General features: G+C 41.1%; 1 protein-coding gene across 3 annotated transcripts; it reads right to left on the minus strand.

The window, feature by feature from the left end:
• Positions 1-10159: 10159 nt before the first annotated feature.
• On the minus strand, positions 10160-80477 carry ARHGAP12 (Rho GTPase activating protein 12; the record flags this gene model as incomplete). Of its 3 annotated transcripts, none has more annotated exons than XM_082015231.1 (17): positions 10160-10334; positions 10759-10861; positions 11145-11279; positions 12116-12193; positions 14568-14666; positions 17593-17709; positions 18732-18834; positions 21402-21500; positions 21847-21948; positions 29533-29614; positions 31233-31294; positions 34071-34145; positions 37623-37748; positions 44413-44493; positions 46100-46240; positions 51356-51619; positions 79809-80477. In XM_082015231.1, 17 exons carry the CDS (start codon positions 80475-80477, stop codon positions 10160-10162), a joined length of 2511 nt encoding a protein of 836 aa, XP_081871357.1. The 3 variants fall into 3 exon arrangements, with proteins under 3 accessions (XP_081871357.1, XP_081871356.1, XP_081871358.1); XM_082015230.1 differs by having other exon boundaries at positions 34056-34145; XM_082015232.1 differs by lacking the exon at positions 34071-34145.
• Between the last annotated feature and the right edge of the window lie 44846 nt (positions 80478-125323).

Genomic DNA, 125323 nt, shown 5'->3' on the forward strand with positions numbered 1-125323 from the left:
GATAAAAATAAACTGCAGGCTGCAGCTCGGTGTAGCTGGATGCTCCATTACTGTTGCGAATTGCAGGAGTCCTCAGGAAAGCAATGAAAAATCATCCCTCTCCGGGCAATGAAAAATGTCAGGAGCCTCGCGGTCTCTGAGGCCTTAACGGAGAATAATTATGCTGTGAGCAGATTGCTGCGTGGCGGAGATCTCGCAGCACTCTCAAAGGGGAGGCTACGAGACCCTTTTAAAAGGGAGATCAGAGCCCTCGCATGGCATTTTTGGGGAGAAAGCAGATGAAAATAAAAAGACCATATGCCCAGACCGGCTGGCTTCACTGAGGTGAGTGGTCCTGTTGCTTCCAGGACTACTTGCAGCCAGGAAAATACGGGATAAACATGGCCCAACTGATAATTGGATGGGTATTTTTAACAGATCGAGCTGTGATCTTAATTTTGCTGGTAGCCGAGCCCTGCAAGACAGTCAAACAAACAGAAAAGGAGCGTGAGGCCTCAGGCCTTGAGGGAAAGGACTTGGCCAAAATTCCCCTGGAAAACCCGCCTGTCCCTGGACTGGTGAGCATCGCCTGTCTTCTCCAAGGCAATCTTCAGCCACAGAGGATCCAGCCCAGCCCTGGCAGGGGCCACGCTGGGCTGAGCCGCGGCCGCCCCGGCAGCCTGGGCGCAGGTTGGGGTGTGGGATGGCTGGCTCAGCGAGGGGCTGGGGCCCTCCTGCCCACGCGGAGCTGCGCCCGGTGTACAGCTCAAGGAGCAGGAAAAGAAGGGGGGATTTCTGCAGCCTGGTAGCGTTTGTGAGCGTGCTCTGCAGAGGAGAGGTAGTGAGGACAATGACCAGCGCCAAGCATGACCGATGAGATCAGGTCAAGGCAACTCTGAAGCGATTTTTCCTTAATGGGTAACAGGGGCCAGGATTTTTTAGATATTTCACCTTGCTAGGAAAGAGTCTGACAGACCCCAGTTACTTGTCCCAGGGGAAGGTGACGGTGCTGTTCCATCAGGTTGAACAGCAGCAGGTTGAGGTTGCAAAAAGAGGTCTAGAGTCCTCCTAAGTATGTCTTCCCTCTCTTTTCAGCGCTTTAACTGCAAAAAGAGACTCTGTGCAGTAGTGTGAGATGCCGTTGGCCAGCTTGGCGGGGAATAGGGCTTCGGCGGAGAGCAAAACTTTGCCAGGGTTTGTTTGCAGGGCAGGTGGGAGGGGGCACAGATGGTGGTATCAAAGGAGCAGTAACTCAATCACTGTGACTCCGCCATCTGCTCTGCCCTGGCTTACAATTTCCAGCTCTTCCAACTTCACTCAGAGTTTCGTGGCTTCCACGGGGAACACTTCGTGTGAATAAAAAGGGAATCGGAGGCTCTGCTTTGCAAACTTGAGCTACCTGTCAGGAAGGGGACTCAGGTACATCCTCCACACAGCAATGCACTGGGGGGAAATCATTACTCGTCCCCAAACTACCACTGCATGGCTTTACAATAGTTTCTTTTCAGGGTTTCAGCTGCAGCTTTTCAGCAGTGTTCAGCCTTTTCATGGGTGCCTGGAACCGATAGGAAATGCAGGCTTTGCCATGTTCTCCCCGGTGATGCAGGTGTAGTGCTGATCACCAGCTCAGGTGAAATAGTAATACAGAGGTACGTACTTTTAATTTGTCAGATAAATTTGCTGGAGTAGGCCAAATTTGCTAGTACCTCATTTTTTCTTTAATCTTGGTCCTGAATGTTCAGAGCCTTGATTTTTTGTACGTAATTATAAGATGCTGAGAACCTCTCCAAGTTACGTAATTCCTTGTCACAACAAGATTTGTCTTGAAAATGATAATCAAGCTAAATGGGTTTTGTGTTTCTGCCTCCAAAAACCTCTTCCAGCTGCCACAACGTAGCTAAGAGCACTGGCCTTCAAGTGTTGGCTTTCATGCCGTGAATAGAAATGTAATTCCAGCTTTTCCTCATCTCCCCGGTGCGCAGCTGGCGAGGCAGCTCTCGCCCAGACGACCTGGCTCACAGAAACTGCAGGTTAGGGCAGGACAACGCGGCAGCTGCCACGGAGCCGCGGCGGGAGCCCCGGGGGTGCGGTACCGGCTGCAAGCCGGGGAAGGGAACCCCAGGGTCTGCCCCGATTTGTGGCACCGGCCCCGCCCGGGACGTTTGCGAGGTTTTGCCGCGCGCTCTAGGGAGACAGCAGCAGGTTGTGCTGGGGCTGCTGCTTTTGGTGACAGGCTCTGAAGGCGATCCTTCCAAAGTCTGTGCGTCGGGGGTCGGCGCGGTGCCGTCGCTGTGCCCTGCTGACAGCCGGGCAGGCAGCGGGCTAGTGCTGCTTCAGGCTTCCTCGCCCGCAGCCCGGCCCTTGGAGCAGCGCTTCCTGCCAGTGCCCCGGGGCGTCAGCAGAGCTTTTGTTCGCAGGGACAGCAAGGGTTGCAGTTACCTGGGTGTTGATATCGCCCAAACCTGTCGCTCTGGAAAGCGAACACCTCCACTGCACGGTCCTAGCGCAGCTGCCCTTGATGGCTTTCACTTTCCTCCCTGTTACTTACTCAATGCCAGTTTTCCTCGCCAACACTTCTCAGTAGATGTGTAAATTTTGGAGCACTTTCATACGTCAGCTCCTAACGTGAGCTTTTGCTCCTTCCAAGGACGTGTGCCTACGGATGTCAAGCAGACTGATTTGCACACCTTTCTCCCTCCAAACCCTGCCAGGGCAGGCACGGACCTCCAGCCTGCGGCAAGTGCTCGGGCATGGTAGCCACAGCACTTGGCCTTAAGCTACTCTGCTATATCTAAAACAGGGCATAGGTGCCCAATGCTGGCTAATTGCTCCAAGAAGCAAAACATGCCTTGATTGCTGCATAGCTCCAGGAATTGTAAGGTCTCTAGTCCCAGAAGTGGCTGGAAATCAGGGATTCAGGGATGGATTCAGGGACGCCCAGACCAGAGCTTCTGTGTCAGCTGACAGTGGGATTTTCCAGGACACACCAGTGGGCTTGGACAATGCCATAAAGCAGAGGCTGGGCATGGCCTGGAGGGTGGGTATCAAAGGGTGAAGAGGAAATGAAGAATATTCTGCAAATTATTTTTATTTAATAGGTGAGTGCTGAAGGCATCTCCTTGAGGGGAATGAGAACTCACACTTCCTGCCGCATGCTCGAGCCAGCCGGCTGCATGACATCCAGGGAAAGATTAAGAGGATTGAGTTTGCTTAGTCTAGAGGAGGCAGAAGTGAGATGCAGCAACCTTTTGTAGTTTCATGGACTGCTATTTTGTGCGTAGAGACGCAGGGAAAAATAGCTCGCCGAATACATTGCAGAATGGGATAAAAGCAACAGATAAGGACAGAGCAAGGAAAAAGATGAAAGTAAACAGCAGCAAGGGCTACTTAGATGTGCAAAAAGAAAAACTTTCTGAGTGGGATGAGAATTGTGTGCTAGATAAGACTGTCTGGGAAGATGCTACCCTCCCCATCAGTGGAGGTCTTTCTTTAAGAGCAGCCCAAGCTGCTGGTAGGCCTGGGAGAAACACAGCTCTGTGTCTGAAGCTGCCTTCGGTGCTCCTGCCTACGGCCGGGGAGTGCTGCCTGCTGGCTGTGGCCAGGCAGGGATGGGCAGGAGTGCCTGCTAGCTCGTTTTGCCTGGTTTTTACCAGAGAGGTTTCCTTTGCTGGGCTGGGGGAGAGGCGGCGGTGCTGGGTGCCACGTCTCATGGCAGGACCGCACCGGTGGGGGCTGCTGGGGCCACTCGTGCCTGGCTCTGCTGCACAGTGGCAGAGCAGCAGTAACAGAGCATCTACACCATGGCAGCAGCTCACGGCTTTGAGGATTTCTTTGGATCATCTGGTGCAAAGCACTTTAAAGAGGGAAGCCTTTGTAGCTGCAAGAACCCAACTCTTGTATTTCAGGCTGCAGTAAAGAAAGGGTAACTTTGATAGGACTTTATTGAACTCGTGGTCACTACTGGGGACAGTGGCAGTAGCTGGTACCACCATGGCCACCCCAGTCCCAGGGATGCTCCAGCACAGCAGAGCTGCGGGTGCTGCCGTGGGTGATGAGATGGGTTTGCTCAATTGAGCAGCATTACTTTAGGAGAGGAATGGGAACGAAGCTTTGGCCAGGAGAAGCACTTTCATTTGATGTAGGGCATGAATGACCAAGTAGGAAAAAGGAAGCCAGTGGTGAAATGGAAGGCTAGATGCCAACTTCATTCATAGATTCTTTAAAACCAGGGAGGACCATTATGATTGTGCTGTCTGGCTTGCAACATGCCACAAGCCTTAGCTCATGACCTAGCAAATTATAAAGGCAGCAGGAAGGAAGGAAGGAAAGGCGCTAGTCCCCACCTCTGGCTCGTACAGCATGGGCATGGCTTCTGCCGTCCGAGACCGATGCTGGCAAAATGGAGTTTGCCTTGCCAGTAACAGCGGCGCTCAGCGTTTCGTTGCACTGCACCCTGCCCTCACGTGCTCAGGCTTTCTTTTTATCTCAGGGATGCAAAGAAAGCCCAGAACACATTAGGACAACCACCTGGGGAGTTAGTTATGATTTTTAAGAGCTAATGATGCCGCCCACTGTTCAATGTTTATAATAAACTTGCTTCTCTCCCTCTTAACTAAATTGTGTATATACAGGGGAAGAAGCTGTACCCATGGACAGCCTGAGCACTTGTCTTGCTGCACAGAGCTGCTGTACTCCATGAATCAGAAAGGTGGACAGACAGTTATTTATTTTCACGCATTTAAATGGGGCAGGCAGGGAAGCTCAGGCAAAAGAAGGACACAAGTATGATCCTGGCCTAAAGCCGCAGTGTTTTAATGCAAACCTGAAGATTGTGCAGTCCTCGTGATGGCTGGCTCATAGCTCAGCCTCCACAAGCGATACGGGTGGTGATTCAATGGTTGCATGGAATTACATTGCCTTCCCTCAGTCTCGTGCCAAATGTAATACCTAATTGCTTAGCTTATGTACTTTTCTGCAATACAGGAGAGAACATGTACGCTGGGAAACGGGGGAGCAGCATGCAGCCTGCTTTAGCTATTACCTGGGAAGGGCCATTTTTTTAAATTCTTCTAGTCTGTGCCTTTTTTTTTTTTCATTTATGTTACCATTTAGCATTAACGCTGATGACTGCTTTCTAATGAAGTGTCTATGGCTGAGTGGCCCGTGCCTCAGCCTCCGCCGGCGCAGCACGCTCGGGGCAGAGCAGAGCACATTCCAGCCCCCCGGCTCCATCCAGGCTCTTGTACAAATAAGGAAGCAAACGGTCCAAGTCGGATTGACTTCCAGTGCAGCAGCAAAAGCAGGTGGGCAGATACAGGAGAAAGTGAGATTAATAGGAAAAGAAGTCTTATCTTTAAAAGTTCAAAGAGAAACTTAGAGCAGGACTAGTGTATGGGCGAGAACAGCGCTTCAGCCATGAAACAGCTATTTCATAGTGGGAAACGTGGTGGCATCCTTCGTCATGCATCACGCTTTTGAGGGACTGCCAGAGGAGAGGCTCTACCGCTTGCAGAACCACGTCTCCATTTTTCTTTGCAGAAGCAAGCTGTGAAGTTGAGGGGGTCACGCGTGTGTGCTGGCAGGGGCCTTGCCAACGCCAGCACCCACAGAAGGCGCGCTCGCTCGGTCCCGGGGGAGCGCACCCCGCAGCAGGCAGGCGAGCTTGGTGGCAGCACTGCGCAGCAGAAGTGCCTGCAGACGAAGCGCTGCCCAGCCCAGGCTGATGGGAAAGTTTTTCTTAGAAAAGGGTGGTTTTCAGTTCTGTTTCTAGGTTCGGTACCTCCTTTTACTGGAACAAGTAGCTAGGCAGGACACTCACATGCAAGGCACCACTAGCTCAGCATCACCCTCTCGGGACAGGAAAGGCGGCGAGCGCTGGCACATTGGTGGCTGGGCAATTGTAAGATTGTGCGATGGTAAGAGGCAGGGCTCCTGTGCTCGTCAGGGTCTGGTGCCACAAGGTTCCCATCTCAGATGGGGCACTCAGTGCCACCAGAATAATGCTGCCGAACTGAGAAGTAGTTTATTTTTGCATCGCACAGATGCTCGTTGTGCATTCACTGTTACATTGAAGGAACATAGTTCTTGACTCCCGTTGGCACTCGGGTGTTTGTGTCAAGTGAACCTGGACACAAGCTCATCACTGAGGGGCTGACACATAGAAGCCGTGCCTGAAAAGTCCAGAGAAAGGTGGGCACGGCCATTTTGCAACGTCACTGGAACTCCACCTGTTTACAGCGCAACTTACCCTTACAAAACATAGCCAGGCCTTCATCTGTATTGTATGAAGTGGAAAAAGAAAAAAAAAAAAACCCAACCAAAAAAACTCTCCACAGTCTTGGCAGCATGGCTTTCTCCCAGGTCTCTGGCCTGGATTCCTGCAGATTTTCTAAGTGACCACTTCTTTGCTATCATCTTGCTTGTCCGTCACACCTGCTTTTGTCTGGTTGCCGTCAGTGTTTTGCATTTACTTATTCCAACACTAAGGATCTGCTCTCCCCTTCCCAAGCCAACTGCATTTTGGTGCAATAAGCTGCAAGATGAGATACTATGAGAAATAAACCTGACGCTGTCCCTGCTCGTTCCACTTCGCAGTTCTGAGTTTGCTGAATGCAACACAGATTTCTTCTTTTGAAAGAAAGTAGTAGCCAAGTACCTTAACAAACTCAAATGCATTTGGGGAAGTTGTAGGAAACTCTAATATTAGAGCTGCCATCTAATTCTCAAGGTAATAAAAAGAACCAAGAGGCCAAGTTGCCTCTGAATGTCTTTCATGTTGGTTTGTTACACAGTGTGATCTTGTTTTACGAGTGCTTTGTTTACAAGAATGCTACGGGCAGGGGGAAAAAAAAAAGTTCATTTAAGTCCCACCATCACATAGGGCTACTTTTGTAAAGGTCTGATCCAGTCCTACCAGCTGCTTGCCCACAGAACTTTGCAATTGTGGAGGCTAATTAAGATTCCTTGGGGGAGCTCTCCTCTCCCCCGCGGTGGCAGGCGGCCTCATTAGACATGCTGTCCCCCCACTCCGCCCAGCAGAATGCCCCACTGTGCTTGGTTTACCTTATGGCATATGAATTAACCAATTGATTCTGAAAATATCATTACTTTAGGGCTAAAGAAAGCTGCTCCCTTTAAGGGGATGAAGTCAGGGCTCCACAGAGGAATAAAGTGACACTGTATTACCTACAAACTCCCTCCTTTCTCACGCCGCGAGTCGAGGGTTCACTTGCCAGGATACAATGGGGTCAGTACAAAGGGAATTTATCGTGGCTTTCTGCGAAGACAGGGAGGAAAGCCTGGGCAGTAAGCATGACCCATCCACTTGCACACAGGAAGCTTTTTTAAAATCTGAGTTGCATGTAATAAAATTAGTTTACATGAAATGACGGTCGACTTCTCTCTCCAGCTTTAAAGCGAAGGAACCTGTAACTGGTATGGATCAAGGACATCTGAGAATTGTTTGGTACTAAGGCTGTGTAGCTGAACCACAGAGCTGAACACAGCTCTAGTGCTGAAACAAAATTTCAACTGGCACCCATACACTATACCGGACCTTTGGTATGTTTGCGTGGCTGCTGCTTGTGCAAAAATCTGTTTTTGATTTTTTAAGAGAAAGCTAACTGCAGGAACAAGACAAGGTACTTCAAGTGGTGAAGAAACCTGATGTGCTGACACACAGAGTTTGAAGCTGGTGACGACAAGCATACCGTCAGCTCAGACAGCCTCCCCTGCCTGAATGTTTTAAGTGTTTAGCTACACTTCTTTCAATTAAAAAGAATACTCTCCCCTCCCCAAACTAAAAGTGAGAACATCAAAACATATGACAACTTCACTGCATAAAATCAAACCATACCATATATTGTAATAACAAAATGCTTTATTTGGGGGGAATACAAGGAAAAGTGTGACATCCTCATTATCAAATTGTTTAAAAAGGCATTCTTTCTTTGAAAAACCTAACACTCATACAGAAAAGGTGACCTGCAATAAGCCCATTCCCATAGCAGTGGGTATCCTTTTTTATTTTACAGCTGAAGTTGGGATTTGAATAATCTACAGCAACAAATTTCAATTTCCTTGGTATTTTCTAGTAGCTTGGGGCACACGTGTCGCTCGGCACAGCTCCGGTTTGCCGGCCTACCAGGAGGCTGACAACACAATGCCGAGATGGAGCTATCGCAATTCTCACCCAGGTCGCTTTGCAACAAACCACAAGACTTCACCATTACCACAAGAAGACGGTGAGAAAGCCACAAGGTAACTCACTCTCTCTTTTTATCTCCAAAGACTTCTCATGCAAGTCCTATGCTCATGAAATTCTCATACCATTCATCTGATTACACCTCCATGCTTCACCACACATCCCCTTTCCTGTAAGCCAGAACTGTGTTGTGAAAGGCATACAGCAGATGGAAGGCAAAATACAATTATTTCCCCAATGTATCTGCTTTCTGGACAGTAGGTTCCAAGTAAGTTGGGCTATGTTTTAAAAAAACGCAAATTTATATCCGTAAGTTACTTCTGCCCTCTCTGAACCTTATGTTAGAATTTAAGTTGTTAAAGAAAGGGACTGGGAAGTTCCTAAAACTGTCAGGTTATAAAGTAAGCATTCATCTTTTAATCCAGCATGACAGCTCGTTGCCACAAGTAGTAGCCATGCCAAGCGGTAAGATACATTGGCCTCATTGTTTAAAGGGGGTTCACGTTGTCTGAAGTGGGAATGGCAAACTCTAAAAGAACTAACGGTTTTCTTTATTCATGTTAGACATAACAAATATGTCAGATACAGCAGTTAGTCTAGAAAAATACATTTAAAAAAATCTTCAGCAGACCATGCTCCCTGTAACAAAATCTTTCAAAACCAATTTTACAAATTATTCTACATTAATGTAAAAAGAAAAATCTTAAATTTAGTATCATGGATTCTGTCAAACATCTATCTATCAAAACATGAGTTTCACTATTTGTAGATGTTAGAATTCATAATACATTTTTCTAATGTATCCTGTACATATTAAATAACCTAAAAGGCTCCTCTTGTAGTGCATTAACAATTTAGCAAGCACACTCAGTATTTCTCCAGTACCATTTGCATTACAGTTATTTGCCAGCAAATGTAATTAACATCTAAAAGTGCACACAGTTAGGTCCCCGCTCCCTCCCCGTAACCTGTTTCCCTGCTGAAACCCAGACATCCACTGGAAACATTATGCTACTGTAGCTAATCTACCCATGATTAGAAATGTGTGACTAAAGTGTTCTTGAACTATACAGGAACTGAATTATATACAAGAATCAAAAGGACAGCCTGTATTTACATCAAGAAACTTCCACTACCACAGCATTATACCAAGAACTCAATACAGTGTTACAGTTGGTATTTACTTAGGATTTTAGCTTTAAATCGGTATAACACAAAACTTAGCTCAGGAAATACCCTGAAAAAATGAACATGTTTATTAAATATGACTTCTATTATGCCACAAGACAAATATCCGTTGCTGGATATTCTTACAAGTTCAGTGTTTGAAATAGTGTGCTGTTCTGTAAAGCAACTAAGAAGTTCCAGAAAGGTTGCTGGGGAAAAAAAAGGAAAGAAATAATAGGGGGGGGGGGGGGGGGGGAGGACAGCAGATACCTAAGTGAGGAATTATATTTGAGTAACTAAACCAAACTGTTAGCACAAGTTTAAGACAGTCACTGCATGCAGAAACCCCTTGGAAAAGCATCACACAGATCTGAATAGGTTGTAATACACAACTTCAAGATGTAACTTCACTGAATTTTTCCATACTAGTTGGTAGGACTTTTCCCTATCAAGTGGAAGAATTGTAAGATTAAATTCCAGATTATCCAGTTTGAGATTAATAGCTTTACTCTCCAAGAAATCCAGTGTATGAACCTATATTACATTTTTCCAATGCTACTTTAAAAAAAGAAAACTATGAACTTTTCAATTCACTTTTTACATTGAACTTTTCAAAGAAATCCAAAGTGTTGTCTTTAACGCGCATTACAGTGGTCAAACATTTCTCCTGTTTCTCCCCGCCCCAAAAGTGCAAAAAACAAGTTGCTGCTTGGTCCACAAACATAATACACCATGTACAGTGAGAGATTTTCCTTCTGATGGAATACTGCCGCCAACCCGTCACCTCCAGTTTCTACTCCAAGAAAAATGTCAGCGTCCAAAGATGGAATTCAATTCCAGTAGAATTAATTCTACAATCTGATTCTGGTATACTGTGTGGACTGCTATGTTACCAGTCTCTTTCTCTGGTTTTAATAAGGTTGGACCAAAAACTATTGCTACACTTTGATAGGTCATTCGGTTCTTTTCTCCATTTTCTACAACTCTGAAAGAGGAAAAAAAAAATACATAGAAAGAGGCTTATCAGTGTTAGAGTAGTAGGATGACAGGAAAAAGACACAGTCCAAAGCAAATGACTATTCACAGTATTTATTTATCGAGTAGTCTTGTTATTAGGACATGCAGCTGCTGTGATTTCCCTCTCTATGGAAAAGTTTTGTTGTGAAATGCTATTCCTGATCCTCTCACAATCCCTCGAACATAAGGACTTGGCAGTAAACATCACAACTATGACAGATACTGGCTAAAGTCTGTTTGGTGCTCTGCAAGCTTATGTAAATACAGACTGATATATTGTTTTCATCAAGTCCCATATAGGCAAGCAAAACGCAGCAGGAACAGTCACCTAGGACTTGGATTATTTAGCTTTAAAGGAAGATGAGCAATACAAAGCCTTTCCTGCTACTTACCTCTTCAGGTGCCTGAAGAGTACCTGCATAGTGTCCTGATTTGGTTTTGGCAACTGTTTGATTAAATCTTTAACAGCATGGACACGCTGCCTTGGTTCTTGTTCTGCAAAAGGATGAGGTGTAGAAACAAAAATTCAGTATTTTTGTTTAAAACTTCAGCATATAATTTAACAGTCCGGGAATAAAAGCGGACTCTTTGCAGGGCTGATAGGAGATAAAGCACTGCCACCTCCCGGCCCGGCCCTGCATTACCGACAGGCGATTTTGGGTAAGCCTTACGGACGTTCATCTCCAAAACACTCTTTTTGCTGTGCAAAATAATTAAATGAATTGCACATATTGAGCAGAACGTATACAAAAAGCACACGCATGTTTTCCAGACTTACTAATTGCATTGACAAAGTCATTGAAGTGATTATAAGTGAACAGCGGCTCTGGCAATTCTCTGAAGAACATCTTTAGAGCTCCTGTGATGACATGTATATCTTCCCATTTACTGTCATTCAAGTCTAGTTTCTCATCTGAGAGAGAAAAATTAATAATTAATGTTCATAATTTAACTACAGAAGCTGCTTTTTTTTTTTTTTTTTTTTTTTAAATAAACTTAACTACTCCTCTGTACTACTGCTTTTAAAGCAGTGAAGACTCTTACTCCGCTTCAGGCCATTCTCTGCTGGGACACAGAGCTGCAGCAGTGTAAAAGGGGATACAAAAACGCAACCACTACAGACAGAGACAGCCGAACTCTGCCTTCTGCACTACATGCAGCTCCCCTACACCATGGGCATTTTCCAGAGGGGAATAGGAGCTGCTGACATAACACAAAATTTACTGTTAGGCCCTGTCAATCAGGAAATGAGAGGTCAGAGTATAGATGGGCTACTGTCCTCTTCCTAGCTGCAAGCTGCCTATTGAACCCCACTGAACAAAACACTAAGATACAGCCACATGAAAGGGTTTTATACACAGGGTATGGCAAAGAGAAACTAAGCACCCCCATACTAAAAGGCAATAGCAAGTCACACTAAAAAGCATTAACTTACAATTCTAATGCTAATGGAAGCTTAATATGCCTATTGCTTTTCCGTAAGGTATGAATTTATTTTGTTTGAAACAATTCTCCCCCCTCAAATTCTATTACCACCTTTCTTTAGAATTATGTTCTAGCAATGCCTCTATGCTCCACATAAGACCAAACCTCTGGGAAGCGAGGTTTTTCAAATTATGTATATTACACGCTAAATGCTGCAATTTTGAATTTTACTTTGGAGATGACAATCATTTTTTTCCTGAGCTTTCTACAAATTTTCACAATCTGAAAATATACGTAATTGTAATACAGTTGAAGGAAGCTTACCATGATTGACTGCAAATCTTAGCTTCTGTATCACTGCAAGATTGCCACTAACTCGGTATAAGCCATCAACATCTAATCCTAAAACAAAGGGATAAATCCATTTTAATACCTTAAACATGTATGAATTCTGCAATCATTAGGCTGCTTCTTCATAGGTCAACTCAGCAAAATTAAAAAAAAAAAAAAACAAGAAATCCACCTTGTAATACAGAACACTTGGTTCAACAAAAAAACCAACCAAAGAAGTTAACAATAGGACAAGGGGTAATGGTTTTAAACTAAAAGAGGGCAGATTTCGACTAGATATAAGGAAGAAATTTTTGACAGTGAGGGTGGTGAAACCCTGGCACAGGTTGCCCAGAGAGGTGGGAGATGCCCCACCCCTGGAAACATTGCAGGTCAGGTTGGACGGGGCTCTGAGCACCCTGCTTCTAGTTGAAGATGTCCCTGCTCGTTGTGGGGGGAAGGTGTGGACTAGAAGTCCATTCCAACCCAAAGATTCTATGATCCTATCTTTCTTCATGGGCAGGGCACATCAGAGGAGGTTTAGTTTGCTGACACACGTTTGGTAGTATCAAGCTCAAAGTAATCCCTAAAACTTTCTACACAGTAGATCAGCAGTAATGAGGCAACAGCTCCCAAGTTTCCTCAATGAGACTAGGTGCCTCATTTAAGATGCTCTTGGTGGGTGGCGAGGGAGTGTATGGGAGTCCAACATGCAAGAGGCAAGTGTTTTTGTGGATGTTCAATTTTTTAATGTATGGTTAAGAAAAATCAAATCAAGTCATGCATAGAGAGCATCTCAAAGTTGTCAAGTGACCAGGTTCGCATGGAGAAGGAATGATGTGCATGCACACTCATCACTACCCGACAGCCTACAAAACTGAAATGGGTAGCCCTTGCCTTTACAGTATTGCACACTCAACCAGAAAAGAAGAAAACTGTGTCTCTGTGGTTGCTACTGCAGTTATTCAGAAGTGATTAGGAAGTAAAGAATTTAAATGAAATGCCACTTGAATGCAGCATGTGAGTCAGTGCCACAGAGAGTGAGTGTTGCCAGAATACCTGGAGTCCCTGTAGCTCCTCAAGGAGTTGTCTGATGCAACACAGCACAGTTACCATCTGACATATCCCTTTTCCCCATAATCCACTAGTCATTCCTTTACAGAAAGAACTGATTTGAAGTGTATTGGCAGGAGGAAGAAGAGTTGGAGAAGCGGGGAGAAAAAGCTGTTCATTTCTGTCAGCTTCCCCTCAGGTATTTAAAAAAGGAAAACTTCACCACTATCTTCACTGCAGTCCTGTCTTTAAAATAAAACAAAACAAACAAAAAAAAACAACAAAGCAAAATAACCCCTTTCTCACAAACTGCAGATCACAAATGGAATAAAGCCTGCTGTTACAAGCAAGGTGGCAGTTTGTCTAACTGGAGTTAAGGCAATGGAAGCAGTTGTTTTTCCCCTCCCAGGCCGTAAGATAGCAGCATTGAGAAAGGACTAGAGGCTGCAACAAAGTCCTAAATGAAGTTCCCATGGAAGATGCCTTAAAATTCACATGTAGTATTCCCCTGTAACACTTACCCTGATTCTCAAGAGAACATTCTCAGATTAACAGACCGGTATATATTTGAATAATGATTATGGAGAATCCATAAGCCACTCTCTCAGTCACCTTTCCAAGAGACAGGGCAATGACAACAGCACGAAACAAGCAAGAAAACCAGCACAGACTACAGCCAAGTCAGGAGTCACAACTAACGTATTTTCAACAAAAATGTGAAGATGTCCTTTACATCAGACAACCCAGAATGTCACATGTAGCTTTCAAACATACAATTTTCTCAGTTATTAGGAGACACTTATTTTCAATGAAAGCAAACAAAAATTCTCAGGGTCCACATATTGACCCAATCTCCAGAACTGCATAAAACTTTACATAGCAATCGGTGTAACTAGCTGCAGGGCACCAAACTGACAGACTTGTCTTCTGGCAGTCAGAGCATATACAGAGCAGGAACACAGCCCAAAAGTTTGTTTGAAGGAAGTTTTAATATAAATGATTTTGTTAGCATGCTTAAACCTTCCAAAAATGAACAGCTACATTTCAACAGTCTCTCTCTCTCTCTTTTCATCTGAAGAAAATGTTGCTGGGCTGAGCTCTTCTATCACTTGTAATCCCTCTTTCCTTAGAGCCTTGCTGCCAGAAGGCTGTCCTGCCTTCTCTTCAACTTGAAAGATACTGAAGCAGATCAATTTCTCAGATATAAGATTTCCTCCCCTCTCCCTGTTTTGGATCCCACCTCACATCCCCACTCTTGAAAACTCATTGCTATCTACCGATACAGGATTCGGATATTTTTCCCCAAAGAAATCTGCAGTATTTTAGGGATTAAAACATTTAAAATTAGCGTCGTGAGCAAGAGAGATTTGGAAACAAAAAATTTTCACCATACCATGTTCCTCAACATGCTCAATGCACAGCTTCACGAACTTTGGCACCGTACTGTTTTCTCTTTGACACAAGCTGGTGAGATTGGAACCAAACACTTGATCTGGAACCAAGTAAAGAGACTGATTTACAGTGGAACAGGACTCAAGTGACAGAACTAGTTCAGGTTAAAACAAACCTCCACAAAGGGCAAAGACTACTGGATACAATTGTCGCAGTATTAGTGTGAAAATAAGAAAGTTTTGAAAAGAGCTCTCAGCAGCTCCCAGTAAGAAAAAGCTCCCAGTAAGAAGAGTGTAAGCAGTTACCCAAACGTTAGTTTCTGAGTAAGGAACTTTCGCTACTGAAATTATTTTAATCCATCAGGAGATACCTGTAACAGTCATATAGTCATTACTGTAATGAGAAATTTAATGGATTCAAACATCCTGTTACACTCCATTCCTTTTCTGTGTTCAAAATACATCTACTGTAATCTTTGTAAAAATCTGAACAGAGATAATAAATTTTAGTTCAAGTGAAAGCTTTTGGCATTGCTTGGGGAAAACCCCTGTGAAATTTCATCTTTCATTGCACCTACTATTTAACCCAGCAATATGTATTAATTTAATGTAAAGTCTTTAACTTTTAACATTTTAAAGTTCTGACAGATTTGTAAATGACCAACCTTTAGATCACAGAGCTCTGAATGGATGCAAGTATGACTATGCATAAGGAACCTGGCTGCAAGGTTGGGATCTCAATACAGATATTTATGGGCAAAGGTTATTTTGGGTTTTTGTTTTCAAAACTACACAATCCAGGGGAATTGTTTTCTATCATAAACCAGAGCAAAAATAAAAATCAGCTTGGGCAGAGAAGAGATTCTTCTAATGTCTTAGCGTATTTCAGCAACATGTTAAGTCCTCTTGTTCAGGTTATGTTATCATCAAAAATCTCTCTCAGACCCAGTTCTATAGTTTCCATCAAAGATACCCAAATTATAGATGGCCTCCCCTGTTCAGACGCATGAGATTGAAATAGGGTCTTGAGATAGAGAGGCAAAACTCACACCCTTAAAGGAAAGGAATTTTGTGGTGTTGATTGTTGGGGGTTTTTTTAATCTGTTAAATAAGGTACATAGGTAGCCATCTTTGCACTACCTAGTAGATCTTACTTCAGAGCTTAGGCAAGAGAGGAACCGTTCTTGCATTTGCATCACACAAAGCCCATTTTTCATGTTTAGTAATTTAAGCAGATTCATTAACACCCACTTGCATCTGAATACTGCTTTGGGAAATCCAAACATCACACCAAACCGATTATACAGTATGAAAACTGGCATATAATGGTATCATTAGCTATATGCATACAAGGCCAGTGCCCCCGAACACCTCAGTCCTGCTGCTGCTACTCACACAGCCAGCTGTATAAGCAGAGTCAGTAGCAAGGGACTGAAAAAGCCCACGCAGTAGGAAGCCAGGCTAGCATGCAGCTGTAGCAGGTAAAGCAATGCAGATTAGGTAGCACAAGAAAATACTAGCACGTAACAAACTGATTTGCTACAATTGTCTCTGACTTCAGTAATTTCCACGATACAGGAATCACATTTTTTCCTCTCATCTTAGTAACTTCTGTAATTTTTTTTTTTTCCATGTAACAAAACTTTAGCACAGGTACTTCTCTGCTTAGTACATGCTGTTTGAACTGGGTTTTTTCCTAGAACTTTTCATTATTTTTCCTGCTCATACTGCATTTGCCAAGTTTTCTGTTTACTAAGCTTGTTCTGTAGCAGCCACAAAAGTACACTGGGCTTTTAAATAAAGACTTTTGTATTTTTCATTCATACAGAAAAATTAAAACTGTGCAGCACAGATCCAACTTTTAAACTTTACAGCAAGCTTTTAAATAAAACCAAACTCTCCATTCCTTAATGTCTTTATTAAAAATCCATTCATAAGCACACATGAGTACAAATTAAACCTGGCTTAGCGTTCACTGTTGCTAATGTCAGAAGTTACGTCACTGAGCCATGACATGAATACTAAGCTGTAAAGCAGGGGAAAACGTCAAATTCTGGGAATAATGCCTCCTTATTCCAAACAAAAAAGTCATCATTTACAGTTAAATTATATTTGCAAATACACAGATATATCAAACGCCACATGCAACAGAAGCACACCTGTTAAAGTATGTAGTTAGGCAAATCACAGTAGGATTTGGTCTGATATTTGCCTACCCATATGCTATTTTGACCCTAGTAGAGCACCATCTACAAGTCCTGCTAAAGCATACAAATAAATAAATAAATGAAGTTTCACAGTGAGTACCAAGTCAATAATTTACATAAACACATTAACTTAAACCTGTGCAAATACCATTCTCTCAAAGTTTCTACAAGCGTGACAAGTGGAAATCAATTCTTTCATAAGTTTGATTCCAGGATATCTGTAAAACTCATTGTTTGTGCAACAATTAGAGAATGTATACATTCAAAAAAGGTTAGGGAAAAAAATGTTTAAGTTAAGATTCCTTTAGTCTTGTCCTGGTTTGCCTAAATACTCCATTTCTCACGAGACGACACATGATTGTCTGGTTCCACTCAGACTAAAACACACTTGCGAAACAGATGAGCACATGCATTCGGCTTTGTACCCAAAGGACTTCTCCTTCCCTTGCATGCACCAACGATTATCAGCTATCTGAAGTTGCGGCTATCTGAAGTTTCCAGCTCAAAACAGCAGACCAAGTGGACTCTCTAGCTGAGAAGCACTTCAAGCCCAAACAGACTTTTCGGCCCTCAATTTTCACTGCAGTTTTGCCAGTAATGAGCTGAAGGAGAGGACATCCTCTGTGAAGTTTAGTGGCTAACAGCAGTGCTCAAAAGAATGACAATCAATCACCAGTTCCACTATACATCCAAGACTTTTGTTAAGCCAGCTATATACACGTGTTTTACTCTTAAACTAGACCATTTTAACTCCATTTTACACATGAACTACTAAATTCAGCTTTTCAAATTATTTCCTTTGTTAAAAAGGTTCATTTACCCTTAATGTAGCCTTTTTCACGGACAGCTTGTAATGTAGGGCGCCGTGTAAGAAACTTCTTGAGTTTTGTTTTGGTCTTTTTCTGATCTGTAGAATCTATATTGCTAGGTGCTTTCACTGCTGTAAAGAGAAATGCATTTAGTGTGAATATCCACAGAACCAATAGTACATTTATCTGCCAAGGAACTAAGACCAAAACAAAAAAAAAAATTTAAAGCGCAAAAACATATTAAAAAAAATTTCAAATTTGCATTGCATCCAAATTTTTTCCCTTAACTTTTTGGAACTCCTTGTAAATAGCATGCGTTTTTCAAACCACTCAAGAGACAACCCTGTCACAAAAAAAAAAACTTGTAAACCCAAGTTTGCCTATGAAACTAACTAAACAGGAGTTTATGTATGTAATTGATGTAGAATTTTAAAAATATAGCTATGTTTCAAAGCTGGTCCTGCTTTTGATCAATTTAGCTAATGTAAAAGAAATACTTTCTTGGAAATTACATATAAGGCCTGGAAGTAAAAGACAGAAAACAGTCTGCCTGATTAATGTATTTCTGTGCATAGGAAGAAATTTCTGTGGCTAGTAGCTCTAAAATTCTGAAGGTGTAATTAAAAACGTTTAGTTTCTCTAAATGAGCCAATATAACCTCATTAGAAACTTAGCGAAACTGCAGTTTAAGTTAATAGTGCAAATATTTACAGATGCTGTACCACAGACAAAAACCAAGTAAAACAATTCTAATCAGTTTTGAACGTGTAAAAGGACAAAAGGATCCTTATACAAAACCATTTATAGAAGTCAGAGAAAAAAAGTCTAATTACTTCTGTACATTTGACAATATGTTGAAAATAATCCATTTCACTACTGCCTATTTTCTCATGTTTTTCATGTGTCATACAGAAGGAGCTAAAGACATTTGGTGCCTCCCCCCCGCCTCTTCTCTTCTTAAGTAAGAAAACTTACTAACTGGCACCAGGATGTAGAATGAACTATATCAAAGCCTGTTTCCAAAATTGAGTAGTTTAATTTTTAACCATCCTTTTGAATTCTTCTCTACTTACAAATAGTGCTGAAGATGCACCAAAAAAACCAAAACTTGGCATTGCTAAACTCAATTAATGGAAAGTTTTCAACTCACAACGAAGTTTCTTAGAGTCTTTATTCTCTTTCTCTTTGTCTTGTTTTTCCACCCCAGGGGAATCTGGTACATCATCGTCTAATGCTTCATCAGACTCTACCACCTATCAGATTTAAGAAGATACAGTGGTCAGGTTACCAACAGAATATAGAATATAGAATATAGCCTTAACACACACATTTCCTGTAGACAGTTCTACAATATACTTTTTTTTCCCCCTATAATGATATTCAGTTGGTTCTTTCCTGAACTAGAGATGCTAAAAACATGCTCAGAGATAATACAATTCTCACTGGCAGAGTGAGTAACTTTGAGAAACACTATTTGATCATAAGGCCCAGTAAAGAAAGTTTTGCTGGACACTGGCAAAGTACAACCAGCCTTTCATGATAAAACTTCATTACATCAACCAACAGACAATGTTTTTTTCAAATCCAGTAGACAAACATCAGCTATTTCATTTACATGGCCTGCTACAGAAGCACCTGATTAGCAGGCTCTACACTTCTAGAGCATTTACCCTATTTCTGATTTCTGTAATTAGAATTTTCTGTGACAGGAAATAGAACTGCCAGTTGGAAAATTTCACCACTGTCAAAACATACACTGAATTCATTCTGAGAAAGTAAATACACCAGGGCCTAAAATCCTTAGCCTGTGTTATTGCTCTCACAGCATATTCTCATTAAACAGAGTCAAGAGAAAATGTAGATCATGTAGTGCGGAGGCAAATACCAGAGTCCGTGACACTGCCCACCTGCAGCCTCATACCTATGTTGAGGTACCTCATACCATGCATGACTTCAGACATTTCAGTAAATGGAAAAGAAATTTTCTCTGCTCTCAGTGCAACATACTCCCTTCCAAAACTGTGTGTTTCTTACTTCACTTCTACTAAAGTGAACTTGACTTCTATGCAGTTACAAAAATCTGACAGTACATTGTCTTTTGTTACAAGGAAGGACATTTTTCAATTCAGGCAAGGTTGTGTACTCCAGAGGGCTGAATGAGCGGAAGCATTATTTCGTTGACTAAGCTGCTCTTTAACTTGAAGGGCTAACATTAGCTTTAAACAACCCTCATTCCTTGTTGCTTTTCAAAAGCTTTGGATAGGCTTTTTACATATCAAAGATCAATATACTCAACCACCTGATTAATGTCCCCACTAAGGGTCCCTCTGTCACTGAGACCATTTGGACGGTGCTCTCTTCAAGAGACCTCAAAAGATTTTTAGGACTGTTAAATTTAAAACACGTGAATTGCTTTGAGAAAATCACCTAGGATCTAGTTTGTATTGTGGAACAAGTCTAATAACTTGGAAATTTCTGTATGTAAAAAAAGAGCAGCCACATCCTTTGCAGATAGCTAATCCTCTTGTACAGCATATTGCCACAACAGCAGCCTAAAGGAGCAAAGAGGCCAGAATCTAAGCTGTACCTTCTTTTGAGGAAGATGTCATCACACTAGAACCACCCATAGCTGTCCTGGTAAAGACTCATAGGTAAAAAACTTTACCATAAAGTTCTCAAAATTAGAAGTTTGCTTCAGATCTGATGGATTTTTGTAGACAAAGTTTCAGTGCTGCACATGATCAGGTAGTGTAACATCGTACATTTTGAACTTTTCCCTTGTAATCTTCGGTCTCTTGGCTACCAGCAGTAATACATCACCATTTGCTCCAGAGTGGTGATAAACGCTCCCTATTCCACCACTCACTTCCTCAACCTAGCACGTAATACCTCGCTCTCATCTCAGCTGTATCTCAGCCTTTCCATTTTTGTTTATAGTTAAGTGGGGAAGAAGTGGCCTCAGTTGCGTTACACGGGGCAGACAGAAGAAGGGTATTGCTGAGTGACTGCCTTGCCTGGTTAAGGGTCATGACATTTTCATACCAGGAGAGAGTAGAAGATTAGGAGCCTACGCCATAAGCACTCAAAAGGAAACTAAATCATTCATATTAGCCTGCTGTGTTTGTGTGGAAAACACTACCAGAGCTAAGAGAAATTAAGGCCACTAACCGACACCTAAAGCAACATAAATGCAGCTTATGTGCTGCAGCCAGGACTGTAACTATAAAACTATACTCATGAAGTCAACTTCATATGAGAGGAATATTTTATCCAAGATCTCTGAATTCAAAGCTGGTAAATCTTGTTTGGCAGTATCAAGAGCAAATGCCTGATCATTTTTCTGTTGATTAAATAGTTGGCATTACGTTGCCTGACAAGAAGAGATAAAACAGCATTTTGACGGGACTTTTAATTTGCACTTTAGTGCAGCCTTATTAAGTAAACAGCAGTATCAAATGATGATTAATGTATGTCATGAAGCACTCCTGTGGCCGCCCTCCCCCCTTTCCTGCCTCTCTATCAGAACCTTTCAGGTCACTGAGACAAAGCACGTATTTGGTCACAGAAGGAAGCTCATTTGTGAGCTGGAGGTCAGCCCACATCTCCTGGTTCTTAATTCAGTAGACCATCGTTCATCCTTGGCCACTATTAATTATATTTCACTTGTCACCAGCAGGAACTGCCATAGCCTCAAACTCCTGCCCACACTCAAGAAAATTAGAAAATGAAGATGTACTTGAAGCACTAGGAGTCATTACATCAATTATTTTACTAAATAACATTACCTTGAAAATAGAGCCTTCACGATTCAAACACATACCTGATTGTTGATGGTATAGTTAAGAACTTTATACCATTCATTAATAAAGCTGTCATTATCAGATTGAATTAAAAGCTCAGTTCCTTGGCGGGTTTTTAGCTTTAAAGAAATAAAAAGATATATCATCAGAATTGATAAACACACTTGAATTCAAAAGTAAAATTTCCTAAATCAAATTAAACTTCCCCCTGGCATAAATTTTAGACAATATATAGCCACTCAAGAACACTTACCAGTGAAAACAGTAAGAGACTGCTTAGAATTTAAAAGCATATCCCAGACATATTAAAAATGGACATTTCTTGCAGGTACTAAGATACATCTACATTTGAGCAGAAAGAAATGTAGAAAACTCAATTAAAGTTTCTGAATTTCAGTTTAAAGAAAATTTCTTAAGTCATGAATTAAAGCACATATAATTCTGCGTTTGAGTAAAATAATTCACCTCAATAACATTCTTTTTGCTGGATTTGTCCTTTGAGGCCCAGTCAATCAATGCCCCTTTGAGATCCACTGTGAACTCTGGCTTAGACTGATTGCCACCAAACTTCTGGAAAAAAAGGAACAATGATGACAAACTTAAAAACAAAGAAACTGCTAACAGGTACACAGTCTTGCAATCATTTAAATATAGCATACATTGCTTATAGTCTATACAATTTAACCCAAATACAGTATTTTGCCACAAATCAACAAGGCATGATACCAGGAAAACAAAGGCCACACACAAAACACCCTTTAAGCATGCCTATTAAAAGCTGCTCAGCTTAAAGCCCTTAAAATTCCTTAACTTTAAATGCCAACCAGATTCCAGCAGAGCTTTTTTCCTATCACAAATGGTACAACTCCATAACAGCATTTGATTGTAGTTCAATTTTAGTCAAGATAGTCCCAAGCTTCAAACAAAACTGGCCAACAAGTAGCTAAACAAAAAAAAAATCCATTCTGTCAAGTAATCAATGGTTGTATATGAAACCAAAAATCAAACCAGAAATAATAGCTTTGCTAAACAGGAATCACATCCCTCCTGCACTGAAAGAGCACTTTTGGTTTTTACATTTTCTTAGTTAGATATATTTTGTGTATGTATGTATGTGCATATTTCCAACAATGCTTTTCACGTTATTTTGTATTTTTCTGTAGTGCTTCTATTGCAATCCCAGAGCATATCCTAGCAAGTAAGTAGAACTCAATTTCACTGTGTAGCTACTAAACGAACAGCAAATACCTGAAGTGATAAAAAAAAGCATTTAACCTACAAGTAACCCTTCAAACAGTTTGGAGGAAAACCTCAGGGAACTATTTTTACCTACTACTTTTACATTTACACTAGGTATCAGAATTTTTTAAAATAAAGTACTTTTACTAGGGTTTCAACCTACACCACATGGTTTCCTTGAGGAATGATATTTCAAAGCTAATTCAGTGACCCATACAAACAAAAATCTCTAGTTTTAAGTAAAATACGGAAAACCTGTAACAGGGAAAGCTGCAAGTCACCTCACTGTAGCACAGAAATTTAATGTTGTAGTTCTAGTGGAGGCTTCTAGCATTTCATCCACCAGAAAGGTTTTTCTTTTTCTTTAAAAAGTCTTTGATGTACACATGCTGTTTGTGTGACAGCTCTGGGGGACATAAGCCCCAGGACAAGCTTCTTGCTGAGAACATGAGCTTCCAGCCTGTAGAAGAACAGCCATATCCAAGGGGAGAAAAAACAGTTCAGAAAACAGAATTAATCTGCTGCTTCTGATTAAATTCCCAGCATGGATGTTAATTAATGCTAATTGTGTTTTAGAAAGGCTGTTTACCACTGGAAAATCTCCCCACTTTGAGTCCTAAAGGCAATTAAGGGCTGAATGGAAAGTAGAATCTTAACTTCTTTATTTTACCCATGAAATATCAGAATAGGGGAATATTTCTAGTATACCCCAATGCTAACTAGCACTTTGGGGGTGGGGGGTGGGGGAGAAACAACCACCAAACTTCTGCTTCCTAACTTAATTCTCAGATACCTCATCCAAGAACATTTCTTATTAATTATAGCAGAGCTTTTCAGAGAGGCCCAGCTCAGCAGCGGAGTCCACAGGAACAACCTCTGGGCCATTATGGCTCTTGCAGTTGTGGGCAGCTATGCAGCAGCTGCCCGTTTACAAGAGGTTCACGTAACTGCTTCACGTGGACCGAAGTGCCCCAGCCACACACCTCCTGACAACCTAGAACAGTCCTGCTGCATGTTGGAGGATGGGGGGGATCAATTTATAGAGTTTGGCACCGGAGAGAGCAGGAGATGACTGCCAAAGTCCTCTGCAGGATCAGAGAGGATTCATTAAAAGCGCTGCCCAGATGATGCTGAGAAGCACAGGAGCTGACCTGCTACAGGTGAAGTCAAAAAACAACAAAAAAATGCAGCCGCGACTGCTGTTTTGACCAAAAGGAAAGCCCTCCAATCCATCAGCTTGCTGAAACCCACCTTTGCATTCTACCCATCTTTTTGGCCTGACTCCCTTCAGCATTTCAGAGAAGCACAGAACCAACCAAAAACTAGAAGCTAAATTTCTCGGGGGGGGAGGAAGAAGTCTTCCCCACTCCTTCACACAAGCAGCACCCAAACCGCTGTACGAGATGCAAGACTGCGGAAACCCATGCAAATAATCCAGCCTCTCTGCAAAGGTCCTCTGACATACAAACGTATTACAAACTCATCACAAAATTAACTTCTTTGTTCAAGCAAATTCTAAGTTTAGCCTTCAGTCTCTCCTATGAGCTTTCTTGTCAAGGTTCCTTTCTGCTCCTGGGCGTAAGAAAATAAGATGCCAGCAGACATTTCCCTCCTTGCTCCTGGAAGCTTTCAAATCCTGCACAGGGCTGCTCGGATGCTCTGCATGCAAAGGTTAGCTGAAGGCAACCAAACCGTACAGAAAACAAGTAGGCTTTGCTGGGAGCAGCAAAAAGGAAACCTTTCCCTTTAGCACCTGCTGCCACCTAGACACAAAGCCCGCTGCCCCAGACCACGCCGCCGACTCAGCGCTAGTCGGGATAAACTCGGTTCTTACTGAGCAGACACCTTCCTCTTACTGGATCTCGCTTTTGAGCTCTCTGGGAAGTTTAGAAAGGACAGCTGTGTGAGAGAGAGAGGGAGAGGTCTATACATGGTGCTGCCAGCTGTCCTAGATATGAAGCTGTCCCAGAGTCACGTCTGACAGCTTTTTCTAGGGAAAAAAAAAGCATACTCATGGGATGTGCCTATGCTACTTATATGGCAGAGAAAACGTCTACTTTTTGGAGAAGAACAGGCGGGGTTTTTTGCCTTAAACATAGTGGATGCTGTGTAGCTTAAGGATTGCCTTGAAGATGTGTGCTGACATGAATAAACAGAAGGCTTTTTCGATCTTTTCAGGAGTTTTCTCCAAGTCCTGGAAGCCTCCACAGGACAAGCCATGCAATCTGTATTGTGATATATTCCAACATTCTTTGGAAATAGAACTGGATGTTATTAATGGGAAGACTTTGGATGTACAGATGACACCTGTCATTCTCGTAATTCTGTTTCTGATTAAAGCTGGGTAGAACATTTTAATTCCAACTCATCCTCACCCACTGCAGAAATAGAGCTGAGGAGACAGATGCTCCTTTGTCATTGGTAAGGGAGCTTCAGAACTTACAGCTTTAACAAAAAAAGAAAAATATAAAGATATTCTTTATTGTCATAGCAAAGTGATGGAAGTTTTTTGAAACCAGACTCTGATAGGAGTATTTGCATTCCAAATAGTTTTCATGATAAACACCTGAGCTCCTGTATAATCAGGTGTGCAACACTGATGAACTGTAGTAATGTACATATAACATCCTTGGCTATAAACACAGTGGTGTAACACAGTAAACAGGATTTTGCCCAGATGAACCTTGAGAAGCATTTATTTCCTTGATGTTTGAGAAGTTTACCCCGCTTTTGGTTAACCACCACTGTACTTGACACTGAGGACACACACCTATTACAGAAGGTTGTCAGATTAATCCTTCTAAGCAGTTACCATTTGCTGTGTTTTATGAAGCCCCATCACTAAAATTTGGCAATAGCTATTTACAACTCATTCACACCAAAAGTTGAGACACCTTCTTTCAGCAGCTGAAAAATTAAATTTCTGTGAAAAGACATATTAAAAAAATGCACAGATGTCCTTATAGAAAGTAGCATTTTAAAGGATACCAAACTGTGTACAAATTATCTGTTCCAGGCTTCCACATACATAGCAATGAATTTGACAGACAAAGAAAAGGCAGTTGAATCGTTTTTAGCACAAGGTTAATTGAATAAGCCTACAGTTACTCGTCCCTACAGTGAAAAAGATAAAAAAAGTAAGGTATGAGTCATCAAAATGGTCATTCTAGAAGTCTCAGGAATCTTAACTAAACCCAAAACATATAGCTTGCTCTCCACTCTTCCACTCTTGAGAGAATATAAGCCAATATATCAAAATAATTTTAAACATCAACAATTAAAAATTCTCAAGAAGTCAAATTATTGAAACATTGATTTTTATGTCTTCAGCATATGATTTTTCCCCATGAAAGCTTTAGTTTGATTCTGATAAGTGCTGAGAAAGTGATATTAAAAACCAATTATACAACCAGTCAAGCTTGTTTGTTTCTTCTAACACTAGTATCATTATCTACATTCCTCCTCATCCACCTTAAGCAACAAGCTACCATATTAGCTACCAACATTTTATCAGTTTCTGATAAGCAGCACTTCTATGCTTGGCATCTACACTTCAAAACACGACTAACTACAGATGGTTAAATTATGTATAGAGAGTCCTAAAAATTTACATCAGCTTTCTATATGTGGCATGTAGCCAGAACATCCCTGAGTTCTTTTCCTCTCAGCTTTTTATGCATAACATTTAGGTTTTGGGATATTCCAATTATCACTAGAATTGACCAACATGTACATCATTGTATCAAAGGCATCACACGCACCTTACAAACATCCTAAATTAGTTGGGTTAGAAAGAATTAGACATAAAAATATATGTTAAAAAAACTGACCATATCATGCTGTTTATTAGTCAGGATACTAGCAGTTCAAATAGTAGGCAAATTTGGGATTATAATTCTGGCACTGATGAACCAGATACTCTTTCTGCTTTGTTCCATTAGAACAATTACAGGGTTATTGCAATACATTTGTGTTAATTTGCACCTTGGGTCACTTTCGGAAAACAGCAAACAGGATACACAAGGTGTTATACGAAGTGACAGAACTTAAACCTTGGAAAAATTCAACTTTACTTTCAAGATTAGTGGCAAATAGCCTTACAGTGACAAGAGGCATGCAACAAGAACACATACAGTGATAGCTGAAACTTGGTCAGAGTTTACATAGGTGACAGCAGGTCGACGGCTGAGAGCATTTTTCCAAGAAGAAAGCAGCGAGAGCAAGAGCTCAGGAATTGAGCCCCCTTGGCAAAATGACTTGATGAAAAAAAAGGAAGAAAAGTGATGAAGTCACAAAACAATGCACACACAGAAAAAAAGATATGGTTATATCAATCACTAGATGAATGCTAAACAAATATTCTCATAAGATGAAGAAATGTAATTCTTATATGTCAAACTCTTCGACTTGACTTCACGTTATCAAAAAACTGATACAGATAAAAGTTTGAGAGGTGAGGTGGAATTTTTAACACCCAAAAAAAAAACTTCCTATACTGAGGGCAAAAAGAGCATGTGCTGAATATTTAATTACATTTTTACAAAGCCAGCTGTGAGTATGCAAGTGTAGAAAGCCCTTGAAAGACATTCTCCTTTAGTATTTCCAGCTTCACTTTATTCTGTTCATACTGTTGATAATTATTTTGCTGACCCTACTCTAATACTTGACAGTACACATACCTGACAGTCTCACACAGAAATATTGTGACTATGATACTTTTGCTCCACTTAAATTATCAAAAGAATTTATGCCTTCCCCCCCGCCCCCCCCCCCGTCCACCACCACCAAATGACTATTTGGAAGGTGTAACACAACTTATATCCCTAAGTAAGGATATCAGTATATAAGTATCAGATATAAGTAAGGATATCAGATATAAGTAAGGATATCAGATATAAGTAAGGATATCAGACATAAGTAAGTATCCCTAAGCCATACACAGAGTTGCATGACTATCTTTTATGGATAATTCATTTGGGCACGTATTCATACATAACAGTATCATACATTCATAAACAGTATCTTAGTTTAGCACTGTGTGTTTTAGTACTATCAACATATAGTTAAAATAATGTTTTTTTAATCTACAGCTACATTTGGATTAAGAGTATTAGTAGCTGTAATTGAGTTTTTGGAACTTGATTAGTTACTCAGGCAAAATGTTTTACTTTCCAAACATGCATATTTATACCTATAAAATTAAGGTACTTTTTGGATCCTTAGCTATAAAAGTAAGTTGCAAAAGTTATCAGTTTGCATCATTAATGTTATTGTGCTGCAAAAATAATAGTATTCTTTGTGCACTGAGACTAAACATCAAAGCTCACCTCAGAACAGCTAGGGATTTTCCATTTTATGAAATAGGGTGATGAAATTGAACTTGACTAAACAATACACAATGACTGAAGGGCATGAAGGAAGGTAAGGGAATGAGTTTTTAAACCTTCCAGATCCCAATACTTCCTGTTTCAAAGCTCACCTTTTAAAGTTCTTCAGTGTTTCTTCAACATACTTTGTTATAAAAGTTGTATTAAAAAAAATGCACAGGTTCTGTTCATTTTCTTACTGGCAATATTTTTCTCACCAATGAATAATGGTAATTATATCTACCTAGGGTCACAAAGTTTACAGGTGGGAAAGTCAGTAACTTTCAGATATATACATGTTTCCATTTCTTTTTCTGTGCTTTTTCTCTGATGCACATCATGTTCCCTTCCCCTCCCCGCATACAGTGTGAACAGACCTCCTTATGTCACCAAGTCCACTTCCTAGCAGACAGCGTAGTTTACCTTATATCATGCCTTTAATCATTATTCTTTTTCATTCCCTTCTCTCTTCCTTCTGCTTGAGCATCTTGCCCAGTTTGACTCTTTCCATTCCCTTCTACCCCCAATGTTGTTATTTATGCATCCTCACCCATTTTTTCCAACCAGTCCTTCTACAGCAACAGAAGGGCCAACAAAAAAAAAAAAAATGTTTACAGCTCTGAAATGAACTCAATGCTTTAGGAAAGAATTGTCAATACCTAATGACAGTGCAGCAGGAGAAAGTGTGCCAAGTAGAAAGATAAGCAAAGCACTGCAAGATAGCAAGTATCTGTAAAATGCAATTTTGCTGGAATTCATATAATACACTGGAATAGCAAATATTGAATCTGACCTCTAGTTATTGCAGGAGATCCACACAGTTTAATGACAGACCTCCAAAGGTAGGTAAGCCATAGATGAAGAACCATTTCTATACCTATTAATGTAGGAATGCAGCTGGATAAATATAGCCAATTTAATTATAGTGCTGTTACACTAGAGATGATCTAAAAATTGAATAATCATAATCTTCAGTGTGATATTTCTCTTTAGGTCTTCATCAGACATCAAAATAGACACAAATACTTGTCATGCACTATGTAGATATAAAATGAAATATGAAATCCAGCAAGGCAAATAAATAATAAGGCAACAATACTACATTATTCAAATAGTCCAATGCAACACGAAAAGTGTCAGACTATTGTCTTTATTACATGTATCACATTCAAAATTACCTGGAGTTCAGGAAAAAATATGCAAGAAACAAACAAACTGTTTAGACAAACACATCAGTAAGGAACACAAAAATATCTGGCCTGGAGCAAAAACTTCAAGCTTATGGAGCACCTGAATACCTCTTTCTCAGTTTCTTACTTATCAAATATAAAAATGTTTCTGAAATATAAGAAAGTACAACTGGTTTTCTTCCTACATACAACATAATTGCTACATTAAACTACCTTCCTGCTAACTTACACATACTTATTTTTTTTAAATTATGCATGCATATCGGTGTTTAAGCCCTACAAATAAGAAGGTTTTAATTTATTGTGCTTTATGTGATTAACACTTAAATGAGTGTGGGGGTTGTTCCTGAGCTTACCCAGCCAGTTCCACTTCCTTGGGTTTTAGTGAACAGCAGTGATGAACCTTGTAACACTGCCCATGATGACATCCAACTCTTTCTGTAAATATTGGTAAACAAACATAAGATAAATTGAGTTTGAAAGTAGATATTTAAACTGTCAACCATTGTTGCCCAGCTGACCTGCATGTTAATATACTTAACCATATATACGGTCATTAATGCCATCAGTAAGCCTTAATTACTATCATATTTGTAGAAGGGAACATATGCTAACAGTCCCAGCCTGACCATCAAAGTCTAAATCAAACATAGCTAATTAGTAGTGGAAGCTGTTCACCAGGAGAACCACCATACAATTATAATTTCAAAGGGGCTAATCTGGAGTACTCAGCCTACTATGTACTTTATGCCAAAGTACTGCATAATTCTGAAATTGATTGATCACATCTAACTGGGATGCCAGTGTACGATGTTTATGTAATAAGCTCATTTACACTGGCAATAAAACATTTGCTACACATCTAAAAAATGCAGAAAAAGAACAAATGAGTTGTGCCAGCTGTCTATTTGCTTTTGTGCCCAAGTACTTGTCCTCCTGAGGTTAAAAAAATAAAAGTCTTGACAAGCCCTGACAATCTATTCCCATTGCCCAGACATAAATTATTATTCAACAGCTCTCAAAGTGACAGGGTGGCCACGTTGTATCTTTCTGTACAGCAGCCCAGTAATCCAGATCAATGATTCCAACAGATGCAACATAAATGCTGAGAGTATACTGTACCAGTAGCAGCTTACGGGAACCGCTGTCCACCCTTTTCTACCAAGCTCTTAGGAGCAGCTCTAAGGAACCAAACTGGGGGTCAGATGTGCTGCCCAGCTGCACTGGACTAGGCAAGGGTGGCTCTGGAGTATCAACTGTGTGCTGACTATTTAATCCTCAAGGAAAAGCATGCTTCACGTATCAGAAGTCTGGGAAACACTGAACTAAATGTAACACACTATTAGACCTAAAAAATTACATTTTAAAAAGTAAAAAGTAAACCTACATTAAATACTGCATAAGTGTGGCACATCCTCATTTAACACTGACTCTTTGCAAAACACCAGAAATGTAAGTTAGGCAGTATTACTCGATTATAATTTGTGTTTCATAATGTAAATGCCTGCCTGCGAGGCAGAGAAAGGAAGTTAGAAATGAGGTCGTTCATCACCTACAGGGAGACCGACACTGGGTGATACATTCCGCTTCACACGCTTCCCAAGCGGACTGAAGGAAGAATTAGGAAGCACATGACATGTACACTCCTTGGAAATTAAAGGAGATGAAGTATGAAAGCCCCTCTTACACCAATTCTATCCAAGGAACAAGACAGGCTATAATCTATACAGATTTTCCTTTAAATGTATAAATGAATCCCATTTAAAAAAACTGTCTCTCATCATTACACCTTCATGAAATCTTGCCCTGTGTGGAGCCCTGGCAGACATGAGCCTCTGGCTCTCTGAAGTCCATTATCTTTAGCTCACAGAGAAACACATACTTTGGGATAAAAAAATGCCTTGTCCTAAAGGAAAATCTGTAAGGCAAATCCAGACAAAAAGTAAGAAATTGCAAATTTCTGTCCTAATGTAAGTCTATGCATGCTGTCCTAATGTAAGTCAGATACTTCAGATAAAACCTGATGCACATGTACTTCTAAAAGTCCAAGACTTACCGAACTTTCTTCCCATTTTCTGTAATTTTTGTCACATTCAATAACCCATACTTCTCTTGACCCTGTAAGATAGAGTAAGACATAAAAAATATAAGAGAAAATCTACTTCTATTGCCATCATGGCACTGAGTTCAATCCACCAAATAATCAATTTCTGGCAATGAGCCATCTTTGCCCATGTTATAACTTCAAGAAACTGTCATAAGTATATTTAAATATGCAGAGATCAGTCAAAAATCAAAATTCCTCTGGGAAAGTACTCACTACCATTCAGAGGGTAAAAAGCTTTTCTTCAAGGCCTACGTTCTTTGGACAAGCCAAACTAAATCATTTGTGGTACTAGACAGTGGAAATATTAAACGTAAACTTGTAATTATTTCTGTAGTAGCACATTTGTGTTTGTGTCCTTTACTTAAAAAGGAGATGGCTGACAAACGAAGAGCCTAAATTCTCTGACAAAATTCTTCAAATTTAGTTTAACATAATCACATTATTTTAAATAAAACATGGTTGAAATGCAAAAAAATATTAACATATTAATTTCAAAAATAGAAACATTTCTTTGATGTCCTACTTCTCCCCATCCCCAAGCAAAACATTAGAATTTTAAACTACTTAGTTATTTCTTACTGATGAAAATCATTTATATTGGTATGCTTCTGTACAAATTTGGAGATCAGTCAGTGAATGGTCGAAAAAGAACACTGCTGAACAAGAAAGGTATTTACAACCTTCAAATATTTGGGGTGAGTATTTCTAGTTTCTATGCAAAAATAATAAAATATAAAGGGATGTCAGAAAAAATATTCTAGAATAAAAAGGAAAACCATCGATTTATACCATTTGTGACTCTCAAGATGAGGTAATAAATTCTATCATTTTCTCCTATCACCTCAGCCTTGTCCTACCAGTGAATGGTGCTAAAGGAATGTTAAATTATTTTTTTAATCAATTCCTTTTCAGTAACAGCTTGTAACAGTTCCTAATTTAAGAACTAAGCTATTAGTTGAAACAATCAACTAGGGAAAGGCGCCAAACCAGTTTTATCATAACAAAAATAGAAGATACATTCTCTGCAGCATTCCCCTCTAAATCTCAAACTTAAGCGGACCATAACTGCAGAATACAACATTGAAGAAAAATTTTTTTGCTGGAACACTGTGACAACACTCTTACCAAAGACAGTGATCTGTTTTTCACAAACCTTAAAAATTTTACCTACATGTGTCAAGCACAGCACATAAAACAGAAAAAAGACATGCTTTCAAGGATAACAGTGTTTAGCTGGTGGTTCAGATGTTATTTCAGTCCAATGGTAACTGCTACTCTTAGTCAATCTAACATCTCCATTGGGCTGGAACGCTTTCCCAAGCCAGCAATATACACATTATTTTCCAAAACCAGTATTTTCAATAGAAGATATGAATCACTTCTCTCCCCCACCCCCACAAAAATAGCCTATTCTTTAGATTACTTTATTTATGATCCATGCAGAACACCACTAACAGTCCTATGCATTGCACCCTTCTAACAAACCTATGGCTTCAGTAAGTGGAACTGCCTGTCACCATCTTCCACAGTGACTGAGCAACCCATGCCCACTTGTTTGAAAAAAATTATGGTTAATTAAAAAGTTACTCATGGTGGAATTGGTGGGAATGTTCCAAAGAATAATTATTCAGAAAAAGTCTCATAATGCCCTACTTAGTAGCAACACTAGGGGGTACTAATGGGAAAATTACTGTAATAGGGAAAAGGAAGTGGAAAGGAAGTTATGGATCAAAATAAATAAAAATTCACCAGCTAGCTTTGTAATATTTAAATCGCAGGGGGCAGCTGAAGAAAATACAGATTTTTTTTTTTTTTCTGTTATCTAAAGTAGCAGCAAGGTCTTCTACAAAATACAATTTTAATAATTCAAGGTCAGCGCCACATTTAAAGAAATTAGAATACATGCAGCAATAATTGCTTGTATGTAAAGCTCTCAACTATGCTTGCTTAATAAACAATGTTTGTTTTATTGTAGAAAACTCTTCGAAGGGTTGTAAGAATGGATTAGCATGAATAAACCAGGAAACTATTCCTCCGCGTGCAGAGTAAGAATGAAACAGAAGTTATGCCTTTAATGCCCTGAGCTACCTACTAAGGGGCTGCTAAAACTGATCAAGGCACATATTTCAATGCTATTGTAGTACAGTTCCAAAATTAAAAAAAAACAACAAACCTTCATTTTTCAAATTATTTCCCACTGTTTAAAAAGCAATGATCACATTGAAAATATAAACTGAAGAAAAAAATCTGTCAAACATTCATAATAAGTTTAACAAGCTTAAGTTTTCCTCCCAGTACTTATTCTACTAAATCAGAAAGACATAGTTTATTTATGCCTCTATGTCCTCTATGTCTTTTCAAGGAGACTGAAACACAAGTGAAAAATAAAAGATAACGAATAATACAAACTATGACTGACTACTGACAGTGAGAGATTCTGAGGAGAGTGGGAGTTTGTTTCTGCTTTTACCTTCCAAGTTGCTAGGTGAGAAGATGTGACTGTTGGAGGAAGTAAACAGAGTTCTACATAATTTGACATAACTTTATTCCACAGTGAATTTTTAACTTAATCTCCTATCACCACGCTGTATTTAAACCAAAAGACATTTACATTTTTTCTGAAAGCACAGTTGGATGCAATGCATTCCTTTTAAAATGTAAAGTCTTCAAATAGTTTTATCCCATTATTTTTCTCAATAACAAGCAAGCTTACCCTCAATTCTCTAATCATGAATAGCCCAGTTTCTACAACATCTACTTATCTATTTAAACACTTTGCATACTGACTGTGGCTTGATGCTTTGGTGAAGAAGGAGAAGACTCATTTTCAGGTAAACTGGCCTTAGAAGCAGTTGATGATTCCTATAAAATTCAAACAGGCAACGTAAGTTATTATCTTCCTTAAAATTCTTTTTTTTTTTAACCCTAAAGACACTTTCTCTCCATTTATGCACACTCACACGTTACAAAAAAAAGCACTTTTTAAAGCATTCATTATATTCTCGGATAGTTACACTATAAACCTGCTTACTAAACAGAGTTCTTACAAAACTTACAGACAACATTCAAACTGGGTTAATTAGCACACATCCATTTGAAAAAATACTCATACATATTGTATCAGCTTAAAGCAAAGCTTTCAACCTTATTAAGGGGCAGACTTTTTATATGACATTGCTATCAAATTATGAAGCGCATTTATAATACTAACTTATTACAGGGCATCACGTAATAAATACAAATATTTTAAAGAACAGATTATATCTGTGTGGTTAGTAAATATAAGGTTAGTATAATAAATTGTTATACATGTAGAAAAGTGTATACCAGCTCTATGCATTTTTGTGAGTCATGATCATTAATTTCCTCATAATGAAACACTGAAAATTTTCTAGATTCAGGTGTTTGTTTCCAACTAGATGTTGACTATGGATCAAAAGAAGAAAGTACTAAATTTCTGAGCACTAGAAAAATTGCCCATCTGGAACAAAAAAGGCATGTGCATTTCATCTGAAGTAATGATTCCTTTGCACAAATACACGACTCGAAAATCTGGTAAAGAATTTCAAAGAGAAGAAAAACATTACTTGTTCTCTGCTACTGTTAACACATTTCTCCCCCCTCCCTCTTTTTAATTCCCTTGGCAGCTCTCACAAATTCAGTTTGCTTTTCCAGCATTACATTAAAAAAAAAAAATAATGTTCAAATTAAGGAAATCAACGTTGTCCCTCCCAGGAAGGTATTTTTTTCCTCTGCTTACCAATCTTTATAGCTGCTGGCTATATACAGATATGTGCCACAGCCAATAAACAGTTAACAAGTACATTTGGTATCATCAAATTCTCATTACCCATGGCAACCCATACCTTCACTCTGACACATTTCAAACACTCTTTTGAGTGGCCTACTTTCACAGAATTGAGTTGTGTTGTTTTTCCAGTAAAAGCAAATAAGGAAAATAAGAAGAAAACCACTTCTCTAGGCGACAGCTAAAAAGCTAACTTGGGGTTGATGTGCTGATCCAGCTAGATATCAGTTGTTTTTTCTATTTCATTCTGAATTTGAGGTAGCTTTCATGCACTAAGCAGCTCTGGAACAAGAAATCTAGTATTGGTGGTCATGAACTAATCACTTTTTACACACTAATTTAAAGCAGTATATATATATCCATGTGCCCTGTCAGTGGTAATAAAATGAGTGCATCAATGAACTACAAAATCTGTCTTTCCACAAAACACTAGTTTATTACTCCACTACACATTTTTAATTTTCTCAGAGCATTAACATTGTGCTTTATATGAACTATAGTCTCCTCAACATAAACGAATGCATGCTGCCTGTGTGTTTTGAAGCTGTTAAAAGAACTTTAAGTTACTTAGACTTTACAAATGTGGCTTACATATACAGTTTCTTTTGGCTATTACACCAGACATATGTACACTTGCATGTTTGCTTCACTAGGTCTTGGTATTTGAACACTGCGTCTTGAAGAAACGTAAACAGCTCCCCTTATTCAATGTTTTACAAGAGCTTCTTCATTCAGTGCAGCACTACATAAAGGTCATTCCAAAACAGAAGTAAATCTTATGCCAAAAAATAAAAAGCTAAATCTTCCTTCAAAAGTGAGACCAAAAACTTTAAGCTATCTCCAACAGAACCGTTCATACCTATGAAGCTTTGATTTACCAAAATCAAAGAATTTTCACCAAAAAAAAAAAATCACTAGACTCCATGTAGTCTGCCTCTCACGCAGTGCCACACCACACGCAGTGCAGAAGGATGTGTACAGAGGAGTTGGGAGGGGAAAGGAGCAGCAGACGGACCTCGGAATCGCTCGAGCTAAACTAAGGCGTACAGGTGCAAAGTCTGCAGCCAAGCACGGTCCACTGCATCCTCAGCACCATGTACAATATATTCTGAACTGACAGCTCAAAAGCTTAAGATCAAATCCAATAAATCCTATTCCGAGGAACTAAGTCAACTCATGACAACCCACTCTCCTATACTCCATTTTAACACGGAAAGCCATTAAAATGTACCGGAAACAACAGGTCAAGCAAGTAACATTCTGGGCAGCAGATCCATTTTCATTACAACTACTGTGTTTTGTCTGTTTAAGTTTGTCTGACCTCTGCGATTACACAGGCCCACTTACAGGCTTTTCTCCATACTCCCAACTCTACATTAATTTAATTTTTCCCCCTATCTTTAGTAAAAGGGAGCTCAGAATGCCGTTTCCTGGTATCACATTCTGAGTAATCTGTGCTAAGATTTCAGTGTCACAAAGCCTTTCAGTTCCCATGAATCTTGGGATGGACTGCTGCGAAGTTACAGATACCAGCAAGTCACCGCTCTGCGGAACAACACCCGTTTCAGTTCCTCCCCACTCAGCTCACACCAACTCTCCTCACCCATGGGCAGAATGTCCCAGCACAAGCAGAAATGGCTGGGACAAAAACCAAGCCAAAGAGAGACAGGCAGAAGGAGAGCAAAGGAGAAGCTCTGCCTCCTCGTTGGCCTAAACAGCATCTGTTACTGTATAGCCCAAAACAGACTATCACGAACATGCCCTAAGAACAGGCAGAAATCAGCTTTTATTGTTACAGACCTGCAGCTCTTTTCAGGCTAAACTCCCAACTCAACCCTGGAGAGGATCAAAGCCAAGCGTTTCAGCACTTTCAGTACTCTCCTCTGTCCTCCAGCAACAATATTACAACCCTGCTGTAACCACACACAACTTTTCCTCTTTACTTTAGATATTACAGTGGAACAGCCATTAAAGGGAAAAAAACGCTATATAATACTACTACTTCTATCTTTAAAGCATTACTTCTGTCATTAAAGGATAATTTTTACTTCAGCAAGTGCAATTTTTATTTCAATTCTATGAACATTTCAATTATTCATCTGCAGTCTTTCAAGTGTATTCCTACTTGGTGTTTCCTACAATTAAAATATTCAGGCATGAAGTATTACTATACCTTACATGAGAACCTCACCCACATCTGCAATTCTTGAATTCAAACCCTAATTACACTCCATAGCCTAAAACGAATTGGGAGATTCCCAGTTATAAGTAAAATGGCTGTACATGCCAAACCCTGAACTAACATTAGTTAAAATACTTAAAGAACAAGAAAAGAAGCTACTACTCACAAAGTAACAGTAAGAAAGTTATCAAACATTGCCCTGGGTTTCACTGAATGTTATACACAATGATACAACAGAAATAAGAAAAATGAGATTTCAGAAATTCATGCATACTCTTTTCTGTTAGATTCAATACTTCACGCATCCGAAACAGCTGGTATTCCAGCATGCTGTTTAACTTGCTCCTACCTTATCGTTGGTGTCCAACACAATTGTGCTGTGCCTCCATTTTGTTAAAACTATTGGTTCTTGTATCCTCCTGTCCAGACTCCTACTCTTTATTATATCTCTCTGCTGCTGTGGTGAAGCGTTATACTAAAGAAGAGAAAAATCAAACTATAAGTAGAATCTTAATTCATGCAAACAAGAGCTAGACATACCATTCACACATCTTAACAGTGCAAACTTTCAGATTCTTGATGTCACCCAAAGGTGTGAAAATAGCCTTGGTTTTATTTTGCATTTAGTCTTCAGAACTGCCCTTTCTGCTGTAGTCCTCTCTGAGGCAGTAACTAAGACTGGTCTGTCAGGACAATGCTTTGCCTTGGCAAATAGATGTTTGATTTCTGGTGCAATAGATTACTGCTGGTTTTGCAACCAACCAGAAATATTGAGAAGGCATTAGAATAAATACAAGATTTAAACATTTACTTTTCATATTGCACTGACAGTACTATACCACCTGTCCAGCTCTTGTGTAAGAAAAGGAAAACCCTGTTATCCTGCACTAAGGCATTTAGATTGAGAGTTATGATTGCTTGGATACAATTCTCTTTGACCCAAAGGTTTGGGATGCCTAGGAGAGGAGACATGGGAGCGAGGACTTGCTTTTTCAGAATAAACACATCAAATTACTTATAAAAGGATTTGCTGGTGTGGAATGTACATAAGCATGCAAAATAAATATTTAGCACAGAATAATTTTAAGACTCAGCAGAGATGTAATAGCCAAGGAGAGAATGGATTTATCATAGCACAGGTTTTCAAATAACTGAAGAGCATCCAAAGACGCACAGGCTGAAAAAATGTGAAGGCCATGAGAAGGACCCAGCATTTAATTAGATCTCGGCATTGCAGCATACTCATTAGTAGCATTACCATTTTAAATCATCACCAACACTGAGGTAGCATTATAAAGAATTATTAAAATGTTTCAAACCAAGTTTAATACTGAAAATACAAACAAGACAAGACAACAGCAATGTATGTTGGGGTTTTTCTGAAAATCATTTAAAAAAAAAAAAATCGTTCTTCCTATTCAGCATCAGAAACCTAAAATCTGCACATAGAAAGAAACATAAGGCAGCATATGCATAGTCAAGGACTAGAATCCACTGGGTAAGAAACAACAAAGGAAAGTGCCCTTTTTAAGAAGGCTAAAGCAACAGTTTTTGCAAGCACACTGAATTCTGCAGTTTTGCTACCAATTCCTACTATAAGCTCGGAGCCTCACGTCTTCGAAGACAGACTAACCTATACCTACACATACCAACAAAGCATGGCAAGGTTTAACCTAAATAACAAAATGCTAAATTTAAGCTAAATTGCACAATGCAGCTACATTTATTGCCCAAATAAATAATCAGCATTATTACTACCATGGCAGGCACCATGTTTGTGTTAGCTTTGTATTTTACTGTGAATAGAGTTCCTGCTCCAGTAAGTCAATAGATGCTTAAAAGGTAAATGATAACTTCAGTGTTCCATTAAATTATTTCAATATGCAAAACAGTAGTAAATACTCCCAAATAAATGGATCTTGCAGTACCGAGAACAGAATTTGGTCATTCATACACTGACAGAAATTAATTGGTTGCCCCTGTAGAGTTTCACTTCTGAGATTACACTGACTGTGCATTGGGTTCAGCATCTTTATACTCACATGACAATTGCTTCCTTAGAATGGTGAGGTTTAAGCAACTCTCAGTTTGTTCTCTTGTTAAATCAAAGCTGAACCATCATTCATGGTGCAAGGAATCTAATACCAGCTTACTTTCTTGTTACGGGAGTATCCACTCAGCAGATGGTCCTACAAGTCAACCTATGTCAGCCAGCTAAGCAACATGCAGCAACATCGCCTGTATTACAACTAAAATCTAAACAATTTTCAGTGAAACTATGTCTAAATTGCAGAAGGTTGCCACAAACAGTGTTCCTTGCAGCAGTTCTAAAGCATTTAAGTGAGCAATTCAAATATATTTCTTGCTATGAAACTGAATAATTTATTTCAGAAATAGATACACACTTTAGTGACAGTGGTGAATATTATTTAGGGAAATCCTCCATGCACTTTCAAATAACTGAAAAAATTTAAGTTTAAACAGCCAAAGCCTTATTTTAAAGCAATTTTCCTTGAATTTAAATCTATATTAAGAGCTGGGATATAGGCACAAGCCTAATTACAGGTGATCTATATTTAAAAGGTGCCTTTGATACCATAACAAGCCACCAGGAGTCAACTTAGCTAACAGACAACCCCATCTTGAAGGAGAAGGGGCCTGCAAAATAATACAAAATTCTATTTTTACAAAACATTTAACAAGAAAGCAACACAACAGTATGTGGAGCTCATTAACAAAGCACTACTAACAACTCAGAACACGGAGCCATGTATCTTAGCAGTTTAAATAATTTGCATTGGTGATACAAACAGTGTTAGTAAACTAACAAGTCCTTAAAGGGAATGTTTGACATTTTTGCCCCATTTTCTCACAATAGAAGTGTCAAGTAAACATTTTTTGCTCAAGCATGGGGGGGCGGGGCAGTGTTCATTTTATTAATTACAAATAGTAGAACACACTACTAAGAGAAAAAAAAAAGACAAAGCTTGTGTATTTCTGGGCTCAAGACAAGCCCCTACTTTTAAAATAAACGGATTGATCTGTGATGCCCAAAAGGCAGTCACAGTGAGATACAGATGCCGTTTCAGCCTCCACATTGTGCAACTGAAATAGCCATCCTCTAGTTTGGGTACAGTCCACTGGCTAGACAGAAGCCGCCAGAGCTTTTAATGACTCCATCAGATGCCTACACCCCTGCTACTCTTCGGTCTGCTCCATCAGCACCACCTCCCCACAGCCCTCCTAGTTCAAAAAGCCTTGCAGAACAGTTTCAGGTCAGACCTGCAGAGCTGTCATCTCTCCTACAGGTATTTGCAATGGTATTTCCCACTGTTTATCAGCAACGATAAGCAACTAGGTTGGGCTCCCCTTTCCCTCACGCAAAATCGTACTTTTACGTAACTCTAAGCAGGCTTTCTATGCCTAAACTTTGGTGTAATCTTGAAGACAGAGATCAGGCAAGAGCCATACAGCCCAATAAAACCAACCCATTCCAGACTACACACTGCCTGGTAGGACTATCTCTGCAACAGCATGCACCTTAACATTGCACCCAAAGGAGATGCTATTGTTTTCTTAATTCTAAGGTTTTTGACAGTTTAGCATAGAACTCCAAATGTACACACTACTTGCTCCTTGAAAATCCTCCACAAACTTAAACTTGTCCCATTACGTCACCTGTTTGCTCCCCACTTCATTGGGAGCATCTCCTATCAGGAAGGGAGGACATGAGCAGGTTGTTCATACTCTGCATGCACCAAATAACATAGACCTTGTTATAACACCTCTTGGCGTAGGGTAAGGACACCAGTGGTGTAAATTTAGGTCACACGGGGTTATTTTCATTGCTGAATTTGCTCAGTGCCTTTACCAGCTACTTAAAAGCTTCCTTTGCCTTGGTATAAAATTTCTAACCCTCTCAACCGGCCAAGTGATTTCTATTTAATTTTAACCTGATACACAGCATGGCTCAAGGCTCTGTCCTAGCCTAATTGTGACTGAAATAAATATAACACCCCTGAGTTATTTGTAGCAGTTGTCCCCATTCTTATGGAGATGACACAGATCTGTCAGCTTTAAGAAACAGAAAAAAGATTCTTCTTCATTCGCGATAACATCCTCAGTGAGATGAAAGGAACGGGGTGGGTGAAGGGGGAAAAGAGTGAAAAACTAGGTAAAAACCAGAAGTTAAATACTTTATTTTACCTTCCAGTAGACAGAGATTAAAACAACAGCACTTAAAAATATTCTGAAATCCTAATACATTCATATACTCTACCATATTATTCACAGCTGTTCCAATAGACTGTCTAAAATCAAAGATTAAAAAAAAATAGAATTAATGTTGCCTCAAAACAAAACCACTCTCTAGTGCTACTGCTGCCATTGGCTTTGAATAAATTTTTTGGTGATTGACTTAAAACCTGTTACAGGTCTTGTTAATTGGCAAAAACAACAACTGAATGCAGCAGAATGCATAGCAGAAAACACAAAGTCTTTTACAAGATGTAGTACAAATTACGGTTGAAGAGTATTATCCATTTTAAAGAATAATTCAGTATGTTCCTGTTCCACTGCAAAAAGCTGGGTCACACTCATCATGAGCCTTAATACACTTTTCAGCAGTTGTCAAAGCTACTCTAAGACATCATTTTTAGCCAGAGGCATTCAGCTATTCCTAGATGTTATTTAAATATACATGACTGGAGGACTTTCTGTAAGACTGTCTGAAGTAATTTGTTTTGTGACTGCCCCCCCCAACATATACCCTCACAATTCTTAACACACATACAAGAATATTGGAAGTGTTATTCCTGACCATGTTCACATTTACAGTTAATGCTGTAACAGTGAAGATTTTTTATGTTATAGTATTAGCTCAGCTAATGTGCTATTTCCAGAAATCTCCAGACAATTTTTAGTTCCACTGAAGTCTAGATTATTAAGAACCATCTAATAAAAGGATTCTCTTCTTTTTATGGTTTAACAGCATTACATGACCATGCTATTCCATCACTTTATTTCACAACAAATTTTGGAAGGCAGTATTTGAACTAAATACACTGGAAAAAAACTGACCAAGGGTAGGGGTTTTTCCCTAGTAACTTAATTTTCATTTAAGCAAGAGTTACAATACTGAAGTCCTTCTAGAGTCTTCTCTCACCACTCATGAGAATTTTCAATATATTTTTCTTCAGAGCAGTTCCACAGTCTATGTTGTCCTTCCAATTCATTTGTTCATAAGCACTTTTGGAAGCAGCTCCGGTAAAATTTGAGAGACTAATCTTCAATCATGCTTCAATTACTCACAAGCGTAACATCTCTGCTGTATGTTCTTCAGATATATAGTTACATAAACTAGCTAAATCTTTTTGCTGAAATATTTAATCTATTCCACAGATTTAAAGTTAAAAGCTAAGGATTTCTGAAAATTGGATGGTGAATCCAAGAATCAATTGCTCATTTCCTTCTGTTAACCTTATATTTGCTGCCACCAAAGATGTACTAGTTTCAAGAAGGAATTAAAGAGTACATTCTTCCCAAATGGCTCATGAAAAATAATTTTCAAGGAAAATCTGTAGAGCAATGTGATGACTTTCATATAAACAAGACCTAAAGCATATCAGATCACAAATGCCGAAACAGAGGCTATATTTCATTCTGTAGGTGGCTATTGATACAATGGAGCTCAGAAGCTTGTTTAGAACCACTAGAGTATCGCCCACTAGCACATAAATACCAGACCCCATCCCTTTATGCTAATATGTCTCAAGTAATAGTTATGGATTATCTTTGTGATTTACTGTAGTCGGATTAAAGCCCACTTAATTTGCTATTTAGTTCAAACCCAAACCCAACCCACTTTAGTGGAAAGCAACTTCTTCACAGTCAAAACGTTCTGCATTACAGAAGTCACAGAATGAAGTAACCAAGATGTTATTCCCCAAAATTAACTTCAATTATACACACTGAACTAAAAATTGCTTTTGGTAAAACCTGTTCTAGCAAATTTTCAGACTTCTAATTAATCTAATAGCTAACCAATACCTAGTAGCTTTTAAAACCAATAGTTACAGATTACATTGCTCGGTTTATGTATGTTACAAAATTTAAGTTATCTAACACATCAAACCAACACTGGAGAATTCACAAAGCTAACTCAACTCTTCAGAGACTCATATACAAATTCCTTTACTGATGTAACAATACAGTCTAGTATTCATAAATTCCAATGTAAATATTTTCTCACAAATATTATGAAAGCACTATCTACTAAGGTTGCTCCTTTCTAAGTGAAAGTGACTTAGGATGCCAATTTTTGGACTGATGAAATAATAATTGAGGAACATGCTCTCTCATATACTTATGCACACAATTCTGTGTGAAACTTTTTTTTTTTATAGTCACCTTACCCTGTAGATTGAACAAACATCCTAATAGCAGGAAAGATGTATACAATTACATCATTACAAGAAATTTCCTATAGTTTTTCAGAGTGAAAAGGAGAATTAAATAGCATTAGGTACATTTTCAGACCACCAAGTGTCCCTAGCTCTGCCACTTTCCTACCAATTCCTGTTTGCATTACAAAATTAATAAATACCAGAACACACTTCTGGTGAAACTGCGTCATCCTCAAAGATACCCCAAAATTGCTGAAACTTCAGTTTTTCAGCATCTGTCTGTATAAGAAAGGTGTTGAAAAACACCTAAATCACCAAATTTAGAAATTCATGACAGAAAAAAGAATGCATTTTGGAGGGCACTAAAAATAGAGTACAGTTAGTTTCTCAGGAATATTTTGTAGTTAAAAAAAAAAAAGTATTTTTTCCTATAGAGGTTTTTTTAATCACAGCAGAAATCAGGTATTATTCTGCAGCTTTGCACGAAAAGCTCAGTTCAGCAAAGATACAAGATCTTCTTTGACATCTGAGTAGTTACATACATCCATTTTTCATGTCCTTGAGTATTCCCCCCCGACCCCCCAGTCAGAAATTCCACAAAAATGCAAGAAATAACCAAATGCAATATACAAGTCCTCTTGTTGTGAATAACTCCAACTAAAGGCTCCACAGAACATTTATTGAAGAGGAGGGGAAAGCCCCAAGCTGTCAAAGTTTCCTTTTTATGTCACTCACCTTCGGTAACTCCCATTCTGATCGGGAACCATCAGCACTGTAGTAGTATGGTCTACCTTGTTCATCTGCGTGTTTTATCCACTGTAGAAAGAAATGTGATGATAGGAAATGTAATCAGAGTGACAGTCATAACATAGTAAATCTCTGATACTTGGGATTTAAAGTTAATTTTTAATAAAGTGCCATCCACTGCAGGCGTGTCTAGTGTACAACCTCCATTAACTAACCAAGGGAAATTAGCAATGAGAACACAGTTTTCAGCTTCCTGAATTGGGTTCACCAATATTTTCTCCTTCTGTAACTCCTCAGAAAATAGTCCTGCAATATCACATAAGAGATTGTGATAAACAGATATTTTTGAAAATAGCATATCTCACTCTCATCAACATTATGGTGTCAGTTTAAGGTGGCACAATCTTTGTATCAGATCTGTGTAAGGGTTTTATACATAAAATTACAGAATTACAGGAAGGTCAACCAGCAACTGCTGATAATTTAAGAGATAATTGCACTTGTTGAACAACTCAATTTTTAAAACATCAACAGGAACAAGATGCAGTTCCTAAATAAATCATGATGAAGAAGATAATATAATTTTTGTAAACCTCTATAAACAACTCCCTAAATCGAAGAGGTAAAACTATGACAACTGTGACGAGTTATGCAGGAAGGAAAGAATTGTAATGAGAAGTCTTCAAGAAGATCGCACAGAAACACTCACAACAAGACTCCTGGGTCAAGTGGGTTTCACAAGGTTGCCTTCCAATAAACTGTTTGTGATGGGAAACACTGTTCTCCATCAATCCCCGAGCAGTTTTAAAAAAAAGACTTGCATATTTGCCAAAACATAGGTATGCATTCTACAGATGTTTAGCAGAAATAGATTAAGCAGGATAAAACTCCATAAACGTATTTAAAAACTTCTTTCAAAAAGAGCTTGCATACATCAACAGGAGAAGAGGTGGTGCTGTAATATGGTAAACAAACTACTGTTTCAATGAACACTTTTTGAAGTTTAAAAAAACCCAAACAAACAAAATCCAACTTTACTGAACAATTAGAATAATGGACTGCTTTACAAATATAAACAAATATTGCCATTTAACCTACATGGGAGAAATTTTTATTATGTGCCCAGAATCACAGTAATTTGTCCGTAGCAATTAGATTAAAATTAGAATAGAACATAAATCTGCTGATACAGCTGTAGTTTAATTAAGAAGTTTGTCTACATTTGAAAGCAGTAGTGAAAATCTCTAGTAAAATAAAGGATGAAACTGATAAAGCAGCGCTATTTTCAGTTTGAAACCATCCTAACTGGAAGGCCTATGTAGACAAGAACAGCTCCTAAAAGAGAGTAAGAAAAACATTATCTTGGTATGAAGTTCATTCCTGAAGTGTAACCAAGAGGATGTTGGGGAGGGCAGGAATTAAAAAAATTATATGGGATATGTTCATTTAATATAATCTGATACCCAACTGGAAATAAGAAAACTTTTTGTGAATAATAAAGAACATACATAGGCAAAAAGAAGTCAGTTCAGTTGCTCAAGTTTCATGCATATTTAAAAAACAAAAGGAGATACTGCTAAGTAAATGCTTTTCACTTGTAGAAAAGAAATCTGCATTTCTAACAGTGAATTAGTGGAAAAAGATTTAGAATGTGATGAGAAGAAGGAAAAAGTACCTTTTCATTAGTATAGTCATTGGTATATAAGGTTTGACCATGTTCATCCAACTCTTCTGACCAACCCTTTGGAGGAGAACCATACTGACTATCTGACTGGCTGTAACAAGAACTGTGGTCGTTTTCTTCTGATGAAAGATGCTACAAGTAGTCAGAAACATACAAAGCAGTTTTGAGAATGAAAGTGCTTTGAAATCTGAAAGATCAAAGATTATTTGACTGGAAAGAGAATAGTAATAAATTCAGGGAGTTCACATTTTTATATCTTACATCAGAGAATAAGAGATGCATTTTTACAGTACAGAAATATTTGATAATTGCTAGGCAATTTAAAATACTTTCAGAACAACTGGTTTGTATTGATACAATTTTTTTTTAAATTCTACTATACCAGATTTCAGCTACTCAATTTAAATTCTGATTTTTTTGCCGATCTAAATTTTATTTCCACAAATTTACATTACTGAATTAAGAGAGTTAGCTTTAGTAATCTGCATCACCCCAAAAAACTTGGGAGACCTGCTACATTGGTTTTGTGGCAACATCCCAGCTTTCATACCTAATTCCCTTTCCTCCCTTCCCAAATAGTATCTGGGAACACAATAATCATTAAGGACAACTCAAAACTCCAGTTGTGCCTTTATTAGGTCCCAGCACTTTACTTGTGCAACACATCCTAAAATATTAGGAATTATCACTCCCTTCCAACTCTGATGCATGTGACAATGAGCAATACAAAAGCAAGGCTTTCTACCAGGCACAGCTAGCTGAGGTGTAAGATCATTTTCTGAAGGTAGAAGTGAATTACAATGTAAAGAACAAGTTTGACATGTAAAGTAGAAAAAAAGATCTTGCACACACACATCAAACAACTTCTGTTCCCTCATACACCTTGTTCATCTCCTCGCTACTGTATTGTAGTTATTATTCAAAGCATCCATTTTGTGTATCAAAAAAAAAAATCTCCCTGTATTCATCTCCCACATCAATATCTCTGAGCCAGTCTCCTGAGGAATTTGGTGCAAATTTCTTTTCACACTATCTTGGATCCTCAGCTAGTAGGAGGCGTAATACTTAAGAGGGCAGACATCCTGCTATTCAGAAATTATGACAGTTAAATACTGACTAATGTTCAATAACACAAGTACAAAGATTTTGAGGAAAACTATAAAGCAGGAGAAAGGCAGAATTTCAATTTTAAACTAGAAAAAACCCTCTCCTGAAAAGTTTAAACCTTACCAAAAAAAATCCAGGTACCAGAATCTCACCAGTTTTTAAGTTAGTGTTTTCAGAGACTGTGTTTAGTGACATTTCCAAATGACTATTATATAGGTTTTTGGTGTTTCCTTTCTAAGTACCTTAACACTTGGGTGACAAAAACTCCCTACGCTGACACGAGCCGGCTTACCAAGCACAGCAAAACCCATGGGAAATTTTCGGGTCATTAATAAAGTAACATGAAAAAATGTAAGTGTCCTCTGCAGCCTACAGAATGCAAGTATGTAAACTATGGATTAAACAATGCCACCTCTCTTGCACATGGGGTAACATGAAATTCTGAAGTGCCAATTTCTAACCACTGCCGGGAGTAGAAGTCTTCAGTCCCATTTTTACACTTGAAGAATTAAGACTGAGGAATTGAAGAGTGTGCTATTAGCCCCATTTGAACTACTGTTTTATACGATAAATACATGTACACAGTATAGCTAAGTTTACATTATGTTTCAATGGTTAAATTTCAAGTGTATTGTCATAAGTTCAATCAAAGTAGTAGGCTTTGGGCATTTTTTTATTTTAACTATTAACAGGAATTATGATCTGTTTTGAATTGTGTTTGCCTCTTCCAAGCAACTCCCGCTACTGAGGGAGGAAGCACTGTACATGCATAAAACTAAGCAGAAGACTTAAAAATTAGAATTCTCCTAGAAAAACCACTGTTGTTCAGTAAGAATGACTGTTAATGTGTCTATCTGTAAGGCACCCATATAATCATAGTCTTGATGCTTCAAGGCTTAACTAATCTTGCGTACCATACAATGTACCATACTTTCCCAGAGGCCCTGTCAATAGGACTTCACTGCTTTCCCCCCACCCCATCCAAATAACTGCCCATAACCTACAACTGTTTTCTTTGTAGCATATCTGTTACCTACTCCTTTGACAAATTAGCTAAAAATTTGCCCCTTAATTAACCAACAAAATTCCTAATCAAAGTTCTATTTAAAGCTATTTCATGTTCTAATATATTACACATATATTAGAATATATGATCATTCACAGTTCTCATTTTTATGTCACCTTGCCATTTTGCTACCTAATACAATACAAGCCCCTGAAGACAAATCAGTAGAGATACAACTAGCATTTAACCTTCCTGCATATGCTCTTTTATTACTAAATCTGAAGGGAACGAGCATAACTCAGACTACTGTGTAAAAGTCAACTTCATTATAATAAATTAAATCTGTTTTTACTAATTATTAAGACATATTTACTCAAAGTCTTCATAATCACACAAAATTTGGAATGTCCAATATTTTACTGCAGCTTAGGCTTGGATCTCAACCTTTACTCTAAGTATTTTGGTTTACTCAGAGGTCATAAATGAAAGGTGAACATGAACAGTGAAGCGTGAAGTCAACTTCTACATGCAGAACAGAAAGAAAGGTGAGGGGAAAGTAGCTTCAAAAATAAACACATGACTGCTGGAAAGTGGATTGACTTGACCTTGCAACATGTATCTCCCTAGACTCAAACTTCGACAACCCAGTCAGAAAGGACACAAATTACTTAAGGAACTTGCGCTACTGGAAATATAAACTTGTGTCTAGTAAAAAATGAAGCAAAACATGCATCATCCATTGGTCTTACAAAGACTGAAAACTTGATAGATATAACTGTCCGAAGGACAGTCTGTGATACCTCGAGGATCACAAATAAACAGAAATGAGCTAAATTAACTAAGGGCAATTTTTTTTTTTTTTTTTTTTTTCAATCGAGCCTTCTGAACATGCAACCACATGCTGAAGTCATGGTACAGAGGTATGAGTAAGAGTCGGAGGGATCACTTGCAGATTGGGAGGTAGAAAGAATTACTGGAAGTCCTTCAACGAAAACAAGGAAGAACGACGACAACAGAAAATCAGTTACACTTACTACAAGGAGAGTTACTATTCAAAAAAGGAATCACCTTACCCAGACTAAAAACAGAGTCCTATCCAGCAAAAGGACAGCCAGTGAGAAATTAATAGCCCATTGTCAGACATACCAAAGTGACAGCCACAAACATTTTGCCAGTTTACCTATTTGCTGTCACTAGCCTGTGGCAAGAAAACTTGGTTGTTTAAATGCTTGCAGATGCCACAGCTGCTATGAAGGCCATTGCCAAAAGCAATGAAAGGGTCCCTTTTTCCTTTCTCTCCTGTTTCTGGTACTAATGTCCCAGAGGTAGACTTCTATGACAGGGCTTCCAGCAATCTAAAGTATTTGATCAGTCCACAATTAAATTTTAAAACCAAACAACGTAATAGCTCAGGAGGAAAACCACCTAAACTATACATATTTGAAAAAGATATATATAAGTGAAATACGTGGAAGATCTCTCGATAAATGTTTGCTTTTTCTTTCAGTCAGGAAACTGATTAACCTAAGTACTGTTGGAACATAAGAGCACTATTTGAAGCATATTTAAACAGTAATATCCATCTCCCAACTATTCTTTTGCTTTATCTGAATCATCGCCGTTCAGATAAACACACACCACTGGCTGGATCTCCCTAGAAACTGGCTGCACAGAATATATCTGCACCTCAAATATTATCCCAAACCATCTTTTATCATAAATAATTTCATGGTAAGCTTCAACTCTCTTGAGCAAGACCTGCAGCAAAGCTTTGCTAAAAGGTTTTGCAAAAGCAAAAGGTTTGCATTATGAAAAAAATACATTGATATATCTACAGAATATGTTTATAGGCTGAATATAATCTAGCCAAAAGTTCCTACAGCCAACTGTCAAAAGCTGGGGTGGATTTCCTCCCCGCATCAGCATTTGCTACCCTTGGACCTAGACACTTGGCTAGGCAGAGCTTTTAGCACAGCAATTTTAACGTTCACATCTTGAGATCTCTCGAATATCATTCACAGAATGAAGAAAAGGATTTTCTCAAGGTTAACACACTTCGATAACAAAACATTGCTCCTTTAAATGCCCTTTCTCCTAGTTTGTTCTACAGCTATCCAAGGCTCCACAGAGAAATCACTGACAAGTATATAAATTCAAATCTCCTAAGCAAACTGTTAAATAAAATGCTGCAACAAGTTATCCAGATAAACTTGTTTTTTATATTCACCATGATTATTTTGCCTGTAAGAATCCGTGGATTAAATAAAATACGAGTGCAAACAGTCACAAATGTCCCTTTTTAAAAAAATAACATTTTAAAGCATCATAAGATATAAAGAGTTATTAATAGTATGTATAAATCTAAGTACGTAAATAAAAATCCATATATTTTAATTTGATAGAAGCTTCAATTATGTCAGCATTTTTTATGTGAGTGGAAGGTGCTGTAGAACTCCATTAAGTCTGGTTTTGACTCCAGAACTCTGGAGTTCTCTACATCCATCTTAATCTCTAGATCCACTTTAATTCCTCTCTACAAAAATATTTTCCTCTATAAGACATCTCATATTTGAATTTACTACCACAGCATTAACCAAGCAGTAGCAAACATCTGTATATCCCCTGCCTTTGTTTTACTGGGTATTTAACTGATGTTGCTAAAAATAAGTAATTCCCCTCGCCTTTTTCAGCACATCCCCATATGTCCTGCTTCTAGAGGCACCGTCTTTGGGTTCTTTAACCTCCTTCTCCCTCAAAAATGTGCCAAATACACTGAGAAAGAGAACGCAGCCATGTCAGAGAAGTTATGATGGTCGTCGTCTTCTAACATCGTTTATAGTCCTATTAATTTCAAAATAACTTAGTTTTCCTTCACAGGAAAATTTGCAATACCTGCTGAGGGACTGTAAGGCATTTTTACAACTCGTTACTCTTATACACAGGTCATGTACACATTCTTGTGCACAAAAGCGACTGAAGAGCTAAATTGTTTACTACTTCGTACAAGACACATGACCAAAAAGACAAATGAAGACACTCCTTGACACCTCAGAACTCGGCAATACCAAATTCCATAGTAAAACAACATTCATATGCATTACAATCTCATTGCTTGTGAGCTCAGAAGGAACTACCTCATGATCTGCATGGCTCTGGGAATCCCCTTTATTAATGCTTGCATCTCGGGCCCACCGCGGAGGTTTCCAGGTTCGTTCCTGTGATCCTCTGTTGTAGTAATAACAGCGTCCTGTCGTATCTTTATGGGTTTCCCATTCCCCATTTATTTGGACTGGAGCACTCGTAGGTAGTGGTGGAAGTGCAGATTGAGATATTTTCAGTTCTTGTAAATTAGCATAAACTGGTGAATCAGGCCTCCCTTGGCTTGGTGGAGTAGTTGGCTATTGAGAGAAGAAATGTATTGTTAAAGAGCAAACGAATTTTAGAATGCTCCCTTACAAATCAGAATATATTACAGCAGTAAAAAGAAACCAACAAACTCCCTTTTTTTGTTGTTGTTAAGTATAAAGGCACAAAGGACAGCCACAAGATGCTGGGGCATGAAAACATTAGATTGTTAACTATACGGTAAATATCACAAGCTATATTTATTCAATACTGAAACAATTTCTCCAGATGACAGCTGACAATTATGTCTTACAGCGGATTTGAAATGCACTGGAATCATCATCAAAATTATATGCTTGCCTTGTTGAAAAACTTCAGCTTTACAGTTCAGGTATTGCTCAGGAACTGTATGTAATGCGATCTTGTTCAAGACAAAACACAGTATTTCCGAGGTGGCACTTGTTAGGCAAAGATGGTTCCCCAACCTTTCCCCCTTGCTGCTAATACAGATGATGGTGAATGTAAAGCAGCAGTTCTCTCAGCAAGATCTAAACAGACAGTTCAGCTGGAAAGACAAGCACAATGTTGTGACTAAGAAACTCTGGAAAACACCTGGATGGTTTACCTGTATGCCTTTCCAAACATATGCTTATTCAAAAATATTTTAGGCAATATCATTGAGTGTTCTGATTACCACTCCCTATCCAGAAATTAACTGGATATTCTTATCCACCTAATTTTATTCATACACATGCACACAAGTAGAACAACAAATATCTACAAGAAAATAGAACACTAGTGACAATTTCTCATTAATAAATAATTTGCTAATATGAAGGCCAGCAGAAAGGATGGTTAAAAGTCCATGGCACTCACTGAAATGACAAGCACTTTCAAACAAGCCACTGAAGTGTTTAGGGGAGAAATATGCTTTCAGATGTTCACTTTTTAAAGTATAGTACAAGTATATAAAGCACACCACACAGGAATATAAGAGCATGTGTTTCCACAAGAGTTGTGATTGTGAAAACAGCTTGTTATTAAACCAAATTTTAGGGCACATTATTTAGGCACGCTAAAGGAAGGAACAACATAATAAGGGAACCACCCCTTCCCCCTGCTTGGTTTTAATTCAGAGGCTTTGCTGGAGGCAAGGCCTTGTGCCTCTTGTTGCATCCCTCACAGGAAAAAACAACATAACTGCATTACATAAAAGATCTTTTACAATGTACTTTTAATCATAAAAATCATAAGCTGCTAATCTAGGCCACATCTAATCATAAATTATCAGGGTTTGCTCAGGCAAGACAGTCTATCGTACCACACTATCAGATATAAACTGCACCGTAGCTAGAACCAAATACGGGCAATATCCACAACCAAAAGGGGAAACAGCTAGAGAGGAACTTAATGAGACTAAAGCAGGCTCGGACTTGTTTTGCGCGCCTTTAAAAGAGAAAACATAGCTTACTAGCTATTGCAAGTACAGTATGTTTAAGGCAAACCACAAGCAGGGGGAAAAAAAAAAAAATAGCACTGACAAAATCAGAGCGCCAAAACCAATTAGTATCCTCCTGTAACAAATTCAAAGGGAAAAAAGTCTGTTACAAACTTGATGAACAGTGACAGACTATTTTTCTACTATCCAAGTCTTCCCCCACTTTTTTGGGGGGTAGAACGGCTGCCGTTGGTAGAGTCGCTCTTGAGAGCGCTAGCAGCGTGAAGGACACTGCTGCGAACGAAGCATCACCCCGCTGTCTTCAGGGACGAACCTCGCCTCGCCGGGGCGCTGGGAGAGCAAACCTTGATCAACGCCCAGGTGCTGCCCAAAGCCCCCTCCGAGGCCGCCTCATTCAAGAGCGCGGTTTCTGCATTCGTTTCCCAACCAGCCTGCAGGGCTGCATTGCCCACATCAACCATCCTGCCACCGAACCACCGGCCTTGTCGTTCGTGCACCCGCACCGGGGAACGCGTAAACCTTCCGGTTCTTCCTCTATTTCAAGGAAGTGGCAAAAGCGGCACCACCAAGCGCCCTGGCTGCCGTGGCGGCAGGCCGGTGGCTTGCGCAACGCTCGCATCCTCCTAAAACTGCTCTTCTACACAAGAAAGTATGGCTTTGCTGCCTGGCCTGCATTTGCCAGCTGCTTTTTTGTTAATTTAATCAAGACAATGAAGTGCCATTTTTAAAAGAACAGTTCTGTGTATGAATAAAAGCATTTTCCAGCTAGAAAGCCTATGACACAGTATGCTTGATACAGGTTTTACAACATTTTCTCAAGCAACACAGAACATTGCTCAGAGGTTTCGCACTGAGGCTTTCAAAGGCCCCAATATTATAACCAGCACAACTCTAAACGAGACTGCAGGACACGGATGTGCTAAGCCAACACTGGAAGCTCATGGCCAACGTACTGCCACATAACTCAGGCAGCATACCAGGTAAGTTTAAAACAGTAATACAATATGAAAGCGTAATGAGGCGTTTTCTTCTGAATGCTCAGTACTTCCAAACGCAAAATACCAATTTCTGGTTTTCAAGGGGAAGCCAGAACTTTTGTCCTGAACAAACAAGACAGCTAACTGACCTGCCAACCAAGCCTCCAGCTACTTTCATTCCCTGTTGCTCCGACTTCTGAAAAAAATTTTTTTTTTTCCAGGGAGAATTACAGGTGCCTTTCAAAAGTCTTGCAAGTTATTACTTTCAGCAAAGTATAAAAAAAAAATGCAAAGCTATCAATCTAACTACAACACACAGCTTTGCTCATAAGTATGTCTTTGAGGGATACAATTTTCTTATCAGGAACCATTTTAAATAACCACGTAGCACACAATAATACTTCCTCATACCTCAAGCCACGCAACAAGGTATGTTGTATCTGCAGCAATGCTCAGTTCAACAGCACCCAACCTCATCAAGGCAAATTGTGTAAAGAATTTCTCAGTTATTGATGAGAAGAGCAGCTTTTAGAAAGCTCAGAATTTCCTGAAATTAACTTCAGTCTACTTTCTACATCAGTGTTGGCAGGACAGTCAATCCTCTCCTCCCCCCCGCCCAAACTTGGGAAGGAGAGTCCTGCAGAGGCAGATCGCACTAGGTGTCCCTGTAGAGCTCCCAGGCCCTGCACCACCTTGCACTTTCATTTCAGATGACTGTTTTGAGTTCAAGCCTCTGTTCTGCAAAATCCTTTAATAGTTTCAAGCCAAAACCCGCATTAATTTATCGATATTCCTTTCATTTACCAAACCCATTACTCACTACCAATGTATAAAACCAAATAGATAAAGCATTACCTAGGTCAAAATAGTTTCTGGCCACTTCCATGGCTGTTTTCCCCAAACCAGGCATACACTGTTAACTTCAACATAGGCTAAACACTGTACAGCTCTGTATGTACATGAAGACTCAGCTAGAACTTCACTCCTTGAGCTTCATTTTTTGCATTAATGAGCTCTGAATGCTTATAAATGTGGAATTAGATCTACCGAGACTCCTTGTCTTTTCACTATCAGAATTACAAGAACACGTCCTTCAACATGCCCACGCACGCACACACAAAATGCCTTATATTCAAAAACATTTCAACATTCATTTGCTGCTTGATATGGATTTCCATCTTTTTCATGTTGCTTTCTTCTACTAAGAACAGTGAAGGAGTCTTGCTACAAAAATTATAAAAATTAGAAAGCAGGAACACTTCTGTGATGCTACAACTTGAATTAAAATTGTACAGCCCATTAAGCACTACAACTTTATGAATATAAGGACCTCTCCTTGAGCTCGGTAATGCTCTGTATTTTAATACTTCAAAAATCTGCCACAATTAAGTTCAGTCTCCCAGAAATGTCTGCGAGCAGTAAAACCTTGCAAATTGGTAAGGAAGAGAGTTTCACGCAGGCAGGACAAAGTTTCCAGGATCAACACAAAACATTCTTCAAATACGGACTGTACACACAGGTTTTTTCAGAACATAGTTTTTATACTGACACAGTAGGGAGCTGGTACGTGCCTTTAAATAAAACCACCTGTTAATCATTCATGAATGAACAGTTAACACTTTCAACAAAGGCCACAGATACACTATCAGGCCTCTGAACACTTAACTCTGTGCAATGAGAAGCAAACTTACTATACTTCACAAGGTACTTTTCATTACCAAAATGCGTATCAGCTTCTCGGAGGACACCTTAAATTTTAATGTTATCTTACACAAATGGCCTTTTTCAGATGGCAATATTTGTTCAAGCTTTTTTTTTTTTTTTGAAAGTTTGCTTTAATTTTGAAAAAAGGTTCAGTGCACTCGAACAGGGTAAGACTGCAGTTCTGGGCGAAACAAGGACTACAGATCTCTTCCCTATCCACCACCTAAAAATGCTTTTGGTTTATTTTCATGCAATGTGAACATACTGCATTGAAGATGACAGCAATTAAAAAGACAGAAAACAAAGTTTCCTTGAAAGTGGCAATTACCTTTTTCTTTTTACAGCACTCAAATCCAAGACAAAAACTTCTAGAACATAACAACTGATTAAAGAACGACTGCAAATGCTAGCCTGCTAAACATGACCTACCACATGTGATTCTCCCTCCTTTACAAATAAATTGCTTTAGTTGTCGTGCCCGTTTGCAGCTTTTCTTACTGTTATGAACTTGAAATTAACAGCTTCCTTTTCAGTAGCAACATTCAGATGGCCAAAACTAGCTGCTAAAAAGGAGGAAAAAAAAAGGGGGGGGGGGGGAAGCAGCAAGTCTCATTTTAATACTCTTTATGAGGTTACAAGCAACAGATAGTCCATACTCATGTGAAATAACAGCATTACACTGAAGGAGGACGAGGGAACACCGGCTCTTTGCAGCAGCAAGCCAAAGAAAGGAGAACAGGCACATCCCACAGCATCCCAAGACAGGGAACGAAGCATCCCAGTTCCCTGAACAACCGAGCTTCTTGCCAAGGAATTGCCACTGTCCTTTTAGGAAGGCCTGGGATTTCAATACCAGCTTTATTCAACAGGAATAATATAAAAGAAATCTCAAAAACTCTACAGTTTCATTCTTACAAAGTGACAGCTTCAACTGGAATAATTAGCTCATCTCCTCCTTCCTCTCTCTGCTCTTGGCTTATGTTTTTCAAACATGTTCTGGACCCTACTTTCTAACACATTCAGGCACATTTAAAATTTACTGTTAATGCTCAAAAATCCACAATAAAGATTGTTCAGCAAGTCCACTACTACCTCAGAGGTGAAGACAGCAAACTATTTAACAAGCCAAATTGAAATGGGAACCCAAAAATTTTTTTATGCATTAACCTTCTCTGACCTTAACTGGATAATTCACTCTAAGTCTAAGGAGCATATAAAAAGATGAATGTAAATATTATAAGCCTGTTAGTAGTTGACTATAAGTTTCGGACAACCTATAATAGTCCAAATGTTATTTAACTGCATTGAAGTTCTCATGTTCAGTTGATTTGCCATTAGAAAGTGATAAGAAAAAATAAATTACATTGCAAAGCATTGCAGAATTAAAATTATCCTGTACAAATCATTCAAATATATTTGCCCAGTAAAGGCCATTCAACAGCTAAATGTTTAAAATGTCCAATTTAAAAATTAGGCAGATACTCTCAAGGAAGTTTTGTTGTTTTTTTTTTTTTTTAACATGGCTAGCCAATAGTTTTTGATCAGATTGAAAACAGTAAAATTAAGCATCTGATTTACTTTTGCTAGTTCTATCTATTGGTCAATTTTGCATTTTACTTACACTGAATTACAGGCTGAGCTATTACTTTCTTCTATTTCTGGAGACATTTACATACAATTCATTTTAATATAAATACTTCTATTAATATGTTGTTTCATGAAGCTAGATTATGAAACAAAGAGTCTTAGTACGTAGGACACAGTGTTCTGCCAGAATACGCTTGTGTTATTTGAGCCATTTAAGTTCCCTTCTGCTTTAGCTCTCCCATAACATTCAAAAGAAGTTCCCCAAAATATAAATCTTTATCTGGAGGTATTGCAATGACTTATCAATTAAAGAAAAATAAAACCTAGACGTGTAGCAAAAAGCCTCTAAAACAAAATACATTCCCATTTCTCAGTAACGCAAAATAAGTGACTTAAATCATATTCATACTCATTAAGACAATGATTCATTAAATTGTACTGCAAAAATCCTGCAGCACAGAAAGCCAAGAGGTGGCTGCTTCTGACACATCCACAAGCACTTACGAACGGAAAAGGAAAGCGGCCGCAGCAGCAGGGCTCTCTGGAACACCGTGGCCCACTCCAGAGGCGAGCGGCTGGTGGTGTCTCCGAGTACCAGAGACAACACTCCCAGATCATCCCTCATAAGCGACCGATCAAAGGAAACTGAAGGAAAACTTTTTTTTCCCCCCCTATACACTCTATAGATTTCGCATTCACATTTCTACAGAGCTTATAACCATCTCAGTGAGCAAAACTACTACATATAACTTAGGAAGTTTATCGCAATAAACAAAAATATATAATTGATCGAAGGATTGCAACTGTGACGTCAAATATTTTAAAAAACTGAAATAAGATCTTACAATGACATGCTTTGTAAAACATGCACAAAGATGACAGTGTTTACCATACTTGTACTTCACCACTTGCACAATCTAGCTTCTCCCTTCCATAAAAAAGCTTTTGTCCAAGGATATAGACAAAGCTGTTTTTCCTATAGCAGGAAATCTAAATACCATACGAAACACTGCTTCATACATGCTTACACAAAAAGCTTATCCCAATTAGGAAGGAGTGGACAAATTTATCATGTTGAAAAGTCAGCCTTCAGTCTTTTTTTTTTTTTTTACTGTCCACTTTACCATATAAAACACTATTAATTTCAACACACATAATCTAACCTATTATATCTGTAATGTATTTCAGATATTTCAGAAATCATGAACAACCCAGACATGCCATGCAGCAGTAGACTTACACGTGTATTTTTCCTCCCACTTTCATGAAAGTGCTATCAAGTTGGTTCTGTAGTAAGGATGTTTCAACAATACTAGCAGAAACACCAAATTCATTCTGCGTTTTATTTAACTGCTGTCAATTCTTGACCTCTGGGGAACCTGCAGTACATGTCTGAACGCAGATTTGTCAAGAATAAAGCTGTTTGGAACAATTTGTGATGTTCCTCAAGGGTTATTTTTTACAAAAACAAAGCACACTAAGAAAACACCAGAAAAACCTAACATCCTTTCTCCAGTGGAAAACTGTCCTGTAATATGCCAACAGCTACTGCTTTTTGTAAGGGCAGTATCACAAATTCTTCAGTTGTTTTAGAAGTATTACAGCAGAATAACCAATACAGCAGAATAATCTCTTAAAGTTTCAGGGGTACTGGAGAGTCCTCACTTAACAAGCCATTTACTGTTTTAGCTGATTTAATGTATAGCTGTACACCTCATTTGCCTCCGAGAGGTCAAAGTAATTTATTAATTATTAGATTATTAATATCTTCATAGAATACTTCTATGTTGTTACCACTACAATACCATAACATGTCTAAAAAATTAGCTCCTATGAAATATAATTGTGGGGCTGGAATGGTGTTATTTGAACGCATAATAGCTTAAAGGTCAAGAAAAAGTTTCCAGCAGTTTAAGTCACTTCAGACCAAATGGCAAATTTTTTTCTACACTTTACATTTTCAAAAGTACAGATCCCATAGCATTTAAGTGTACTTTTGAGGGTCCAGTGCTTACACAAAGCAGTGTAAAGCCCAGCACCCATGGAAAGTGCAGATGGGAAAGTAAATATCACTTCTGATAAGATTACCAAGTTACTCAAAAGTTACTGAAGTTGTATTACTGGGCAAGCTCAAAAGCCTAAAAGATAGCTGGAGTACCATTTGAACAAACATAATGAAGTCTACCTACTACCAAGCAAGTTACCAAAACAAACATGACTCAGTAGAATAAAAATTGTAATATTCTACTATTCAAAAGAAAAAAAAAAAAAAGCCAGAGCTATTAAGAATTTTTAAACTATGTACGTGTATATTAGTGGCTCACTTTCCAAATTTTTTTTTTTTTTTAAATGGAGAAAAGAACAATTTGGAAGAAGCAGTTCTAAAACACAGCAGTCATCAAGTCTGTGTTCTGTCAGCAAGGGTATTTAATTCGGAACACTTGACAAGAAAATGCAGAACTCCCACACAATGTACAGCTGTTGTCCTTTTACTCTGCTGTAAATGCAGATTTCACTTGTGTGAAACTCTCTTCACTAAATGTTGCTTGTGACAGCAAATTCTGCAAACATTTGTTACGCTAGTATTTCTTTGTTAGGTGTTAAAATAATTTCAAAATATCTTCTTGAGCTTATGAACTGCGAAGTTTGGAAGTTGTCAATAACATACACAGCTGCAGAACATCACCAGTATTCAAACAGGATGAGCAATGCTGATGTATCAGCACACTTACTGGTATACTGGAAATATGGGAATAAATTAAGGCAGCAAACCTCAGTGAATAACACAGCTAACTGGCATAGGAAACAGCCATGGTATACTGAAATCACATACTAGAATAATTTCTGTTGGCTTACCTTACTAATATATTAACAACATACTCTGTTGTGCAACCGGTAGGCTCTATCCTCTCCTGAATACCCAGGCAACTGTCCTTCACGCAGCTTACCGGGCAGCTGCTACCCTCCGGATCTGCTTCGCAACGTTTTCTCCCAGTCTATTATTTGCAACTACTATTCCCAAGGCACCGCGCTACTCATGTGCCCCAGCTCTCCAGTGGCAGTTTCCTTGATCAGAAAGTCCCACTCGGGAAGAAACAGAGGCAATCCCTTCAGAAAACAGCCAGTGTAGTTATTTACATTAACTTCCATGAACATTATACTAAAAACCTGAGAAAGAAGTTTCAATACTGCCCAATTTATAAACTGGGAGCAACATCTGAAAAGTATGTTCTAGGGATCCTGACCAGCTGTGCAATTTCAAAATACATGATTTGAAGCACAACATTTTACATACTGTCATGCTAGCTCTGTACCTCTACAAACTAAAAATCAAACTGTACATCTGAAGTCTAGAAAAAATATGACAAAACCTGTTCATGAAGTAATTTATTCATACTCTAACATAAAACACACCTAGGCCAGGGAAATATGACTCTCGGGATGTAATTGTTCTTAAGCCTGTACACACCAAGTCCTGACTGTTTCTGTATTTATAATTTCAGGCAGATTTTTTAACAGCTACCCTTTTTAACACATCAGAATATCTACTATTAAAAAAAAAAAAAAAACTCTTTTGCTCTTTTTCCTTTGAAAAAACTGGGTTTGCTCATCTTAGCAGAAAGGGAAGCCAAGAAAAAAGTAATTTGCTGTTTTAAGTGAGTTAGTTACCGTAACTCCCCATGCACACAAGCAAAGAATTTCCTTTGTGCAGAAAGGCAGAAGCCACACTGGCATTTCTGCTTATACCAATGGTTCGGCAAATGCTTTTGCTAATTCAGTTCATGTCACCAAATTAATAAAGCACACAGTTCAAAGGACTCTGTCAACAATTCAATGTTTAGAAAACAAGAAAAAACCCAAATTTATTTATTTCAGAAAATAAAAGACTATAGCTAAGATATAGCTAAGCTGGTCTACTGGTCACCTGCTACCAAGTGGAGCAACCCCGTCGCCCTTCCCCTCTGCTCCCATGACTCTGATGTGACCCTGCAGCAAGCTGCTGGAAGAAACCAGAATGGCAGTAAATTAACCCCACTGAGACTTTAAAAATAAAAAACAAACAACAAAACACCCATATTTAGACCCTTTAGGTGTTTGCAGGCCACCACAAGGACAGTCAGAGATGCCTGTGAAGTGTCTGACTGACTTAGGAGATGGGAGAGCAGGACCTTCTCTTTCAGAACCTGTTAGCTCTTAGGGAGGTTTAGCTGCATCATTAAACCCCAAGGGTGGCTGGAAGAAGGAATCATCTTCAAACATCTAAAATGGAATCAGTTATACAGACTATATTAAGTAAAGAGTTGTCTATTTCTGCCAGGGACGGGGCAGGGGGGTGTGGGAACTGGCTAAATTTTAAAAGAAGTTACTTACGAATGGAGAGAATCAAGGTATGAGGAATGAAACCTTGCAACAGCCACATCACGAAAACAGGGAACTTTCCTTGAAGGTTTAAGTGCAGGTTAGTCAACAACTTTCAATAGCACTTTTGGTATTTTTGCTTCTGTCCCTACGCAGTGAGAAGGAACCATGTTGGCATTCTTCTCTATTTTTATTACTCTCACAAGGTTTTGTATAGCTTCACACATTCATAACCCTCATCCTGAAAGGCAGCACATTCACATCTGAAGTTAGAAACAAATGAAGCTATTAAAAATGTACAGTAAGAAGCTGTTTTATTGCACAAGTATGCACAACTGAAACACTGGGCTTAAGTCCTTGTTTTTTCATTAGAAAAATCAACAGCCTATAAGAACGAGCAAGAGTACCACAGTGATCAGAGCATTAAAGAACATACCTTAAGTAGAAAAGGCCTCATGCCATTGAAGGAAGAAGCACCCCAAGTAGCTCAGACAGAAACAGAGTTTTAGCTGAGTAAGGACAGCCCTTCCTATCACCTCCAAGTACAGAACACAATTGTAGTATGAATGATACGAGTGAAGACAGAAATACAATTTTGCTCACTGGCCTAACTAACTCCACTTGGAGTGAAAAAACTGGTCTCTGAAGAAAGTGTTTTTGTTAGTATTTTGAGAAAAACTATTTTAACATAAAACATAATACATGCAATACTTTATACATGCAATATAAAATAAAACATTTTCCACGGACACACCCAAGCCCTTCCAACCACAGGAAAAAGGATATCATACTGATGGCTGATGCACCTACAAGATAAAACTTGATGATAAGCTTTACTCATTATGACTATCTCAGGCAACAGGTAAACCAAGGTAACTGCAAAATAAGCAACTCTGCTGTTGCACAGACTAGCACATGAGTTGCCCACTTACCAGTGAGGCATTCACCAATTCTGGCAGTGCTGAAGGTCTTCCACCAGTCTGCGTGAACAAGCCCAACAAAATACCTATCACTCTGCATCTAATACATTCTCTTACAGAATAAGAAAGGAAAAGGATACCTTTGCCACAGGTGTCATAAAATGAGACGGAATGTAGTGTAGTGAGGCAAAGGACCGATACATAGTCTTAGCTATGCTAGACTGATGTGTCTGTCAAATGTTATTCTATTTTTCTTTAAGAAAAATAGGAACAGTACATTGTGTACACAACAGTGCTTATAGTCACTTCTGCAAAATCTAAAAAACCCCACCATATCCCTAATAATATTTTTTAGTAGAAAAACCTGGGTCAGGTATGGTGGGAATATCTTAATTTAAGCCAGAAAAGATGCTGTATTTTCCTCTCCCCTGCAAACCTCCAGGGTGTATCAATACTTAATAAGTTAAAACCCAGAAGAGTTATAAAACATTCAGAAACGTACCAGTAAGGAAAGAGGAGATATATATAATTTTGTTATTATTACTATTATTAAAAAAGAAAAAAAACTGAGGGCAATTTTCTTCAACCTGTAGCAAAACTGATACGCATAAAGCAAGAAGTTCCCACCGGATCTAGTCATGCTTCTGATTTCAGACATTCCCACAGATAAAAGAGAGAAGTTTTGGAGAATCAAGCTTCTCGGATTTCAGAAAAATAAGGACATGGCCCCATTCACTCAGTCACATCAACCCCATAGTGGCTCCTGTCCTGTTCACTGAGGTGGTTAACCCAAAAAATTAGTAAGATGAGAGCAAAACAAAACAAACTGGAAAATCTAAACAACACTATACTTTGTGGGATTAATACACAGATTTTTCAGAGCAGGTAAATTCAACAACGGACAAACTCACTTCTATGTTTGGAGATGATCACAAAGGCAGTGAGTGGAATCATCTCTATACTAAAAAGCTTTCCAGCACAGAGCTTAAGTCACCCAAAGCAATATCCTGAAATTTGCCAGACAACTGGAAATGCTTATGCTTCAATTACTCTTCCTTGACTACGAATTATCACTTCACAGCCCTTAGAAATGGAGCTGGTAAGTCAATTCCCAGACACAATTTGCAAAAACAAACCCAAATTTTACGAGTCAGATGGCAAACCCCCCCATGTTTAATGAAAAGCAGTTTTATTGAGACCTGTGTCCCCTTCCCTCTGGTTTGCTTTCACAGCTGCAGCACTGACAGGAAACTTCAAGTCACTTATCTTCCCTGAGAAGTTGCAAATAAGCAAATGATGAAACAAGTTGCATTTTGTAATACAAAATAGAGGTCTTGCAAACTAAGTGAACTGGGCTTTGGGACTTTTGCTTGGCTTTTTTAAGCTTCTGAGTAACTGCTGTACAATCTAAACTTCAATATTTGCCTGTTCAAAAGCAGCTAGTTGTATTTTTTGCATTCAAATGTAATTTCAAAGTAGCTATTAAGACAAAAAAAATTCTGTGGATTGTATGCTACAGAAATTGAGAAAGAACCACAAAATCACATCAGTCCATACAGCCTATAGTACGTCTATAGTATCTTGAATAAAAGAACTGGTGAAGGGACTAAGGCAGTGTCACATGGCCTAGAAACTTACTTTTTGTAAAAAATAAGTGTATGCCAGAATATTCAAAGAATAATAATGAATGGGTCCCTCAACAATAGACCAAGCCTATCCCTAGAAGCTCAGCACAGCCATCCACCCTTAAAAGCCAAAACTAAATCTGAGTATCTCCCCTCCTCCAGCAATCTTCCTTAAACAAAACAGTTATGAGTTTCACACAGAAAATTATTGTATGATGTTGACTGGTATGCATTACAAAAGGTGTGTCAGAACAGGTTCTAATGGTCCCTTATGTCCTACACAAACTATTGAGCAATTCAAGTTTAAAATTAAAAATAAAAATAAACCCAACCTTAACATTCAACTAAAAAATTATGACAAAGGAAAAAACCATAAACAAAACACTAAAAGTCTCTCCACTGCCAGGCTAATATGACTACTGTTGAATAGGCCAAGTGGATTAGTGGTCAAGCACCATGAGAATCAAGAAGTTACAGGCCCACTCCATAGAAAAGCTATCCGATTTTAAATAAGAAGTTACGTGCTTTGAGAATTGGCATCTCCTCAAGCTTTCAGTAATTAAATTAAAAAATATATTTTAATTTCTGTCTCCTCAGATCTATTTAATAAGAAGCAACTCCACTTTAGTACTTCCAACTGTATACTGGTACGAAAACTGAAACGAAGGAAGGTTAAACAGCCCAGCATGCCACCCAAGTGCCCCGTAACATAGTTCAGGATTATTTTTGTTTAAGGACCCATGTTGAGGTGAAAACATTTATAGATTGGACTGATAATTAACATGGTCAACAGAAATATTTCCTTTGTTTCACTGACTTTTTCTACAATTTTAGGTATAAATCAGACTACGAAGCCGCTACAATTATCCCCAACTGTAATATCTGTAATATCTTTGAGTTCTTTGATAACTCAAAAAGAAAAAAAAAATTAGGCCACTACCTAACATTTAACATCCTAAGTTGAAATTCCTCACTTAAAGGCCTGGAACTATCTGTTAAAGATAAAATGCTGTATTTGCTATAGAAGCCAGCTGTGTAACAGGACAGAAAAGTAAATATTGTGTTTAAAAAAAAAAAAATCTTATTCTGTATTGGCTTTCTGTGCTGATGTCACACCTTCAGACAAGTATCAACAACTCATCATAGTTAAATGTTTAAAAGCAATCCCCCTGTTTGTTTGCAGCTCCTTCTCAAAGTTTTCACAGGATGAAAGACCTCATATGAAGAGCAGAAACAAAGAGGTACAGTCTGCCAGAAATAAGGGGGAGAGAAGATCAAGTATTTTGATACTTGAAGTAAAGGCTCCATCTCCAAAGGCCTGCTGTCATATCCAGACAGGGTCTGCTCAAGATGCACTGATCATAAAGATGGCATCTGGTCTTCCCACCGACAGTACCACATTCAAACTAGAGCCATTCTGACGATAAGCAGCACAGCTGGATTAAGACTGTAAAAACCTGTCTCAAAGCCTGGCTCCAGGAGTAAGATAAGACTCTCAGATGTATGTGAGAAATGAGCGAACACAGCTAGCTGTAAGTGAACCAGACCCCGCAATAAAAATAGGAGGCTGTTCTTCACCACATCCCTGCCCCACACAGACCACCGGTGCAGTCTGTCCAGTGCCAAGGTGGGAAGAAGGGAAACACAGTGACCTTCCCCTCTTCTGCCATGATTACAAGACAAAAATCACAAATTGTTAGAAGTAAAATCAACTGACATGATTGAATTAGCTTTCTGTCATGCAGCACCATTTTTCACTGCTGACAATTAAAAATTAAAATCATCCCAATCCCTAGATATCAGAGATCCATTCTGATCTATCAGTAAAATGAAGAAGATATTTAACCGCCATAAAAAAAAATAAAAATACTGCCTGTAAAGCAAGAGGCATTAAAGAAAAAGTAAGATTCAGCTATCTGGCACTAGCCCTCTCTGAAAATTGATGCTGATGGTCTGAGTGAAAGAGGCCACACTAACGCCCCATGCATTGCATACTCCAGATTACAAAGCATGTCCTAAAATACTGAAGGTGGGGGGTAATTCAGAAAAAAAAAAATTTTAACTGAAGTAAGATTTACAAAGCCTTCTGACAAATATAAACCTTTGACAAAATTAAGAGATCACATTAAAATGGACTAATTACACAGATGTTTTTGTTGCCAGGAATCTATTTTATATAATACGTTTGAACTTAAAATTATGTCAAAAACCTTTCACATAAGAAAATTTTCATTAGGAGAAGACCCAAGTCACCAGCACTTTGTGCACAGGAATGCATTTATAGTACTCTCGTTATACAACGTGAGGGAGTTCAGAATATGCTTTCAAACTTCATTAAGAGGAATGTTATATGCTACTTAAAATTATTAAACATTCCAGGCCTTTTTGACTATCCTATGCAATAAAGCTAATCTATTAGCAGTACATTATAGCTGAGGTGGCAAGAATTTGCTAATAGTTTCATGCTGATTAAGCAAGATGCAATAAGCGGTGCCCTGCCGCGCGCCGCGGCAAACGCAGCCCTCCCCCAGGCTGCTGAATTATAATTCCATGCTCAGCATTCGGCGGATCAGCTGGAGCCACCAGCCTTTAGAGAACATTCTCATTGAAACTACAAGTATAATAAAGTATTGCAGCACTATCTGCCAAGCTACTGACAAAAAAAAATGCTTTTAAGGTATGTATTAAAAAAATCTCTACACTAAAGCGCATAGCAAAGCTCAGGCATAAAGCTCTTCTTGAAAGCCGATGGAAAGCAGCTGTTCAGCTATAGAACGCACAGGTTGAATGGAAGTGAATTTTCTGGGAGTCTCCAAGAAAAATATATATAGGGTAAAGGGTGTGTTATTTTTTTTTTTTTTACTATGGTCATCAGTAAATGATTCACCTTTAGATGTCTGTTGCATTTGTTTGATGATTTAGCTGAAGCAGAGTACCACAAACAAGTGACACTTAAAGCATTACTATTTCTGGAAAAACAGTAATTTGCCATGAATAAAGCAGACAGAAAAACAAGTTTTTCAATGCATTTAAAATTACTGTACACAAATTCTCACAAGAACACTTTGACATTGATTTCTATGCTGTTTTCTAGAGACATTTCCATTGAGCTTCTCTATAAAGGTGAATTACAGGCAACTGCAGGTGTTGTAGGAGCTCCAGGTTCCCAGTCCCAAGAGGGTCTGTAAAGTACCAGTGCTGCAAGATGATCAGCCAGCTGCCCAGAGAGCTTTCTACAACACCACTGTCAATAAATACAGCTTATTTTGCTTCATGACTTGAGACTCTGCTTTTCAGTCACATCTAGTACAACTGCTATATTAAAAATATAAAACTTACTGGGAAACTTTAAATACCTGAATAGGTTTTAGGCTAATGTTACTCCAGATGCTTCTGTCTTCACAAGAGCTGCCACTGAATAAATAGGGTGATTAGCTATATCTTCTAAATAACACTTACTGGAAGTATTAATAGCTGTGCCTTTTAGAATGCCATTGAAATGGGGGGTTAGAGGATGGGCAAACAACCTGGCATGGCAACAGTTACAGCAATCATAACAAAACCTACAAAAAGCCTCAAGGTACGATGAGCCTTGCAGCCATCATATCAGAGAAATTCAGTAAAAGAGTTACAGGAAGATATTAAACTGTTAAACTCTGCTAAGAGCACGTGTGCATACCTTACATTTTAGCATATAGAATCACCTGTATTGAGCAGAAACTGAAGTTTTATGCCACCTTTCACCAAGGCGGTAACGAGCTCTTGACCATACAAGCATCCTGTATCAAAAGGAATCTAGTAGCAGCAAGAAGTTACCCAAAAAAACCCCAACAATCCCCCAAAAAAACCCACAATTAAAAAAGTCACTCTTGTCATAAAGCATGCCTTTACTGAGATGCTCAGCATAATAAATTAATATGAAAAGATGCCCCAAAATGAAAATTATTTGGAACAAGAATCTGTTTAATATGTTTTTGATAACTTGTTTCTATGGGTTTCTTTCTCTGCATAAACTTTCCCTCAAGCATCAAAGTATACAGATGATACAAAGGCCATTTTCACACACTATTCATAATTTTTCAGACACATAAACATAATTTCAAAAGGTAATCTTTTAAATGGTTAAATTAAAATCAGATGTTAAGCTCCCACTTATTTGTTTAGCTCATTATTAAAATAGATTTAATTTCACATCAAAACTTTTTTTCACCTGGCAGGTTTCAACAAACAGTGAACAGATTAGACTTCCCTGTCTTTAAAAACTACCAGTCCCTGTACTGGATCATCCTTTACCAAATCTGCATTCAGATCCAGTATTCTCTCACATGTTTACTGTGTAACACTGAATATAATTAGCAGGCTGCATGACAGACAGGAATATTTTGTAGAAGGTGCAAGACACACACACTGCACAAGAACTTAGAGCAGAGACTGCAATTTAATTTCCAAAGGAGTCTTCAATATTTCAGGACACTGCATTTCTTTAACATCCCTACAGTCTCCTAGTACCTTGTAATGGGACATTGGCCAGCCTACCTGAAGCAAACAAACCTTAAGACAAAAAGCAAAAGGGGAGGGGGAAATGTTTGGCATTAAAATTAATGTATTTCTTGTTTTTCCAAAACTTCAAATGTGTTTTGTCCTTAAAACCCATCTGACCAGGAAAAAGACCTCTGATTTCGGAAATTAAGTTCACAGATCTACTGGAAAAGCATTTTAAAATTAAATTCCCATCGCAAGTTGGGCTCTTAACAGGACCAGAAGCTGGTTGTTTATGTGTTGTCACCACCAGTATACATACCTACTCAGCTGTTTAGTTTGCATGTTAAAGTTTCCAAATAAACCACAAAAATCTTACATATATTAGCATTCATCATTGGCAGGGAGGGGATGAAGAATTAAGACAAAATGTCACAAGTCTTTCTAAATCCAGACAACACAGCTTCCACAATGTATGTGCTCCAGCACACAAAACTGAAGCTTTGTGAGGGCTGCTTGAACTCAAGCTCATGTATTTTAGTGACTCATGTCAAAAAACATCTACTATTACATCACGTATAACATTTTCTTCTGGTAATGAAGGATAAAGCAGACGCCAAGTCTCATGCCAGACAAGGCACACACACAGTTTAAGTCAAGACTTCAGTTTAAAATTCTGCCTTCAAAGACATAATAGGATGAACAAAATACGTGTTAGTAGTTGGCACATTTGTGTAAGTTACTTCAAAATCTGAGCAAAGTAGGAATATTTTCTTTAGTGGCTGCTTAAGACCACACAAAAAAGCCTGTAAGTAATTATGCCATGGTGCTTCTAAGATATTTTTAAGCTCTCAACTTTTAACTGAGCTAGAATAGGCGACATTCACTCTAATTTTAACATTGTGATTCCATTTTGCAGAAGCGTACCAAATAGTAGGATGAATATTTTTAGAAATACATCCAATCCACTTAAAGAAGTTCGAGATTTTAAGATCACTTTTAAGGGTTGGGTTTTTTAAATGCTAAAAGCAAGTACACAATTGTACTGTTAAAGACTACCTCAAAATCCCAGAAACACTCATCAACAGGCTATACATTCTGCTCACAGCAGAACTAAGCAAAGCAATAAAATTCTCAGGAATCTCAACCAGGTTGCATCCTTCTTTTCCCCTTACAACAACTGAAAATATACATATTTTCCTTTGACTGTATTTCGTAGTCTGTTTCTCTCTACTTGCAGCCAGTTTGTTGGCACCCAGTTTCAGGACAGAAAGCATGAAACATTCAGCCATGCATTTCTGAACTCCTTCTTCCCCTTTATTTTCCTTACACTAGCAAGAATTTCTTTCATTTTTAAGAACAGCTATTTCTGCAACTCAGTATCCAGAGTAAGTAAGTATACTTTTGTATTCTGTGTTTCAGCATTAAAGCAGATGTTAAAATAAAGTCTGCAACTACCACTCTACTTCAATGAAATTAAATATTGAACCAGCATTATTTTATTTTTTCCAATGAGAGTAAAGATTTAGTATTTGTGGAACTTCATTTACAACAATTCTGAGGCTGCACTCAAGCCCAGGTCTAACCATACCAAGGACAACACAGAAGCCTGGTCCTCAGAGCTCAAATCACAATTTAACATAATAGATGCTGAAGCAAAGCAGTAGTTTCTGGACAGATGGTAAGGAAGCACTGCAAGAAGATGAAGTGAGAACAGGATAAGTAGATGGAATTCCTGAGACTACCTACGGACACAGTATTTAAATACAACCCTTTAAGCTACAGACAAAACACCTTTCTCAGAAATCAACTGCAAAGAAAGAAATAGCTGCTTCTTAGCCCATAACACACTCTTAATTTGTTTTAATAAACAGTATGCCAAAGACACACAGCAGCTAGAAAGCACTCTGTCTTACAGCCCTCATAAATGCTGTTATCATCACACATAAGTTTGGACAAAATCAGCTGAGGCATTAGAGCTGATTAAGCAAGAAAAGAGGAAAAAAAGAGCTTAGAACTAGATTTTAGCAAAGCACTTGGGATTCAGGTTTTCCCGGTCTTCCATAAAAGAAAAAAAAAATTTAAATATTGTAAAAAAAAGAAAAAAAAAATCGAGCACAAGCACATATCCAAGATTTGCTCAACAGGTGGCTACAATATCAACTTATGAACTAGGAAAGAGCAAAAAGGGATGCAATACAGTTGTTACACATACAGTTAACTGAAAAGTAAACAAGCTTAAAGGAAAATTTACACCTTGGTGCATCATAACCTGCTACAGGAACAAATCCTCTCGAACTTGGGAAGAGAAGGAACTGAGATAGGTTTCTCCTGAGGAGAGGAGCATGGAAGAATACCAAGGCAAAAAAAAAACCCCAATCTCTAAAGTTTTACTTCCCTTGCCCTAAATGTCCTCTCTTCTCAGGCAGTCACATGAAGCACATAACCCTTCAAGTTGGCAAAGGCAAGGGGAAGGAAAGCAAGCAAAGCTGAAGGCTGCAGCTTGTTACTGCGAAGGCTGCAGAAGACGACCGATGAGGACCTGCCACGGGCACAAGCACCAGCAGCCAAGCTCAGCGAGTCAATGAGCGATGAGCGAAGGGTTGGAAGGATAACGCTGCCTGACAGGCTCAGGCTCCAGCTCCCTGCCTAAAGCAAGGCAGCCACAGAGCCTGGCTGTGAGAACCATGCCCGGGAGGAAGCGATGAAGTCCTCTGGCATATCTTGTGGGTGTGAGCACTACAGAGTAACACACATTACGGTATGAAAAGTACAGGGCCTTAGGGTAGGACGAAGGTGCCATTAAAAGAGTACAGCACCTGGGAGGAGGGTAAGGACAAAGTCACAGCCAGGACAAATGGACTTATTTGGAGGATTTAAAAAAAAAAAGACAATACTGATGAGCACATCTCATGAAGATTTTGTGAAGGAGGAAGGAGTTTAAAGTTGGTGGTTGCACTAGATGAGGTGCAATCAAGATCAAAGTGCTGTCAAGAAACAGAACAGTGGCCCCTGATTTTTTTATATATAATTACATATATAGAATATATGTATATACATACACACATATATAGTCCCCTGTGCCTAAAGCACAATGCACTTACACATGACAGCCATCTATTTGCTCTTTGAACCAGGAATTGATACGGATAGTGCCAAGTATTTCAATAGATCATCAGCGTGGGTGAAAGCACCTTTATTCAATTTCAGCAGAAAAAGCAGCTTAAAATCAAAGTTACTCAAGAACCTCATGTTTAGTGCTACAACACCTTACCACAGGGTAAAGCTACTTCTAAATACTTAAAGAACAAACAACGGTGATGTGCAACATGGTATAAAGTTTCTGTTGTAGCATGAATCATTTCTAAACAATATCCTGGCAATCTATCAAGTTGTCTAGAAAAGAAATGTGTATACAAACACTATTAGATATATTGAACAACCAGTTGAGAGTCCAGAAAGTTTAACAGTATTTTTCTTTTTATCATAGTATTTTATTAGAATATTTATTTACATTAGCACATTTGTTGCAGAAGTCCCATCACCTCAGTGATACTAAAAAGGCAAGTGTGTCCTCCAATCCATCCAATTTGCAGACTTTGCACTAGACTATTTATGCAATAAAGGAGTACATATGGGCTACTGACATACTTGATCACACCACTACGTCAGACGGCACCACTCCATCTCAGTGCTGTACTCGCAATAAAACATTTGTAGAGCCAGGTAGCGACTAGAGCAGCAAAGTGAGTCAACCGAATGACACTCCATGAAAGCAAGAGAAAGATGGCAACTCCATACGCTAGACACCACCAGAAAACATACATAAAACGGGGCTCTTCAGCACTGCATTTGAACAGAACACAGAGAAGCTAGTTAATTTAACTGGATGATCTTCAGATCATCCAGAAGCCCCAGGCAAACCATTTAAAGGGAACAATTAAAACTATGCTAATTAATTTCAAAGTGTAATATGTCATTTCAGATTTAAGATAGGAGCCAGTAAGTTCTAATCATGAATTTGATTACAAAGAGAAGTTGAAACCAGATAACGTAACATCAAAACCCAACAAAAGCAATAAGCTTATGTCCATTCAGACAGCCCCTCAGCTGTTAGCTTTCATTTACAAAACTGTTTTATCAGAAAACTAGAATTAATTGAAATACAGACTCCAAACACCTATGCCAGTCTTCAGAGCATCATTGTACACAAGCTCTAAGTCTCTGTCAAAAAGAGTTCACAAACGAAAAGACAAGACAAACAGGTAAAAACTGTTGAAAGAGGAGAAAACAAACCAAATCAAAACTAAGGTTGCTTTACTTCTCAGCAATCTCTCAGCCATTTCAATATCAATAATTACTACACCAACTGAAAAATCAGGAGTCCTCTGTATGCAGTACTAAATCTGCATCCACCAACATGAAGGTTTTTGCAAAGCCTTCACACGGGAACAATTCTAAGTGTCTGCTCATACTTTTCACCTCTTCTATGCTATTTTCAGCACTATTACCTCTTTTTCCAGGATGAGAGAGGCCAGCAACTGCACACTATTTAAAATACAAAAATACCGTGGAGTTAGAGTTCTGCATTTCTGTTTTGCTATGTTTCCTACTAGTGACATTCTCTACGCTTGCTTGATTGTTTTATGAAAGTGCTAGGTTAATGCAGAGAAGCAATCTACTAAAAAGTTACTATCTTTCCTAAGAACTAATTCAGAAACCATAGTAAGATAAGACTAAATTCAAGATTGATAAATGTAATCTAACACTATGTTGCCCAATTACTCACCATCACAAAAGCCCTTGAAAATTTTCAATTCTATCCGTCCCAAAAGATTGCTTAGTCCAAAAATATTGTCCTTTAGCATCAGAACAAAACCGGTGTAACGGCAAAACCCGTTTCTCTCTACCGTTTTTAAATCAAACATATCTAGCAAGGCACGTCAGAGAAATATCAGCTGTTTGGGTACTAGATATGCATAGATTTTACTGTCCTTTTTTTTAAGCACAAATGTCTACTATTCCAGAGAGAGCTGTCTAAAAAAAGAAAAAAGTGTTCTGCATTTTATTCTACCGAGTCATACGTTCCCTACCATTTTGTCACACTGCTGTGAAACAAATGATACTTTCTTTAGAATTCTACAAAATAACAGCACATTTATTCCATAGGCAAGCACTGCAATATTAAATGACTGCTTGCATAGTAACTAGGTAAAGACACACCAAATGCAACTGCTTATATTCAGAGTTATGTGCAAGAAGAAGATACGATCAAATATTCTCAAACAGGTTTTTGTTTATTACAAAGCAATTTGAGTTTGTTCATGTCTGGAGGTTCCTGATTTAAAACCAACAGAAACCCTCCCTGCCAAGGCAGAACACGCAAGTCCCCGGTATCTCCAGCTGCTTTCAGTTTAGGCAGCAATCAGACAAAACACCCGTTCCTTTTCCTAGGACTGCTTTTCTGTTTAATCATTTACTCCATCATCCACAGACATTCTGCTGTCACGCCCGCTGAGGGTGGTATTTTGCACTACTTCAAAAGAAAAGGCAGGTGGGACAGCAGGCACCAAAACTCATTTTGCACACTGGAAATTACACTTTTCTAGATTAAAAACAGAAAACCTAATTCCATATTATGACTGTTATTCCTTAAGCACTGCAGCTTGAGCTTCATTTGAGCTAGTAAGTAGTTCTACCAGGATCAAAGGCACAGGTTTATGAGTAAGTTGATGCCGCTTCACCATTTTCTGAGTAAAACTAAGGTAAATAGAGGTGGAAAACCAGAAGACTGTGTTGGCTCTTGCAGAATTTTAACAGTGCTCTTTGTTTCAATTCTGAAAGCACAACACAAAACTGCATGTACCAAGTAGATCTGTAGCTTACTCAGCTGAGCATTCAGACACCAGTATTAGAACAGGCCAGTCAACTAAAACCAACTTGTCTCCCACTGTATGGGTTTTCCACAACTGCCTCATATGAATAATTCTTGGGTTTGTTGGGTTTTTTTTAAAAATAAGGTCAATCTGATTTGCAGCAGGGAAGTTCCACAAAGCATACAGGCTGTAGGTAGTGGTAGTGGGACACAGCGCCTTCTCATTCTGGGGCACCTAAATCCAGAATTAGGCATTCGGACAGAGAGGGACAACTATCTGCTAGCTGACTTACACAGTTGTTACATGTTAAAAATACTGAGACAGAGCTGATCACAAACAGCACCACTGTAAAGTGAAACTATCCAGACCTGTTGTCACTAGGTAGGGGGGAAAAAAAGCCAGGAAAAGTATTCTTTAAAAATTCTGGGCAGACAACATTCTGATACAATATTATGTTACTGATATAATTTAGAAAATATTTCAAGCTGGTTACAAAGTTCTAGCAGCAGTTACTGGAATTACAAAAAGAAAAAAAAAATTGTTTTAATGCTTCACAAAATTCCTTAAATTATAAAGCTTTTAGTTCCTTATCATTGAAAAGTTATTCTTCACCTCATTATAATGGGCATATTTCATCATGTAATGTTAGAATAAAAAAATGCTGACTTTAAGGAGTTAAGAGATTAAAAAGATGGTACTTAAAATGTAATTCAAAGTATTACATTGTACATGCCACCATGACTCTGCAAACATGCTCAGTTTCATTAAGAAAAAAACTCTTGTACACAGAGTGCTTCCTTCATGCTGTCAAATTATTTATTCCTTGGGCAAAGGAATGAAATCAAAAATAGCATGACATTTCTTACAATAGAAGCAAATTAATTCTGGTCCCCGCGAAACCAGTAATAGCCATTTATTTTAGAGGTTTAATGTTTGGCCAACAAGGCAGTCTAACAATTTGCCACCAGTCTTTCAACTAAGTGACAAAGTCAACAACGCTAAGATCTCCAGAAGACGCACGCTCACATCTTCTAAAGAAACACAAAAAATAATTGTTTGCTTAACAAAAAAGTTACAGCAATTCCACAGAAATTGCAGAGGTAAGGCAAAAAGATCTCTTTGCAAGATCTCTACTACTCAGAATTAATCAAAGCAAAACAGCCATCCTAGTGGTAATCCCCTTTAGTGCTTCACAGTTTATGCAATAGTCAATTACTAAAGAGGATGAAATAGAGGACAGAACCATCTTTGCAAATAGGTCACTGTCTATATTTATAATGATTAAAACCAGCCTGCTACTAAAAGTAACTTTTAATAAGCATAAAAAGTAACATTAAGACAGTGCAAGTATTTTTACTTTGCTCTTAAATGTATTCTATGTCTCCTAGCACAGAAGAGGAGGTAACACTCATCAGAAACAAAGTTATTTCACATAGGTTATGCATGAGCATTGCTGAAAGCAGATTTTAATTTCTGTGTGTAACAACCTTATTCCAAAGTATCATTTGCATAAATATAACACCTAACCATTCTTGCCATAATCTCTGAATTTACCTCTTTTTCCCTATCGGCACATCTTCTCCCTCAAAACTTGTTCGTAGGTTTTACTTGCAAACACTGCCCAAAGCTCCTTTTCAAGACCACTTTCAATGTCTTACACTTGCGCTTCAAGCCTTCTTTCCTGTGTAGGTATGCCTAAACGAGTAATTTTTTTTTTCTTCAGGACAATTACTCAGGGATCTACTGCACACCGCTGGGACCTCCCATCTTCTTCTTTCAAGTATTGTCCATCCTCTGCTACAGAATTCTCCTCTGTCAAAATTTTCCTTTTCCCCCATCACCGGCCTCTCTGAGGTGTATTTTCTGCCCTTCCTGTGGGATCAGGACATGACACCTGACACCACTTTCCTAAAATGTTATTGAATCTCATTGATGCACACAGCTTCAAGAGCCACCAGTGTTATCAGTGATTTTTATGGCAAGCTGTGCACTCTGGAACCTTTCCATCCAATTCCAATTCTACCTGCAGTTACCGTCTGCACCAGAGATTTAAATCTGGTTAAATGGGAGCTTGTTTCCTTTCAAGCCCTACTTCTTCTAATTACCTCCAGCCTTCCTACAGTTCGAGCCCATAAACTAACATCTGATTCTTACAGTACCATATGCACCAGAGTTGCACCCAATAGTTGGAATTTCTTTGCATAAGATGTCAAGAGCATTCATTACCCACCCAGTCCTGATCTTTCTCTTGACCAGCTCATTCGCTTACGTCTTCATCAGCAAGTTCTGCTCACACTGTCACCTCTCTATCCTCCACTTCATATAATATTTCAGCTGCTAAAAAAATCCTTCCTTCATGCAGTACTTTGGAGACTCTGGATCTTCCAGTATTTCCAGAGCCAGCAAGCCTATGAGCTCAAGACTGTACAGCTGCAGAACCTGCACTTCATTACTGGAAAGGAGAAGGAGAATCTTCAGAGAATAAGGCAACCACCTCTTAGAAGAATGTCATAATAGAAGCATTCCTCTGCATCACATACATTTGTAGTCAGGATACTGAAAACACACTGAAAGTTGGGCCAGGGCTGAATACTATCACCTCAACCCCCCCAAAAAAATCACCTACACAAAGGTAATATTATTATTAAGGTCATTCTAGCTTCTGATTTAAAAAATTTAAGACAAGACACCTGTAGCTTAAGAGTTTATTATAATGCAGACTGCATAAAAATTAACTTCACAGCAGGCAGGGGAAGGAGAACCACAGTTAGTCTCGTCAAGTGAAATCCTGTTTGTGTGTGAAAGCCGGTAACTTGATGTTCTCACTACAGACTAAGAGCAATAAAAACAGCTTTCTGAGCCATTAATTTCTGCACAGCTGATTTCTACTAAACAATGCTCATTATTGAAAGAATTCTAAGAAAATGCAAGGCTGTTCCAGTGAGAAGGCTGGCACTCTGAATATCTAGACTGAGCTAACGGTGACGTCAGTGCTACTACTGCTTTAATCCCTATGGCTACTACATGTCAAATATTTTCATTGTATTTAGAGCGCTTGTGATTGTGTATGACGAGATTAAATTACTTCACAGTTTTAAAATAAGACAACTACATGGTACAGTGAACATCCGCACTTTTAGCGCTCAAGACCATGATGATGGCAAGTTCTTCAGTAACATCAGTCAGAAACTGCCATGCTTTTTCCACAGCTGAAATGTAGCTTTTTTAGAATTTGTAATTTTTAAGCACTGTGAAAACTCCCATCTTCAAACCTTCCATAACCCAGTGAAGTCTGCAAGTACGTGCATAGCTGCTCCACTCAAATACAAACTTATAAATAGGTTGCAGCATTGAGTCAAGTACATTTGAAGGGATGGGAGGAGGGAGAAAGGTGAAAAGAGTGTCACCGCATCAACAGTCAGAGTCCTGCGAAAACTGAGCAGCACGCCATATATTTCTTATTGTTTGACTAAAGCCACTCACGTAACATTCATTTCATCTACTTTAGAGAAGGAGATGCAGCAAACTATAGTCAACACAGTAGAAGGAACTATCTTAACATACAATATAAACTTTAGTGTGGTAAACTGTTTAAAGTAGGATATACTTTCTAAACATTCCTTCGTATTTTCATAATCTGGCAATTGATTACTATGGCAGTAGATGGGCTACTACACATGCTTCTAAAATAAATATCTAATAATTATTTTATCCTTCCAAGTGGCTCCTATCAACTACAGTGAGCTAGGACGCTGCTATAAAGAAAGTGCAAGAAAACTATTCAAGCTTCACATTGCATAAGAACTTAAATTCAGTAATTCTATTTATTCCTTATTTTTTGGGGGGAGGGTTTTAAAATAAAATTGTCATAAAAGATACAAATATTAGAGGCATGAAGTCCCATAACTAGAGAAATTCTGAATTTCAAGAATGAGGCCAAGAGTAAAGTAGGATATTGAAAATCTACTGATTCTGCATATTTCAGTAAATATATATGAGCTCATACAGTTCAAGACTACATAAATCACCCAGTCAATCTTGTATCTTTAAGATCTTCCCACACTCACTCATTAACTAAGCAGCTTTGTCTTAATTGTGTCTTATTAGCAAAGTACTGATTCACCGCTCTCCATGATAAGGTTTTTATTTCTAAAGTTAGCATCAACTTTTATTTGAATACCACACCTGAGTGGGTTCCTTTGGTACTCTGACTACATGCTGGTAAGCGGCATTTATTATAATGATCAGTTTGTACCCAAGTAAGAACAGTTTCACATCACAGAGTAAAAAAGTTCAAGCGCAGGAAGCTTTTTAACCTTAGAATTTTAAAATAATGTAACATCTCCCTACCAGAAAGGGCGGGGGAGAGGTGGGGAAATTATCAATATACACAGATACCTAAAGATGTGTATGTACACATACATCATCGGTTCAAGAACAAACCTGGAATTACAATAGACTAATTAACTTGGTTATGGGCACCAAAAGTGACCCTATTATCTAAGAGAGTGCTAATCTTTTGTTGGGGGTGGGGAAAGCCTGTTTAAAAAAAAAAAAAAGTGAGAGAAACCACTTTACTAAGGAAAAAGGCCATCAATGCTCAGTTTTAGCCTGAAGTGGGAGTATATCATTCCTGAGATTCTTCCATACTAATTAACAGACTCACATGTTTTGAGTTTTAATCCAGAGTAAAGTTGTGAGAAGCAGAGTTGTCAAGGCTGACTCATTACAAGAGTCTACAAATAAAGTAATCAAGCCAGAAATTAAACTCCATATAAATCTTCAGTGTACCATTTTTAAACTATTAAACCCACTAATACTTCAATTTACAGCTCTTACATTATCTATACACATACTTATGAACAGCTGACAGAAACTAGCACTATGACTTCAACAAGCCAAGAAGCGAGGAGTTACTGCAGTGGGCTCCCTTCCTCTAGCAGAAAATAACACACAAATTCAGTGTCTTCTCAAAACAATCTTAAGAACAAAAGCGTTTCTCTAACATTCAGTCACAGGATAACGAAAAGGGAATTAATCCCCAAAGCAAAATATTTCTGCAAGGAACAGAGCTATACAGATGAACTGTATAAACTTCAATAAGCAGTTCATGCTAAGACAAAACATTTTTACTTAAAGAAGCTGAATTTATTAGGAATAAACCTCAAAACAGCAGCAAGCAATTATGGCAATAGAAAAACAAAAGGACAAAACCAGACAAATCTACAGGGACCTTTTTTATTCTTTTTAGCTTACCTGCACTTGTTCTGTGGAGCTACTACTGAGTTCATCTCCAGACTCCGAATCTTGGTGAATTTTTTCTGAGCCTTCTCCTGCTGAATCACAAGATTGTTCATGCAAAAAGCTGGTCTTCTCTATTTCCAAAAGCTCTGGACATGGGAAATGACCCATGGAGATGGTTCTATACTGACTGGAAACCTTGGGAGATTGCAACTCATTGTGAAGTTTTCCATTGTTTTGGGTAAGGTCCAGACACAAACCAGGATTTTGACCAGGGCTATTGTTCGGTCCCAAATTTTGATTGGCATCTCGAACTAAGCAAGACACTTGAACTGGAGAAGATTTTCCAAAACTAGAGAGCTCTGGTGACTTATTCACATTTTCTGTTGATCGCTGTAATCCATGTGTCAACTTCAAAGCGTTATTCGGCAGCATGCCTGCCTGCTTAACAGGTGGCATCAGCGCTTTTCGTGGTATTTCCTTCACATACTGTGCTGGCACATAAAAGGGTTTGGAATTTTCATCTCTCTTGACTTGCCACCAATCATCGTTAGTCTTTTTCACTAAGATGTATTTCTCCCCTTGCTTAATCACAATTTTCTTGTCCTTGGCCTCATATTCATAGTCATACTCCACTTCAATGTACAACTGCCCTGGAAGGATCTTCCCACCCTTATCAGCCATTTCTATTTGAAAAAAATTCAGCTTTTCAAGCAAAAGGTAAGCCACATTCTGTTTCAGCAGTGCTATTTTCCTGTTAATAATCAAAGCTGTAAGAAAAAAGAAACATAAACACGTAATAAAGTAATTGTCTAAGAGCTCTTCAGAGGAAAATAATTTCAAAAATAACCCTGCCTATTCAATTTGTGTCAATCTCAGACTAATTGATTGATGGAAAAAGACAAGATTTTCAGATACCTTTCTCAGTAATAAAACAAAGTCATACACTAAGCACAACTTAGTCACTGATTTTAACTCTCCTATTCACACAAGCCTCCTGCTATCAAGTGGCTCATTAAGCCTGTTGTTTCTATTACTAAATAATGTTGATTGATCATCTGGAGCCTGGTGGGGGGACTAGTCTGAGTCAATCTCTTGCTTATACACAGGCTTAATTTCTTCATGGAACTGTGGTACTACACTGTTTTTAATCAAAATATTCAAAATGAGATTATTATTTGCTTATTTTAATTCCTCTTTCAGTTCAAGAGTCCTTTCAGAGTGTTCAAAATTCCTTACAAAATCCTTTAAATCTTCCTCCAATGCTACACCCCAGTCACCAGGCTCAGCATGGGCTGGCAATCCTTGACCCACTCATGCTGCGTGCCCTACAGACCCTGCCACCCTCCACCGAAGGGGAGCAGGAGATGACCAGGGAGCTATGTGACCCACGCTGTCTGAGGCTGCAGATCATGTCACCCCTGCATCTAGCTGTTGTCTATAAAACAGGTGGTATAATCAGGTTTTTTATTCCTTTAAATTGCGAGTATAACTGCAACATAGAATTTCATCTATAACCATGGTAGTATTAAATAAAAGTATTTAACCCTTCCAAGATACTTTGGTTTCAGTGGTTTAAATTCTGCATATTTACCTTGCTCTTAAGAGAGCTTTTTTGTGGTATTTACCTTACAGAAAACCAGATCTAACCAAAAGTTTAAGGGCTAAAACAGAAAACACAAACAAAAAACACAATAATGAAACAGGATTATGAACCAAAACCAAAAATGGGTAATAAATGAAAGGGTAAGACATGAAAATTTTGAAAAGGACTTTTAGCATCTTACAATTCAGACAGCTACCACTGTATCTGCACCCATGAACTACAAGTTCTCTGTATTTAATTACGTAGCATCAATGTCACAATTCATGAGTGGGTAAGTGTCAGTTTTGCCAACTTACGCTGAACACAACGTATTAAATTAACATGAAAGATATGATTTCTTAATCTTGAAAAATCAAAGTATGTAAGTAAAGGGGAAGATCTCTAGCATTCAAATAAAATGTAGGAGAAATCAAGTAAAATGCTGTTACATTTAAAGATTAACAAATAAATATTTTTTAAAAATGCATGTTTCATGAATGAAAAACTTTATGTAGAAACTTTCAGTTTTGCAAGTTAAGACTCTGTGATGAGATTTGTAGTGTTTACCCTGCCACGGAGTAGAACTAATGCAATTCCATGCAGGCACACACACGCAGAGTGAACTCAGCTACCCTAAATGGGACTAAGGACAGAAACAATAAAAAAGGACTTCTGAGGAAAGCTGAAGCATAAACCTCTATCAGTTCTTCAATTTTTCTTTCACCATTTTGGCTATTTGGTCTGAACCTTGAAAAAAAAAAAAACAATTTCCCGCATTAACTCGGTAGAAAAAGGAAAAGCTAAAAAGCTCAAGTATGATGCCAAGACAGAAAGTGCCCATCTTTAAATTGTGCCCTTCTCTCTCCCACAGTCCATCTTTTACTTCCAGGAAGCATTTCCTACAGGCAACTTGAAAGCTACCATAATTTACAAGACTTCAAACGGAATCACAAGGTCAGACTTACAATTTTATCAGCGACTCAGCAAAAGGAATGACAGTACCACATTCAACAAAGCTGACAGTAGGAACACAAAGCAGTGAAAAAGATTGATAGGATTCTGGTGTTTACTCTCTCTACCATGAAATGGTACGCTAAAATTCACAGCATTTCAGTCTATTTATATCCTCGGTACAAAACAACTTGCTTACCTGCTGTTCTACATAAATAGGTATTCTTTAAGTGCAGCTCTGAAGTTGTTTAGCAACTGTAGCAGAAGGTAAACATGCACAAATTGCAGCCATTCCAACTCTCTTCCTAGTTTTGGAAGCTCTGCCATACAAATGTTGTTTTTTCCTTGTTATTAAACCTGACTCCTGCCAACACTCCTTCAAAGCTGCCACCAACCCCTTTCACGTTTTCAAGGTCATATACCATAAAAATGCAAGTGTTTCCAAGTTCCAGTCTAACTCTAAGGTCTGCTACCTTGGAAGTTCAAATGTAGGATGAGGACCCATTTACAATGTTTTTCCTTCTCCCATACAGAAACCAAAAAGAGAACATAAGCCTACAGTTTCCCACAGGGCTACCAAGTGTTTAAAAGCTTGGACTTTTAATTTCTCTTTTGCCAATTCCATATAACTATTTATTGAGAATGCCTGCTTAATTTTTTTTCAAGACAGATAGGTTCAATAAGTTGCATTTTATGTTTAAAAGAACCCAGAATTTTAAGAAATACAAGTTAAATAAAATACAGGAGCTACAAAAATAGCTCTATCCACTTTTGAAGTCAGTTTTGCAGCCTCATCGCTTTCCAAAAAAGAACAAAAATATGCAGCACAATTTTTTGTTCTTTCATCCAAGCTGCAAAATTATCAAGCCAACAGCAAACATTTGGTAATGTTGAACATACGATCAAAAAGAGTCACGCTGTGTTCTGTATTTGGCCAGAACACTAAAACAGTTTTATAAACAGACCACATCATCAGGATCAAGCAAGGTTCTAATTCTCTGCCTCAATACTGAGAGGCAAGAGGTACCTATGGTGGGAAATCTTGCTCAGTACGTTCAAAAAATATCAATGTTAACTCTGTTGGTCTGCAAACAACTACCATAGCCTTGATTTCAGAGATCCAAATGCATTAAGTTTCATTTTGTTTGAAATTTTTTAATGAAGCTGTTGTGCCACAGAAGATAGACTGCATGTACCGTATGTGCAGCCCAGGGAACAGCTAATTGTAATGTCCTTTCAAGGGTCCGTGTATCCATCTCGTAGAACTTGGGTTGAAGACCCATGGGAGCCTTGGCCAAACCACTGCTGCAAAGGGGTTTAGAATAATTGAGATGTGAATGCATAATATTGACATTTGGAGTACTGCCTTCATTGTGCTACTAGTCAACAACTGAAGCGATAGGGCGGGTCAGACCTTCTAACCTCACTGCATTTTTTTTTTTTTCCATCACCTGTAATGCTGGATGGCACCCACTTTGGTAAAGAAGGTTGAAGAGCCCTGATTAGAGGATGACAAGCATGAAAAATTATTTACTTCCACAGAGGACATCTGTTTGCTTGAATACCTTAAATAAAGTCTCAGCACCCAATTAAGAGATTAATAACAACAAATGGCCCCACTGACAACAAAGACCTAAGAAAACTTATTAATTAATAACAAAAGTCAAACTTGGGCCACACTTTCCTTCTGGAGAAGAAAAACCTGATTGCTACATGCTAACTAATTTAAGGTGGGCCACATCTCCCCAAGGAAACTCTTTCACAGAGCATTCATGCTGTTCTGAGAGAGACCATTCGTGATCACACATGCAGCCCTGGGTGCAGCCACCCAGCATCCTGCCATACTCAGGAAGCCAGCGACAGGAGGATCTTTCACTTGATACTCAGGCATAGATCTTCTTGGGCTCCAATTTCTGATGGCAACCATTCCCACCTCTCAGTCAGGTATGGCCAAGTAAGGCTGGCAACCCTCGGTGTCTGCAGAGGTCAGCTCTCCCCAGCGCTCCCTGCCCCTGGACAGCCCGTAGCATCAGGGTTTTTACATGCAAACGTTTGCCTCTACCTAGATTTCATGTACGTCCACACAAACCGGGACCAAGTAACTGCCGTCACAGCTTCAGCACCCCTTAGGTTGGGTTTGGAGAGCTTTAGGTTTGCTCAGAGGTAGGCCTCTCCTAGGGCAACTTAAACCCTACACAAACAGGCTAACCTCCTCACAGCACTCAACTGCAGAAGGATGCTCACCAAGGCTATCTTGAAGCCCATGCAAATTGGTCTTGAAAGAAACATGGTCCTAATGCATACAGACATGGGTACAATCATATATGATATGATCACCCTTGACTTCAGCGCTATCCTAGAACTCAAGACCAAAAAAAAACCCACCTATTTTGTACCTCTCTTTGGAAATTAACTTGGAAATTAACTGAGTATTTTCTTCTGATTTTCTAGAACCAGGTAACTGAGCCTTGAAACACACCAAAAAGACTTTTCGCTGTTTCATTTATTTCACTCTTGGGGAAAAAAAAAAAAACTTACTCACCATGGCTATGGAATTGTTGCTTACATTATAATACAAATAGATGATAAGTTATTAAAAAAGCCACTGAGAATATTAACTGATTGTCTTAAAAGTCTTCATGTGACCTTGTTCACAGTGTCCTACAAAGAAGCAGCAGCAGTTGACTTGTGTAATCTTTCTTCCATTTTCAGCATCGAACTTTATCCGCTACTGAAATGAACCCTTCTGCAACGTTGATACAGAAATAAACTCAATTACTGAAACTAAATTAAGATGAATTCTTATCAGTTCAGGCCAGATGAGATACCCTGGCTACAGCTCACTAGATTCTATGATTCTGCTTCTCCCTGGGCAGTTTTCTTAGGGGTTCAAGCCTAAAACCACTGTTTGGGAGACTGGTTCCACAATAACCTTGTCAGAATTCAACCCTATTCATACCTTTCTTCCCAACGGGCACCACTCTTTATCCAGCACAACTAACTCCTCTGCTGGTATTTTCATGCAGACAACCAGCCCTCATCGGTGCCTGTAAAAACCACCATCTGCAAAGTGTGCATCTAGAGCATGCAAAAGTTGTATAAAAATAGATGCAAAGATGCAAATGCAAACAACACATATAGACAAAACACAGAGAACTTCCACGCTTTATGAAAACAAGCTTAACTCTTTACTGTTTCCTCAGAGATTACTACCACAGGTTAGAAATCGAGCACTGATTCTTCACAGACCTCACGCTTCCTTAAAAATTAAAGGCTTAATCAGTAACCATTTAATAATTGCCTGTGACTCAGAGCAGTGAATAAGCGATGCATTTTAAACAAGTGTCAGGACAACTTCCCAAGCCACGCCGCAGCACCCCGCACCGTAACCAGCTTCCACCGGCCCCCTCGCTCCTCGTCGCGGGCTTTTGTCAAGTCCTTGGCTCCAGCGACCGGCTACAAATCGCGCAGCAGACCCGCACCGGCTCGCCCCTGCCTGCCCGCCCGTCGGTGCCGCGCTCAAGTTGCGACAAGGGGGTCAAACCCCTGCCCCGACCGGGGGGTGCCCGGGGGAGACCGCCGCGGCGCCGCCGCCTCCCTTTGTTTCCCGCCGGCCGCGGCCGCAGCAGGTGAACGGCGCTTGCACCAGCCGGTCGGGCGGCCCTGCCCACCCTCCGCGCCGCCCGCGGCACCGCCGGCCCACCGGCAGCGCCCAGGTGTGGAGCTGCCTCCCGCCACCCCCTCGGCGCTGCCGCCGGCGCCGGGGGAGGGAAGCCGCCGCCAGCCGGGGCAGTGCGGGGCGGCACCGCCCGGACCCCCCGCCTGGCACGGGAGGCGCTCCTGGGCGGCGCCGCGCGGGAGGGCGGCGCCGGGGGGCTGGGGCCGCCGCCGCTGCTGCTGCTGCTGCCGCCGCCGTGAGGCGGCCCCGGCCCGGGCGCGGACGTGCCCTCCGCCCGCCGCAGGGCCACCCTGCCCTGCCCTGCCCGATCGTCCCGCCGGTGGCAGCGCCGCGCTCCTCCCCGCCCCTCTCCTTCCCCCAGCCGGGCCGGGAGGAGCGGCCCCTCACCTGCCTCGGCGGTGCGGCCGGGCCCGGGCCCCGGTCCGGTTCCGGTTACTGCCGCTCCCCCTTCCCCGCCAGCCCCGCGCCGAGTGTCAGCTCCGGGGCACGCGCGGCGTCACCGCTCCGCGTCACGTGCCGGGGGAGGGGCCAGGCGGAGGTGGGGGGGTGTGGCGGGGGGAGGGCAGGCGCAGCGTACCCTGGTTCCCGCCGGCCCGGCCCGGTCCGGCCCGGCCCTGCCCTGCCCTGCCAGCGCCGCGGTCGTGCTCGGGCCTTGCCCCCAGGAGCGCTGCGGTGGGCGCGTGGCGCGGGCCGCCGTCTCGGTGGGGTGTCGGAGCCGCCCCGCCTGCCCGGGGAGCGGGCGCTTCGCGGCCGCTGGGGCTGCTGCGGGGAGAGCCTGGCTGGAGCGGGGCGGCGAGCTCCGGGCGGGCGGGTTTGCCGTGGGGGCCCGCAGAGACGCCCTCGACAGCATGCTCGGGGGCTGGTCACCGACCCCCGGCACCTCAGCTGCTGCGCGCCCGGGAGCCCGGCTCCCCGGCCTGGCTAGCGCCCGGGCGGGGAGGGCCTGTGGGGGGCGAGAGGCTGCCGCGGCTCCCGGAGAGGCTGCAGGCCGGCCAGTAGCTCGGGCCCTGGCCACCGAAGGGGACGCTGCTCAGAATTTGACCTTGGTGAACGAACAGGCTAGCCCGTCCGTCCTGCCGTCCATCTTCATTATAGCCTGCTGAAGCAATCCGGTGCGACTGCCGGAGCGATCAGATCATTTTCTATTTTACGTGGTAATGTGAAGTATCTAGGCCTTTTCCGTCCCTAACAAAAAGAACAGATGGAAAACAAAAACTACACCCCTTCCTTGCTGCAAACAGGGATCTGGGTCTTTAACAGTTGGTAACTGAAGAAACCACAATTTTTAAGTAGTCTGACCAAAAAGAAATAGTAAGAAATAGTCCTACTCAGTTATTCTGAGTTAACACACTTGGTATCTCTTACTATATTAGTAACAGTTGTTGAATGTTCAGTATGGGAACATTTGTGTGGCCTTCACAGCATTTTCAAATTGTAAGTAACCTTGTCTTTCTCTTTTGAAAAATAGTATCTAGTCCTCATGGTTGCAAGGATAACCTTGGAAGCATGAACTGACTGTAACTCATACAGTGGTATCTGAATGAATCTGCAAACATCCTGAAACAATGTCATGGAGATGTGTAAACTGTCTGCACTCTATTAATCTAATCAAGGCTAACGTTGGCCCTAACTTTTTCTTGTGATTATTTTAGCACACAGAAGAAGGAAGGAGACAGTAAAATCCTCAAAAAGGGGGAAGAAGAGGTTTTCTGAAGGGAAAGAAAAGCAGTGGGAAGAAATCTTAGGAATACAAGCAAGAGAAAGAGAGAAACAGCAACTCTTTTTAAGGAAAATATAAAAATGGCATCAATGGGTATAACTGAACGTGTGGTGGCATGATATTTCCAATATTGATATTTCCTGGATGCTTCCTACCAGGTGGTGTGTGACAACATGCAAGACAAGTAGTAAACACTGCAAATACATTAAAGATTTGCTTCTGCATATCTTGGCCTGCACACTTGTGAAAATGTCCCCTTGACACCAAGAATCATTTGACTTTGGGCTGTTTGTCCACAAAACATCATTATTAAAATTCTGTTGATGGAGTAAGGCTGATACCTCTGTCGCATCTACTCATTCAACAGTTATTCACAGAGTCTGGAAAAACAGACTAGGGACTAGTATTTCTATTGTAAGGGAAACAACATCTTTTATATAGATGCCCATTATTTATCATTAAAAGGCAAAAGAAACCTGTAAAAGGAAAGTAGTTTTGTATTCATACTTATCCTGTTGTAAATTTTTTATATATATATATATATATATGAAAAGGATACAGAGTAATTCAGGGTGTGGTGTTCAGCTGGATGTTTTTGTCCAATAGGATTCTATCCGTATGCCCAGTTTAGTAGGAGAAAATAATGTAGTTAGGACACTTGAGTATTCCTGAGCAAGCTGACTGCTTTTTACCTACTGACATGCCTGAGGTATACATAAAAGCATCTCAAAAATCAGTCATAGTAACCACATTGTAATTATCCTTCCATACTGCCAGGGCTTCACTGGAGTGCTGCAGGATATGGCATTAGTGATTCAGTCTGAGGCACTCTTCCCTCTGAGTCAGTGTTGAACCAATGGTCCCACATAATATCAACATGCATAATAGAGCCGAAGGTGCCAGAAGATATGTAATTTTGAGTCCCTGCCCAAGTACAGTCATGAAGGGTTCCACATTACAAATAAACTGACCAGCCCAAGTTCCAATTTTAGCATCTCTTGCATATTCCGCCTAGGAAGGGTTTCTCTCTCATTTCACTGGAGTAGAAAGAGCTAGAGTTTGCAACCTTTACTCACCGTGACTTGTTTTTCCTGGAGTTGTAGGAAGGCTGTCATACTGGCACCTCAGATGGGACTCTGTGTATGTGTTAGGTGAAAAGATCCAGTACATGTAGTGACCTCGTGAATGTCAGATTGAAAGAATTGCCAACAATTGCTTTATGTAGCATATGTGAGCTATGGTAGAAACTACAGGACTCTTAATTAATTTATCTATTGTGTTCTGAATGTTTTATATCATACTCACGCACAAAGACATCAATCTCTGTCTCTGTAAACTGATTCCTTATGAAAAGTCAGTGTTTGAACTGTGTCTGTCTGTCCTGTTACACCCTATCTTTCAAAACCTTTGTCCAAATTTAACCATGTTTGCCAAAAGGGAGTTGTCTCAAGGGTAATTAGGCTCCCACAAGTTTTGTGAAAGCAAGCAGCTGTAGAGAGGTGCAGGAGAAGCAGCATAAGAAAGTGACATAAATGCCACAACCCTGGAGAAAAAGTTGACCCGATACTTAGTGAGCTATCATAAAACACAAATCCATAGAAAACAAGTTTCATAGTTCTGAAAATCCAGTCTTGCAAAACTCCACTTTTGATGTTTGAATTAGACATAGAAAGGACACTTTCTCTTCTTAGGTTGACAGTTCTGAAATACCAGGGTCATGTGTGTAAAAATCTGAGCCTATTAAATTTTAAGAGCAAAATCCCATTTGTCTACTTTTGCTTTTTTTTTCTTCTGAGTCCTCTATTTCAAACCTGCACAAGTTCAGCTGTCCACTATTTTCTGCCTCAGTCACAGTAATTCTAGATGCATGTCATGTTTTAATTAATTTGGAAAGCATATCTGAGCTTGGACATTGCCATCCTGTTACTCATAATGCCAGGACTGATGTTAGGTAACCAACAGAAACATGCTGCTTAAAACGTGATTGGTATTAAATCCAGGTGATTTATTCATTGTTTGCCACCCCCCCTTACCAAACAGACTAATCTCATTATGAACTATGTTGATTCTTTCTTTCGGAAATGACTGAGAAGGCAAACAGAAAAAGCTTTCTCACATCTAACAGGCAGATACTGCAAATATCCACTGCGCTCATTTTGCTGTCTCCTTGGGGTTTCACTCCTTTTTTCAGAGACTTTTTCATTGTGTTTGGTCTTCTAACCTCAGCAGCGTTATGCACTAGAGAAACAATTCTGAATTTAGACAAAGAAATGTGCTTAATTAAGCAAACAGTTCTGATATAAATAGAAAATCTTTTTATTTTACTTCAAATACTACTTACAAGTGTTTTTTATAAAATTGGTTCAACTTGCCTGATAAAAGCACATTACCTGGGACATCGCCTGTCTACTCTGCTCCTACTCTCAGTTTTTTGACAGCTTCTAGCCTCTCACCTCTATCTAAAAATACTTTTACCACCTACATATAGACATACAATCAATTCGTCCTTTTTGTTCTTTCTCAGAACAAAGTTCAAAAAGCACTTCTTAACAAAGTGCAGATACTGTGGGCTTTTTGCATGAACTTGTCAATTTACTCCCCATCTCCTGACTCAACTAACAGATGAGCCATTTTTATTTATATAACACATTTTAAGAAGAATCAATTGAAAGGGAACAAAGAAAGTAAAGAAGGAGGAACCCAGATTTTTCAAAAGTTCAGTCAAGAACTTCTTTCACCATGACACTACAAGGGAATGTCCTCTGCCTTAAGGAGTAACTTTTATCCACAGTTTGGAGAAGATCATTTGTTTTACTGTGAAAAATTGGGGAGGAATTTGTAAGATTTTTCCATCATGCCAGCAGATTATTTTTGTGAATCGTATTAGCCAGAATGCACTGTGGTCAAGGCATGCTTTTTTACTTTGTTCTGTTCATTTGCCACACAGTCACTGTGGTGTACAGTGTTTGTATCTCTGAGATCATCCAATGGAAGCTGTGACAAAAATTCAAATCTGCCTATTGTTTCTATTAGCAGTCTCAGTTTGCAAGTAAAGAACAAATTTTTACAATATCTGATTCTCAGCATTACAGTCGTTTTTGTGAGATTTGTTTTGGTCAAACAGATTCTTTAATTCTGCTCTTGCCAAGACCAGGCTCGCGACTTACCTGTGAAGTTAAATTGTTTACCTCTTTTTCTCTTCTTGAGCACAGCATTCTAAAATGCCTCGCTTCTATGTTGAGCATCAAAAGATACCTCTGAGTCACAGCAGAGAATTAAGAGCAGAGAAAGGTACCGAATCATTTTCTGACAGAATCACTAAAGCAGACAGTGGGTGAAGGAGGACGTTTCTTTGTGCTACCTTGACTTACGACCTTTGCCTAAGCTAAATCTTAGTCAGCGCTGCACAACTAGTCGTGTCTTGATCTAGCCGTGGTTTGAGCTAACAGGCGAAACATACAATAGGCACAATTAATCCTTTAAATAACAATATCCCTTCCCTGGGATAGACCTATAATGAAAGGTATTGGTATTCAAAAAGCACAGCGTAAATGTCCATTTATACCTCAGAGAATCAAGGAAGGTCCTGCACCAATGTCTGTAATTTCTAAGTAGCTCATTTTTTGTCTAATGAAAAGGAAGGAATTGTGTTTATGAAACACTGATAAGCAGAATTGAAAGAACTATGAAGATACTACATAGCTGTGCAAAAAGTATTAAATAAAACCTTGTATGTTAAATGTTTTACTTGTCTTGAAGTTGATTTTATTATACTGCACAAAATTCAGGCTTAGAGAAGACATAGAAGGGAGTTTCTGGTTCCCCACATCACACAAGTTCAGAATTTGCACCAGTGCAAAGGCCCAGCATGGCTCAGTGAGCAACATGCTCGCTTCTGGGTGCTCTGAAACTGGAAGTTCGAACTCATACTACATGTTCCTAATCCCATGCAACGGCAGAGCCTTCTCAGGGTCCAAAAAAGTTCCCAGTGGACGGTCAAAGTGAGGTTACGTGGGGTTATCCAGTTTCTACTGAATGCTACTTCTGAGGAAGAGCAGAAATTGATAGGCTGGATGGGATTCATCTCTGCTTAACAGGCATAGCTACAAGTCAGGGAAGAGACTCATCCTGCCCAAGATTTTTGGGTGTCTATTAGTATGTATCTGTATCTGAGGTAGATGTCCAAGCTCCCTTGATATTCAGTGGAGTGGTATTTGTTACAAAGGAGCCAGGAGGATAATTCATCTCATCTTAAAGTAGGCGCCTGTGATCATATCAATTGCACTCTAGAGTCTGTTGTTGTAGTCAAAGAGTGGAAATCATTGCTACTGGAATTGGTGAAAGCCAAAAGTTTCCATGTTTGAAAAAAATTAGACAAATTCAAGAGAAAAAATTTGAGTTACTTAGAATTTTGATTTTCAGCTGCCTGAAGTGAATTTAATACTGCCTATCCTCAGAAAAATAGATATGCATGTGTTATATTTCAGTTTTTCTTTGAAATATTTTGTTCTATGGGCATGGTATTTTCTCTGAAAGATGTTGCTTGGTCACCATGGGGTTGGTCTTGAAGCGAACAGAGCTAGAGAACAATCCTGATGGAAGAGGTTTCACTCTATGCATCCCAGTGATTCAGAAAAATACTTCATCTGGTAACTGTGATATTCAACTCGGTAAACATTCTTGCAAATCACAGTCTAAGGCTGTGTCTGTGCTGGTGAACAAAGGGGGCCACCCACCATGTTTCGTTGTTAGCATGCTCCCTGGCGTGGTATTGGCACATGCTGTTGGCCAAACTGAATGTCTCCATGTTCAAGCAGTTTGAGAAATAGCAGGGACCAGAGACTGTTCCCATTAGGCACTTTGAACGTATCCACTCTGGTTCTGAGGGTGCAAGAGTTTAGCTGAGGGATGCTGCCAGTTCACCAGCGCCAGAGGACAGCTGTAGCCTGTTTTATTTACTAGTTCAGGCACAGCTTTAATGTCCAGGCCTGCCTTTGTGACTGGGCACGCTGCTGCTGCATGAAATACTCCCTGTGCAGGGTGGCTTTCCTGTTTGAGCTGTGAATACATGTGAGTCGGAAATTAGGAGGTGCTTTCTACCCATCATAGAAATAAGAACTAGAATAGCCAACAGTAGCAAGGGTAAAAAATTCTTCTTTTTAATCATTCAGCATGGAAGAGACTATTTGAAATACGTGAACAGTGCACTCCATCTTCTGTGAGGTCCATAACCATTTCCAAACTCTTGTATTTAGTTGAACGCAACAAAGATGAAGAGGGATTTTGATTCCTCTCTGTAAATATGTCAGGGGAAACACCAACAGAAGCTTTTCTCTCTAAGCAAAATGGATGCAAATTGTTCTTGGTTTTGGGGTTTTTTTTTTAAACTCCTTGCCATCAGGAGGGTGGAGCTTTTGAGTGGCTTCAGAGAGAGCTCTAGAATCAAGAAAAATCTTACCTCGTTTCAAGATGCTGTTAGATACATTTAGAGAAAAGATGTGACTTGGTTGCTTATGTCAAAGGAAGAAGGATATGAAGGTCCTGAATTCTCTGTGGCTGTGCCTACACCAGCGAGTCAAACAGGCCTGAGCATCTCTCAGAGAGTGAGGCCAACCGGCCCAGAGGAGCCCACAGCCACAGAGCTCGTACTCTTCAAAATCTGGTGTTCACATCTAAACTACCTCGTGGAAAAGGTCTCATCACAGGACATGTGTGGGAGACGGCAAGCTAGCCTCTGACCAAAACCATGGGAAGGACTGTTCTAACAATTTCACAGTATAGGTGATGAAGTTCCAGTGCCTGTGACCATGTTCAGTCTGGTAGTACAGATGCTACCTTTTATTCTTCCTTCTTCAGTTCATCTGTTCCATTTTAGCCCCTGCACCAACTCTTCTCTACTTAATCCTGCTTCATAAAAGAGAAAACAAACCTTCTGTGCCAATAGCTACTGCAGAAAGAGTCAGGTAGAAGGTTATGACATTTCCATGACATGCTGTGTTTCTTTCTTTCAGCTCTGTGTTTTGCTTCTGACAAAAAAGTTATTTCAAGTCCCTGAGTGGGCTGGTATGAAGGAAACTATGTGCTGGCTCAGAGTTCTTAGTAATTTCAGCATATCACAGCCATTCCCAAGGAGTCTCTGGAGTTCAGGGACCGAACCCTTTCCAATCCTGTCGCTCCTTCTTCATATAGAGATATCTTCAGGAATCCAAGTCCACATTTTGTCTTATGTTTGCTTTTCTGCAAGTTTCTCTGCTGGTTTTCCTTGCTCTTTCTGTTTGCCCAATTGTTTTCCATTGAAAAAGGAAAAGAAACCTTCACAAAGTATTTCATTTCTACAAGACTGGCATAGCAATAACGCTGTAGGTGATGCAGTCGATGCTGCCGTTAGTTCTGTTGTCTCATCTGCTTCTAGCCAGAAATGAGTCATTCAAGTGTTTCTCTAGAGAGCAAATGATGGGAGAAACACATAAAATGGGATTGGCTGGGTCTTTGCTATTTGTATGTGTTTTTTAAATAGTAGAATTGATTTGTGATTAGAAAGAATGGGAATTTGTCATATTCTGGCTAGGCCAGCGTAGGTTTACACCCCAAGCTGATGCAAAGGGACCCTGGGAACATTTCAGGTAGAGCATAGCTTGACTTTACAATTGCTCCATGATAAAGAAAGCGCGAAAAGAAAGACCGTGTTGGCTGTGACGCTGCACTGCACCTCTGCACCACTGCTGTTGTCTAATGCCTTCTCCCCCGGGCTCAGCCATTCACTGTGCTGGCACTCCCTAAAGTGTTCGTGCAAACTTCTTATCTGTATCGCTGTCATTAAGCCAACCCCCAAACTCTCTTACTGTCACCAAAACCATTGATTCATGTAATCACAGGCATCATTTGAAAAGCGAGGTTTCAATTTAATAAATGCTAAACCTTTTAGTAAAAATGGTGATGGCAAATATAAATGTTTTTGGAAGGCGGAGAGGCTTTTATATCTCTTTTGAAGCCTGTGAAATAAAAACATGTTGAATATATGGACACTTTAGCCAGTTCTAATTAGCTCAGTCCCTAATTAGAAAGTCTAGAAGCCTAGCATGACATACTAGGTCATGACTTTAGCAGTACATAATGTGTATGTCCCATCCGCTGTTTTACATAGCTGAGGTCATGATCTCTTCCTGCAGAGTGGGAAGAAATATGGTGCAGCACCTGCCAGCCCTAGCGACAGCGTGACGCTGTGTAGGATGCTGGTTTCGGTCAGGATGAAACTATGTCCTGGAAGGGAGGAGCCCCAAGAGCTGTTGCAAACAGCTGAGCCAAGATAAAAGCTGTTAACGCCAAGGCAGGTTCACAAGGAAGTAATAGCAGAGCTGTAAGTATCTGTTACGCTACTGATAAAAGAATACCTCGAAGGTGCTTCCAATTACGAAATAATAGCTCTACCTTAGGGATGAATAAAGTCCAAAGCAAAGTGAGAGGTGTTCGCTGGCTGAGAGTTTTGTTATCATTATGTTTGCAATTAATGAAAAGGGAGGGAGAGTTCTCAGGCTTCCTGCTGAGACAAAAAACCAAGGAGGGGCGGAACAAAATAAAAACAGGCTCTGACTTGGGTCAAAACAAATTTAAATGTGAGAGGTTTTATAGTAAGACAAAGACCTTGTAGTTTAGTTCAAATGAAGCAGAAACTGGATTTAAAGTCATGTTTACCATCTCTCCCAGATCAGCATCCTAACCATGAGACAGTCACTCTGACGTGGGCCACCTTCAGTCCCTCTGGCTGGCAGAGTTCTGGTGTGTGGAAAATACAGGAGCAGTCATTTCAACACGGGACATGCATGCTTCTCAGCCCAGATCTCTCCTTGAGCATGGAAGATACCTGAAGCTCAGTCCCTCTGCCAGTGAAGGTTTAATTATTAATGCCAAGTGGAAGAGCAGCAACAGGATTGCAAACACCCCAGAATATTTGATGGCGTGGCGGTTAGCGATGAGGGACTAAGAAAGAGGTGGTGGAGGGGGCCTAAATCCCCGCAAGCAGGGACTGAACCCACGTCTTTCACGCTGAGCGTGAATGTTCGAAGAGAGGCGGCCCCGTCCCCAAGCTCTGTGGTGGGAATAAGGTGACATTGCTTCTCCTTTGCTCTCCCCAGGCAGTGTCGTTCAAACGATTCAGATCAAATTCATGAAGTTTTTGAATGAATGAGACTGTGTTTGTTGTGATTTTACTATTCACTGGGAAATCTATCATCCATTCCTACTCTTGTTTAATGGAAATTGTTTAGTGCATTAATAACCATAAGTTACCATTAAAAGCAGCACATTATATATAGGCATCTTGTCTCTTGGTCAGAAAATAAAGCGCAAGACAGTTACTTCTGAGCAGGTCTCTCAAACGGCAGTTTTCTGTGCCAGTCTGTCTGGCACTGAATGATACACTGGCACTCACCTCCCTGTATCAGCTTCCTCATAACAGAATAGAAAAATAAATGCAGAGCTGGTAATCTGGACCACATACCCCACCGAATGCCACAGACTGAGTGTCGCGTTAGGTGCTGAACACACAATGATTCGAAAAGAAGCATGAAACCGGCCGCTGCTGTGGAGGCTGAGAAGCTGTCATGCCAGCAGAAGTTAAAACAGTATCACTGATACAGTGGTGGGTAAATAATAAACAGTTACTAGTGTTTAACAGATACAGGTCTTCAACTATTGCTCTTGCAATTACATTATCAGGATCTCAATCACATACCCACCCAAAACAAGTATCTCCCTCAGTCCTTTTAATTTGCTGCTTGGAAAAGGGCAAGGGAGACATAAAAATGGAAGAATTGCCTTTTCTTATAAGAGTAGGTCGGTATTTTTCTGCATGTTTTATGAGTGGGCATTACCCATTCTTCCCACTTCATTGTGCCTTCTTTTAAGAGATTGAAAACATTTATCTTTGGAAGAGACCAGTACAAGGAAACACTATAAGAAAAAATATATTGTCATGGCAAGGAGAAAGCAGATCAAAAGTTTCTAAGTGTGCTCCTTCATAAAAAGAAAAGAAGGGAACAAAAAAAAAAAGAAAAAAGAAGGGAACATTCAGTGATATGGAAATGTTACAAAGCAGACGCTGAGAAAGGCTTTCACACAAACTAGAACATGGGGCTTGTTGCCAAAGTCTTTCACTGAGGCCAAGAGTGTGGCAAGATGGGAAAACAAAGAGAGCTTTACGCAGGTAGCCGTGGAACAGGAACGGTTATAAATGCTCAGGTTTTACAGCATCAACCAGCCTTTTGTACCTCCACCCAGTGAACAGGAGACCAGAGCGTCTTGTCCCGTTTGCTAGTCCTCCAGAAGAGCTGGACTTTTTCAACTTCCAGAGGCGGGATGTTGGCACAAGCAGACCTCTGAGCTGACAGCACGGGTCTATATTTATGTTGCTTTCTGTAACACCAAGAAGAATTTTGAGGCATTTCACCTTGACAAATGTGGGGTGTCAGTTCATCACATAAAATCATCACTTCTAGACACAAACATGCTTGATTCCCAGTGAAACATCCTTTATAGACTCCAGGAGAGCCAATCTGTATCGTTCTCTCCTGTTCCCTTGTTTATTCTGGAGAAATACAAGAAAGTTAAAGAGGTTTCCATTTGCTGTGACAAAACACAACCTCACATAAATTCGACGGTTTGCAAAGTGCACAGGATGATTAATGGTGAATCTCAAGATAGAAATTCCTCCAGAGTATTTTCAGGAGCTATGAAACGGCCATTGACAAGATGGTACCGGGGTTTTGTCCCTCTCTTTTTAAAGGTGCAGCCTCTACGCTCACCACTTTTTGCCTGCAGTATGACAGGCAACAGTCGTTTGCAGGTCATGCTTCAGCCGCACCTTGGCACCCCGTGTGTGACCAGCCACGTCACCTGACGGGTGGCAGGACGGTAGCTGCGTCACCTTTGAGCCCCGAGGACGGGATGGGTGAACAAGAGCACGCTTCCACCGCTGGAAAGCTTAATAAAGAAACAAAGGGAACGTGCTGCCCGTCTTCTTTATTTAAAACCCTCTCTTCTTTATTAAAAATGCCGCCCCCCAAGCAATTATAGATGAATTATGCACTCTTCCCCTCTCCTGTGTATGCACTTTCTAGCTGGGTAGATTTTAGTAATCTATTATTCATTGGCTTGCTCTCTCTTCCCTGCTCTTCCCCTCTCTCCCCGCCCCTGGGATTTGGGAGGGCTGCTGGGGAGTCTCCTGCCCCACCGGCGCGCAGACCCCTGCTCCTCCCGCTCAGCCATTACGGGTTATTGCCATCTGCTGGAAAAGCAGGGTGGACGGCCAGAGCAGCTCATCCCCGTTCCTGGAGGTAAGGTCAGGCCCCTTAAATTTGATGGCCGAGCCGTGAGCTGGGGCTCACAGAATCACAGAATCACTAAGGTTGGAAAGGACCTTCAAGATCATCAAGTCCAACCATTAATCCAGCGCCACCATGTCCCCTAAACCATGTCCTGAAGCGCCACATCCACACGTTTTTTGAACACTTCCAGAGATGGTGACTCCACCACCTCCCTGGGCAGCCTGTTCCAATGCCTGACCACCCTCTCAGTGAAGAAATTTTTCCTGATATCCAATCTAAACCTCCCCTGGCGCAACTTGAGGCCATTTCCTCTCATCCTGTCGCTAGTTACTTGGGAGAAGAGACCAACACCCTCGTCGCCACAACCCCCTTTCAGGTAGTTGTAGAGAGTGATAAGGTCTCCCCTCAGCCTCCTCTTCTCCAGACTAAACCAGTTCCCTCAGCCGCTCCTCATAAGACTTGTGCTCCAGACCCCTCACCAGCTTCATTGCCCTTCTTTGGACACACTCCAGCACCTCAATGTCCTTCTTGTACTGAGAGACCCAAAACTGAACACAGGATTCGAGGTGCGGCCTCACCAGTGCCGAGTACAGGGGCACAATCACTTCCCTACTCCTGCTGGCCACACTATTTCTGATCCAGGCCAGGACGCTGTTGGCCTTCTTGGCCACCTGGGCACACTGCTGGCTCATGTTCAGCCGGCTGTCAACCAGCACCCCCAGGTCCTTTTCCACTGGGCTGCTCTCCAGCCACTCCTCCCGAAGCCTGTAGTGTTGCATGGGGTTGTTGTGGCCGAAGTGCAGGACCCAGCACTTGGCCTTATTAAACCTCATACAGTTGACCTCTGCCCATCGATCCAGCCTGTCCAGATCCCTCTGCAGAGCCCTCCTACCCTCCAGCAGATCAACACTCCCACCCAACTTGGTGTTATCTGCAAACTTACTGAGGGAGCACTCGATTCCCTCATCCAGATCATCAATAAAGATATTGAACAAGACCGGCCCCAGAACCGATCCCTGGGGAACACCGCTTGTGACCGGCCGCCAGCCAGATTTAACGCCATTCACCACAACTCTCTGGGCTCGGCCATCCAGCCAGTTCTTCACCCAGCGAAGAGTAAACCTGTCTAAGCCACGAGCCACCAGTTTCTGCAGGAGAATGCTGTGGGAGACGCTGTGAAAGGCTTTACTAAAGTCCAGGTAGACAACATCCACAGCCTTTCCCTCATCCACTAGGCGGGTCACCTGGTCATAGAAGGAGATCAGGTTGGTCAAGCAGGACCTGCTTTTCATGAACCCATGCTGGCTGGGCCTGATCCCTTGGTTGTCCTGCAGGTGCCCTGTGAGCACTCTCAAGACCAACCGCTCCATGATTTTCCCCGGTACAGAGGTCAGGCTGACAGGCCTGTAGTTCCCAGGATCCTCTTTCCGGCCTTTCTTGTAGACGGGCGTCACATTGGCAAGCCTCCAGTCTTCTGGGACCTCCCCTGTTAACCAGGACTGCTGATAAATGATGGAGAGTGGCTTGGCAAGTTCCTTCGCCAGCTCTCTCGGTACTCTCGGGTGGATCCCATCAGGCCCCATAGACTTGTGGGTGTCCAGGTGGCGTAGCAGGTCCTTAACTGCTTCCTCCTGGATTATGGGGGGGTTATTGTGCTCTCCATCCCCATCTTCCAGCTCAGGGGGCTGAATACCCTGCGGATACCTGGACTGGCTATTAAAGACTGAGGCAAGGAAGTCATTAAATACCTCAACCTTGTCCTCGTCCTTGGAGACAATGTTCCCCGCCATATCCAGTAGGGGATGGAGATTCTCCTTGCCTCTCTTTTTGTTGTTAATATATTTGTAGAAGCATTTTTTATTATCCTTTACAACTGTGGCCAGACTGAGCTCTAGCTGGGCTTTTGCCTTTCTAATTTTCTCCCTGCTTGACCTAACGAGATCCTTGTACTCTTTGTAAGTTGCCTGTCCCTTCTTCCAGAAGTGATAAACTCTCCTCTTTTCCCTGACTCCCAGCAAAATCTCCCTGTTCAGCCAAGCTGGTCGCCTTCCCTGCCAGCTCTTCTTACGGCACATGGGGACCGCGTGCTCCTGCACCTTTAAGATTCCCTTCTTGAAGACTGTCCAGCCTTCTTGGACCCCTTTGTCCTTCAGGACTGTCTCCCAAGGGACTCTCTCAACCAGTGACCTGAATAGGCCAAAGTCTGCCCTCCGGAAGTACATGGTAGCAGTTTTGCTGAGTTCTCTCCTTACTTCACTCACAACTGAGAATTCTATCATGTCGTGGTCGCTAAGCCCAAGATGGCCTCCGACCACCACATCTCTCACCAGTCCTTCTCTGTTTGTAAACAGCAGGTCCAGCAAGGCACCTCCCCTGGTGGGCTCACTTACCAGCTGTGTCAGGAAGTTATCCTCCACACACTCCAGGAACCTCCCAGATTGTTTCCTCTCTGCCGTGTTATACTTCCAGCAGATGTCCGGTAGGTTGAAGTCGCCCACAAGAACAAGGGCCAACGAATGCGAGACTTCTGCCAGTCGCTTATAGAATGTCTCATCTGTCTCTTCGTCCTGGTTGGGTGGTCTGTAGCAGACTCCCAGCAGGATATCTGCCTCATTGGCCTTCCCCCTCATCCTTACCCACAAGCACTCTACTTGGTCTTCACAATCTTCGATTTCTATGCAATCGAAACACTCCCTAACATACAGAGCCACCCCACCGCCTCTCCTTCCTTGCCTATCCCTTTAGAAGAGCTTATAGCCATCCATTGCAGCACTCCAGTCATGAGAAGCATCCCACCATGTTTCTGTGATGGCAACTACATCATAGCTGTCCCACTGCACAATGGCTTCCAGCTCCTCCTGTTTGGTGCCCATGCTGCGTGCATTGGTGTAGATGCACTTGAGCTGGGCTATCGATTTCAACTCTGGCACACCACCCCTAGGCTCAACTCTAGTGAGCCTGGCTTTATCCCCTCCCCGCTTCAAATCTAGTTTAAAGCCCTCTCGATGAGGCCTGCCAGCTCATAAGCAAGAATCCTTTTGCCCCTTGGAGACAGTTGCACTTCATCTGCTGCAAGGAGACCCTTGCAGTGTAAACCGCCCCGTGGTCAAAAAACCCAAAATTCTGACGACAGCACCAGCCCCTGAGTCATGTGTTGATCAGGAACGCTGTTCCTTTCAGCATTTCTTCCCTGTCACTGAAGGGATTGATGAAAACACTACCTGTGCTCCCGCTCCATCGACCCGATGCTCTCAAGTCCTTTTTGACTGCCTTTGGGCTTCTTAGTGCAAACTCATCGTTGCCAACCTGCATGACCAACAGTGGGTAGTGATCAGTGGGCCGAACCAGACCAGGGAGTTTCCTGGTGACGTCTCTCACCCAGGGCTCAGGGAGGCAGCAGACTTCCCTGTGAGTTGGGTCTGGTCGACATATTGGGCCCTCTGTATCCATCAGAAGGGAGTCGCCTACAACAATTACCCTCCTTTTTTTCTTAACAGAGGACATCTTGATGCGTGGGGCTGGCTGACTCACCCTAGGCACCCCCTTGGATGGACCTTCGTCAGGGTCCTCATGTTCCTGTCCCTCACGTTCCAGAGCCCCATACCTGTTGTGTAAGGACAGCTGGGATGGTGAGGGAGGCTGGGAGGGGATTCACCGGCCTCTCCGAGCAGGGAGCTGCAGCGCAAGTGGCATCGTCGGGGGTGTTGGGGGAGCAAGTTGCCCCCGGGGCTCTGGGTGAGCCCCAAAGCAACCACCGTGCAGCGGCGACAGGATTATTACGCAGCACTGGGCTGTCACACAGTTGGTAAGCTTTCTTTTAAATACAGATCTTTTCGGGTCATTTCGTTAGATATACAAGACAACGTTTCTCCCCGGGGTTAATTAATCCCATGCACAAGTGAGGAGACTTACATTTAAAATTCCCCTAAGCGAGCAGGTTTTTTATGAACCGTAAGATCTTCAACACCTTGCAAAACCAAAACACCACTCTGGAGCTAGGGATGCGCTTGGATTGCAGGAGCTCCTGAGCCTTTCTGCAGCCTCTGACGAAGCGACCCAATGGTCCTGCTGGGCCAAATGTGAGAAAAAAGAACCTACTGTGCTTTGTAGGATCCCAGGCAGATGACTATCAATATGCACTTTTAAAAGAAGCTTTTATGCTTTCGTATCATGTGTCGTTATGTTGAAGCTCAACTGCTATCACTGTCAGAGGAAAATTAATTAATCTCTTAATGGGAGATGAAATGACAGCTCCAATTTGCTGTGTTACCTTTTGTTCCTGACTGTACATTGCAGTCATTTAATATCCCCCAGATAGGTGCTTTCATAGAAGTATACAGATTACTTTTTATATAAGTTCTACATCTTCCTTTACTTCTTTACTTAAAACTTCAAATAACTTTTTGAGTTGTCAGACAGCAAAGGGCTAAGCAAGGTACTCAAGGGGTTAATAATCCTGACCAAGGAAAATACAATGTAGATGGGAGACAAATACATTTATTATACAGGCTTATGGTGCATCACAAAGATTTAGTTCATATTATAGATAAAATTGCAAAACAATGCTGAATAATACCTAAAAAGATGAATCTGAGAATCCAAGCACTTGCTCTGGAATAATTTTTAATGAAAGTCACATGTTTAAATATCTTCAGTTTAGTGTCCTGAATATTTGGCTTGGTGTAAGTGCTGGGAAGTTTAGCAAAATTACTAGACCACGGACAGTGTTCAGATTGGCTTCCTGGGCTGAGGAAATCTAACAGTCGTTCATCTCTAAAGAAATCATAGTCTGGCAAGATGATGTGCTGATGACTATCTGTTTTCTGTAAATTCTGCAATTTTTCATTCCGTGATTGCCCAGCAAGAGTAAGACAAATGACCTCGTTAAAATCAGTGCTCCCAAAAGTAAAAGAAGCCTTTGATTTGGTCAAGATCATCTTTTATTATCTGGCACTTCCATGTGAAAGCTGTTGAAACTTTACTATACATTGATTTTTTAGCAGCAGAAAGAGAAGCAGAAAATGGATCTGCGGAGGCTACAGAGCCTTCTCACACCGGGCTTTTGTCACGTGCACTTCATCCACGGATTTATTCTTGTTAAATGACCATAAGATGCAGATTATTATTTTATTATCCACCTGTGTGCTGGAGAGTATATAATGAGGGAAGTGAAGCACTCAGAGTTGCTCGCATTTACAATCTATACTGCCGTGAACAACTAATAGATATAACAGAGTAAAAATGTGGCTTCTGTGCTGAAGAATTATTACTAGGTAAAAGAAAAAAATGGTACGGGGAGAGAAGAAGATGCCGTGTGAATGGGGCAGCCTCGCTGCTGCAGCCATATTGTGTGATGAAGGAACCCGTGGCAAAGCACTTGGAGCTGTGGGAAGGCACTGTGCTTCCCTACTCCCCTCTGCTCCTCCGGGAACGTATGGCTCGGGGCACCACAAAAAATACTGCGGTTGAATGACAGCATTGATCTTACGGCTTGATTTGGGGGATGCTTCACTGGACTGTTTTATTGACTTATAGCAAGAATTAATCAACTGATGTACCAAGAGCACACCAAGCCTGTCCTGCTGGTGGTCCATTTACAGGTATGATTTCTTTTTTTTTTTAGTCATTGATTTTAGAAATGCTTTAGAGTAGGAGGTAAGGGAATGTAATCTGTGTAGCTGATTCTCACAATTTTATTTGTGTTCATTTGATTTAGGGGCTGGCTTGCCTGATGCAGAGCTCTGCGATACCGGGGCTGTGCGCAGGCAGGTTTCTCCCTCTCTCCCTGCCCACCGGCCCACAGGGTGCCTTCCTTGGCCCCCGTTACCACGTAACAGAGTGGTTCTGTCCTCCCACACAACGCCCAGGGCTGGGGGGGTGGCGGGTGTCCTTTGTGTGGTCAAACATGGGAACAGGGGGCTCAGGGAGATGGTGGAGTCATCATCACTGGAAGTGTTAAAAAAATGTGTAGATGTGGTACTTCAGGGTATGGTTTAGTGGGCCTGGTGGTGTTGGATTGGTGGTTGGACTTGGTGATCTTAAAGGTCTTTTGAACCTTAATGATTCTGTGATTCTGTGAAACCTCTTCCCAAATCCTAGGGGAGATCCCAGCAGGAACCTGCCCAGAAGCCAGAGCAGGAGGTCCTCAAGCTCACTTCCCTGTGCTGCTGGCAGCCGGGAGGGGCTCAGAGAAAGTCTTGGCCAGGGAGGGCTGGGGACACCAGAGGAGGCTTAGCTGGGACCAGTCTCCCTGCAGGGAAGAGGAAGCAGCAGACAGAGCTGGTGGTCACCTCCCATCAGGGGTTTCTCTGCCTCTAACCCAGGAGACCACACAAGTTTCCATTGACTCCTCAACATGCAAGCCTTAGCAGCAGGAGGATGCTGTAGGACACAGGTTTAAGACAGTGAAGACCTTTTGTTTACAGGTTTCCATTTCAAAACCTGGAAGCTTTTATATAGCAGGGTAGAGATTTTTCTGTCAAGTCTAATCCAGGCCAATGCCACGCCATAATCTCCTGATTATACTATGCAGTAGGATCAGTCTCTCTAATCCCTAATTATTTCTTTGCCTGGAAAATGTTTTGTCTCACTTCTGTCTCTTCTACATGTTCTCCACCTGCCCAAAGGATCCTCAGAGCTGCTAATAGTAATTAACGGGTAGATCTCAGCAGTTTCTTAAAAGGGAATTGCAAATTCTCCCCCAAAAGTACTTCAGTCATCCCAAAACTGTTCATAAATTTGACCCAAATACTTGCTTCTAGGGAAGAAAAAAAAAAAAAACCAAGCCACTAAAAACCCCATGATTAATTGTTGGTGACAATTCTCCCCACTACGGAGCGGGGATGCTGCAGGATGCTCTTGGTCTCGCTGGCCCAGAGCCTCTTGCAGTTTGCACCACTGAAAACACTCACCCCCAGGCATCGGAGACTCACATCTACTCCAAATGAAACCTCACCCATCGGGGAGCGTTTAGCCAATGAACAGCTATTGCCCGGCTATTCGGGAGAGCATCCCCGAACAAGACATGATTTAGCAGCAAGGCTTCGGGTGACCCTGAGGTCCTGGCAGAGCCTTCTCATTCACCCAGCACAAGGGGGGCACAGCTGCTTTCTGGGGGAGGGCTTGTCAGGTGCTGCGGGCTGGCATCATCCTCTCTGTGTCGTCTCCCTGACCCTCCCTCCTTTCTCCTTGCAAAGGCTTTTATTCACATTATTTCCTGGAAACCTGCTGGGGGGGAATTGCATGGAGAAGAGCCGGAGGAATTACTGTCTCTCCCAAGCCATTTGGCCACCCGGTATATGGCCGTCCTCAACCTCTCTGGGCCAGTCCACTCCAGGGAAGGCTCCACTGACCCTAAATGGCAGATATGGGTTTAAATTTCCCTTATTTTGCCATCTTTTGCACCTGTGAGGTACTATTAGTGAGGGACAGATTTGGATGTGCAGGAACAGGTATGTGTATGGAGCCTCTCTTTATTTTTGTTTTTATAAATGCAAAGAAAGAAAATGTTTTGCTTTTGGTCTGATGGAAGGGTTTATGTGGACAAAGCTGTTTTAACCTATAAGAAATATCTGCAAAATGTACATGCTGCTCACACTGATCTTTGTTTCTTTGTTTTGTTTCTTAACATTTTGGTTCAGCTGCTGAACTGAAAAAAATCATCAATTTTCTCAAACCAGTTCATAAAGCTGGGATGGGGCTGCCTCCCTGTTCAGAATAATAATGGCACTTGCACACATCGGTTTAGTGACCTGTGGAAAGTCTGCAGTGAATGTAATATTTGGTTCATCTTGAGTCCTGTATTTCTTCCAGAAAATGAAAGAAATCAGTGGTCTGTGAATCAGGCCCAACCGCTGTAGCATCTGGTAGAAGCTGCTTCAGGATTCAGAGGTTTAATGACAATTACTATGTGAAAAAGACGCAGAATTAAATGAATCTCCCATTATTCACAGTGGGAGCAATAAATACTGTAAGAGGACCACTAGGGGCGAAGGTGAAATAAACTGATCCAGCAGTAACCGGCAGGACTTGGGGACAGCAGCATTTAGTTCAAAATGCTTAGGGAAAACAGTAACGGGCCATGAGGAGTTTGGGGTATAGAGGTGGGAGGCATTTGATGAAAAAACAAGTTTGCTTTCTTGAAAATCAAAAAGAAGGAGCTCCTAGGAGTGGTGCTAATGGGGAAAGGGGGGAGCTCACCGCCCCCCTCCCTCTCCTCCCGCTGACAGGCACGCGGCGCTGCGCCGTCTGCACCGGCACTGAGCTCCCTCTTTTAGTAAGTGCCTTACCATATTAAAAGTGGCGTGATTTTAAACTTCAGTTTCAGCGGGGACACCACTTGTTTGTACCCTCCCTGCTCAGCAGGCAGCTAGTGTTGCCTTTCCCTGCATTTGGAGGCGACCTTGAAAATGCCCCAACGTTCACCATGACTAAGAAAACCCAAATACCAGGTGATCCCAGGTTGGGTTCCCAAACCAAACACATTTGGCAGCACCCCTGTGATGCCAGAAACCTTTAACAGGACCAGAGGACGAATGCGGTGGCATCAGCCAGGCAGCGCTGTCCTTCGGGATGTCATTTGCAATGGCAAATATTGTTGGTAGGCGACTCACAAGCTTAGTCATTGCAAAGCTGCCTCAGATCCCGGACAGGTATTTTGGATGTGCAATAATGAAGGTCGGATACCCATGGACAAACTGCGTAACCCGGTGGTTTCAGTGGACAGCATCTTTGAGCCATGGGCACTGAGGCAGGCACAGATCAGTTTTGTTCACACATCTCCAATGGCACAGGCAAGTCTGAGATCTGTTCCCCAAAATCATAGGCATCAGGTAAGGGCTGCTGGTGTTTGTAAACCTGGCCGTGTTTGACTTCAAGAGCAAGGAAACATGATTTTGTGAAGCTCTCAGGCTTCGAGACTGTCAGGCATGGCAGAGCACAGGACCTGCGGGGCTCTCCATCCTCCGTGTTTGAAGGACAGGTGGGAAGGTCCTCTCCCAGGTGCTGTCGAGGAGAGACACTCACCGTCAGTGTGTGCAATACTCACATAACCTGGTGGTGACTGTGGTGGAGGGAGGTGCTGCTTGGGTGCTGCCACCACTGTCCTCTTCCTCTTTGATGGGTTGGTGGGTTGGAGCCCTGGGCCTCCTGTTGCATGTCTGCTCCCCACTATCCACGGAAGGGGAGAAGTTCATAGGGGGCTCTTGGAGGTTGCATAGGAGGAGACTTCAAGCAAGGAAAGGTGGGCAGGAGGACCTCCAGTATTCACTGACTGGTTTTTGCAGGGAGAGGGCTGGCTGTCATATGAGCACAGGGTTACTTTGTCACCCAGAGGTGTGCTCCAGGGCAGAGGAACTGCCGTCTCTTTGGCGATCAGGTTGCAAGGGAGTTACTGAGAGCTGCCAGCAGTCCCTCTGCCTGATGCTGCACGATGGATTAATACTGCCCAGGACAATTTGTACAAGCTGAGCAGGATTTTTGGCACAGCAATTGCCCTAAAACTCTGGAATCCCTAATTGCCACCACAACCCTCTCATTGCATGACCGATACTTGGCATGTGACACAGCATTAATTGTGCATTTCAATTCGGAAGTTGCAAGTAATTACTGTTGTCCTGATGAGTGCTTCTAAACTTCCTCCTGTTCGCACACACAGGGTTGGTAGGAATACATCAAAGATTTGATCTATGCATGCCAGTCATTCAAGAAGTGTAAAAATACAATAAACCTTAGGCAAGTAGTGCCAGCAAAAGGCTGAGGGCCAGCTGGAGGCACATACCCATGTCATGGTCTGAGAGTGAAATTCGTACGTGCTTTCGTCAAGTAGGAAGAGCAGATTTTGACGCCCTGACTTCTTAACCTCACACCTTTCCTGGCATCACACCCAACTTAGAGGTTTATCTAGTGAAGTGCGACTATGAGTAACGCTCCTCCAAACAACCTAGCTTCATCATTTTTAAAGAGGAAGGGCGGCAGAGCCTCCTTGCAGGAAGGAGCGTGGCGGCGGGCGCGCGCCCACGCCTGCCGCAGGGCAGCTCGGCGGCGGCCGGGCGCCTCGGGGCCGGCGGCACGCTCCGCTGAGTCACCGCTCCTCCTGGCTCCCCGGTGCCACGGGCTCCTGCCTCCCGGCCCAGCACCTCCTCCCGCACACCTCCTCCTGCGCCGCCGGCGTTACCGAACCGTCGGGCAGTTGGGGTTACGGCTCTCGCACGGGTGGCACCCTGGGCAGCCACAAACAGCCAGGAGCGCTCAAAAAGTGCCTGCAAAGCAAACGAAGTGTCCCCAAGGCCCTGAGTCGAGTCTGGTGCGTGCCTGTTTCACGACAGGAGCGGCGACGTGTGCCAGAGCCCTGCTACCCGAGACCCGAACCTCCCGTTGCGTCTCAACGTGCCCATGGCTGCCCGCGGCATCCATCACCTCCTGATTCAGGTTCGTGCCGCGGCGGCTGCTCACAGCCACCCCGGGCCTGAGTCACGGGGGAGCGAGTGAGCAGGCTGGCTCCCTTCAGAGCACAGCGCCCTTTCCTGGGGCTTGGGGGTTGGGTCGTTTTGTTGTTTTTCTTTTAAATTCCCTTTCCTGTGGGCAAAGGCCTGCCCTCCTTTGCAAGGGGAGACAGGGAGGGCCAGGACGCGGCTCAGCTTAGCGGAGCTGAATCGTACAGGCAGAGGCAAGAGGTTGTGTAAAGCTGTTTCAGAGCAGTTTACAGAGGCAGACTAAGAGCAAGGTGCTTTAGTCTGAACACAGCCCTTCCACCCCATCCCCTTCATCAGCATCTCAGTTATTAACATTAATTATTTAATGCCTAATTAATGACAGATATTCTACGTCTGCTACTAACATACTATGAGACTTTCAGAACATCATTCTGTACCCCCGTGTGCAATCTTTACACAGAAAAGAAGTCTGACCTCTGTGAAGTGTTTCATAAACTAAGAGCAATAAAGACGTTTTTCCCCCAGGAGCTGTTTTCCCTGACTCAGGCAGGACTTTCCCAATATTTGTTTGTCTGCTTTTCATTTTTAAAGATAAAGTGGTTAGCATTAAGAAGTGTCATTACAGAAACAAACTGTACAGAGTCTCCAACATGTGGCAGTCTGGGGTAATCTCAGTGACAGGATTGCACACGCATCAGCACACACATCAAATGAAAGTAGCATTTTAGAGGGGAATGTGTTCCACGTCACTCCCCCACAAGAATATTTTAGAGGGTAGGAGAGACCTGCAGCTGTTTGGAAAGTATTAGTCTCATTGAAGAGTGAGTCAATATTTAGTGACATATCTTTTTCCAAGCAAATGAGAGTACAGGATAACATCTTCCACTTTACTGATGCTCTGGGGATGCTTGTGCAGAAAGTGAGGTGGCAGCAAGCAGCCTCCGACCAGCACCCCCCCCGGTGCAGAAGTGGCAGCAGCCACCGAAGCCACCTGACTGCGAGGTGCCCAAATTGCCGGCTACCCCCTCGGCCTGCCCCGGCACGAGCAGCCAGGGCGTCGCTGCGGCCCGCAATGGCGGTGCGACCAGCGACAGCGTTAGAATACGACACGCTGCGTTTTCGGGGCGCTGACGTGCTCCTTGGTGAACACTCACTGCGCTCCGTGGAGCGGGCAGCAAGTTCACAGCAGGGAGCCCGCAACGCAGGACCGTTGCCAACTCCGGCTCTGCCTTGGAAGTGGCCATATTAAATAAAACACGAGCTTTTCTGGTACTTGGCAGCAGGCCCAACCTGCGCTGAGTCGATTCATGCAGCTAATGCCCTGCTGGAGCAGAGTAGCTGCTCCCTTCCCGCTGGCCGGAGGGATGCTCGGCCACAGCTGCTCTGCTCTCTGGCGTGGGGGGATCTCTGGCCGCAGCCTCCCCGGGCGCTGGTGGGGCTGCCGGTGACTTCAGGCTGCGTGGGCTGGGGCTGCACGCACAGCGAACGGCCCTGCCTAACCCCACGCTCACGGCGTGAGCTGAATTAGGTCATTTCAGCCAGGGAGCATCTGCAGGGCTGTCTCTGTATCAAAGGATAAGCAGAACTGCACTGTCTCGAGGAATAAGAAATCCAAACATACATTCACACAGATGTATGTGCACATACATATGTATATTTATATATACACCTGAATAAATACTGCGTACATTGTGTAGTGCTGTGGATAGGTTGAGGTATTTGGTGTACTAGACAAGAGTCGGGTTCCATCTGACTTTAATGAGTATTTGTTAATGCATGTGTATTAAATGAACACTGAGTCAAATACAAATTATCATATCAGTAATATACATAGAAGATAAACCTAACTCCTCTGCTAAATGCAATGCCCTGCTCTCCTTCTTTATATGGCATTTTCAGGCTCCAAGCCGAGAAAACAATCCTGCTATAATCATCGTGCACAACTAGCTACAAACACAGAGTAGAGTCACAGGGATGACTTAGGCTGCAACAGCACCCTGTGATATTTAACTTTTCAGCTAGCTTTCATAACATCCCAATTACACAGTGCACACAGAAGAGGTAGGTGCCTACCCACAAGATGAAAAGCCAAGTGCAGGGAGCGCAGCGTGCCGCAGGCAGCCGCTGGCGTAGCTGCCGGGGAGGGTAGAGCCCAGCCCTCCTCCCCACGAGGGCTTAAACACTTCTTTGCAAATATTCTTTCTAATCCTATCGTTAAAAAAAAAAGGGGAGGTTTTTCAGCTCTTTGAAGGTATATAGGAAGTGGGAGTAGACAATCCTCTCTGTAGACCCATACATGAATCATGACTTTCTGTTTTGGTTCATCACAGGTGCTGGGTTTGGTTTTCATTGCTGCAACTTTCACCCACTGGTTTAGTGGTTAAAAGAGTCAGCCAAGATGTGGGAAACCCTGGTCCAGCCCCTTCCTCCACCCAAGGGCAGTGGCAGGCTCTTGTTGCCCTCTCAGCTTCACCTGCTGAAGCTCTCCCTTTTTTTGTACAGAGTCCAGAAATATTTACTGGGTCAAGTCAGCGTGAGTCTCTGGTCTAGAGGTGGAAAAGCCCTTTCCCATCCTTGCTCCTATAATTACTGAATACCAAATACCGAAATGTTCCCTGCAGCACAGTCCCTGCCACGAAGACTTCCTAATCTGTGTATAAGAGGGGTCAGCACCTTCCCTTGCCCCAGCTGTGAGACAACCTGTCAGATGTGCCCCCGTGCCACGACATCCCTCAGGGCACAGGCTGCGGGGAGGCACTGGGCTTTGCCCGTGAGTGCTGGGGAGCTACGTGCTTCTGCAGCGACAGACATGTAGGGGCTTCCATGACTTCGGGTGTGGAAAAGCAGGAAGTAACAGAACTAGATCCTTACAGGATTAGGGCAGGTTGCTGTGAGGACACCTAAATGTTGGGTTATGAAGTCGTCTCAGGCTCATCTTAGATGTGTGTGGTGATGTGTAACCTGCACTGCTGTAAAGAGACAACAAGAATTAAAAGAAAAGGTGGCCTCATTAATCTTTTCTAAAACAAGTCTATAGGAGTCCAAAAAATTTCCCCATGGATGCTGGATTTTGTGTTGATGATCCTGCCAATGACACTGCCCATTGCTACTAACAGCCACAGGCAAACTCTTGCAGCTCTGCTCTGTTAGAGGCCCGAAGCTATGGTAATACAGTAAAATATTTGCTTAAGGTGAAAGGCTTTTCCTGGGATAGCATTCTTGAAATGTGAGGATGGGGGAAGAAATGAAGTTGAGGAAAGAAAATCTCTATAAACCTTTATTCCTTTCCAGCTCAACACAACACCCACTTCTCTGAAGAAGTCCCCTTGACTTTCCCCCAATCACATGAGCCATTTTCTCTTTGAACTCCTCTCTGGCCACATTGTTTTTGTCTACTCTTATGGACATACTTTACTCTTCCATTTCTGCTCTCACCATATATAACCGCACACTTCTCACAGTGATGCACTCCACTGGCTGAACTCGAAGCAGGGCATTACGAAGCCCATCCTTAACCTTGAGGCAGACTGGTCCTTCCCACTGACGTTGTACTCACCTCACCTCCCCAAATTTCTAAGTGTTAAAGCAGCGAGGAACCTGCCCTGGCAGGGAGGTGTGCTTCAACCAGCAGCAACCGATAATGGCAGAAATATTTTGCTGCGTCAAATCCCTGGCAGCGCTGTAGCTACATATTTTCCTGATGGTTATCTCCTTCCCCGGGGTGCTCTGTGGGTGCAGCACAGGGGAAACATGTTTCACCAAGTCAGCGCCAACCCGTGCCAACTCAGCCTTTTATAGAGCAGCAACAAGGTCTTAGCATCTCTTCCAGCATCTCTTCCAGCGACTAGCCCTTGGTAGTACCTAGAGCGAAACGGAGACACAATTCATCCTCTGCCACTGTCTAAGATGGGGCAGCGCGTCTTCCCTCTCCCCTCCCCGTGCCTTGCGTTCCCACTTTCCACCGAGCTCCAGAGGAACAATCCTTGCCTTGTTCCTGCTCGGTGACCTGGCGCTGGGATTAACACGCATGAGCGGCTGCGCCATCTGCATGGGGAAAAAAATGCTGGGGCTGCGGTCGGGCGTGAGTGGCCGGGGCAAAGGCAAAGGCATTCGCCCGGCCACTCACACCCGGCCGCAGCCATCCGCTGGGATAGAGATTTAACATAATCCAGGAAAGACATTGGAAAAAAAACCCCACAAACCGAATCCACCCTGTTTTTTGAGGAGGATGAAAAGAAGAGGATGACCTATGGGGTTTCTTGGGTGGAAAGGGCATCTGCAGGGAAAGCCTTGTACCGCATTGCTGGTGGGGCTGCGGAGAGAAGGACTGCACAGAAGTGGGGGTTAAATAGGTGATATTTAGAGCAGCAGAGCCCCTAGATGACTTGCTCTCCAGCTGCAAGCTTGATTTCAATAACAATAATAAATATAGGCCCTTTGCGGGGTGCTGCCAAGAACCTCAGCCCTGCCCGAGGCTGCGCAGCCCAGGGAGACCTCCCACGCCAGGAGTGGGACTTGGGGAACAACAAATGCCAATTGGGGGAACACATCAAGGCCACCAAAGTGTTTTGCACTGATCACCAACCAGGTAGCTGATGGGAACAGTTTCCAGCACCTACCTGGGAAGAAGTGGGGGGGTCCAGGGAAGGAATCTGCCCTTCGCCCTCTGCAATTTTCTCACGGCTGTGCTCTCCAGCACTTCCAAATGGCTATTTTTTTTAGCTGCTGAAAAGATCATATCAAGGGTTGAATATCTAGAAATTTTTTAGAAATACCGTTTATACCCATCATAGTTTCTCGCAGACCTGAAAAAGGCAGGCAGCCGCAGCTGGGTCTGACTTCTGCTCTGGCTGGAGGCTGAGGGTGGTTCTCCACTTGCCTCGATGGAAAGCCCTAAGGGAAAGCAAGGGTTGCAACAGCCTCCACCCACTGCTTCATTTGGCTGTCCCAGCATCACTGTTTTCAAGTGCTAGCAGGATGCCGCTATTGGACAGGATGAAGAAACACTGCTCCAAATGCTCTAAAAGCCAATCATGGGAGCTGGAAGCTGAGGGAAGAGCCATCCCGCAGTGCAGGCCAGGTTACCTGCAGGTCCCCTGGTTCAGAGGTGACTTGTGCCTGAGCAGACACACCTGAGAAAATCTCTGATAAGAACAACTCAGTGGTGCCAACCTCACACGGGTCCTTAGGCATCAGAGCGCCCTTAAAGAGTTATGATTTCAGTCCATATCGTTTCACCTTAATCCTTAGGCAAATTTCGGCGGCAGCTCTTGCCCCCAAGAGCTGGAGCAAGCCCTGCTGCTGTGGGCAGTGTTTGAGACCAACCCTGGCCTGGCTGGGTAGCGGAAGGAGGGCTGCGAACACATGCTCCGTGGTGCCGCTCCTCCAGGGTCCATGCCCTCAGCCTGCCCGTGATGCCTGCAGGCCAGCAGAGGACAGAAGCAACGCATGACCAGCAAAAAGGACTCTCGAGACACCATGTGCATCCATGTTATTGTCTTTCAAGAGCTTCCACAGCAGATGTAGCTGTCAAAAGATTTTGTTCCTACCTGTTATTTAGTGTGTCAAATTAGAAAACTCAGAATTGGCTACAGAAAAAAGTTATTAGCTGCTCAGTAATTTAAATTATCTGCTCCCTCTTACTCCACTTTTTTGTGAAATTATGTTGACATTTGAAGAAAAAGTTCTGTTGCTATAGCTACCAAGATGAACTTCCAGCCATGAGATTATGATCAATAAAACATGCCAGATGTGGCTCCGAGGGCTTTCATTAATAAAAAAAACAAGTTTGATGAGAATCTTTAGACTAGCACCCATAAGATTTTGTCCCAAGCACTAACTGAAGCATTGCTCTCACTGAGAATACACGCAGCAAAATAGCCTTTCAGGAACATGCAGCACGTGCAGCTGAGTGAAGTGAAAGTGGAACCCTCTGTTCTAAGAGACTGCTGCCAGTCCTTCCCCTCCTGCAGAACTGCTGATGCGCAGAACAAAACCCTGGGGCAATTCATAATAATGAAGGCTGAATTCCCATCCTTGCAAAACCTCTCCTCCTTTGCAAGTTGTCTCAAGATCTCAGTATCTTGTTCCCTCTAGAGTATCTACCCATATGTATTATAAATACAAACGAAAGATGCATTCACAGTTGGGCCTAATGGAGGCCCACCAGCTATGCAGCCAGCAGGAGGGGACAAAAGCAGCAGCGGGCAAGCAGAGAGAGGAGCCTTAGAGCCAGGTCTTGCCCAAGTCCCAGCAGCTCCCTTCCCAGCAGCATGGCAGGGAGATGAAGGGCTCAGGTGACCCTTCAGACTTCAATGGCCCTTAGAGACTCTCTGCTGTGGGTATCTGCTCTTGTCTGTTGGAGCTCCTTCATGCAACAGTTTCCAGACACCTCTGGGTCTGGTTCTCTACAGCCTTGCCTTAGCCTAGGCTGACAAACTCTGACCAAAGAACATGACAAAGCCAAACTCCACCAATCACCAGGCTGGCAGCCCGATCTCTAGCAGCTTCATCAACCAATATGAACCAAGGATCCTCTTCTTCGTCTCCATGCATAGTTATGCTCCTGCACTCTGGTATGGATACAGTTCTCCTCCCCTGACAGCTCCCACACAGGTTTTGATTAGAGCTGGATCGAGAGTAGAAGGACAATATTTATTAAAATTGATCATGCTTTAATGCTTATTTTTATGTGCTTTGTCTCTTTTTTTATACACATTCTCTCATTTCCTGGTTCCCAGCTCATTTTCACCACTGTGTCTCCAGGTTAATAAACTCACTCCAAGCTACATGGATGCTTTGAGTCCAATTCAAACACTCTGCATCTCTGATTAGCCCATAACAGGCGAGGTCCTTGTTTGCTGCCATGTCACTGGATTATCCTGCGCTGGAACTGGATGCCACTGTTTGTCACCATGGGAAGGAAACATTAATTTAATGCTATCTGCATTTATTAGAGACTAAGCCTATTGTACAGGCTGCCAAGGGAAACTGACAGTCCTCTACAATAATGAGCGTGGGGGCAAAAAATCCATTTCTCATCAGGAATGACTCTTCCCGCCTCTCTCATGCTGCTCATGTGCCTGTGGATCAATGGAGACAAGTCAGCTGGAAATGAAAGAAAAATACAAAAACGTCTCAAAGCCTCACCTATAAGTGGATTTGATAATGATTCACCCACTGCACAGGTCTGACTTTCTGCATCTTATATCACTATTTTGCAGTTCAAATAAAGATACCGAATTTTGTGACATTTCCAAGTACCTTCCTGCAAAAAAGGTGTTTAAATAAAGAGTGGAAAATGCCTAGAATATTCTGGTACTTATTCAGAAACATAATATGCAGCTTTTCACCATATTTTAATGTCAAGATTCAACTGTATACAGCAACGTGGGATAGAAGAGTTTTACAGTCACCGCTTTATGGATCGTGATACAGAAAGACACACACAGGATCTGCTCCCGGTGTATTTCTTTGCGACAAATGGCCGTTGGTCTGCCTGACAGCAGTAAAGCTAGTTGGGTATTTAGCGTAAGTATGAATTCTGCAGGTTTTATTAGAATAACTTCATAAAGGTCACGCATCAGGGGAGTCCGCAGTGATACTACACCTGAAGAAAGTCCATAGGGTTTCTCCTCGTGGGTGGGTGGATGCATCGGGACCGGCTGGGATCCGAGTGGCTGAGCAGCAGCCCTGCAGCGAAGGCCGTCGGGGTTCGGGGGGACACAAGGTTCTGTATGAGCCAAGAACACGCAGGGAAGGCAAACTGCCGGCTGAGCTGCATCAGGAAAGCTGGGGCCGGCAGACAGGTGTCAGCGTTCTGGTGCACTCGGTGCTGAGGAGGCCCAAGACAGCTTTTCTGTTACCTGGTGAAGTGTCCCCTGCGAAATCAGAGATGGGGAGGAGGTTTGTGGGATGGGAAGGACCTGTACAAAACATAAACACTTTTAAAGGAAGAAAAACACCTGACAACTTGAAGAAAGCTAGTAAAGCTTCAGCCCGCTGACTCGTCTGCTGGCAAGTCTGTGTGAGAAAACGCAGCTTTCTGGCGCGGGGAGAGGGACACAGAAATGCAGGCGGGTAAGCGGCAAGGCGCAAGAGCCCCAGGCTGTCAAAGGCAAACGACCCGCGCAGCCATTTGCGGCGATTGACGCCTGGAAGCAGAACGCAACGGTCCTCTACAGCGCCGGGGTCGCCCCCGGCCGCGTCCCGGCCCGGCCCGCCGGCCCCTGCCGCCCCCTGGCGGCGCCAGCGCCCCCAGCGGCCTCAGCTTCCGGATCCAGGGGCCTGGCTGCAAGTGGGGAGTTCAGGCTGCAGGCAGGGGGGCCCAAGACGAAGGGGGGAGCCGGGTTTGACAGTCCCTCGGCTTCACCGACTGGGTCCGTGGACCCGCGGTCCCCAATGCACAAAGTCTCTCCCCCGGGCCTGCCCTCTCCTTTCTTTCTCACATCCGTGATGTCTCGGGTTAATATAAAGTATCCACAGAAGGGGCCTGCAAGGGGTAGGTTAGTTTCTGGGTTTTAATACCTAGCTGTGCATAGCTGAAATTTTAACCCTAGTTGGGTAATTCTATTTTTCCTACCCCAAGTAAGTGACATGCCAAGCGCGGCTCACACTTTCTCCTCACCTCGCAGACAAAATAGTCCTTTCCCGAGCAGCTGGAAAGACATCAGCAATGATGGAGGAAAAACTCCGCAGTTTTTACAGTAAGCTGAATTTCAGATGTAGAAGGTGCCACACACCACACTTGAAACTCCTATTACTCCATAGCCAGGCTTGTATTTCTTCCACTTGAGGAACTGCCTTTCAGCTCCTCTCCCGCTACATGGCCCTGCGGCACATGGCCTCACTGAGACGAAAACAGAGACCTGTAGGAGCAGGAAGACAAATTTCTCCCCAGGACAAGCAGGGAGCTCGTTCCTCCCCCCAGCACAGTGACAGGTCAGTCGTGCCAGGGCCCCAGGCGGGCAGGGGAAGCCCTCCAGCCTCGAGGGGAAAGGCGGCAGGGGCTGCAGCTGGCGGCGGCAGGACCAGGGCTCCTGCCTGACGGCTCGCAAGCAGGAGCCGCGCTGCCTCTGCAAAACAACCCTGCGGCATGTGGAAAGCCGACAAGGCACAGCTCTGACAGCCCATATGAGAGGACACACTTTGGGAGCAAAGGAGCTTCCCTATTCCATCAGCAGCAGGAAGGGGGCCACCCTGCTGCAGTTGCCACTGCAGCCAGGCCTTAGAGACCACAGACGGTCACCGGGCTGCTGCACGCAGCTGACACTAAAAACAGGAAGGCCTTGCAGTAAGCTCTGGTTGAAAGGAGCTTTCCTGGGCAGCGGACTAGGATCTGTCATGGTTTCTGCTGAAGGGTATTTCTTGCAGTAAAAGCATTTAAAGAACCATTTATACCTCCCCAGGAAAAGACCACCACAAAAAAAATCTGTAAATACCCACTTGTCAATAGGATGCTGAATGATCGTGTAAAACACCTACAGTAGCAGCACAACACCCCCTGAGCTGATCAGAACCGGATCTGTTGATGGAGGCAATAAGCAGACAGGATAGCACCAGCATTTACACTTTGCTGCGCTAATTTACTTTTTAACACACTTTTTAATGCTGCTGATGATAAAAGCCAAATCAAGCACCCACTGGAACAGCAAGTAGCTTCACAGGTATCTCCAAAGTGGTTGGTATCAGCTGTGAAGCGTATTCAATCTCCGGTTGCAGGAGACAATTTGAGCTGACTTTCAGAACAGGACAGGACCTCACAGGTACTTGTTACTCGCAGCAGATGCTGTGGAACTAGCTTGCTGAAACACATACCTGGGGGCACCTCTGAGTCATTTCCACACCCAGTTTTGTGGGTTTAGGAATGTGGAGAATGTGGGTTATGCTGCTCTCCTTACTTGCTGGAGAGTCAATCAACACTTCCCTTGGTACCTTAGGTGAAGACAGCTAATGAATCCATCAGCAATACCAGTATGCCTACACTATGTAGAGCACAACAGACCTTATAGCAAGTATTCTGCTGAAATGTACACCTGAAAGGTATCCAGGGTGCAGATATGCCACACCATGCTATGCAACACCCCTTCCTTTCCCCTTTATAGTCATTAGCCTCTTATTTTCCTTTTCACGGGTAAATAGGCCAAATATGCTCAGTTACAGTAAAATCATAGAATCGTAGAATATTTGGGTTGGAAGTGACCTAGTCCAACCCCCCTACAGTGAGCAGGGACATCTTCAACTAGAGCAGGTTGCTCAGAGCCCTGTCCAACCTGACCTGGAATGTTTCCAGGGGTGGGGCATCTACCACCTCTCTGGGCAACCTGTGCCAGTGTTTTACCACCGTCATGGTGAAAAATTTCTTCCCCATATCTAGTCTAAATCTGCCCTCTTTTAGTTTAAAACCATTACCCCTTGTCCTATCGCTACAGGCCCTGATAAAAAGTCTGTCCCCATCTTTCTTACAAGCCCCCTTTAAGTACTGGAAGGCTGCAAGAAGGTGACCCCAGAGCCTTCTCTTCTCCAGGCTGAACAACCCCAACTCTCTCACTAAAAAACATCAGTTCAATAGCACTCAGAAAAAGCAGAATCAACTGTTACAGATTACCAGGAAAGGAAAATGAGTCTTGAGAAAGAGAGGTAAGAGGTCTACAAAAGTCCAGGTGGCACAGAAATGTTAGAAAGGGATTAATCTCTCTGAAACAAGAACGAGGGGTCACCAAATCAGCATAAGCCAAGTTCAGAAAATGGGACACATTCATGAACGAAGTAGTAACTCATAGGAATTCCTTCCCAACCAAAACCAATACAAGTTTGTATGGATTCCCAAAGACAACTGTCCAAGCATGTGGATAAAAGGAGAACTTTGAGCATCACCATGCATTCAACTTACATCATACCTAGGAAAGCCCCTGAGGTGGCTCATCTAGAGAAGACTTGAGGAGGAATCATTATATTTGACTGATTTTCTGGGCAACCCATTAGGTCTGGCACCTTCAGAGACAGATTGAGCTAGATGAGCTCTTGGTCTGAACTGAATCAACCATTTGTTCGGTCAGACTGGCCGAATAGGAGATCTCCATTTCACTGGCTAACCACAAGTACATAAAGCACAAGCAGCTACAGCTCAAGCAGAAAATAGAGTAGGCATCAGGTGCTACTGATTAAGTGGCCATTTTCAGAATTTGTAATCTGCAGGCTGAACCACTGCAAGCAGGCACCCATTGCTCCGTGCATCCCCCAAAAAAGACAAAATGCAGTCATCTTAAAGTCCAATTCTGAAGACTTTTTAAGTTGCTCAGGAACTAAATCAAATGCACACCATGTTCCCATACCCTTGATCAGCTTCTACACCGTTTCATTTCAAAGCCTCATTTTGAAGAACAAGTGTGGAATGTAAGTGCATCTATGGTTCCTTGATTGCCAGTAGGCCTGAATTAAGGCCGTCTCCTCTAGTTCTTAAATTTCCTTCTGCCCCTGGAAAGAAGAAAATGTAGTTGTCTCTAACCTGGCTTCAACTTACTCTAGAATGCAACCATTAAAAAAAAAAAATCCCTTGATGAATCGGATGTATCTCTAACTCCAGATTACAGCTAAGAAATAACTACATGTAGACATAGCTTAAAGAGAGGAGGGTTGGGTTTGTTGGCAAGGGTTTTAGGGTTTTTCAGGTCTGTTTTTGAAAAGCAGCTGAATACCAAGGCAGAGATCAGTGCACTGGAAACAGAGCAAAAGACGAAATCTCTCCTTTGAGAGAAAGAATGCCAACAGCTACATCCTACACCAAGGGAGAATTCTTTCAAGTGTCTCACTTACTGTATCAGATAGATAGGGTGGAAGTTGATGTCTAAAAAACCAACACATACACAGCCATGAGAAGCCATTAAAAATGGATATTAAATTGGCCTATAGAGTGTATGCCTTTGGGAGAGGTCAATCCCAGATTGAAGGGGTTCAAGTTCTGACATACTGTGGCTGTAATCAATTTCTGAACTTTTCCACAAGTGTCAACTGTTGGGTGTGTTTTCTTCTGGTGGCGGGGGGGGAGGGGGGTTGGTTTTCCATCATGAACAGTCTTTTGAAGACTAAGACTTAAATACTCATATTTGGGTGGGGGAAAGCTTAGTTGTATTAACACTGGAATAAGAAGTTAGAGACATCACGTGATCATGATATACATAGAGATAACTGGTCATGAAACCCATCAAGTGAAAAATATTCTACGGAGACATTTAACAAACAGGTGTAGAGACTGAATAAATGCACGAAGTTCAAAGATTTTTCTTCTCTTTATTTAAACACAAATACATTTACAGCATGCAGGTAAGTTAAAACTATATGGCGTCTTCCCCAAACCAATTGTTTTAATGCATCTTAAATGTACTGAAGTTAAATCATATTCCACAGGTAGACTTGTCCTCTCATGTCAAATTTAGAGTTACACACAGTAGTGAGTCAGCATTTAAGTTATGTAAATAATTTAGTTCTTCACCAGAAATAAATATTATTTCACCAAGTTCCCATCCTAAACCATCTTTTAAAAAATATGATCTAGAGGAACATAAAATAAGAACCATTCAAAGACTGCAAGTTGAAACAGCAGTTTTGAACATTGCCCGTATAGACTGAGTATTTTCGTTTACAAAAAACAGTAATTGTCCTGTCTGGCTGACCTATGACAGCCAAACCAGAAAACAAAAAGATTTTTTTTAAATTTTTTTTTTTATATTTTAAGAGGCAGTTCTTGGTAAACTTCATAAAAGGTTCAAAATAAAAAAAAGTTTAAATATAAAAAGGTGATGGTAACTAGCCTGTAGCTCAGTGTACATTTATTTATTTATTTAAAAACACAGCAATTTTCAGCACCAAAACCCATGATACCTACAGGAATGAAACCTCCATGCACAAGAAAAAGTCCTGCTTCATTTGAATGTACTTTAAATAAAGTGGGTTTTTTTGTTTTTATGATTGCATATTAATAAATGAAGGTCTGAAAACCTGTAGTTAACACTGAGAAAGATACTGGACAGTGCTGTTTCCATTATGAGAAATTTCATTCAAAATAATTTGCCATTCCTTTATTTTTCTTTCCTCAGTGTGCTGCTCTAAAACAACCGCAAGTTTGGAGTGTTTGGCAGCCTTAATGAACAAGGCAGTCTTAACTCCAAACTAGTGAGATTTCTGACTGAAACATTCAACCTTTAAAAATCAAACTATTAAAAATTCAGACTACTGTAGATACAGAAAAAAGTGGTTCAAGGTCTAAAATCTGACTACACTCCATCCTAATATAAATATTTTGTCTATTTATAATATAAAAGTTGAAAGTGATTTGCTGTCTGAACAGTCATAGAGTCTCTACTGTTTGCACAATAACTGAGGAATACCCAGCAAAAATCCAAGCCAGCACACAAAGTGGTACCAACTGGGTCTGGAAAGCTAACTGAATTCTTTCAGTAACATTAAATTCTTTCTTTCTCAAAGACCTGGTAACTATTTTCTAGCCAGAAGGCAGCAGTTCTAAAAATCATAGTGGCTAAACCCTACAAATAAATTAGGCAAATGACACTAAAATTTTTAAACCCAGATTCAGCTCCGTGGGAGCATTGGAGCTCAAAAGAAAAAAAAAACAGTTTCTTTTTGTTAGCCACTTTACAGGACTTTATTGCAAAGAGAAGAAAAATATTCAACAGCTACTACTTTGGACATTTCATATACCTACTTACAAATGGATTACAAATACAATTCAGGGTAGCACTTAATTTATTTTATTGTTTTTTTTAAACACACGTCTCTGGGTTTTCCAGATACATCAGTTTTAAAAAGTTGCATCAGCGTATCTGAATTCATTATCCAGTTGCTCATTTTTAAATCGAGAGTTAAAATTTTAGCCAAAAATTCCAGTACTGTGTACATAGTGGAATACCAAGTTAAATTTTAGATTGAGCTCATTTCACTATTTTAAAATAGCAAAAGTGAACCGTCACAGATAACAAATGGATAGGCAGGCTTGTCAGAATGAAGCAGAATGTTTTCAATCCACCAGACTGTACTGTGTGTAGAAAAGGACAGATGGGAAAATCCATTGCCAAAGTCTTTTTTGTAAACTTAGGTTTACTCTTATTACTGTACAATATTTAACGCTAAATTACCCAATAAACGGGCATTTAATCAGGTAACAGTTAAACAGCCTTGTTCATATTGAACTTTTTAGTTCTGTGGTGTAGCGATCGCAGTGCCTTATGGCAGTTGTCGTAAGCACACTTCAGTATTCTTACACTGTACAAATATATTTAGTTCCAATGCTCTATGTAGCATTCCAAAAGAAAGCTGTAATGTAGAGTGCCATTTTAATTCAGTGGGACACATAGTGTTATGTGAAGTGATAGAAATGAAATGAAAGTGTACTTAAACACTGTTGCACATTCCCTAAGATAGTAAGATGTACACAAATTAAGCTAGAAAATTTGAACTAAGATTTTCTCAATGTACATTCAGCTTGGCACAGTGCAGACTAAATTTAAGACATGAAAGACAAACTGTGTAATGAGCAGAGCTACACTTTAAGTAACATGTCATTTTTCAAGACGCCAAAATTGCACTCTAGGCTTTTTTTGGAAAACAGTTAGCAGAATTTGTAGAAGGGGGAAGAGCTGTACAGGCCAGGTATAATTTATACATTTTCAAAAAATAATCCTACAGTCCCCAAAGGGAGAGATTATTGTCATGGAATGACTCCCTCTACATGATATCCAATCATCCTCACGCTGCATTTACTTTTCAGCAACTGTAAATGAGAAAAATAACAGTTAAGTGCTTGTACCTCATAAGCCAAAAATGCCAAGTTATTTACATTTATAGTAGACCATATTCACTATTTACATAGCCTTTAAAAGTCCAATTCTTAGACCACTGAGGTAAATGCTAATAAAACATGTGCTTTAGAATAAGAAATTACACAACACAAAGCATTTAAGCAATGCTGTCTGTTACCAACAAATTTACAGTATGATAAACTGACTGGGTATCCAATCTCGATCGCCTTAATGGAGTAAACATTACAAACACAAACCAAGTATAATCCAGCTCCATTTCCCATGACTGTTGCTACTTTTCCAGGCCAGTGAGAACTATCTGGATACCACTTACCAGCTGTTGTGAAGTTCTGACTTTGCTATTTTGGGAAGATGAAATAGGAATGAAGAGACCATTTGGCATTAATCATCCTAAAAAAGTTTGATTTGCATCAGGAAATAACAATTTACCTTCTGTATTTCTTCAATGTTTCCAGAATATTTTGTTAAATGGTGGTCTCTAAATGTAAAACAGTGTATCATGTTTCTACTGTACCAAAAGTTCTTCCCTAACCAGAAGTTCAGATGCCTAGTATCTCAAAAAAGTATAACAGACATTACTACAGAGAAAAGCGATACTGGCTACCTGTGTATTCACAAGCTCAGAACAAATTTATATTTAACAGTAAAATAAAGTTCAAGGATGTTTTGTTCCTTTACTTCCATAAGGGACAGGTTCTTCCAAAAATAAGGTAAGAAAGTTCGAATAAATTACAACCACTCTCCTGCCTTTAAGTACTAAACTCTGTTTGGTTCTACAACGGTAGTTAACATGCTGGCATTAGAAGAATGATATGAAAGCTTTACAACTGCTTAAGGCATTCTGTACGCATGCTACATGGGAAGTTTTTCGGTTTGTTTGTTAAAAAGGGGTTCTAGCCAATACTCCTTCATGATTTAACACTTTGACTTCGGGACTATTTGTAGATAAGTCTCTTATTTAAATTCCCCAAGACCAGCAGTGAAAGTTCTTCTCCAAAGCAAGATGCAAGCTCAAAATTTAGTTATTTATTGCTGATTATATTAACTATTACAAGTACTCTTAAAGAAGTATGAGACTAAAAATAGGCTCTCTTCAGTTAGAATTCTAGGCAGCATCAGAGCATGTGCAAACTCATGCTAAAGTAGGCATCTAAAATAAACTGGGTCAATCACACTTGAAATGTCTCTACATTGGACAGCCGAGATTGCCTTCGTAGTCCAAGTAGCTATCTAGCTGAAGATCAATTTTACCGTATCAACATAATCATGAGTTACCAGCTCCTTAGTCATTCAAGGTTAAAGTATGTATCTTAAAGTATGTATCCAGCCTCTTATTTACTAAGAGACATTGCTGAACATAACCAGGTACCCTAACTAGTACCACAGTCTGATTCTCTCTAAATTAGAGAGAAAGCTTTGAAAAGGCAGTCAGCTAATAAAAAGAAACAAATGGAAACAAGATGAACGTAAGCTGCTCTGGAGCCCTTGAAAGAAGCACTCGGGATTCAAGTACCACACAATGATTTTCAGAGTTGCAAACTGAATATGCAGATAACCTTAACTAAGGGAATGCCTAGGAGACATTTGTATGAACGCTCAAAAATGAAGATGAGAGAATGCAGCAAAGCATTACTGTTAGGTGACAAACTATAATGCAGACGTTAATTAATGAGACGTGATTCTGTGAGCAACTTAAGCATATTAAGTACCAGACTATGTATAATTACTTTGGAGATTAGAGACTTTTTCAAATAAGTGTGCATATTAATTCCAATTACTGTAACTGTATTTTAACTAGGCTGACATTTTAAATTTACTAGATGAAGACATTTTCTGTTAAATACTTCCAAATTACTTACACATGAAGCAGTGTTCAATTGTAGTAAGAACAGCAAATAAACAGTGTAGAAGAATAGGGTAATTTTTTATTTCATTGCTGAATGTGTTCTGAAGAAAACCATATTTAAAGAGATACCAGCAAGCCAGAAGAACTTAAACTGTCCACT

The sequence above is a fragment of the Phaethon aethereus genome (assembly GCF_964289735.1).
Source record: "Phaethon aethereus genome assembly, chromosome: 2".
In the NCBI taxonomy this organism is placed as follows: domain Eukaryota; kingdom Metazoa; phylum Chordata; class Aves; order Phaethontiformes; family Phaethontidae; genus Phaethon; species Phaethon aethereus.